This window comes from Pinus tabuliformis, chromosome 5_2 (assembly GCF_031772625.1).
Source record: "Pinus tabuliformis cultivar Carrire ecotype Pingquan chromosome 5_2, CPIR1, whole genome shotgun sequence".
NCBI lineage: Eukaryota > Viridiplantae > Streptophyta > Pinopsida > Pinales > Pinaceae > Pinus > Pinus tabuliformis.
In genome coordinates this window covers 549,791,181-549,935,359 of record NC_142306.1, presented here as the reverse complement: position 1 = coordinate 549,935,359, position 144,179 = coordinate 549,791,181, and the positions used below count along the sequence as shown (strand labels likewise).

Here is a 144,179-nt window from a genome sequence, read left to right as displayed (position 1 = left end):
TAGTCTCTGGTCGTTGGCAGGCAAGCCTGTGAGAGCGACTTTAGGTTGTTGGTCGCTCCCTTGCCCATAGCATGAGATCAACTATAGCCTAAGAGATCCAGAACAACAGTGGGACCCAGGGGCAGGTTGTATAAGTGGTTGACTTGTCTCCTGAGGGTTATGTTGATGATGTTGGATGACTGTGTTTGATGTTCTGTTGATTCCACTTCCTTAAGGTCACATAGGAGGTTGAATCTGATTATAGTAACCTCTCATCTCATGTTTACACATGTTGGCATGGTTACTTTAGTGGATGTGGGAGGAGGGTGTTGCAGAGTGGTATCAGAGCATGGTTCAACTCTTGGACCGGATGGGCGGTGTGTGTTGGTCATGCATGCATGTCAGTTTCATGTGTGTCTCTTACACTTTCATTTCACATGCTTGTTGCATTTTCTTGATGATTGATTATGGTTGTAGTATCATTATCATGGAGAATTTGATATTGATTTTGTGGAATGCATATGTCATGAGTATGTGACTGGTTATATATGGTTACCTATTGCTTACAGGTTGATTTTATGTTGCATACTTTACATCCTTGTATGGTAGACTACACTCTTGTAGGTTTGATTACATGCATCAGTCTTATAGGATGGTTACAAGTATTGATCGCTTATGCTAAACTACTTGTGTTTATGCGTATGTGTAGTTGATTAGGAATTGCTTATGCATGTCAATAGTTGCATGTGGAAATGTGTACAATGGAGTAATGGTTGTTGTCATGCATGAGGTCATGGTTTGTGTAGTCGACATGGTCATGCATTGATGATTGGATTCTAGCTAGAAGGATGTGTATATGGTTTTGTACTCATGTGTTATATGTCTATATACCGTTGTTATGCATGTATGGTCTTGGTTATCGTATGCATGAATAGTATGTCAAACATGCCTTGTGAATTCATGGTTTGCAAGTTAGGTCATCATGGTGCTATTGGTTGTTATGATGCTAATATGTTGGCTGAGATAGAGCAGGAGATGCGGATCATCATAATAAGGTTGCCGCATCGGAATCTGGGGTAAGAGCAGATTGTCATACATGTGTTGTATGTTTTTCATGCATTTAAGTCAAGGTTTTTTATATGCATTTGGTTTATATACATTAGTTTTATGTACATGTCTTTTGATGTTATGGTTACATTCATGGTAGATGTTAGTTGATTAGTATAATTATATACACATGTGTCGGATAGTCAAGAATGATAGTAACCTATAGTTGTGTGCATTGATATTGTTGTTTTATATTAGATAACCTCGTGATTATGTTATATGTTGTTTATGAGTATGCTAGAGGTTAACTTGTTGTTGTTATATGATAGTTAGCTTGAAGAATATTTTATATCTTGTTGATGAGAATGATATATAGTTTATTGTTGTTATATGATATTAGCTTGATGACTAGGGTTATTTCATTGATATCTTGATGTTATATGTATTGTGTTAACATGGCATGACCTATGTAGATGGTTATGGTTGCGACATTCAGGTATGAGCCGACATATTTGTGATATGGTGTTGTACTAATCTATATTGACTTTGCATATGTGTGAATGATAATTGTGTATGAGTTATGATGTAAACATGCTAGCTAGTGACTAATTGGATATCGTTATCTTATTTATGTTTGAGTTAATATCTCGTGAATTTATATCATGCTACATAGATTGATCGTGCATACAACATTGCCTCCCCTAAGATACACTAAGGTATGAGTTTGCTTATGTAGTATACTTGGTGCTTCATTGTTGATTATGATGTCTATTTGTTGTTAAGTACTTGATGTCTATTATGTCATCTAGTTGATTTATTTAACATTGTATGTTTTAAAGTTCGTTGAATGTTTAATGAATTGCATAATATGAGTGTGTGTTCAAATGATCTTGTTTAGATGATTGTACTAATAAGTGTGTGTTGAGACAGTTGATATGCACTTGAATGTAGTTGATAGTTGTAGCATCATGTCTAATGACTATGAGTTGAATATGGATTATGACATGATTGTTTGTAAAGGTTGATTTTAAATTGATATATATGATTCTCTTGATATTTGGAACGTGTGATTGACATGGGTAAATAGTTGCAGGAAACATGCTTGGTATTAGTATGACAAGGTAATAATTGATATGTTTATATAACTAACAGTTGAGTGATGTGACAGTACATAGTAAGCCTCAATTGCAACAAGGTAAAAAAGGGTAAAAGAAAGGAATTGGAAAATAATTCCTTTGGCTATTTTTGGAAACCCTAATTCCAAATGAATGAGTGCCTTTCATATAGGAGGTCTTCTTAACCTTGATTTTGGCTGACATTATGTGGATACATGTTGTATTCGTGAACATGTACTTGATAGATATATTAGTCAGTCTCTAGTTGCAAGAGGGTATGTCAAAGGATTGGAGTCCCTTGAGAGATGGCGTGGATGTGTTCAGTTGCAAGCAACATGCTTGGCATAGAAAGATGAGGTAAACGATGTATTTTTTATGTTTAATTATGCAATGACAATTATGTGTTAATGAAAACATGTGCAGGGAGCTACATGGCAAGAGAGGTTTCCATGAAATCTCGAAGAAGGATCAGGTCGAGCTTTCCTTCGGAACCATGGGGATTGAGTCATGGTGTCTATTGTTAGTCTTATGCTTTTGGTATTTTGTGATTTTTGCACTTGATTTGTGATTTTGATTGTGTTTGGTGCATAGCTATGCCACTTTGTTGTGGTGTCGTATTGTTTTTGGTTTTCATGGTCATGTTGTTGTTGTTTCTGTTATTTCCTTTTATTATTTTGAGTCTTGGGAATTGGTTGGGAAAGACGAAAGTTAATGGAGCTCGGCGAGAGATGTGTGGTATGCAACAGGTAATGTAAGACACGGATGAAGCTCGGTGCATGAGTAAGTGCAATGGAAGGTAAGACTATGACAGTTAGTTGGACTGGTTGGGTCCATTGTGGTAATGGATGATGGCAACATAGACATGTGAAAGGTAACTAGAAAAGGTAAAGTGAATGGATATGAGGTGTTGGATGCCTTGGCTATGTTGGGAAATGTAGTTCTCAATGTTGTGCATGAATAAAGGAAGTTCTCTTAACCTTGACCTTGATATCTAGTAATTATGTTATGATTATGATTATGCTTATGTTTGTGTGTATATATATGTCATTGCCTGACAGGGTTTTCAAGAATCGTTCATGTGGAGGAATGATTGCTTACGCAGGCGAATGACATGAAGAGGTTCCTGGTCTCGCGAGTAATCAAATGGAAGAATAGTCATGAAAAATATATGAGGTTAGTATCATGTGGATATGAATTAATATTGTATACTTCTATTATGCCTATGTTTATGTTATGACAGGTAATGTTGAAGGATACATCAGCAAAGTGAAAGCAGTGTGGTTTACAGCATGCTAGGATAAGCATGGATAAGACACTAGAAGCAAGGTTTCTTGGTAAGGACAAGTGTGGTTTTGGATGTATGGTACTATTGTTGTGCATATGTTGTATATGTTGTACTTGTTACATTTATGATGATTGCGTGCATGCAGTATTGTGCATATGTAGTGTGTTACTACATGTTGGATATGCGGCATTGTGTACATATTGTACTGTGTGCATGATGGATATGCGGTGTTGTGTGCATATGGTGTTGTGCACTTGTAAGATGTGTGGTAATGTGTAGAGATGACATTATGTACATGTTGGATATGTAGTCCTATGTACATGTGGTGTTGCATGCATGTTGTACATGTGGTGCTATGTACATATGGTGTCGTGTGCATGATTTTACAAGTGGTGTTGTGTGCATGTGGTGATGTATACATGTTGTACAAGTGGTGTTGTGTGCAGGTGGTACTGTGTACATGTGGTGTCATGTACATTTCGTGTATGTGGTACTATGTACATGTGGTATTGTGTGCACATTGCACAGGTGGTGAGTTGTACATGTGGAATTGTGTGCACTTTGTGCAGGTCGTGTTGTGTACATGTGATGTTGTGCACACTTTATGCAAGTAGTGCTTTTTATAGGCAGTACTGTGTACATGTTGTACATATAGTACTGGTGTACCTGTGGGATTGAGTGCATGTCATACATGTTGTGTTGTGGGCATGTGGTACTATCTATGTGTGTTATGTAGTTGTGGTGTCGTGACATGCATACTTGTTGTGTTGTACTCTGTGTGTGTACATGTATTGTGTGACGTTGTACGTTGGGTATAGATGTATGAGTTGTGTTGTATATCAGATGTATGTGTATTCATTTTGTGGTGTCGCACGTTGTGTGTGGATGCATGTCTTGGGATGTACATTGTATACGTACACGTGTCATGTTGTGTTGTACATCAGGTGCAAGTGTATGTATTATGTTGTGTTGTACAATGGGTTTATGTGTATGTGTTGTATGTCAGGTGTAGATGCATGTATTTCATGTTGTGGTATGTCATGTGTGGGATGTACACTATGTGTGTGTGCACATAGTTGAGGATAAGGCACTAAGTGTTTTCAGGTGTGGAAATCGATCTAGTGTGTGTACAAAAAGAATAAAGGTTGAAGTAAGGATCGATTAAAACATAAGGATCGGTATATTATTTCAGTTTTACTATGCATGTGGTTTATGATTATGGTATATGATGATTATATGTGATTTATGATTCTGGTCTATGATGATTACATGTGATCTATCATTTTGGTTTATGATGGTTACGCATGATTTCTGATTTTTATGGTTATATTTTGAACTAACCTAATGTGATATTTTTATACATGTTGATTTGGTTAAATATGCTATTTTGACTTGTTATGACAAGAAGCGAACATGATTGCAAATGTACCTTATTGACGAGCCACCAATGAGGTATGATGTGAGTTTATTTCAATTTATTTGAATCTAATGGAAATTTTGTGCTTGGTACAGGAAAGCATGAACATTCCAAGTTGGGTGGTTGAAATCAATTGCAAGAATTGGTAGAAAGAGCAAAAGAAATTGGAACATGCAACAATATGTTGGTAAAGCACTTCAGGAGTAGGGCCATTGTGGGACTCTGGTACCCAATAGTTTCCATTGATTTCCATGAGCAAGCTATGACCGGTATGATGGTTTGAGGTAGGGAAATGCCTTGGTTTTTGTATATTCCGATGTGAGGAAGCCTTGCCAAGGGATGGATTTCCCGGGATGGGGGTGCCAATGGAACTTGGAAGGTGAGTGACTGCACAACAGGGATTGACCAGATTGCTCAAGGGACTGTGTAGCAGAGAAGGGAAGGTCGGGGATGGATTTGTTTTAGTCATTATCATTACAAGATGGAATCAGATGCACAATGGGAGCGCGCAGTGGCACAATGAGCCGGTAATTGTTCACTGAGAGGAAAAGTGGCATAGGATTATAGTGTTGGACATTGGGTGCAACTTTAACTATGGCAGTGGGTTCTGGACTTCCTGGGAAGGAGGTGAATCCTGATATTACTTTGAGTTTGGAGGTGCGAGCCTCTGGATTCCCTTGTTGATTGATATAGACATCATATCCTTTTATTTTCTAACTTAGAAAATGTGCATATGTGTGTATGTGGTTATTGCAAACATCGTAATGAGTTGTGTTATAAAGTTGTAGTATGCGGTACGGTCGTTATTTGGTCATTTTGTCATGATGTTTTTCTTTTGAGTAGGTCATTCATTATAAACACTACAACAAGCTATGTTATAAATCTCCATGGGTAGTATGTTTTATTTTCAACAGTCTTGTTGGTTATAGGTGTCATTGAACACCAAGGACAGTGTCCCCCAAGGGGGAAGGTTATGTAACAACCCTGTTAAAAATTCCATGTAAAAATATATAAGACCATAGTTTATGGGACATGTATTCCAAGCTGAATGGTAGGAAAAACATCCTAGTGGGTGTTCATTTGGTTGTTTATGGCTAAGGAAATTGGCAAAGGCAATGGCTAAGGATTTGGAAAGGCAAAATGGAATTTTTGCACATTTATTTATGAAAATATTGGAAATTTGGAGAAAAGGAAGGTGAAAGGTCATAGGTTGCATGTGAGGAGGAAAATGAGGGAAAATAATGGAAAATGAAGAAAATAGAGGCCTCATGATAAAAATGATTATGAGGATCAGTTTGCAAGCTTGGTCAATGTAACCTTTTTCTAGTTGATTTTTGGAGATCTCTCATTATTCTCTCTCTCTCTCTCTCTCTCTCTCTCTCTCTCTCACTCTTAGACACTTAGAGTTTCTTGGAGAACTTTGGCATTGGAGAAAGAAAGGAAAATAAGGCAAGAGGAAGCAAAGATCAAGCCAGGAAAGGCATGATTAAGTAGCTACAACATGCTTCATTGCAGGTATTGACTTGCATGTGTGTTTTCCTTGCTAGATTTGGCATGCTTTGGATTGCATGTGTTTCTTTTCTACCATGGCATGGGTTTTTATAGGTGTGAAAATATTTTCATCCTAGCCTTGCCAGTTCTTGATAGCTTTGATGAGATGGGTTCTCTCATAAGGTTTAAGTGGGATGGTTGGATTGGATTCAAAACTGAGTGGGGTGGATCTTCGAATAGACAAACATATGGCCTAGTGGTCCTTGAAGCGAACTGAGTATCACATAACCACTGGCCTAGTAACCATTAAACCAGAATGTGGGATGTGGTAAAGCCAGATTGTGTGCCTCGGTGGGCTTAGGAATCCTTGCTAGTGAATGGGGAGATATATGGTAAAGCCAAGAGGTGGATTTTCTCTTCGTTGGGCCTAGTGATCCCGGGATGGGATGCATGGTAAATACTAGAGAGTATGTCTTGATGTAGGGGCTAGTGATCCCTAGATCGGACTGTGGATACACGGTAAAGCCAGAAAGATTAGGAGGCACTCAAATTCCTCACAGTGTAGGCGAAGAAATCCAGTGGCATCCATGTTGGTTGGTGTTTTTGGTGTGTTCTATGAGTCCCATATTCATGCTTGGAATATGGCACGGGGGTTATCGGCTGAAGAGAGACTTGGCTCAACCAATCTATGGTCAGGTGGAACTTGGTAGTCCCATCTTCGGTTGGTTCATTGCATCCATTAATGAGAAATTCATTCCCTTGATTTTCATGTGTAAATGTATTGATGTATATGTGGATTGTGATGGCTGATATGTTTATGGTATTTCCATTCCTACTATGTTGGTTATATATATATTTTAAGACAGCAACTATGTATGGATCTCAACATGTTTTTACTTGTAAATGAATAAATAATGTATTTATGGCCTAATAGATGATAATGAAACAAATGACATGAGGGAACAATGGTTCATAGTTATTCTCAGATAAGTATGAGATCCCTACACTTAATGTTGTTTACACTTGTAGGTTACATGTTTATGATATGTTTGACGAAATGCCTGATATGGCTAGTAGGGGTATAGTTATGGTCTTGTTCAATTTATTGATTTTGCATCATTGTTTCCTTGTATTTTTACTGATTCTAAGTTATCACTCCATTATGGGCAGTGGCCTGCGCACTAGGCCTAAAAAAGTGGCTTAAATCCTAGGGTCGATGGCACAGAACTAGTAATTTTGGTCTCTGATCGCTAGCAGGAAAGCCTGTGAGAGCGACTTTAGGTTGTTGGTTGCTCCCTTTTGTTAAACACACATGGACAGCAAAGAATAGGAAAGATAAATCATGTGAGTTCATTTTTTTATTAACAATAGATATACATTTATAGTACAAATATGTGACTCCTGGGTTTCAGATCCCAAGGTCTCTTGGACTGCTTTTGTCCATTCAACTTCCACACTAACCATTTAGGATTAGGTGTCCAACATTCCCCCCCTTAATCCGAAGGGTTATGTATGAGTCCAAGAAGAGAGCTGTAATACAACATGTGCAAAAAATGCATGGCAGCACTAGGCTGAATGTGCTCTATGAAATGTTGGTATAAAGGGCAGTGGTTTAAGGATGACCACCAACACTGGAACGCTTAGTGCAGTTCCCGGAACTCTTCCAATACTGGCAAGAAATTGAAGTTTTCTGCTAGAGGAAGTGATCCTATTGTTTTAAAGAGGGAAACCTTCAACCATAAAAGAGAGATCTCACCCCGCATAAAAGGTAAAACTTCAACCTGAAAAGGGAAGTCTCAACCTGTGATGGTTTAAGGATAACCAACAACTCTGGAATGCTTAATGCAATTCCTGGAACTCTTCCAAAACTGGCAAGAAGCTGGAGTCTTCTGCTAGAGGAAGTGTTCTTAATCTGTGATGGTTTAAGGATGACCAACAACTCTGTAATTCCTGGAACTCTTCCAAAACTGGCAAGAAGCTGGAGTCTTCTGCTAGAGGAAGTGTCCCAGATTGCCAACTGAAGGCATGTTCAGGCATCTTTGTCTCTGGCTACAACTCTGAAACTGGTGTGGCAGGTTGTGGCTCAGGCTCGCTTGATGTGACTTTGAAGCTTGTAGATGACCATCATTTCCCCCCCTGTCAGGTACAAGGTGAGAAGATGGAGAAAACTCAACTGCAAGACTGTTCAATACTCTAGAACAAGTTCTAACATGCGTTTGGAATATCTTCTTGGCTGTTGATGCCCATTGCCAAGAAGCGATCCATCCAAGATGAATCTTTGTTCTTGCAAGACATTTATTTCTGAAGCATCTGTGTGAAGAATGACTGGTTTTATGACAGTGCTTACATGGATGAAGATCAAAACAGTGATCTTTCAAATGGCCAACTCGATCACAGTGTTGGCATTTCACAATCTGTTGTTGTTGTTGTTGCTGTGGAAGAGGGGCAGAGTCCGGAACAGCTGAAGCTGAACTGTCATAAGGAGCAGGTGAACTGTCATGAATGAATCCAGCACTCTGAAACTGAATGGGCTTGGCATAGTCTGGAATATGAAAGGACAAGTCCTTGTCATATCCAAGACCAGTTTTGTGCTTGTTGTGGACAAGCTGTTCCCAAGGTCTGATGATGGGCTTGGGAAGTGCAGATTGAGTTTCTGCATCTGCATGTACAATTGCTGCTTTATTGGGCACTGGATCTGAATGAACTTCAGCAATATTGTTTTGCTGTTTATGGGAGTCTGTTTCATTGTTCTGAACAGAAACAGGTTCAGAATGATGACTCCACTGCTGTAATTCTTCTTGCTGTAGCTTTTTCTCCAACTGCAAAAACTCAATTTTTTCCTGTGCATTTTGTAGACATGTCTGAATTTCTGAGAGAAAATCCTTACTGATTCTGACTGTCCCATCAACAGTGGAAAAGATTAGACTATTTAGTAACTGTAATGCATCATCAATTTGCTCCATTTAATGACAATGTTGCACAAATATCTCATACAATGCCAAATAACCGCAACTTTAAAGAATATAAATAGCCCCCAATGCTTATGAACTTTGAACTCTGTCGTTCCAATTAATCCTCCAATTGATGAGGATGCCCTTTTAACAGCTCAGACCACATTAATAGAAATGTCTCAGTTCTTTGATGGAATGGATGAGGATGGAAATCTTCGAAATACCAATGGACATGACACAGATGGAGATGCTGGTTATTTTGAAAAATAATGCAAAGTGGCACCTTCTAGTAATGGCAAACAGCAATGCTATAAGGGAAGGTGCAATCAGTGGTAAACAAGGAACCCCAGATTAGATTGTGCATCTTTTGAGCATTATATACGTTATAGAATTCATCGAGCCCTGAGTGGATGTATACGGCACTGATCTCAAAAATCCTGGCACAGTGAAGTCAGGTTATATATATACGCGGTTCTCTCAATGTTTATGGGACTATACTATTTTTGAAGTTCATCAACCATATGACCAATCTCGATCACTGAATTATGCTAACAACCTACTATAGGAACTTTCCATTTGATGCAATTAGAAATGCATATCATGGCAAACTTTTCATATAGAATAGCTGGAAATTAATCAAATAATGCAAGAAATATTCTTGGTGTTGTCCTGTTCGGATTTGTGAGAAGTCCGTGGCATTTTCGGGTAAATATGCAACACACAAGGCTTTCTGCTCAGCTATAAGCTCATCACCCTGAAAATCCCTGCCCATTCATATATCAACCTTCCATCGCAAAATTTGTATGCCTTGTACAGACAGATTTCAGCATTCAAATACTGTTTGGCATAGAGTTATTACTGTCATTTCAGCACTATGCGGCAGTATCCTCTAATCCAGGACTGTTCGATTGATCTTTGGACTCCCTTAATTATGCTACAGATTATTTAAATGCAGCAAATGAACCGCCTGGCAGACTTCTAGTCTGGAATTAGGCAGTAAATAGTTATTTAATTATATAGGCGTACAGTGTGATTTCGTTTCATTTTTTAGAGAACCCTTCCGGTTACCGCTATTAAAGACTGCCATGTTCAGAAAATCTTATTTGATTGAAGAGAAGACAACATTCTCTGCGCTATTTCTTTCTTCTTGTGTGTTGATCATCTGTTGCCCTACTTCTTAGACAAATGCCGTTCATTCTTGTTTGTTCTTCTGTGCAGTGCATTGTGCACATTCCAGAGGTCTTCTATGCAATAATTGTTCACATCAGCACTGTATGGCTCAACAATGGGGACTGTTACTGAGACGCATGCTTAGAGGCGGTATGTATTACAAAACATGCAACACGAGCATAACGAAGGAGGCAGGTTCAAGTTCAGCTCTTCACCCACGTCTCGACGCCTGCTCCAGCGGCCTGTCGATGCTTCTCAAAATGACAAAATGAATATCTTCGTTGCCGATTCGATCCGGAGTCGCGCGCCTTCCATACCTTCTGCAACACCTGAGGTCTGCTTCATTTTGTTGTGGACCCTCGATCGTGATGTCCTCGGAAGAAGAAGGGTTTAGCTGCAAAGAGAGGTTGAGGGGAAAACTGTGTGGAGGTCTTCTTCAACAACAACGCTTTGTCATAGAGGTAAGGAATATGGCAGAGAATGAGAGATAGCAAGGGATGACTACGAAAATTCCCAGCACTGTATCTCATTGGTAGCGAGGACGGACGATCGCTGGTTCACGCAGGTTCGGATGAAGCGTTATGCATACAATGCTCTGTTCTGACAAATGTTCTGGAGCAGCGTTCAAATGAGTAACACATTCAATGTGTATTCCTGCGTGGAGGCACCACACTCATCAGATAAGGCAATATGGACAGCGTATCCGGCAGGTCAGACCAGCGCTTTTATGAAACATTTATGGATTTTATGTCAAGATAGCCAGAGAGCAATCAACTTATTCAGATGAACAACGCAAACATTCCTCTGTCAGGTGAATGTCAGGCGCAAACGTTGAGAATGAGAGCGCAGGTACAGTAGACAGAATGCAGGTTCGCATAAAAGGAATATGGCAGACAGGATTCGAATTTAACTGATGGACATCATTCCGAGAATATGAGACGTTTATGATCAGAGAAGCGCAGGAATCATAGATAGAATATGTCAGGGCAGCGCAGGTGTGGATAATCAATGGAGGCCATCATTATTCAAGGCAGCTTAGTCCAGTTGCTAAACCGTGAGAAAACTACACAGGCCACACATCATGGCTCTGATACCATGTTAAACACACATGGACAGCAAAGAATAGGAAAGATAAATCATGTGAGTTCATTTTTTATTAACAATAGATATACATTTATAGTACAAATATGTGACTCTTGGGTTTCAGATCCCAAGGTCTCTTGGACTGCTTTTGTCCATTCAACTTCCACACTAACCATTTAGGATTAGGTGTCCAACACCTTTCCCATAGCATGAGAGAGACTATGGCCTAAGAGATCTAGAACAACAATGGGACCCAGAGACAAGTTGTCTGAGTGGATGACTTGTCTCCTGAGGATTCTGTTGATGATGTTGGATGACTGTGTATGATGTTTTGTTGATTCCACTTCCTTAAGGTCACATAGAAGGTAAAATCTGATCATAGTAGCCTCATGGATCATGTTTACCCTGGTTGGCATGGTTACTTGGGTGGATGTGGGAGGAGGGTGTTACACACGGCCTCCTAAATAACTTGTTAGGCTCGAGAATGATAGGTTCCCCTATTCCCTCATTGACCCATCCTATTTTCTTTCCTTTGAGAAATAGTGACATGAGTCAAAGTTGAATACATAATACTGGCGAGCATGGATTGATAGGGAGGACATAATTGATGAATGAGAGAAATAAAAATGAAATTCAAACTACCCTTGGAGACTAACAAGCACTCGATCCATATCAATTCATGAGTTGTATTAACCTCATCCCTACTAATGATATCAAGGACCGATACCTAATCATTCATCGACAAAATTAGCCAATCTTCCCACTATGTATGTGGATATAGAGAAACAAATTTGAAAACAATAGTAAATTTTTTTATACAAAAGTCTTGAATGGTGCCTATCATCTTCCATATTTGGTCATTATAGTTACCAAATTAGCACATATCGGGGAAACAAATTCCAAAAATCATCAATTTGATTTGAACAACAAATAGTTTGAATAAATTCAATTTGGTTCGTTTAGAGTTTTGTTCATTTGGGCCCCTCCTCAAAGAAAAAAATGCATTGTAACATAATCATGTTTTCTAAGGAGTTATGAGATGATTCACCATGGTCAGAAGGTAAACCTAATCTTAAAGTGATCGGGTAGGTCATAGTTCTCCCTTGCATGCATACTAAGGTGGCTATGAATCAGTCCTCCACTGGTTTAACAACTACTGGGCCAACTGCCTGCCGCATAACTGAGGGGTGCATGAACCCCGGAGCCTGCCTGATTGGTGCATGAACCATTTGATAGGGCCTTGATGTGACATATAAGTTATTGCAAGAAGAAATATCTTCCCCCTTGAGGGAATAAATACATGGTGAGGGTGCTAGCTTTGGAACACACCTACTATCAGAATTTGACCATCTAGCTGGTTAAGATGCTTAACTTGTCATTGGTTATGTTGTTGGATATGAGTCTAGATCTTGTGTTAGTGGTGCTTGTGGAGGGGGGAGTGTGCCACCTGAGGTAGAAATTGGGCTTGAAGCACTTTCTCTCGCCAACCCAACAAGTTGATTGTTGATGGTTGCTCGCTTCTATTTTTTGGTCGAAGATGAAACTGATAGATATGCTTGGATCAATTTTCTTAGGATTCATGGGCATATAATGCTAAAGTATTATCACATATAAATAACGATGTGTATTTAGAAAAGTTACATAGAAAAGGACAGAAAATAGAAACAATAGTGCTATTGAAAATTTTATATTTTTCAAATTCACTCTTGCTTTGGAGGGTAGGAAAGCCAAGAAAGAAATAAAAATAAAGAATAGGTGAAAGTGGATTATTACTATTTTTTTAAATATATTTCTATTTTGACAAATTCTACATAAAAATTTTAGATTTAAGTTCTCTAGGGAAGAGTAAGTGGTTTTTTTTGGTGAATTGCATCTCTAAGGTTGTTATGTTATCTAGAGTTATTAGAAATTATTCAAAATTTAAAATGAATTAGAAAGAAAATGATTAGAATATCTCATTGTTAGAAAAAAGAAATTATATATATTCAAGTCTTTAAGATGTATACTATCAAATTTTTTCCGAATTGAAAAGTTTTCATTCAAATTTTTATTGTATCGTATCAAAAAATCAAATTCGAATTCAAATTCAAACTTGGTAACTATACTGATTATTGTGACCATTATAACACACGGGTGTTGTATTTAACAAACTCATCTCACCCATGTAGTTAGGATTGTGACATACTGCCATTTGCAATGGCAAATGGAATCACACAAACAAATTGTTCATTTGACGACAATGTTGTGAAACCCTATTTTAGAAATGTACACGTTTGTAGTACTCTACCTAGAAACATTTGACCAAAATCTCAAATAATAATTCATATTATTATAAAAAAAACACTCTATTCAAAATGAAATAAAAATAAAATATTTTCTAGCTAATTCACTATATAACATAACATAGCCTATGGTTAAGAGTTTGAGTGGCCTAATGTTTAAGATCATGTGTTTCCCCCTAAGAGGTTATAGGTTCAAAACTAGAGGGGGTCGAATATGTATGGCTTTGTAGACTTAGCAGTCAAATCGCTGCGCGGAATTGGGTCCCTTGTCTTACAAACAAGAAAGCCTCATACACCAATTTGGTGCCTAACTTGGTCGTGACCTTAAAATTAGATAATAATAATAATATATATTTATATATTACCGATATAACTAAAAAAATTTAAGCATATAGGTATTTGGAATTATCTTTTCGTTGAAATCGTCTTTCACATGCACATGTGATCATTGGTTTTCACATTCCAATGCAATTTGTAAGCATACCAGTGAACTTTATAAAAGAATTTTTGAGATTTGCATACAAGAGAACTTTATAAAATAATTCCTAAGGTTTATCAAAGAATATCACGGAGCTTTTAGATAAAGACATATTTTTTAATTAATCATTTTATTATTATTAAGAAGTTAATTTGTTTTGGGTTTTAATTTTTAAAAAAATACTATTAAATTATTTATATATATTTTTAATAATATTTAATATTATTACATCTCAATATACATTGATACGTTAGATAGATCTTATTTGGATTGGTTTATTTATAACATATTAACTATGATTATTTGGAATGGTTCAATAATAATCTTTTAGGTCAAAATTTTCTATCTAGATTTGAATATATGATTTTTTATTAGAAAACATATAATTTTAAGTAAAGTCTTTCGGTAGAAACCACATAAGAGAAATGTTTGGCCTACGCGTTTCGAACCAATAAGTGTGGTTCATCTACATTTTATTACATATAAATGAAAAAATATTTATTATTAATAATTTTTTATTATAAAAAATTAATGTTAAAAAGGCGATTTGTTTAGAAATAAAATTTTAAATTTAAATTTATAATATTTTTATTTAGATATTAAATGAAAACCATACATTTATTTTTAATAGTTATATATAAAAAATAGAGATTTCTAATTGATATAAAATAAGTTTAATTATTAGTTACTAAAAATTAGAAAAGTAATAAATACAATTATATAAATTTCTTTAAAATTATATAAAAACCAAGATAGAGTTATTTTAACTTAATAAAAAAAATTTAGCGTAAATTTAGAGAGGGATCAAATTTCTCAATATGTAAACCTATTTTTGAGTGCAAAACTTAAAAAAAAAGCTTGTATCTCAAGAGATTTGATTTCTCTTAACTCTTAGTAGATTCAGAGTTAAGATGGTGTTGTAACCGCTACAACCACCCTCCAAAATTTTGGCCTGCACCCAAATTCAGAGCCTCCCTTGAGAGTTTCACTTGACGGTTGCATACACTTGGGTTCACTCTGTGAGCTCGTGTGAGCCTTCACACCCACCTTGCTTGTTCATTCCACCCAAGATTTTGCATGATGATGTCAATGTCTTGCTTGCGACCATGTTCTGGTCATGCTCAAGGTCTTCACTTCGTGTGTACATGTTATGTTCGTTGTGAAAACAATTTTCGCACACACACACAGATTCACATTCACTTTCGCGCAAGTGTTTTCACAGTCGATCAACGATCAATCACAAGTGTCGCGCAAGTGTCTTCACGGTCGATCAACGATCAATCACGAGTGTCACGCTTGTCACTTGCACCGTCGGTTAGTCATGTTGAACATGTGTGTCTGGTTGGTTTGAGTCATCTCGTCGTCAAGTCATGTGGGTGTGTGTTTGTAAGATCATATTTACATCTTTCACTGATTCACACACTTAGTCATTTTATTGAAGTTCTGACGACTGAACTCCCCTCTATAGCTGAACCATCACCCACCATCGACTCGATCGACTATCACCCAGAACAATGCAGAAGCACCGAGAAAGTCATTTCAAGTTGCGCTCCCCGCAAGCAACTCAATCAACCTTCATGCTGGCCACCCGGATAGTTGGACCCGGCAGCCACCCCGGGACTAACTACCCTCAAAAATTTCTCAAAGGCTGCTAAACTTCCCCACTCTGATGACCGAAGAAATTGTGCAGACAGGCCGAACAAACACCTAGTGCTCGTCCCTGTCTCCCTCAGAAAATTGCGTAGTTCTTCCAGCTAGTCCTCCCAACAGTCGATCAGCTCCTCATCTAGAAAATTGTGTAGTTTTCATGAGTAGGCCCTCTGCTGCCTAGCAGTCCGCTCAGCTCAGAAATTGCACAAACATGATCAGCAGGATGACCTCCCAGCATCAGTGCAATTTCTCTGGCCATCAGCTCCCAGCAGCAGACTAATAGTTCGCTCCAGGAATTGTGCAGTTTCTACTACTAAGCTCTTGGCAGCTGACTACCTGTTCCCCTTGGGAATTGCGCAGTTTCTGCTGCCAGTGACCCAACAGCTAGCTGCCAATTCCCTCCAGGAATTGCACATTTTTGGCTGCTAGGCTCCCGACCAGTTCCTCCAAAAAACTGCATAAATCCTGTTTGCCAATCCTCCCTGCAGCCTAGCCTGTTCCTCCAAGAAATTGCGCAAATTTTGTTGTCAAGCCCCCGCTGCCCGCTTGTTCCAGAAAATGTGCAGATTTTGTCTACCTTGCCTTCCCGTAGCTCAGACTGTCCCTCCCAAAATTTGTGCAGTTTTTCCTTCTAGCCGAGCCAAACCTCGCAGACAGTCACCATCGATCTGGATTTCCCATCTTCATCACCCAATGACTCTTGCACAGTTTTCATCAGCAGTGCCCGGGGCCTCCATCCCACCTCGCAACCTTGTTGCCTCTCCCGGTCACTTGCAACTGAAATGCTCATGTGTCATGGTAGACTAGGAAGTTTTTAGATTTGATGTCGTCTCGTCATGAGTGACTGCAGGTATAAGTACACCAACAAACATGATGCGACGATGAATGGGAGGAACAAAAGGAGCACATGCAGAAAGACAGGTTCACCAACGGACGAACGAACGATGCATGCGAAGAGATGTGCTCACAAACGGATGATCATGCAAGGATGTGTTCGCGGATGGATGAAGGAGAAAACATGCAAGATGTGCTCACCAATAGATGAATGAACGAATATGCACCTTTTGTGAACAGACGAACCTGTCAAGCATTCCAACATGTAAGAAAGGAGCAACGTGCCAAAGCAACATCAAGTGAACCAACGACCATCGAAGACTCCACACACCTTGCCATGCGAAACTGAAGCTGTGACACACCATGAAGACATCCACCGCCCAACAAAACTGTAGCTTGACATGCACTCCAGCAGCAGAATGAATGTACCAACACTGTCATGTTGAGTCATGTCATGAGTCATGTCGTCCACATCTCTACTGTGGGCCATGTTTTCAATCAATGTAATGTAACATGGAAGTCCAAGAGACCCACTTGTTGTACAAAGAGTCATGTAAAGTCGAAAATTCATGGAAGTCAAACAATCATGAGGGTAGTCGAACAGCCACAAGGGTTAGTTTCACCCTTGGCTATAAATACCCCCTCATTTGTACATGCAAAAGACTTTTCACCTCATCTCCTCCCACATAGCCAAGAGAGTCTGTAATCTTTTCTTTGAGGAGTAAGTAGTGGCTCCAACGCCCTGCGCACGGGGTTAGTGATGTATGGTGTAACGATGTGTCTTGGAACTTTCACTTAATTCAGAAGCCTACTAACAGGCCAGCACGTTTTCACACATGTATTGTAACTGTTGTAAGACTAATCTTGAACACTTGTAATGCATGTTGCTTTAACATGTGTTGAACACTTGAACTTATTTCACTTGTTGTAATACATAATATGTTAATGAAAATGTGTTTTATATGTTGTTAACACTATCTCACCCGTGGTGGCTACCTCCCCAGACACCAAACAAACCTTTCACATAAAACTTGTTGTAACAACCGTTGCACTTGTGCGGACTCATCCGCTGAGTGTTGTACGTGTTATATTCCCTTGTGTGTTGTGACTGTCGCATCCATGTGGACTACTCCTCTGGAAGTTGTGCACGTCCTGTTATGTTGTGTGTTCCTAGTAGAGTTGGAGCTTCCTCCCAACCGACTTGGGACTCACTTTCACCCTCTCCCTCTACAGTGAAAGAACCATTGACACAAGTAACACTAGCAATCACCAGGCACGTGAACCTCACTTCTCGAAGACAAAGCAGACCACTCTCCTGTGCTGACAAGCAAGAGTTGAGGCAAATCCTTAAGAAAATGGCAACCGAGCCATCATACTGGATGGGAATCCCACACTAAATGGTGTGAGGTCTAGATGGACTTCATACCAGGGTGATCCCCTGAATGTTCGTAGGTCCAGCACCATCAACATTTCTAGCGCTAGGCGGGAAGCCAATTATATATGGCTGAACATCCTCTCACACTCATTCATCAACCATTTGGTCAAGGCAATAACTCACACTCCCTCTCACCTACACGCAACTTTGCAGTTGGTTACTCCTCACCTCTTAGGATTGAACACGATATTTATTATCAACACCTTCGCTTCATCCGTCCCGTCACTCTCCGGTTCGCGAAAGCAGACAGACTAATCCCAGACATACAATGTCTTCCATACACATCAAGAAAGCCAAAGGCCACTCCAACAGGAGTTTTTGTATCATGGGTGGACGAAGAATTCCTTTCCGCACTTGAAGGTCTGGCATAAGCTATTGCAGAAGGAGAGGAACATCCAGTCTTCTAGCAAGGCAAACAAGACACTCTTGTGTGTAGGTTTTAACCCCGTAGAGAAATTACCTGCATACGAATTCTAAAACACATAAAATAAAAAATGCGAGAGCATAACACATAAAACACATATACATAGATATTTTCCCCTGTATCCCAAAACTGGGACTACCAGCTTGATTTTTCATTATATTCCTTTCAATGTTACAATACATATTTATACATGCTGAAGCATCCAATTCCATGGACCGAAAACCATTGTGTCCAAAACCATGGACTCAAAACCATAGGTAGGTTCGCCCAACCTAATATAGGGTCCAAAAAAAATTTCTCGGGGCACTACCCCAGACCCCATAGAGGGGGGCTACCCGCCCCCCTCAAACCCCCCTGTGACCCCCCCGCTGCGCAATCGGCACAATGAAGGGGGGGCTTCGCCCCCCCTCTAACCCCCCGGTTCACTACGTGGGTTAGTCATAGAAATAATATAACAAAAACCAACATTGTGATCTTGGGATCGAACTCCAGTATAAGAGGTGGAGGTGAAAGTAGCAGAGGAGGCAGAGGAGAAGACGAACCAACGGACTCAGAGCTGAAACCATTGGATTCTGAAAGAGAGGAAGAGGACGACGAAGAAGAAGAAATGGCTAACCCAAATCTTGAATGGATGATTCAGGGACCATTAGCTCTCTCAGCTATTCTGCACAAGATGTCGAAGCGAGCGGAGAGAATGAACATCAAGTTCAACCCTGACAGCATGGTGAAGGCAGAAGACCACTTGGACAACTTCTACCTATAGTTGCAGACCCTTGAGGTATGGTATGATGACATAGCATGTATATTGTTCCCATGTACCTTGGATGGTCGCACAGCTGCATGGTATCACAACCTTCCACCAAACTCTATACAGAACTAGGGTGCATTCAAACGCATGTTCCTTGAAAAGTTTGTTGATGACAAGACCCCAACCATGCTACTCAAAGAATTGGGAAGCCTCAAGATGGAGGGAAAAGAGAAAGTGAAAGACTTCAATCAGAGGTTTACACACATATTGAACAAGTTTGCAGCGGACACTAAACCTCATGACTCCATCACGGTTGATTACTACACATCCACACTGCCAACCAGCATTGTGCAGTTCGTCAAGCGAGCTGCAAAACCAACACTCTTAGAAAACTTCAAAGAGGCTATTGTTGTTGAAAAATACCTGTGCGCAATTGGAATCATCAAGGATGACGAATCAACGAAGGACTCTAAGGATGCGAGCAGGAAGTCCCAAGCAATGGCGAGCAAGGATAGAGACAAGTGTTGGGCCGTTAATATGTCATCATTATTATTAGAACACCTATTTCATCCATTTCTACTCTTCTTTATCATGTCATTTATCATGGTTTATCATATAATTCCATCTTATAATTATTTATGCTCTTATGGATAAATATTACTTCTTCTCCTTTATTTTTAATAAATTGATGATTATGCGTGATTTTATCAATGTTGGTTTATTAATAAATTGGTTGTAACATCACTCACCATTTTAGCCTCCAAGATATTTTCCAGATTGAAGATTTGATCTCCAGCTCATCATTAAATGTGCCAACTTAGAAATTCGTTGGAATAAGAAGTGACAGTTTTGCATTGGATGTTTTGGGCAAATGGAGAAGAATCTGGAAAATCCGAGACATGGGTTTTGTCCAAAACGGACCAAATTAGTTTTGCAATGAGCAGTTTTCCCAAATTCAGTCCGTACTAAGAGAAACGGAAGGTTCTTTGAAGATGTTTTTCTCAGATTTGCTGTTGTGGCCGTTTTCCAAATTATCTCAGCTGCAACACCAAATTCGACCTATTCTTGTTGAATGCTGATGGGAAGATATTTCAGATATGATCTTGTTTATTAATTTGTTGAGAACAATCCAATTTTCTAATGGGAATCATATTGTAATCATCACGGTTGTAACTTCTCTTTTCTCTCTATGCATTTAAATCAGAACAGAGATCAGAGGAGGGGAGATTATGGGATAGATTATGAGATATTAAGATAGGGATTATTAGAGATAGGATAGGAAGAAAGGGGGACTGTTGTATTACCATTGTAATTCTCAATTACATACTTTTGTTGTAGAGTGCAAATACGTTGTAATGATTTCACAGTTTGATGATTAATAAATAAAAGAGTTGTTGTTCCTCTCCATTCTCTGAAGTAACTAAGCAGTTTATGCTGGAAGCTAGGGCCCGGCTTTCGGTGGAACTCATTGCTTCATCTGTATTATATGATTTCAATTATCGCAAGTGTGCTAGCATGATGATATTACTGTCTTCTGTTATTTTATCGCTTTGTTGTTCATTGGTTCTTTGCATGATAGAATAACTTTGTTTTATATTTAATTTACAGAATTGTTTCTTGATTAGTTTCCTTTCATTTCAGATTGAGTTTCATTGATACATCTCTTACTCGGTGTAATCAACTGTAATGAGCTATAACTGTTGTTGTTAAGAACTCTCGGATTGATGCCACTGTTATTTTACATTCGAATGAACATGATTTAATTTCTATCAGTTTCTAAGGGAAGAGTTATTATTAATGCACTCTTAACTGATAGCGTTGTTATATAGATTGCATTGCTATTACTCTGTCGAATAAATGATTTAGTTTCAGAGCATTGAGTTTCTTTTAATTGCAATTTGAGTTCACCAGCTGCATCCATTTATTCTTGTATTTAAGAGCACTGTACTGCAATTTAGAAACATTACTCTTGAGTAAATAGCCGCCACAAACTATGTACACTCTTGAAATAGAAAATCTTGCCCAGATTGATAACTAATGTGAAGATAATTAGGAGTTAAAAAGACACCTTTTATCACTCAACATTTTGGCGTCGTTGCCGGGGAGAGTGTAGCCATTTCTAAAGAGTAGTGTGCATTTGATGGGTGCCTGTTAGGAAAGAATTGGGTATTAAAAATGGAAGGTAAGAACCTGTGTACGGAGCATGTAAAAGCCCTGCTCCCCTGCCCGCTTTCCAGCAGAATTGTTAAAGAACTTAGGGTAGAAATAAATGTTTGAATTTCTGTGTGAATGACTAAAAAAAAAAATAGAAATTTTGAAAAACAAATCTCATGATTTCACTCAAGTGGTGATGTAAGCACCACCCATTTCAGTAACCGATTGATAGGAACATTTGAAGAAGAAACCTCGAAGAAACACATAAATAACATCTTCTATTATGGTAAGAAATGGCTCACATTTCTACTTTTGATTTCCCTATCAAAGATCTAGAAGGAGTAACATAAATTCACATAATTCCCCGATCTTCTCTACCAAATTTTCATGGTTTAGCAAATGAAGACCTAGATACATTTTTATTTGAGTTTGAAATACTTTGTAGAAGATATGATTATTATACTAATGATCAAAGGTTGAAAGTGTTTCCTCTTACTCTAAAAGGAGTAGCTCTCTGATGGTTCATGAGCCTAGGTGGGAACTGCATCCAAACATGGGAGGACATGAAGAACATATTCTTGAAGAAGTACCAAGACTACTGCAAATCCAATGAAGATATTTTCGATATGATACAAGGGGAAGATGAAAGCTTGGAGGACTATGTAGAGTGATTTCATTACAACCTTCAAAAATCAAAGCATAAGTATTTGGAAAAAGAGATCTTAAAAACACTCCTTAAAGGAATCAAAGATGAATTTTTAGAACTCTTAAATCTGATAGGAAAAGGTGATGTTTTTCAGTTGTCATATGATGATGTTTGTGAATTGTGCATAAGGTATTCAAGAGGAATCTCCAAGGCTGGTAAGAATTCTAGAGACGTTTGTTCTTTCTTTTCCAAATCTGCTACAAGAACAGGAGACATAAGAGCTGAAATCAATGTTTTATTTGAAAATTTTAAAGTTGATTTTATTAGCTCTTTAAATTCAAAATTGAATGTTTTGCAGGTTCAGAAAAATCAAGAAATTGAAGAAGTGTTTTTCCCTCATTGCCAAAAGGAGCATCTCATAGATACTCACTCTTCCTTATCTAGGATGGAAGTATCATATCAAAGAGATGAGGAAGCTGCAACAAGGTCAAAACCATGGAAATCATGGCCTATAGGTATGGTTCAAAACACTTCCTCTCCATTCTCTTACTTGCATAATCCATTATGGAATACTAATGTGTTAGGGCAGCCATGTCAATCTCAATATAACCACCACCAATCTTGTCTACAAGTTTGGCATGGTTCACCTTATGATTGCATGACTACTCTCCCTCATCTTGTAGCATAAACACATTCTCCATATTTTTCACCAGCTCTTCCACAACATCCTGCTTGCATATCAAAATCATCCACTCAACCCAATCATCTACATCATCAAAATGCTCCATTCCGTACACAATTTCTTGCTCAACTCATTCCACACCCTCACCATAATAAACCAGTACAACATGCTTACAGTGTTGAACTGCAAAATTTACCCACCCTTAACACCCATTCTATCTCACATGCGACATTAGAGAAAACTTAAAATGAGATTCAGAATGTTTCAAATTCAAAAATTGTAGAAGTTATGGAAAAAAATGAGGTTTCTTCTAGTTTGCATCAACAAGCCATTTTAAAAGCTCAAGAACTTCATGACATGATGGCTATGGAAAATCAAGAAAGTAAAAGATATATTGAAGATTGGTTTCACTCCATCACTTTTTTGCAGCATCACTCCATACTTCAACAATTTTTGACACCACCTTTTCAAGGGAAGTTGGCTTCTCATACCCTAATATTCATTAATATGCATTTTTCAAATTTGGGTATGTGCATACATGAAGCCTTATTTCGAAAACGGTTTCATTGGAAATACTCCTATACGTAATCATATTCATTTTTCAACTCAGAATAGGTTAATGTAGAAAATAAAATAAATAAGGGAATAAAATAAACACATTTTTTTAATGTAAAAATAGTTGTTTTTGTTGCAACACGTTGTGGCAATAAACATTGATGATAAATGTTTTAATTCATTTGTGTATGTAGATGAATTATACTAGAAATAATAGTTCTACAAACACTCATATTCATTTTTATCACCAATTTGGAAAAAATACTTGAATATCATATTTTTTGGCTTGTGGGTTTGATGAAATTTCTGAAAACATAGTCGGGACAGTCATGTTTTGAGGGACCAAAAGGGAATATTTTAAAAACATGTTTCTATCCTAAGTAGCCATTGATGTCTACTTTCCAACCCAATTTGAATCACTCAATTTGGATTTGAAACGAAAAAGTTAGAACCAAAACATTGACAAGGTGTCTAGCAGACAGCTCAGGAACAGAGTTGGGACAGTCAGTTTTTGGAGGCCTAAATAACGATATTTTTAAAACCTGTTTCTATCTTAAGTATATCTTGCTATCTAATTTCCAACCCAATTTGAATCACTCAATTTGGATTTGAAATGAAAAAGTTAGAACCAAAATATTGACAAGGTGTCTAGCAGGCAACTAAGGAACAGAGTTGGGACAGTCTGTTTTTGAAGGCCTAAATGACTGAATTTTTAAAACCTGTTTCTACGGTAGATTACCTTATGAATCTAGTTTACAAGGCAATTTTAGTCACTCATTTTCGATATCGTATGAGGAAGTTATGACCAAAATATTGACTGTCTATCGTAAATCAGCACTCTTAAAACTCTATTTTTCCGGTTGTTCCTTAGAGTATTTGACCTATCAATTCTTTTTGTATTCAAAACATGTTTCTATTGGAGATAAATAAATGAATCTAATTTCATTTCCAATTTGAAACATTCGAATCCGACATCAAATGAAAAATCTATGCTTAAAATATCCAGTGTTGTTCTAAGTGGGATAATAAAAAATGACTCTGTTATGCAGGTTGTTCTAAATAAAATTGACATATCATATCATTGAATTTTTAAAACCTATTTCTATTGGAGATATACCTTTGAATTAGCTCTCATCTGGATTTGGAATCACTCAATTTGGACGAAAAACAAAGAAGTTGTGATTAAAACACTGCGGGTTAGTATGGTCGACCACTGCTCTCCCGCAGGTGACAAATAAATTTTACTTTGTTATTTTATCCGTGGATTTGTTATACAGAGTAACTACTTGTTGTTTTTTTCATAATTATTGGATTAGGGGAGCTCAATCACCTCTATTTCTCCATGATTTAATGTTTTATTGCAGGTAGACACTCGTTTTTTGCAGGTCCTAGGAGAATAAAGAAAGTCAATATATGGACGAACGATTCTTGAAAGAAATTTTAATGAAACAAGGGAACTTTCCATTTATAAATTGAGGATCTTGGCTCATATGGGTTAAAAAGCAACCCTGTCGAGGCTATGGACGCCTGCTGGCAGCAGAGGCTCTACTTATGGTATTGAAGTTATATCTTATCGTCAATTATTACTATAATACCCTTTTCTTATTCTCTATTTTTATTGGAGAAGTTATTTCCTTAATTTTTCCTGTTTTGAACCTTTACACATGAGAAATTGTTTTCTGATCAGTCGCATCATTTTTTTGCTAGAATACCGTCAACAAAACATTTTTTGGCATATTGTTGTCATTTTTCTTTTTCGCATAACTTATCATCAATCCAAAGCGTCCTATCTCTTATTCATAACTATCTTTACACACTCTGCTCTCATTATAACCATAACTATCGCTATCCTATCATTGATATGTGTACTCTGCTTCATTCACTGTCGTATTGTTCATTCCCTTGCCTTGTCGTCAGCACAACACCTTTCATATGCTTTATGGTCATGAAATCCCTTTTCCAATTAGAGGGCGGAATGTATGCATTATGGGATAGCATGTGATATAATTACTGAACTCTGGTATAACTTGTTGATTTGACAAAATATTAGTATTGCATGTATACAAAAGTTTTTCTGATTGAAATTTTTGCATGCATCTTATTTGTTGCTATTCAAAACTAACACTGTGGATTCAAGAACATTGTATGCAAAATAGTGATTTGTTTACAGGAGAATAATAAGTATGGGGGGGATACTCTATTCGCAGCATGAACACACCATTGGAACTAACAGAAGAGGCTCAAGCAACTCGCGAACGTGAACAATTGTTCAAACATGATATACTTGCATGGCTTCCACCTTTTGCATCACTTTCCGTATCCGCTCAGCCTACATCAGCTTCAACAAATGCCAGTCCATATATGTCATCCCACATTTTCTTTTTGGAGGTAAAACTTGAGGTAAAATAGCATAATTTTATGATTTATTACGAATTTAGGAGAATTTCATGAAAATCCATTGAGAATTATTTATCATCATTCATTCCACATCTTTACCACTTCCCATTTTTCAGCGACATATCATCTTTCAGTTTGGGGAATGTTGCTTTCATTCATTTCTTTCTTATGACCATGTCTTTATCATCCATTGATCTTCTTATTCCATGTTGTTTTACACCAAGCATAGATTTCAACAGATTGTGACAACCACCTCTATTTGTTTTCTAGCATTGCATGAGGGCATGCTAATTCTCCAGTTTGGGGGAGGAATTGTTACGCATGATGGATGTTTTCTACTTTCTTTTTCATTTAAGACATACAATTTCATTTTTATACAATGCAAAAATTGGTTTGCGTATATCTTTAAAACTACGAACTAAATTCTTGTGATTTCTAGATAACAAAGAGGTATCCCTAAATTTCAAGTTAAATTAGTTTGTCAAATTTTGGAAATCATGCACTTTCACCTACAACCATTTTTCTTATATCTCATGATCTGTGCATCAAAACGATCTAATTTTTGGATCATAGAAGCATTAATATATTATAAATCTACTTGCAAAATTTCAGCAAAATCTAGTTTGTAGTTTTTGAGAAAATGGTTAATGAAGTTTGTTGTTACTTATATCATATTTTGTTGCAACTTCATATACACATAAGTTGAACGTCAATGTAAAAACTGTTACGCCTTCATCAAGATTGCTAAAATTGAATATTCATTATTTGAGAAAAAATTCATTTGTTCCATCCATTTCATGAGTTGGGATGACCAATTTTTTATTGCTTGGTTAACACAGAGTCTTTGGGTTGCATGAGGACATACAATATATTCAGTTTGGGGGTATGTTGGGCCATTAATATGTCATTATTATTGTTACTTTTTAACGCCTATTTCATCCATTTCTACTCTTCTTTATCATGGTTTATCATATAATTCCATCTTATAATTATTTATGCTCTTATGGATAAATATGATTTCTTCTCCTTTATTTTTAATAAATTGATTATTATGCATGATTTTACCAATGATGATTTATTAATAAATTGGTTGTAACATCACTCACCATTTTAGCCTTCTAGATATTTTCCAGATTGAAGATTTGATCTCCAACTCATCATTAAATGTGCTAACTCAGAAATTCGCTGGAATAAGAAGTGACAGTTTTGCGTTGGATGTTTTGGGCAAATGGAGAAGAATCTGGAAAATCTGAGACATGGGTTTTGTCCATAACGGACCAAATTAGTTTTGTAATGAGCATTTTTCCCAAATTCAGTCTATACTAAAAGAAACGAAAGGTTCTCTAAAGATGTTTTTCTCAGTTTCGCCGTTGTGGCCGTTTTCCAAATTATTTCAGCTGCAACACCAAATTCGACCTATTCCTGTTGAATGCTGATGGAAAGATATTTCAGATATGATTTTGTTTACCAATTTGTTGAGAAAAATCCAATTTTGTAATGGGAATCATATTGTAATCATCACAGTTGTAACTTCTCTTTTCTCTCTATGTATTTAAATCAGAACAGAGATCAGAGGTGGGGAGATTATGAGAGATTAAGATAGGGATTATTAGAGATAGGATAGGATAGGATAGGAGGAAAGGGGGACTGTTGTATTACCATTGTAATTCTCAATTACAGACTTTTGTTGTAGAGCACAAATATGTTGTAATGATTTCACAGTTTGATGATTAATAAATAAAAGAGTTGTTGTTCCTCTCCATTCTCTGAAGTAACTAAGCGGTGTACGCTGGCAGCTAGGGCCCAGCTTCCGGTGGAACTCACTGCTTCATCTATATTATATGATTTCAATTATCGCAAGTGTGCTAGTGCGATCATATTACTGCCTTCTGTTTTTTTATCGCTTTGCTGTTCATTGGTTCTTTGCGTGAAAGAATAACTTTGTTTCATATTTAATTTACAAAATTGTTTCTTGATTAGTTTCCTTTCATTTCAGGTTAAGTTTCATTGATACATTTCTTGCTCGGTGTAATCAATTGTAATGAGCTATAACTATTGCTGTTAAGAACTCTTAGATTGATGCCATCATTATTTTACATTCGAATGAACATGATTTAATTTCTATCAGTTTCTAAGGGAAGAGTTATTATTACTGCACTCTTAACTGATAGAGTTATTATATAGATTGCAGTGTTGTTACTTTGTTGAATAAATGACTTAGTTTCAGCACATTGAGTTTCTTTTAATTGCAATTTGAGTTCACCAGCTGCATCCATTTATTCTTGTATTTGAGAGCACTGTACTGCAATTGATAAACATTACTCTTGAGTAAATAGCCGCCACAAACTGTGTACACTCTTGAAATAGAAAATCTTGCCTAGATTGATAACTAATGTGAAGATATTTAGGAGTTAAAAAGACACATTTTATCACTCAACAACAAGGAAGAAACTGATATTGAGACCCTCACTCGCCTTGTCAAGAACTTGACTACAAAAGTGTTCGAGCTCAAACAATGAAAAACAGACATATTTGTAAACAGCCATCCACCCAAATAGAGACAGGAAAGCAACTCATCAAGCAGCAACAGGGTTGCGCCAAAAACTGTTCAGAAACTTGTGTTCTAGGTCGAACAATGTGCAGATCCTAATTTCTATTCTTTCCACGAAGAACATCACCCGAAAACTCTTGTTTAAACTAGAAGCCAGTCGCAAGCTCTTTCTGTAGTCATACACTTGATGCGGAAAGAAATATGCAGGAGTAGCCAGAAGACACCGATGATGATGAAGAGGTTGCACCTGATGAGCCATCAAGCTTTGGGCGTGTAGTGAACGCATATCAGTGCTCACCAACGATGTCAAAGACAAATACCGAGAAGTAGCGCCAAAAGCAAAGTGACCGGTACAATCTTAGGAGTAAAGGGGCTCCCCTCACACTTGGGGAAATGCAAGAGAAGATGATACTGCTGATGAGGAAGGCCGATCCATCGGTCGCCCAAAAGTAGAAAACACAAAACAAGTTTGGGAAGATAGCAGCGGACAAGAGTACATCCATGAGCAGCAAACTGCAAAACACTCCGCCGGACAACACAAACATCTGTTCTACCCCAGACACCTCGATAAGTCTACCACCTCTAGACTACAACATTGTTGATGACATGAAGAAAACTCAAGCGAACATCAGTTTTTTCGAGTTAGCTAAGATCCAGAGTCAGCGAGATATCCTGCTGCATGCATTGGGATAGACAACAACAGACAGCGCAGCCTCTACCAGCAAGGGAGAAAGCACACCTCCCGGATCACTTTCCACTGTGCTCAATACACTCTGGATGGAAGAAGCAAACTCAGGTTTCCCTCCATTCCTGCTATCTTTTGAAATTTTCAATTGCAATGTTCACAACTACTTGGTTGATTCCGACACAGCAGCCAACGTCATGTCGCTCTCCATTGTGAAAAATATCAATGCACAATGTAGTGAGACATTCGTGCGAATCATCCAACTTGATCGAACATTAGTACCATCCATTGGTGAACTACGAGACGTGATCATCCAACTATCTCATGATGGTCGAGTCCACCAATGCATTAACATAGTGGTTGTGGACATACTAGAAGCATACGGTCTACTACTCAGTAGAGGCTGGTCCAGTAAACTAGACGAATATTTTGCTACAAATTGGTCTCACATGTGGCTTTTGTACAAGGGCAAGTGTAACCAAATCCGAGTGTTGCTCGAGAGGTACATGAAGCATAATTTCACTCCCCTTAATGACGAGAATGGACCGTTGGCCTTCGAAGATCTCATGTTTGGCAACTGCCTCCTTGAAATAGCATTGGGGCGTTATCCTGCACGGCCAGCTCCAACCCCACTAGAAACATAGTTGGGACTCCTTCCTTGCCCAACTGATGGTAATGAAACTTGTACAGTACATTGTACCAATAGTAGCAGCAACAGTAGTAATTGCAGTACTAGCACATCAAGCGGTCTATGTACAGACAAGTTGTGGACCATGTACTTTGACGAATCAAAGACATAGGACGACTCAGGAGTCGGGTGTGTCTTGATCGACCCTTACAACAGGAAGCATCTGGTTTCAAGTTTCTTGGAGTTCGAGTGCACGAACAACGTTTTTGAGTATGAAGCACTCATGTTAGGCTTACAAAAAGCCATTAGCCTCAATGCGGTCACACTCAAAGTGGTAGGTGATTCAGAAATAGTGATACGTCAAGTACGTAACACCATTCACTATTTGTCACAGTATCTCAAAAGTTACCAGCAAGAGGTATGGTGACTAATATCAAACTTCCAAGCATTTAACATCATTTTTGTACCACGTACGCGTGATGTAACTACCAATGCTCTGGCAAATGCAACTTCAAGAATGTCACCGATTAGGGATAGATTCTGATTCACTATTGAAATTTTATACAAACCATCTATCCTGGACAAAATAACCAACTTACGCGTGTTTAATGATAATCAACAGATACTGCATTTCATGGCCAACACTGATGTCTTCAAAGATGCGGTGATAGACGATGACAAGCACGAGCGCTCTCTGCAAGCTGAAGATGGTAACAGGAAAGGCCATCTCAAAGGGTGTGGCAACATTGGAAAATATTTATGATTTGCAAGAACATTTTCAGGGGCCAAGTAACAACAAGACCCACAGTTCCACCATGAGGCATGAACTGATTAACCTGGGAATAGAACAAGATCCAAAGTTTGTCAATCTTGGTACATGTTGTACACAGCAAGAGCGGAAGGCCTTTATCCACTTGTTCAAATAGTACCAAGATGTGTTCACGTGGACGTATGATGATCTGAAAACTTATGACACGTGGATCATCCAACACATCATCTCAATCAAAGAAGGGGTCAAGCCATATTAGTAGAAGCTAAGGAAAGTACATACGTCACTTGAAGCCCTCATACAGAAAGAGCTTACTAAGCTGTTGGATGCATGGATCATATACAAAGTTCGTCATTCCATATGGGTTTCAAATCTTATTCCTATATGTAAGAAGTCTGGGGAAATACACTTGTGTGTTGATTTCCGGAACGTAAACCGCGCCTCGAACAAAGACAACTACCCCGTGCCATCTATGGACCACATTTTGCAAACAGTATCTGGGGCACAAATGTTTTCTCTTCTTGACAGTTTCTCAGGATACAATTAGGTTCTGGTAGCAGAACCTGACAGACTCAAAACTACTTTCCGTACCAAGTGGGGTACGTTCGCTTACAGACGAATGTCATTTGGGCTTGTAAACGTAGGTGCAACATTTCAGCATGCCATGGACATCGCTTTTCACAGACTCATCAGACAAAGCGTAGTGGTATACCTCGATGATGTGACTGTGTTCTCAAGAAGACGAGAGGACCACATACGCCATCTGAAGAAAATTTTTGAGCGATGTTGGAGATACGAGATTTCCTTGAATCCCAAAAAGAGCGTATTCACAGTGTCAGAGGGGAACCTCCTCAGACACATTGTTGCCAAAAGCGGGATCAAGGTGGATCCAGACCGGGTCCAGACTATTACACAAATCCCTTACCTAGCCAACAAGAAAGCCATGCAGTCCTTCTTGGGAAAGATAAACTTCCTCCGGAAGTTCATCTCGGATTATGCAAATAGTCAAGCCCATGGAGGACATGATCAAGAAAGACACAGTCTACAACTGGGGCAAGAGGGAAAAATATGAATTCACCTAGATCAAGCAGTCCATTGTAGAAGCATCTACACTTTACAACCTAGACTTCAAGAAATACTTCCTGCTATACACCTTCACCTCTGATAATTCACTAGCTACAGTACTCACTCAGAAGGACAAAATGAATGATGAACGTCCCATCTCCTTCATGAGCGCAAGCATGCAGGGACCAGAGATCAACTACCCCACCATTGACAAGAAAGCGTATGTAGTATACAAGGCAGTGAAACACTTCAGGCCCTACTCGCTGAAGAACCATTGCATAGTCTTCATCCCTCACCTAGCAGTTTGCACATTCCTTGTACAACAAGAACTGGGTGAACGACGTGCGAACTGGGTGACAAGCTTGCAAGAGTATGATCTTGAAATCAAGCCAGTTCACACATTCAAAGGACATGGGCTCTAAAGACTTGTAGCTAAAGCGGTACACGCTTCGGAGAGCAAAGAAGAGCTCGCTGGATGGGACTAGGAAATTGAGATGTGTGATATAAGGTGAGCAACACCCACTAAAGACAGAACCTCTTGGTACGCAGATATGCACTAGTATCTTGAGCACAACACTGTACTCTCTCACTTTTCCATCAGAGAGAAGAGGGAATTGCACCTCAAAGCCTTAACATATCATTCGGTGCATGTACTGTTTTATAGAATGTTGGGTTGTTTTATATTCTTTCCACGACTAGTCCACGTAGTTAACCAGGGGGTTAGAAGGGGGGCAGATCCCCCCCTTCATTGTGTCGATTGCGAGGGGGGGTAAGAAGGGGTTTGAGGGGTGCAGGGAACCCCACTCTATGGGGTCTAGGGCAGTGCCCCAGAAAATTTTGTTTTTGGACCCTATATTAGGTTGGGCGGACCTACCTATGGTTTTGTGAATGATTTTTCGCACATGGTTTTGGACACGATGGTTTTTGGTCCATGGGTTTAGACGCGATGGTTTTCGGTCCATGGTATTGGATGCTTCTGCATGTATAAATATGTATTGTAACATTGAAAGGAATATAATGAAAAATCAAGCTGGTAGTCATGGTTTTGGGATCCAGGGGAAAATCTATGTGTATATGTGTTTTATGTGTTACACTCTCGCATTGTTTATTTTCTGTGTTTTAGAATTCATATGCAGGTAATCTCTGTACAGGGTTAAAACCTACATTTGGTATCAGATTTGTTTTGGCTTCAAGGGGATGCCTTTGTTGATGAGGGGTTTCACTCGGGCCTGTGGTAGACCCTGTTCAGTGGGAGATCTGCGGGATCGATTCTGGTGGTGAAAGAAGATGGTGAGCAGTGGAAAGATAGAGATCGAGAAATTTAATGATCAGAGTTTTAAGTTGTGGAAACTCAATATGGAGGATCTATTGGTGGATAAAGATCAGTGGATCAGGGTAGATCTGGGTACTAAACCAAAGGGAGTGTCCGATGAAGAATGGAAGAAGTTGGATCAAAAGGCAAAGAGCACAATACGATTGTGTGTCTCAGATTTAGTATTGCTTAATGTATCAGGGGAAGCTACAGAGAAGGCTTTGTGGGACAAGTTAGGGACTTTTTACCAATCTAAGTCTCTCGTGAATAAATTGTTCCTACAGAAAAAGTTGTATAACCTGAGGATGAAAGTCGGAGACTCAGTGACAAAGCATCTAAACGCATTTAATAATGTGGTAAGTCAGTGATTATCTGTTTATATTAAAATTTTAGATGAAGATAAGTGCATCAGTTTGTTATGTTCTCTACCAGATTCGTGGGATAGTCTGGTTATTGTAATAGGCGACAATGCAACTGCCTTGCAATTTGATGAAATAGTCTCATCCTTGCTGACGGAGGAGATGAGACGGAAAAATATGGAGAGCCAGAATGGTGATGTATTGTCTATACGAGGACGGTCCCAGAACAGAAACAAAAATAATTCATCGAGTGGGAGATCTAAATCTCTAGGAAAACCTGTAAAGGTGGTGTGCTGGAAATGTGGAAAGGAAGGGCACTACAAAAGGGATTGTAAATCTAAAGCTCCTGAAAAAGGAAAGGGATCTGATGATGCTGCTTCTGCAGAGGCGAAAACCACCTTAGATGAAGGTGGAGATGTGTACTTGGCTTCTTCAAGTACACATGTAGATCATGAGGCATGGTTGATTGACTCTAGTGCCTCCTTTCAATTCACTCCCCATAGAGAGTGGTTCTACGAGTATGAGAAATATGATGGTGGTGTCGTCTTCTTGGAAGATGACAGGAAGGCTCAAATTGTTGGTTGTGGAAAATTAAAGTTGAATTTGTAAGGTGGAAGGGTTAGAAGACTTCCAGGTGTTCTGCATATTCTTGCATTGACCAGAAATCTAATTTTTGTAAGCAAGCTGGATGATGCAGGTGTAAAAACAGTGTTCGAGAAGGATACCTACAAAATGGTTTGGGGAGAACTAGTATTGATGCGGGGAGTTTGGATTGGAACTCTATACAAGCTGCAAGGTAGAACTATTATTGATGGGTGCAACAATTCTGTGGTTCCTGAAAGATGAGCAAAAAATATAGTGGTCTCTAGAGAGAAGACCATGTTGTGGCATCAAAGGCTTGGACATATTGGAGGGAAGCGCCTTCGAATACTTCATGGTAAAGGTATGGTAGAAGGTATGAGTAATAGATCTCTGGATTTTTTATTTATGTGAAAATTGTGTATATGGGAGGCAGAATCGGGTGAGTTTCCCCTCTGGTGGTAAGAGGGCAAAACATATATTAGAACTTGTACACAGTGATGTGTTTGGACCTGTGAAGGTTCCATCACTGGGTAAGTCTGTGCACTATGTATCATTTATAGATGACTTCTCAAGGAATACATGGATATATTTCCTTAAGAAGAAATTTGAAGTCTTTGACAGGTGTAAAGAATTTAAAGCTCTAGTGGAAAACCAGACAGAGAAGAAGATAAAGGTGCTGAGGACAGATAATGGTGGAGAGTTTTGCAGCAAGGAATTGAAGAATTCTATAAGAAGTGTAGTATAGCATGACATAAGACTACTCCATATACACCTTAGTAAAATGGAGTTGTAGAAAGAATGAACAAGACGTCGATGGAAAGGGCAAGAAGCATGCTCAGTGGTGCCGGGTTAGGACAAGAATTCTGGGCAAAGGTGGTGGAGACTGCATGTTACCTGGTCAACAGATCACCTTCATCAACATTGGAGGATAAGACTCCACAAGAGGTATGGACTGGTAAGAAACCCTCTCTTTCACATCTGAGGGTATTTGGATGTGATGCATATGTACATGTTCCAAAGGAGGAAAGAACAAAGTTGGATAGTAAATCTAAAAAGTGCATCTTTATTGGGTATAAGGATGGTTTAAAGGGTTATAAGCTTTGGAACCCAGTAACAAGGAAGTTTGTGTACAACCGAGATGTTGTGTTCAGAGAGGTGAAAGATTTTATTAAACATGAAGTCCAACCAAAGGAACCTGAGAAGATAGAGTTTGAGCTTAAGGAAGAAGATTCAAACTCTACAACAGAGGAGGAATCCGAAGATGAAGAGCCACAAACTCCGAGTGTGAGAAGATCAATTCGAGAAACAAGGCAGCCAGAAAAGTATAGTCTATCTGCTTTCTATTCAAATTTTTCTCTATCTATTACTGATGATGATCCCAGAACTGTGAAGGAAGCAGTAGATTCAGAGGATGGCAAACTCTGGAAAGAGGCCATGGTTGATGAAATGGCATCTTTGCGCAAAAATGAGGCATGGGATCTGGTGGAGTTGTCGGCTGGAAGGAAACCCATTGGCAGCAAATGGGTATTCAAGAAGAAGACAAATGCATAAGGAAAGGTGGAGAAATACAAAGCTCGGTTGGTAGCAAAAGGTTATTCCCAGGTGTCGGGAATTGATTTTGGTGATATTTTCTTCCGTTGCCAAGGTAGCTTCTATTAGATTACTTCTATTTGTTGATGTTGCTTTTGATTTTGAGATAGAAGAAAAGGATGTGAAGACAATATTTCTTCATGGGGATCTGGAAGAGGATATCTACATGAAGCAACCTAAAGGTTTTGCGGTGAAGGGTAAGAAAGAACTGGTATGCAAATTAAAGATGTCTATGTATGTGTTAAAACAGTCACCAAGGATGTGGTATCAGAAATTTGATACATTTATACGGGGACTTGGCTTCACCAAAAGCAAAGCAGATCACTGTGTGTATTTTAAATTAATTGGTGACCGTGTTATTTATATGGTCTTGTATGTGGATGATATGTTGCTAGTTGAAAATGACAAAGAAATTATCCAGGATTTGAAGGCCCAATTTTCCTCCAAATTCGACATGAAAGATCTTGGTGTTGCAAACTATATTTTGGGCATGGAAATTAAAAGATATCAGACAAAGAGGAAGCTCTGGTTAAACTTGAGGAAGTATGTCAAGACGATACTGCAGAGGTTTAATATGCAGGATAGTAAACTAGTGAAGGCTCCTATTCCTATAGGTGTGAAGTTATCTGTTGAACAGTGTCCCAAGACACAAGAGGAGGAAGAGGACATGTCCCATGTTCCATATGCAAGTGCAGTTGGTAGCCTGATGTATGCAATGGTTTGTTCTAGACCAGACATTGCACATGCAGTGGGAGTATTGAGCAGGTTTATGTCAAAACCAGGGAAGAAGCACTAGACAGAAGTGAAGCGAGTTTTCAGGTATTTGCGTGGCACTAGTGATTATGGTTTGTGCTACTAAGGAAGACCAAGATTGGACAGAGTGTTGGATATTCGTGGCTTTGTTGATGCAGACTGGGCTAGAGATCTGGATCAGAGAAGATCTACAAGTGGGTATGTGTTTAACCTATTTGGAGGTGCAGTCAGTCGGATGAGTAAGAAACAATCTGTAGTGGCACTATCAACTACAAAGGCAGAATACATGGCAGCCACTCATGCAAAGCAAGGAAGCAGTTTGGTTGCAGAGATTGTGTTCAAGTATGGGGTTAGTACAAGGAGCTATAAGGATAGACTATGATAGCCAAAGTGCAATTTTGTTGGCAAAGAACCCTGCATATCATTCAAAGACAAAGCACATTGATGTTCAGTATCACTTTGTGAGGGATATGATAGAAAAAAAAGGTGCTGCTAGTAAAGGTGGACACTTTGAATAATACTGCAGATGCATTGACAAAATCTATAAGCCCTAAGAAGTTCTCTTGGTGTAGAGAAACAATGGGCATTACACAACTGGATAAATGGATAAGCTCTCTTGTGGCCCCTTGTGGAAAGAAAACAACAAGTGGGAGAATGTTGGGTTGTTTTATATTCTTTCCATGACTAGCCCACATAGTTAATCGGGGGGTTAGAAGGGGGCAGAGCCCCCCCTTTCTTGTGTCGTTTGCGTAGCAGGGGGTGGTCACAGGAGGTTTGAGGGGTGCAGGTAACCCCACTCTATGGGGTCTGGGGCAGCGCCCCAGAAAATTTTGTTTTTGGACCCTATATTAGGTTGGGTAGACCTACCTATGGTTTTGTGCATTATTTTTTGCACATGGTTTTGGACGCGATGGTTTTCGGTCCATGGTATTGGATGCTTCAGCATGTATAAATATGTATTGTAACATTGAAAGGTATATAATGAAAAATCAAGCTGGTAGTCCCGGTTTCGGGATCCAGGGGAAAATCTCTGTGTATATGTGTTTTATGTGTTATGCCCTCACATTGTTTATTTTCTACGTTTTAGAATTCGTATGCAGGTAATTTCTGTACAGGGTTAAAACCTACAAAAAAACACAGTAACAAAGTTTTTCTCAGGTGCCTGGAGGCACATGAATCAGAGAAGGTACTTCAAGGTCTGCATGACGAACCCACCAGGAGTCACTTTGTCGGAAACACCACTACGCAAAAAGCTATGCGAGCCAGTTTTTACTGGCCCACATTATTCAAGGATGCACATGCTTATGCCCGCAAGTGCCCGGTCTGTCAACGATGTGCCGATAGAACACAAAGATTAGCAGCCCTACTAAACCCTATTGCAGTGATTGAACCATTCCAACAGTGGGGCCTGGACATCATTGGGGAAATCTTCCCACATTCATCAAAGCAACACCACTACATCCTAACAACAACTGACTACTTCATACGGTGGATAGAAGCAGTTCCGCTCAAACAAGTGAACGACTAGGAGGTCATCAACTTCCTCCAGCAAAACATCATCTCACACTTTGGCATTCCGGTATCACTTGTTTTTTATAATGCAACGTACTTCTCGTCTTTGAAACTCTATGATTTTGCATTACATAATGGTATTGTGCTAAAGCATTCATCTAACTATTACCCACAAGGAAACGGTCTCACAGAATCCACAAATAAAAACCTCATTCACATAATCAAGAAGACCATTTTCTCTTAGCAGCGTAACTGGCATACCGCCCTGACAAATGCATTATGGGCTGACTGTGTAACACCCAATCCCTCTCTGAATACCTCACCGTACTTCCTGGTTTATGGTAAAGAAGCCATCCTTCCGCCAAATATCTACTTGCCTGCACCTCAGCTTTCTTAAGAATCCCAAGGAAAGCCTTGCCATCTAGTACAACGTAGGTTGGATTCTCTCCATAAGCTTCAGGAAGAGAGGATGAAAGCAAAAGAAAAGTTCACACTCCACCAAAACCGTATCAAGATATGGTTCGATAAGAAGTCTGCAGGGAAAGCTAACTTCGGTGTTGGTGACTTAGTTCTAAAATGGGATAAGCCCCATGAAGACAAAGGCAAACATATGAAGTTCCAGTCCCTATGGATTGGTCTATACACAGTCCACAAGAAGCTTGGCTCACACACGTATCGTCTGCAATCACTTGACGAGAGGATTGCCAACCTTCCTGTTAATGGCCAAGATCTCAAGCATTACTTTTATTAGGTTGGGTCACGCTCGTGCCATGTACATAGTCTGCTTGCTGCTTGTTGTTTTCGCCTTGTTTGCTTTTCTTATTATCTTCGTTTTCACTTTGTTTGCTCTACTTACTATTTTTGTTTACGTTTGTTTTATTTTCTTAGTATATTACTATTTTTTTCTGGAAATAAGTGCTGCCAACTACTACGTTCTGGCTTTTGAATAAAATATGTGGCTGAAATTTGAAGAGACTTGTGACACTGCAGCACTTGGCCAGTCTCATGTTTGTATTCTATGTGCTTGGTTATAACCTTCGGCTAATGAAGTATTGACAGAAAATACAAATCATCTGCAAGGGAAGTTTTGGTCCAACCATGAACCTGTGTCCACACTGGGAATCCCCATCCCTATACTCAACCTTCTTCTTTGTGTGTTCAAGCTCATCCAACTAGTAGAAACAGAGAAGGAGAAAATCTAAACGAGCAAACCTATGTCAGAGGTCTTACATGCTTCTCTGAAGGAACACCTCTTCTTCTCTTAATAAGTCGGGATCCCTCTTCCACCCCAAAAATAAATAAGTGCCTATGCATAGTCCTCTTGAAAAATACAAAGGCGAAAGAAGAGAAAGGTTTCCTACGTAGAGAGGTTAAGCATGCAAATCTATCGGGGTACTGACCAGGCTCACAGGCAGTGGAGCAACGTGTGTTTTCCTACTTGACTCCATCGGGGTAATTTCCAAGCCTGCTAGCAGCGGAGCAACACCAGAGATGAAAAATTATATTCTGAAAATCTTCAACTTGCGAGCTAAAATACCCTTCCCGAATTCGAAACAATGTGATCAAGGTGAAATTTTGATTGTGCTTGACTCAGTTGGCAAAAGGTGAACCACGTACGTCCATGGGGTAAGTGGCGAAGCCGAAGTAACCCACACAACATTTCAATACTCCCTAAAAGACCAAGGCCCTATGCTATCAATGAACCAAAACAAAGAAGGTGGAGTTCTACCAGCGTGTCACCAAGTGTTGTAGCGACAACAACCACCCTCCAAAATTTTGGCTTGCACCCAAATTCGAAGCCTCCCTTTAGAGTTTCACTTGACGTTTGCATTCACTCCGTGAGCTTGTGTGAGCCTTCGCACGCACCTTGCTTGTTCATTCCGCCCAAGCTTTTGCATGATGATGTTAATGTCTTTTTTGCGACTATGTTCTGGTCATGCTTAAGGTCTTCGCTTCATGTGTACATGTTATGTTCATTATGAAAACATCTGTCGCACTCACACACGGAGTCACATTCACTATCGCGCAAGCGTCGTCACGGTCGATCAATGATCAATCACGAGTGTCGCGCTTGTCGCTTTCACTGTCGGTCAGTCATGTTGAACATGTGTGTCTGGTTGGTTTGAGTCGTCTCGTCGTCAAGTCATGTGGGTGTGTGTTTGTAAGATCACATTTGCATCTTTCACTCATTCACACACTTAGTCATTTTTCTAAAGTTCTGATGACCAGACTCCCCTATACAGTCGCACCATCACCCGCCATCAACTCGATCAACTGTCACCCAGAACAGCGTAGAAGCACCAAGCAAGTCATTTCAAGTTGCGTTGCCCGCAAGCAATTCAATCAACCTTCATGCTAGCCACCCACACAGTTGGACCCGACAAACACCACGGGACTAACTCCCCTCAAAAATTGCGCAGAGGCTGCTGACCTTGCCCGCTCTGCTAACTAAATAAATTTTGGAGATAGGCCGGACAGACATCCAGTGCCCGTCCCTGTCTCCCTCAAAAAATTATGCAGTTTTTCCAGCCAGTCCTCCCGACAATCGACCGACTACTCATCTAGAAAATTGCGCAGTTTTCATGAGAAAGTCCTTTGCTGCCCAGTAGTCCACTCAGCTCAAGAAATTGAGCATAAATGATCAGCAGGTTGGCCTCCCAGCATCAGTGCAATTTCTCTCGCCAACATCTCCCAACAGTAGACTAACAGTTCCCTCCAGGAATTGCGCAATTTCTACTGCCAAGCTCCCGGAAGCTGACTGCCTATTCCCCTTAGGAATTGTGCATTTTCTGTTGCCAGTGACCCTGTAGCCCGCTACCAATTCCCTCTAGGAATTCTAAAGTTTTGGCTGCCATGCTCTTGGCCAGTTCCTCCAAAAAACTGCGCAAATCCTGTCTGCCAATCCTCCCTACAACCCGGCCTATTCCTCCAAGAAATTGCGCAAATTTTGTTGTCAAGCCCCCGCTGCTTGCTCATTCCAAAAAATGCATAGATTTTGTCTGCCTTTCCTTCCCGCAGCCCGAACTGTCCCTCCCAAAATTTGTGCAGTTTTTCCTTCTAGCTGAGCCAGACCTCGCAGACAGTTATTGTCAATCCGGATTTCCCATCTTCATCACCCAGTGACTCTTGCACAGTTTTTATCAGCAGTGCCTGGGGCCTCCATCCTGCCTCGCAACCTTGTTGCCTCTCCCAGACACCTGCATCTGAAATGATCATGTGTCATGGTAGGCTAGGAGATTTTTGGATTTGATGGTGTCTCGTTGTGAGTGACTGCAGATACAGGTACACCAAAAAACATGGCACGACGACGAATGGGATGAACGATGGGAGCACATGCAGAAGGACAGGTTCACCAACAGACAAACGAATGATGCATGTGAAGAGATGTGCTTGCGAAAAAATGATCATGCAAGGATGTGTTCACGGACGGACGGACGATCAAACATGCAAGGTGTGCTTACCAACGGACGAACGAACGAAAATGCACCTTTCACGAATAGACGAACCTGTCAAGCCTTCCAACATGCAAGCAAGGAGAAACGTGCCAAAGAAACATCAAGAAAACCAAAGACCATCGAAGACTTTGCGCACCTTTCCATGCGGAGGTGAAGCTATGACACACCATGAAGACATCTACCACCTAGCAGCACTACAGCTCGACATGCACTCCAGCAATAGCATGAGTGTACCAGCACTGTCATTTCAAGTCATGTCATGAGTCATGTCGTCCACATCTCTACTATGGGCCATGTTTTCAATCAATGTAATGTAACGTGGAAGTTCAAGAGACCCACTTATTGTACAAAGAGTCATGTAAAGTCGAAAAGTCATGGAATTCAAACAATCATGAGGATATTCGAACAACCATAAGGATCAATTTCACCCTTGGCTATAAATACCCCCTCATTTGTACATGCAAAATACGTTTCACGTCAACTCCTCCTACATAGCCAATAGAGTCTATAATCTTTTCTTTGAGGAGTAAGTAGTGGCTCCAACACCCCGCGCACAAGGTTAATGATGTATGGTGTAACGATGTGTCTTGGAACTTTCGCTTAATTCAGAAGCCTGCTAACAGGCCAGCACATTTTCACGCATGTATTGTAATTGTTATAAGACTAATCCTGAATACTTGTAATGCATGTTGCTTTTACCTGTGTTGAACACTTGAATTTATTTCACTTGTTGTAATACATAATTTGTTAATGCAAATGTGTTGTATATGATGTTAACGATGTCTCGCCCATGGTGGCTACCTCCCTGGACACTAGACAAACCTTTCACATAAAACTTGTTGTAACAATCGTTGCACTCATGCGGACTCATTCGCTGAGTGTTGTACATGTTATCTTCCCTTGTGTGTTGTGACTGCCGCATCCGTGTTGACTTCTCCTCCGAAATTTGTGCACGAACTGTTGTGTTGTGTGTTCCTAGCAGAGATGGAGCTTCCTCCCAACCGAATTGGGACTCACTCTCACCCTCTCCTTCTACAGTGAAAGAACCATTGACAAAAGTAACACTAGTAATCACCAGGCATGCGAACCTCACTTCTCAAAGACAAAGCATACTACTCTCATGTGCTGACAAGAAAGAGTTGAGGCAAATCCTTAAGACAATGGTAACCGGGCCATCATACCAGATGTGACTCCCACACCAAACGGTGTGAGGTCTAGTTGGGACTTCATACCAGGGTGATCCCCTGAATGTTGGCGAGTCAAGCACCGTCAACAGATGGATATGTTTATTTTTAGCAACACACTTATAAAATGTTTTAACCATAAGGACTTTTTTATTTTCACTTGTTTTATATTGATTTTGTAATATTTAATTTATGATTCACATTTTCCATATTAAAACCTTATATCCATAGGATATAATCTCCTTCTTATATATATATATATATATATATATATATATATATATATATATATATATATATATATCTATATATATAGATATAGATATAGATATAGATATAGATATATATATATATATATATATATATATATATATATATATAATTTTTAAAATGTTAACTCCTTCTTTCTCTCTATTGTTCAACATGTATATTGAAATATTTGATTTATAATGGTTTATTATTAATATTTTTTAATCTTAATCAAATAAATTACACATATTTATCCCAATGCAAAGTGACTTAAATGACTTTATTTTTCTGTATATAAAATTATGTTATTTTTTTATAGAAGGAATTACACATCCTGTAATACCAATAATTTTATTTTTACATGTCATCTATCAACTCCATATTAGGTAATGAAGAAATTACATATCTCCCTCATACTAAAAAGTAAATTCATTTTTTTTTACTTTCAATTACTTTATCTTGTAAAATTAAGGTGAAAATTGAAGTATTTTATTTATGGACAACATTAATTATTTTGGTTACTATTATTTTTTAATTTTCTTTTTTTTTTTCCCTAAGAAAAGAAAATCATACTTCCATTCATATTAAAAGAAAATATATTTTTGCATATACACACCTATAAGTGTGCATTCACTAGGATCTACCTAGATCCCTGAGTGGAAAAAATAAAATTACATAGCATATGCTTATAAGCATTCAAAATGTTCGGTAACATGACGATGAAGTGGAGAAAAATAGTGAAAAGGAGAAAATAAAACAAATTATACAATACAAGGGGGAAGATCAAGTAATATAGAAATCACTTATCTTCCCCTTCTTCCCTTTCTTTTTCTGGACCTGGTGCCATTCCCCATCTTTTCGGTCCACTGGGACCAAAGCCATATCACTCACAGATGTCTCTGGAGGATGTTATTTTTCTCAAGCAAAGCTTAGTGCCCACCATGCCATCCTCTTTACAAACCATATTTATCTGATGATTTGACTCTTGACGTTTTGATAAAACTATCCCACTCTGAAAGAGAGTATCATTAACATTCTTGTCCTGAGTTCCCCTTCTTCTTTTGTTGGATTCTCCATGATGTCGTCTTCTTCTTATTCCAAGAGACGTGGATTTGAAAATTGCCATCCTTTTGGCTTGTGAGCCTTTTTCTTTTTTGGGAATTTTGTTGCCTATGATCATGCGTTTTGAATATGTATTGTTTGAAAACAAAAAAAGACATTTGAATGTCGTATTCTCATATTTTAAGGCTTATGACCACTAAATTTTTTTATGTTTCAAAATTATATGATCTAGTAAACTGTTGTTGAGGTCAATCTCCATGCATATTCCAAAAAAGGTAAAAATACCTTTGTTTGTTCTTTCCATGTCCCTCTTTTTGAACTTTCTTAAAGTCTTTCTAGTACCCTCAAGAACCTAATGGTTCCAAAAAGGAAGGGGGAGGTTTGGGAGTCTCATTCAAATCAACATTATTGTGATGCCCATATTTGTTGCATTAAAATATGGAAACCCTGGAGTTATAAAGAGCCCTACTCTACCCCAAAACCATGGCCCTTCATTTGGAGTCAAATCCATATCCTTTTTTGTATCCAATTGTACAATGAAAATCCCTTTGGAGCATAGATAAAAATCACAATTGTGTGTCCAGTATGAGAAAATCCACCAGTGTAAGGCTTCTTCTTTGGGCCAGAAGCCATTAAATCTACAGATAAATGCCTTAGTATGGAGTGTCGTGAATAGAGAATTTACCTCTAGAAGGCTTACTTCCATGGAAAGAGGATGTTATGAAACCAACTCACAAAAAGATAGAAAGAGAGATCCACGACTTAGAATTCAGCCTCTTCGAGGGGGCAACCTCCTTTACATTACATAAATGAACAATTCTTGGATGATACAAATGAAAATACCTCCTTTCTATATATAGGAGTCTAAGTGGTCCCAATACAATCAGAGCCTACATAACAATAATATTGTAGGGCACAACAATAACAATAGTGGGCTTCTATGTGGCACAATAGTAACAATATGGGCACTACATGGGTACATCAATATAAATAAGGGGTATAACTACAATAGTAATGGGGTAATCACTAGTATTATAGGGACCCAACATGCCCCTCTCCTTCAAAAAAAGTGTTGTCCTCAACGCTTGAGTAGTTCAGGATACTTCTGCATAAAATTCTCGTCCTCCCATGTGGAATCTTCAGCGGATAAGTTCTTCCACTTGATAAGGTACTCTGAAATTGATCGATTTCGTAGCTGTCGAGTTCTTGTTTCTATAACTGCTTCCGGTTCCAATATAATTTTTCCTTCTTCGTCAAGTTCTGGCAATATTGTTTGAACTGGGAGCTTGTCGCCTATAACCTTCTTTAAGCATGAAACATGGAAAACTGGGTGCAATCGAGAAGCTGCAGGAAGCTCCAATTTGTATGCCATAGTACCAATCTTTTGCAACACCTTGTACGGACCATAATACTTTGGTGATAATTTATTATCCTTCTTAGCTTGCTTGAGGGACATTTGCTTATATGGTTGTAGCCGTAGGAATACCCAATCACCTACATCAAAACTTCTTTCACTGCGATGTTGATCTGCCTGTTGTTTCATTCTATTCTGTGCCAACACAAGGTTATCCTTTAAGAGTTGGAGGACTTGTTGTTGATGTTCGATGTGATGTTCCACTGCCTGAACCTTAGAATTTTCTCTTAAATATGATGTGATGGATGGTGGTTGATACCCATAAAGTGCCATAAATGGGGTCATTTTTGTTGCTGTATGAAAGGAAGTGTTATACCACCATTCAGCCAGAGGCAACCATTTGACCCATTGTGTCTGTTTATCAGATACAAAGCAACGAAGATATCCTTCCAAACATTTGTTTACTATCTCAGTTTGCCCATCAGATTGAGGATGATAAGATGAGCTATGAGCTAACTGAGTACCAGACAAGAAAATAATTCTGTCCAAAAATTTCCAGTGAAAATGGGATCTCTGTCACTTACAATAATCTTTGGGTTTCCATGTAGCTTTTGAACTGTTTCCATAAATGCAGTAGAAACTGTACTGGCTTTAAATGGATGTGATAATGCACAAAAGTGTGCATACTTGGTAAGTCTGTCAACTACCACCATGATGACACTCTTTCCCTCAGACTTGGGTAAACCTGTGATAAAATCCATTGAAACCTCCTCCCAACGTTGGCTTGGAATGGATAAAGGTTGTAATAGACCCGGTGTCTTAATTGTTTCAACTTTATTTTGCTGGCAAACCAAACATTCCGCCACAAACTTTTGAATATCTGATTTAAGGCCATCCCAAAAAAATTCCTTCTTAACCCTGTGGTAAGTTTTTAAAAATCCTGAGTGCCCTCCTAAGGGAGAAGTGTGCAATTCCATAAGAATCTTTTGTTTTAGCTGGGAATTCTTACAGAGGTATAAGCGATCTTTGTACCATAACGAATCATTTTTCCAGCTAAATGTATCAGAAGTACTGGAATCTTGTTGTAGCTTTTGAATAAGTGCCCACACTTCTTCGTCGTTCTTCCATTCCTCCCTTGCTTCGTTTATCCAATCTGGTTGGATAATAGAAATGGCACACAACAATGCTTCCACATCCTCATCCTTTCTTGAGAGTGCATCTGCCACCACATTTTGCTTCCCTTTTTTGTAGATGATTTCAAAGTCATAACCCAACATCTTTGTGACCCACTTTTGTTGCTCTTCAGAGGATAATCTTTGTTCTAAAAAGTATTTAAGGCTATCATGATCTGTTTTTACCTTGAAGTGTCTTCCCATTAGGTAGGGTCGCCATTTCTTAAGTGCATGGAGTATTGCCAACATTTCCTTCTCATAAATAGCTTTTCTTAAAAACTTTCCCTTGATTGGACGACTTTCAAAAGCAATGGGTCTTTCATCTTGCATTAGAACAGCACCAATTCCATTTCCTGAAGCATCACATTCCACAATAAAGGTTTTTGTGAAGTCCGGCGTAGCTAAGACCGGTGCTTGGCACATTGCCTCTTTAAGATGTTCAAAGGCCTTTGTTGCTTCCGAATTCCATGAAAATGAATCTTTCTTCAATAATGTTGTTAGAGGTGCAGCTATTCTCCCATAATTCTTAACAAACTTGCGATAATACCCTGTCAACCCAAGAAATCCTCGCAGATGCTTTATGGATGTGGGGATTTTCCATTCCTTAATGGCTTTAATTTTGCTAGGGTCTACCTTAACTCCTTCATGAGATACAATATGACCCAAATATTCCACCTCCTGGACTCCAAAGAAACATTTGGATCTTTTTGCATATAATTGTTTCTCCTCCAATAGTTGTAACACCCTGTCAACATGTTCAACATGATCCTTCCAAGACTTGCTGTAGATTAGTATATCATCAAAAAATACTAACACAAATTTTCTAAGGAATGGTTTGAAAATTGAATTCATCAACCCTTGAAATGTTGAAGGTGCATTGGTAAGGCCAAAAGGCATGACCAAAAATTCATAATGACCCTCATGAGTTCTAAATGCTGTTTTCGGAATGTCTTCGACCTTCATTCTAATTTGATGATATCCCGAACGAAGATCCAACTTGGTGAAGTAAATTGATCCATGCAATTCATCCATAATTCATCAATAACAGGAATGGGGAACTTATCTTTAATAGTGAGCTTGTTGAGCTCCCTATAATCTGGACACATGCGCCATGATCCATCCTTCTTGTGCACCAATACTACTGGAGCTGAGAAAGAACTTTGACTCGGTTGAATTATACCAGCCTCTAACATTTCTGCAACCATACGTTCAATTTCACTTTTTTGGACATATGGATATCTGTACGGCCTGATGTTTGGAGGAACACTTCCTGGAATCAGATGAATAGCATGATCATGATCACGCATAGGTGGGAGACCTTTGGGAGTATCAAATACCTTGGAATGATTGTCCAGGACTTTTTGGAGATCTGGAGAAATAGATGATTCCAATGTGGAAACATCTAGTGAACATAATTGTGCAATTACACCTCTTTGCTCCTTTTTTAGAAGCTTTGTCATTCCATTAGAGCTGATTATCTTTCCTGGTTTCCCTGCAATACCCCTTAATTCAACTTCCTTTCCTTCCACAGAAAATTTCATGAAAAGTTCTTGAAAATTAAAAGCTATTGTACCCAAGGATTGTAGCCATTGGACTCCTAGTACAACATCAGCACCTCCCATTGGAATGGAAAGCATTGGGCTAGTCAATACATATTCTCCCATGGATAGCTTGATATTATGGCACTTTCCAGAACAATTTATTGTTCCTCCATTTGCAATCATCACTTGACACTCTGGAGCTGGATATAGGAAGCAATTCAATTCTTTTGCTACCCTACAATGAATAAAATTGTGGGTGCTTCCTGAATCAATCAACACTATTACCTTTTTCTTCTTGATTTGTCCTTCTATCTTGATGGTTTGAGGAGTGGTAATTCCCGCCAATGCATTACAAGATATGGTTGGATTTATTTGTTCTTCATCTAAGCTTTGTTCCTGGAATATATCCTCTTCTTTCGACCTTTCTTGCTCCTTTTCTTCTTCCTCTTCACAATCTATGTAGAATAATTTCTTCTCAGCACATTTATGACCTTTTGTGTATTTGCTATCACAATTGTAACAAAGCCCTTTTGATCTTTTTTCTTCCAATTGTTGTGGTGTCAACCTTGTAGGTTGTGGAAGACTATGGGCAACAACACTTCCTTCTTTATAGTTGTGAATGGTATGCTTCCTAGTTGCCATAATTTTGCTTTCCATTTTTCTTGCTAACCTGAATGCCTTCTCTAATGAATCGGGTTCCCAAAGGCGCACATCATGTTGGATATTATCTTTTAAAGACCCTATGAACACATCAATCCTATGCTCCTCTGGAATATCTTTTATCCTTATGTTCAATTTTTGGAACTCCTCAATGTGCTCCATTATTGAACCCTTTTGTTTGAGATTCATCAATTGGCTAAAAAAAGTGTTGCTTTTTGTATCCTCATAATGTGCTATCAATTCTTCCGTAAAAATTGCCCAAGTGATAAATTTTTTACGAGAACAAAGCCATTGATACCATACAAACTGATTTGGTTCCAAATATAAAGTTGCCATACGTACCTTTTGTGTGTTTTGCACATTATTGAGATCGAAGAATTGCTCCATCTGTAATATCCATGTGGCGGGATCCTTGCCATCAAACTTCCTCATATCGATTTTTGGAACATGATGAGTCTTCGATCCAACATTAGCATCTATGGTATCATGATTAACATTTCTTTTGTTCTCATCATGAGTTTCCTTTACTACCTTTTCACCATTAGTGACCCTTTCTTGTAGCAACTTCTTCAATTCATCCATCTTATCATCCATGCCATCAAATTTAGCATCAATCTTAGCTTCCATGCCATCCATCGCTCTGATACCAAATGTTATGAAACCAACTCACAAAAAGATAGAAAGAGAGATCCACGACTTAGAATTCAGCCTCTTCGAGGGGGCAACCTCCTTTACATTACATAAATGAACAATTCTTGGATGATACAAATGAAAATACCTCCTTTCTATATATAGGAGTCTAAGTGGTCCCAATACAATCAGAGCCTACATAACAATAATATTGTAGGGCACAACAATAACAATAGTGGGCTTCTATGTGGCACAATAGTAACAATATGGGCACTACATGGGTACATCAATATAAATAAGGGGTATAACTACAATAGTAATGGGGTAATCACTAGTATTATAGGGACCCAACAGAGGATGATCTATTTGATTGACAATGTAGGGCCCTGGAATGATTTGTATCTGGCCTGCAGAGGCCGAAGACTTCCCTTTCACAACATCTTTGAAAGTGCTATATTTTTCATTTTGATTCCTGTCTTGAAGTACCTAATCCTGAAGCTTCTCCTCTCTTCCTTGAGTTCAATATTAATGTTGAGTTCCTTTTGATTTTATGGTTTTGGATCTTGGAAGAATCATTAAGAACCTTCGCTTCATATTGAAGACTTTGGTACTTAGTAGGAAATCCCTATTTTTTCTCAATGGTATACTTTAAAGGAGAGATAGAGGCAAGGTTTTTTGTCCATATAGAGAAGGAATTCCCACTGAGGCTCTATAAAGATCTAAAATTTTCTAGGTTCCTTTGTAGCCCAGGGTTCAAGTTGTGTATAACTCAAAGGGTGTGTCAGGTCACTCTGTAGGTAAAAAGACCATTTGAGAACAAAACATGGAGCCACTATCGAATCCACCACCTAGGAGACAAAGCATAGTTTATTAAACAAAAAAAGGGGCAAAGAGGGATCAAGAAAATACCTTTGTGAAAGTGCCCATCACACTAATTTCAAGATTAATAGATCCAGACCCAAACATACAATGTATGCATTCTTAGATAAAACTTTGTCCCTATCACAACAATAGACATGCCAAACCTTCTTAGCCTCATCTCCAAGTCCCCCCTGAAACACCATCATGATAGCAAATTTCCAATTCTCCATTGTGCGACCTGTACACAGAAGTATGTATCATCCCCAATCAAGCAGCGACGACCAAGTAGCATAGACAAAATGAAGAACCCCTAGGATCATTCGCACCATCCATAATTTTCAGTGTCTTTTGGGCACCCCGGAAGTGTATTTTTGAAAACTCTATTGCAAAATAAATCAACTATTTTTTAATTTTTTTAATATGTATTATTTTATTATTTTTAAATATAACTTCACGTGACAAGATCTCCCCCATACTGAGTTTTAGGGTGCCTTTCTGCCCAATAATATTAATTTTTTAAATAGTTATATTTTAAAAGAGATATTTTTAAAAATGCAAAGTAAATGTGAATGTTGTGTTACTTAGTTATTCATAAATTTAATATATTTTATTTAAAGAGCATTAAATTAAATAATTAATAATCTAATTCATTTTTGGATTTACTTTTTTTCCAAAAGGAAAAATCGTAATCTTTCATTATGTGGAAAATTACATGTAGTAGATGCCTGAGGCATATGTGTAGCTGTTGGCCGATGGCCATTTCAAAATAATATAAGTAAATAAGTTGGTGAAAGCCATTCACTGTGGGTATTGTTCAAAAAAGATACAAAATTGTACATAAAAACCTCGCAGAGGTATACATTCTGTTGAGCCATATGTGCATAGATATCTTCAAAAAATAGATACACTGTTTTTATGAAATATCCAAAAAAACAATAAATTAGGGCCTTTCCGCCCTGTGATATTCATGATCCATATAGGGGCGGTGATGGTATTGGTACTGTTCAACACCCCTCTATTCCATGATCATCCACAAGCCTCGGGGTAGTAGCGTGGCCTCCTTGGAAAGCTTGTCAACACTTTCATTATATTCCCTATATATATGATGACATGAAATTGAATTAAAAATTGCTTTGAAGATGATGACTTCGTCCAATATATTTCTAAGTGAATGAGCATGACAATGATTTTTATTGTTGAACCAGTTAATTATGATTTTAGAGTCCCCGAAAATCTGTATGGTTGAGCAATCATGTGCTAATGCAAAGTGCAAAAGATGTCTGAGGGTGATTAGCTCGGCAAAATTGTTTGTCCCCTCCCCCAATCCCAATTGAACTTTGAAAGAGTGTTGTTCATAAATATGCAGAATGAAACCCCCACCACAACCATGGGCTTGGGCTGCGCCATCGAAGAAGGACCATGGCCAGGATTTGTCGATCAGTCCAGGGGAGATAGTTTGTCAGTTGTGGGAGCTGTCAACTTCTGGGATGTCATGATAGGCTACCACAGCCTTTGCAATGATGAGTGGCCAGCGTGCAATTGCTTCATTAAAAATGATATGATTCCAGGTGAGCCATATAGTCCAGTAGAGGATGAGGGGTCCATGGTGCGCAGCGAACCATGTGTTCCAGGCTTGTGGGATTGAGGGTCCCTGCCATCTTTCCTGTATGGATAGGAGTTGAGTAATAGATTGCCACAGCTGGACGACAGTGGGACAGAGCAGAAACAAATGCTCATTTGTTTCAGAGTCTCGTTTGCACAAGACACACCAATTCGGGCCATAAATAGATCTGTGAATGAGGGAGTCTCCTGTGGGAGTTTTATTGCTGAGGACACTCCACATGAATAGTCGGGCCCATGGAGGTGTTTTCAGCTTCCATAGCTGGCGTTTTTGGATATATATATATATATATATATATATATATATATATATAAACACACTTTCCTTGATCGGGGTGTTACTGCAATGAAGTGAAGTGATGGCTGGGTGGTGATCATAGGCTATGCACCAAGGTTGTCGCCAACATACCCCTCATGTCACTCATCAAAGGATTGTATTGGAGATCTAACCCACCACCATACATGGCTTATCATATTGAATGTGTTTGTGTAAGAGGTGTTTATAGAATCGTCACTAGGGTTTTCCCAACCAAGCTCTTCGGCAAGCTTGCCATTTCCATTTTGGAAACTGCTCCTTGGTTGTTTCCTTGGACTACCATGGTTTTACCTTGCAAATTTCTAGTGTATAACTTGATGGTGGAGCGTTTTCCCTAGGACTTTATGGGAGAAGCTCTCTGTTTCTTTTTATTTCTTACACAATGCTTCATTGGAAGGTATTCTTAGGCTTCTTGGCTTGCATTTTCTATAGCTTTCAACCTTGGTTTGCTTCTATCCAACTCAAGTGTTTCTCCCTCCTGTTGTAATGACTCACTAGAGAACCCACTATAGGCAAGGTGGAAGAGGAAGAGGGAAATTGGGGGGATCCCAAGCATGTTTTAAAGAAAAGCTTCAACATGAAGTTATCAATCACACAGACAAATAAACGCTCAAGGCGAAATTTGTATAGCAAAAAGAATGTTATGCAAGAGAGGAAAACCAACCCAGACCTAGCAGTAATAGATGATTTGGCTAAGTGGATCCCAAACACGAGCAACACTAGGGGGCACCATAATCATTATCTTTACATGGTTGATTTATACTGGCCCTATACATCTCTTGATGGGAAAAGTCTTGGTGGATAGGCATAAGTCTAGGGACAATGTTATTCAACATTTGGATGAGTTGAAGGAGCTTCTTTTTTATGTCGAAAAAAAGGATGCAACACTTGGAGTTTGACTCACCTCTTGGCTCAATAATGCCTGCATTCAGCACACAAGCCAATCGTCCTATTGATTTGAATACCTCTCTGTCTATCTGACTTTCAAGTTCTCTTATATTGCTTGGTTTTTTCGTTTTCCTAGCATCATATATCTTTGTAGTTTTGGTTAGTTTCCCCTCATTATGGGCTTGCAAGACCTTTTTTATCATATTAATGTTAAACTCAAATCAAGGCTCTACATTCTCAACTAGTTTTCCCACTAAGACAACTCTCATAAGTTTTTCACTTAGACTTTGAAAAATAGTCAATTATTCTATTGTTAGTGTGGTTTTATAAATGGAAAACTAAAAAACAAATCATCTCTTAGCATTTTGTAATTTAACTTAATAATTAAAAAAAAAAAGAATAAGATAAAATAATATCCATACAGTTCTAAATTTTATTAATAGTAGAAATTTTAAATTTATAAAAAACATAAATTTATTTATTATTTTTATTAAAACATATAAAAGAAATAATATAATTGTATGACGAAATAATGAATGTGCCCAATGTATTTAATTAATTGGAGCAATGGTTAATAAAAATATTAAAGTTTTTAAATTTTATTAATTTCCATTATTATTAACAAAATAGTGTTAATAAATTTAAAATAAATATTACTGGATACGAGATAGTAAAAATGTCTATGATACATTTAATAAATCAGAATAATGGTGAATAAAAATATTTGCAGCTTTTCCATATCATTGGCTTCAGTTTAAATTATATTAAAAAGACATATACATATCCATAATTTTCGCAAATAAATATTTCATTATTTTAAATTAAATATTAATACACTGCAAAACTTGATATAATACATTTATGTTTTTAAATTTAAACTTTAATTAAAAATTAAAAATATTAATTCTATTTTATATCATTAATTTTAATGAAACTACATCTTAGAGGATATATATAGAGATGTTACGCATCAAATTATTTATGTTTTCAGGTTTAAAAAATTAAAATACACGAGTTGTAATATATCTTTCATAATACTTATAATTAACATATTACTAAATTAAATATTTTTTAATAATTTAATTATTTTTCTATTATAATATAATTAATATGTTTATTTTACTATAATTAATTAATTTTAAAAACTTTATTCAATGTATTTGATTTTAAAGTTTTATTTTTAATAAAATAATGAAGATTTAAATCAAACTTATTCAATTATAAATTCCCCAAGAAAAATTACAAATAAAAAAATAACGAAGATTTAAAATTTGTTGTCCCCAGGAAAAAAAATTGATGCGAACCAATCTAAGTGATATTTGATGACTATTCTGATTTACAACTTATTTAAGTTTAAATACCCTTAAATCATAATCTAGTCCTCAACCACAAACACATTGCAAACTAAAAATAATATAAAATATTAAACATAAACCAAAGATAATTTTGTAATTTGTAAAATTTAAAAAAAATTGTAGTGAAAAAAAAAACCTCTAAACTTTTAAATGCAGATTTAATATTTAAATAATTGAGAAAATTTTAAAAATTAATTAAAATTTATAAAATTTTAGTTAAATTTACGTATAATAGATTTCGTTAAAAATTAATGAACTATGTTGATTAGTAGGAAAGAAGAAAGAAAAATGAGAGAAAGAAATGATAAATTCTATAATAGTGAATTTAGAGAGATGTGAACATGTATTGAAGAAAAGTGACAATTAATTCTAGTTAATTGACAATACAATCATGTGAATATGTATTGAAGAAAAGTGACATCTAGTCTCAGTTAGCTAGCCATACAATCATTAGTCAAGTATCTTATGCAAGTGGATATCAGTAAAACTCATGAATGCACTTTTGGAGTGCTTTTTTGGTGATAATAATGAGGTTGCCATGCATGATTGCACTTCACTAGGATAATTGAAATAGAACTAAGTATATGTTATCTCTAATACCCCCAAAAGCGCTACTAGAGAAAACACAATGAATGAGTGGACTAACAAGAAGTTAGGTAAGGTACCTATTTTACAATGCATCTAAGTAACATTGAACAACCAGAGCAAGATGAAAGAGAGAAAATCACTTGGGAACAAACCCCACCTTAACGCTATAAAGGAAATACAATTTCTAGGCAATTAGGTCCTTTAGTCCATGCCTTTGGATTGTTGATTGAATTTTGAGTTGGCCTTGCCCCTTTCATGCACAACAAGTGCATGGACTTTGGAACATTTCAATGGGCGCATCTTTATGAGTTTATTCTTCTTATGTATCAGAGACTCAATAAAAGCATCAAGTGTAGACATCACTGTGTGAAAAGTGGAGACATTTACAACATACTCTAGACCCAATTTTGATAATATGGTAAGAATTAATTCAATTTCTTGCTTGGATTTGTCAATTCCACATTTTTCACTTGGAGTAACAAGGTTTTGAACCTTGTGAAGAAATATTGAATGTTTCCAAAATTGTTCGGATCTAATGAGTTGAGTTCATTTTCAAAGATGTAACCCCACATCTCACCCCTCTTCCCAAAGAGAGTCTCCGAAGTGGTCTAAACTTCATTTGGAGTCGTGCATGCTTCAACATGAAACATTTATTCTAGATAAATTGTTAAGCATAGGAGATCAAAGGCCTGGTTGAAATATTTAAAATTTTGAACTATGGAATTTGGTTCAATCTTGATAATTTGAGTTTACTTAGAGTCTTTGCTTCAATTCAAAATAGTTATATGGTGCATTGTTTTAAAAACTGGCACTGGTAACTGGACTAGTCCACCTAATACACTGGGTTTCAAACTGGAACCGATTAGACCGGGACTAGTTAGATCTCAATGAACCAATTTAAAAAAAACACATGAAATAATTATTTTTTAATGAAAAAAAAATATTTTTAAGATTTAAAACCATGATTGCAAACCAATAGACAAAAAAATAGGCAAAGTTTGCTCATATATATACCATGTAAACGTGAATATATCAAAATGGAACCAAGTGCAATACATATCAACAACAAAATATATAATCAATGAGGCTGTAAATGGTCTCTAGAGTCCAAAAACAAAGCCTACAAGTTATGGGGCCACTAGCCTACTATAAGTCTTTGTATATGATATTAGTGATCAACATTATCACTTGAAAGTTGAAACTTCTCATCAAGATCAAACTTTGTTGGTTGAGTCTCAACTCCCAAACTTTGCAATTGCTTAAGTCACAAACTTCTCTGCTAGTTCAGTGACTTGAGTCTCAAACTTTTAAAGGGTTTGCCATAATATGCCCTATTACTTCATTTGGTGCTCCACATGGCTTTACATGGCCTCATATCCCAGCCAAGTGTTGCTTGAACCTATTAATACCCCCTCCTTCGATAGATTTTTGGCAATATCTGCAGATTATTTTGCCATCAATCATATCACAATTGGCCCATGCAGTGTCCTTGGCTTTTAGAGGCATGATGGTTACTAGTTTTCTCAAGCTCTATGTTGTTCCACTACTCCAGCAAAAACTCAACACTCTCCAAGCTCACAATGAAGCTCACAAAAACTCTAAATGAGATGTGTGAGGCAAATGAGAGGGGAGGCCTCTTTTCATTGGCTTGGAGGGGTTGTTTTTGGAGGAAAACAACCCTTATTTTCCCTCCAAACCACCTCACAAGCCTCCAAGAATGCCTCTGGTGGGTCAGCGATTGACCTAGCAATGAACTGACCGGTTTATAGAAAAATCGGTCGGTTTATAGAAAAATCAGTCGAGTCCGTCATAAACTAGTCAGTTTATGCCCAATTTATCTAAAAAAAGGGCGAATGGGGCTATTGACTGGGTTTTTTGACCGGCTCAGTTGGTTTGGCCAATGAGCCGGCCGGTTTGACCAGTGTTCTAGTTTAGACCGGCTGTTTTTAAAACTATGATATGGCGCGGTAATTGCAGAACGTGAAAACTCCATTCTTTCGGATAGCTCAAACCTTTAGTGCATGCAAATAGATTGTTTATTTTGCTTCTTGCTAGCTCTTGTGGGCTCTAATACCATGTGAAATTGTAGCTGAACCTGCACATAATGGATCTAGGTAGAAAACAATGCACGTAGAAGAGAAGAAAGAAAGTTGAGAGAAAGAAATGATGAATTCTATTCACATGCAAAATGAAAGAATACAATTACATATGATACACTTTACATAATTGAACTAATATAGTAGTGAATTTAGAGAAATGTGAACATGTAGTGAAGAAAACTGACAATTAGTCCTAGTTAACTAATCATCCGAGTCATTAATTAACTCTCTCGTACAAATAAAAATTAGTAAAACTCAGATATAGCCTTGTGAAGTGCCTTCTTGGTGATAACAATAAATTTGTCATACATAACTTCACTCCATTAATCTAATTAAAGTATCACTAAATGCATGTTATTTCCAATAAAATCCACAAACATTGGAAAGCATTTTACTTCTTTTCTTCCTATTAATTTTTTTTAAATTGTTTGCGGATCTAAACCGCGTCGGATCCTTCTTGACTCCTGCAGAATTCTTGGCTTTTTTCGAATTCTGTTTTGTCTGCAATTGCAATGCTAGCATCGTTTGGAAAGAGGGCACCCGGCACCAAGGCCTTCGATATGGTAATCAACAAGAGACTAAACACTGTGAAAGAAGATATAATGGACAATGCCACAGCTAGGGATTGTGTAAATGGATGTCTGACTTCATTTGAATATTTGATTGTGGCAACGGCAGCACTGGTCAAAGGAGATGTATAAGCCCACCAAGCAATAGAAAATCTGTAGATAAGAACAAATTAAGTTGTTAAAAACTTGGCAGCATAACAGAAAACATGAAAGGAGATATGACTGTAATGCTAAGTGGTACAATGTCCACACTTTAGACAAAAGAAATTGCTTACAAAATGGAAAATATAATACCTGAAACCACGAAAGAAGTTGAGTCGAACAACCTGATGTTATCAAGAAATAAAATAACATTTAGAAGGCTTTCTTTCTCTAATAAACAACCATCTTGATAGAAACTTAAAACTAAGAAACTGAAATTTTGTAGGTACCAGAGAGATGTACAGAAAGAGAGCAATGAAATAGAAAATTCTTGAAAAATAGTCGAAGTCTCCTCGAATTCTTTCCCAAGCCACAGACGCCACACTGGGAGTGGCTACAAATAAGAAAACAACAGGATGAAGCTCTTTAGGAAGAGTTTCATTTGTGGGTAATCTCTGGTAAAGGGTCACAAAAAGCACTATGTAATGGGCCAACCCCACAGCAAATGTAAAAATAGCTCCCTCCTTCCATCCAGTTGCTGCTCCAAGCAATGCCCCAACAAAGTTTCCAACAATTGCCAAATAGTTTGTAGGGTTAGCTATTTCTGATAATCTTCTACGACCTCCTAGCATCCACTGCCCATAGATCTTCAGTTCCAAACAAAGCACAGGAGAGACAAAAACACACCATATAAAAGGATGTATAGATTTTGCTATCTGTGGGGGTACTCCAAGTGCTAAGAGCATAGAAGCTATCCATGGCGCAAAGAAGAAATTCACTCGAACAGGATTATAGTATTCAATCCGAACTGCTTCAAAGTAAAACATGCACTTCAATGCATATACCACGAAAACTATAGTTAGTGTCACAAGTCCCAGACACCACAATACCATGTTGATAATTTCAGGAACATGTAAAAACTCCATGGATGGTGTTTGCACTAGTATTTTCCAGAGAACAGTTTGACTGCCAACACCAATACAGATACCAAAGCAGGATACTGGAAATCGCAGGAGAAATGGCCATAGATTGTCGGTGGAGATCACCAACTCCTCCGAGTCCTGATCAAAATTAATAAATAATTGGAAAATGAGTCTTTGAGGCACTGTCAATAAGACCTAAAATAAGACCTAATCTTACACACAATATTTTATATGCAAGAAAGCAGCACATATGCCAATCGGACAATTATTCGAGCACAAAAAAGAGGACCACAATCTCGGATAACTTCTCTCAAACTTCAAGACCCTTAAAGCAGTCAGATTTGGAAAAGGCCTTTTCTGATTCAAAGTAGTCCAGGTTGCTGTAACAGAGTATTCAAATAGAAGATAAGCTGATTTGCAATTAAGGTTGAGGTCATCAATGAGTATTTCAGGCATCGGGTAACCTAACTTCCTTAAGTTTGGTATCAATTCTGGCAGAATAACTCCAAACCCTAGAATCGAATAAAAGGGCCTACATTATGCACTGAGTTTGAGAGCTCATTTATGCATGGTATTATCTCTTGTATTCCTTGATGGTATGTTGCAGGTTTTACGAACTGGCTGCCCTTCCCACTTTATCCTCCTTTTTTATTCCACTTTATATTGTATTTTACATTTAGTGAAACATGCGTCAACCTCGAGGGGATTATGCCTGTGTTTCCATTGAAGTTTGAACCAGCCTGCGTGAATGGGCTAGCATACGAAGCTGGCCTTTTTCCGAAATTATAATGGTTATTTGTTTAAAGCTTAAATAGCAGGTTTTATTGGTACTGTGGAGTATGGATCCAATTTCCTGGCTAGTGAAAGAGGTGACTTCACTCTTTTAGCATAAAGTCTACTTGAAGATATATATTTGGTATTGTCCAGAGAGCGGTAAATTTGTTAGGATGGTCAAAATTTGGGAATGTATTTTGATCATTTTATAGTTTTGTTTTTAATTCTTTGTTCTGAAATGGATTATCATATAATTTGTCATTTAGTTTAACAAATTTTGGTTGGAAAAATTGAAGTTAATGGTGGTATATTTTAGGGATAAATTTTATTTTGGTGATTTAGAGTTCTAAATATTTTTGAGTCTATTTAGGCATTAAATGATCATTTTTAGATAAAAGATTCTACATGTCAAGAGCTTTCTAAAACCACAATTATCACCTCAATTGAAGTTTGCATGGGGAAGCTATGCCTTCTACAAGTTCACCTATCCCATTGATGGCCATGAAACCAAGTGGACACATGCTTAAATTATTCACATATATGGGCTAATCACATGGAATTTCAAAAATCTTTTAGATGGTCTATAAACCCAATCCTAATTGAGAGTTCATGCATACAAAAACCCTAAACCTAACCTCAAAGGGATAAGGAGACATGTTAATCATTGGGCCACTATGAAAGGAAGAGCTTCCATTCTTATTGTATGGATTTGATGTTCAATGGTTGAATAGTAAATACAGCAAGGAAGTGGAATAGTTCAGAAAAACAAAGAAAGTAGAATCCCTTGTAGCAACCATATAAGCCACAATGTTCATGGAAACTCCATAATGAGTTCATCTTTCTTTGTATTTGTGTTTCATATTTGAAAACCAAAAAGTAAGCCATAGCCCTCACCCTTTAGTTAAGTTTTGTCATATTGGATTTCCTAGGGTGTATCTCGTGTTCATTGTGTGGATGTTGTGGTATTTGTTTTAGCTCGTTTTAATATTTAGTGTGCTGGGCTAGAAATCTTAATATTGAATCGTAAATAAAACTCCACATTACAAAGAGTATACAAAGCCTTGTAAGATTAGCTATGATGATTGTTCCAGTGGATTATACACAATAGTTTATAGATCATAATGGTATCATAGTAGTTTTCTTTGGTAATTTTGTGGGAAATTGTAGGATTGAAAAATTGGCTTAAGGAAGAAGTACGAAAACCTTGGGCATAGAAGATGAGTACATTAACAATCCAATAGATGGATAGTAGGACAGACTTGCGAATATAGAAGTATAATTTGTTGAAATCTCTTGAAATATGATGATCCTCGTAGCATTGTTAGAGCACAAGTTTGAATCTTTCAAGGAATTTGATAGCTCTAACTCAAATCCCAATTTAGACGGGAAATCTATAGACAAAGACGACCTATAAAAAGATACAAAGAAAGAGAAATGAAGTTGCAAAATTAGTTCTTACCAAATTTCGTGTCTAAAGTAGACATGAAAGTAGGCATCAAACCCTATTAAGGTAACATTGACAATGTTAAGTTCAATCCATGGCTGTAATGTTGGAATTATGATTATACTGAGAGGGGGGGTATGAATTAGTATATATAAAATTTAAACAATTTCACAATACATAATGATTGAAAACATCCCAATACAAAAATAAATCAATCATCACATAAGAACACCAAATGTACATGGAAACCCTTGCAGAAGAAAACCAAAAATATTCTTAGTTTCTTAGTTTGTCCTTCAATCTTTGATTACAATAGTGTACTGGCACTGGCTAGAAGGAGAAATCAATGACATCAATCCCTTGAAATATGCAAGAACCAACTTGCTTTAGGCTACAACCTAATTGAGGCACCAACCTCACAGATATAGAAGCATCATCTTTCTTTAGGCTATAACCTGATTGAGGCACCAAACTCAAAGATATGCAATCACCAACTTGCCTAACTCAAAGATATGCAATCACCAACTTGCCTTAGGCTACAACCTGATTGAGCACCAACCTCAGAGATATGCAAGCAACAACTTTCCTTAGGCTACAACTCGATTGATGCACCAACCTCAACGATGTGTGAGTACCATATTTCTTTACGCTACAACCTAAGAGGCACCAACCTCTAAAATCATAGTGGACCTTCCCTTTTCATAACATTTTCATACTTGGATCCACAAGTCTTCAAATCAAAATTCAAAAGCAAATATTCACCTCTCTAGTTTTATTTTGCAATTCAACATATCTCTGCAATAGCATATATTCTAATTCTGGTCTTCCAATAGCGGCTCAGACTTCTTCTTCATGCTCAACAAAAGTTAAGAATGAATATACCTAAACTAGTAGCAAGCAATATCATATGTGATCAACATAGCCAAACAACTTGGAAAATATAAGGCTCAACTCCTTGGCATACTTAAACTCGGACCCACATAAGTCAAATGCAAACTCAACATTTTTTCCCTCAATTATTTCGTGATTGATCTTATGGAGCAATTACTTGGGTCTAATTGGCTTCACAATGCAATTTCTCACACGAATTGGCACTCGACCTTTTGTACTTGACCTCCTCTAGAGATGGCTTGACCACCCATTGCATTGGCTTAAGATTTCACTGTATCTCAGGCCTCCTACAGAGATAGCTTGACCACTTTTTTTGTTTCCTTGACCTTTCACCACAACTCAAGCTCCTATAGAGATGTATTTTCTACTCGCGCTTCCACAAAAATAGTTCCCATCTTGGGCTTCCACAAAGATAGCTCCCCTTTCAGGCTTACAGAGAAAGATCACCTTTCAAGCTTCCACAGACATAGCTTTCTCTTATGGGCTTCCATAGAGAGAGCTCGCCCTTACGAGCTTTTGCAGACTTCCACAGAAATGGCTCATTCTCTCAATCTTCCATGGGCTTCCATGGAGATGACTCACCTTTTTTGAAGTGATAACTCAATGCTTATCAATGAAACCAAAATTATACCATCTATTCTCAACTTCTCCACACTATAACACTAGCCCTTGATCCTCATCATTTGATCAACCTTGATTTAGATCTCATTATGCTTCTCGACGTAAACAATCAAAATTCATCAAAATGGAGCTCATGTATATATAAAATTTTACGTCATATAATTTGGATCGGGGACGACCCAAAACAATTGGATGATCAATTAAAATAGATCAACATTGTGTTAATGCCAATGTGGATTCCCTTCAAGGGCTATCGTGTTATCCCATAGGACCACCTCCCAAAACCATGTTCTCACTTGGATAGGCCTTTGTTTTCCCAATTCTAACATTGATGATCTCTAGGGCTTATTGTTTTAGCCCATAGGACCACCTTTGAAATTGTATGCTTACCATTGATCGAACTCCAGCCTTTTAGCTCTCGGAAGCTTAATATCTTTTCCATGTGACCTAACTTCATGATCATTCTCTTAACCATTTGGTCGAACTTATGTAGGTGTCAGCATGACGAATTGTAGATGTAATTGTGCCATGCGTCACTGTCTAAGTGGTGCCATGTGTCACTAAAAAATGGCCTAGTCAACCACCCAAAAATGTCAAAGTTCTATGCCACATGTCACCTTTCGTACCTAGCCATGTCATCATAAATGTTCACATCACCATCTAGTTTTCCATGCCACATCATCATCTTTGTGTTTTCATGTCCACGTGTCATCATCTTACTGGCCAAGTTTTCTGCCACATCATCCTCATTGTGTTTTCATTTCCACGTGTCATTATTTTACTAGATAAGGTTTTTTCCATGTCATCCTCATCGTGCTATCATGTCAACATCTCATCGTCTTACTGGCCAAGTTGTACGCCACATCATGCTTGTTGTCGTGTCCACCTAACTTGTTACATGGGTTTGCAATGTCATCCTTATCATCCTATTACTTTTCTACGCCATGTTGCCACATGTTGAGGCAACATGGGTCCATGTCATTCTCTCGTACTGATCATGTCAACAACTCTACATATGCATGTCATGTGTCGAGGCAATATGGGTCCATGTATTAGCCACGTCAGGAGAGTACTGCTAGAATTTGAATTGGATGGAGGGGGTCCACACTAATCATGGTCATTGATCAACCCCATGTCAAAAAAACCACCATGGCATTCAACCTCCCTCGTTTTAAAAATTGATCTTATGGGAGGGCTTCGTACCCACGAGGATCATTGGATTTGAGCCCATCAGGATTAATAGTCAGCAACATGTGCACCATATGTACCATTAAGCTTCATTCAATTTAAAACCACTGCTACTTTGAATCGCACAATCCTTAATACTATCTGTCAGATCCACTGATAAAGTTGCACATTGTTTAACAAATTTGAGGTTTGACCCCTTTTGTACACTGGTGGCCTTTAAATCAAGTTTTCTATTGGTTCCTTGAGAGTTTTTCCAAGTGCCATATACCTTTGGAAAACTCTCACAGAGGGTTATCCAATCAGAACCTATGCATTATTGTTTGATTGTCATAACTTTATCAAATACTCAATAAACATCTTCAGGCCTCCAAACATATTTTTGACACCAATAACATTGATAGTCTATGTGTCACATATTGTTGGAAAGCTCTTGGAGAGGACTATCTAGCCAAAAACTTTGCATGCTTGTTTGATTAACATAACTACAATGAATCCTCAATAAACTAAAAACATCTTTAGGCCCCCAAACATCCTTTGGCATCAATGACATTAGTTTTCATCAATGACAAAACATTGGAAAATGATATCCCCCCTTTGACATTGATGGAAACACCACAAAGCATTGATGGTAATTGATGGAAATGGGTTGAGATCCCCCTATCAAGTTGTCAATCCAAATACTCCTCACTTACTTACGTTGTTGGTTAATGTCTCCTTTCTCTCCCCCTTTGACATCAATGGAAAAGAGGGTTACTAGGAACTGTCCAATTACAAATGGTTTCTTAAACAATAATTTCTCATTGTTGATCCAAAGTTTGCTCCTCCTGTGAATGGGTTCTCGCCATTTAAATGCTTTGTTTTTATGTTTTTTACAACCATACTTCCCCTATGAATCGTTTATGGTATGCATTGCTCCTCATTTTCCAATTCTCCTTTCTTTCCATCTACCTAATCAAATTCATCTCCCCCTATCAATAGTATATATTTTAACTGAGATTAGTGAGGCATTCCTTCCTATGAGGAAGAATTTTTTTTTCATTCAACATTTTTCAATTGCAATTCCATCAGTGATATATACATTACTTGAAGTTTTGTTAGCCTTGGAGACCAATTTTTTTGTATCAGCATTTATGATTTCACATCTCTTGGAATTGAATGGGAGATCACACATTAGAATGACACTCAATAAATTGTGTTTCATTCCTTCCACATATAACACATTCTGAGCCTTAGTTCTTCCATTATCAGTGTTTATCAACCCTTTTCTGACAATTCTTGTTGATGTGTTGCTACAAAAAATTACCTTGCCTACATCGTCTTCCTTGAGTTTGATGAACTTACTCTGATCGCCTGTCATATGTCTTAAGCAATCAATGTCAATATTAACAATAATTTTTTTGTTTTTGCACATACAACATGAGGCCACACTCTTTTTACTTTTCTTGAATTTCTAGGAGGATATTCTTCCTTCCTTGGGTTTTGATACCTATTTTGACTGCTACTACAGTATCATGATTTGTACCCATAATTGTTGCATTTGTAACATTCAACATGCTTCTGCAAGAGAACAAAGGGATTACCTCTTCTATTTTCATAGTTGTTCTTTGGATATTATTTTCTTTCAAGATTTCTTCTTGCATAGGCTTTACAGTCAACTACTATATCACCAAAATTATTGCATGAGTAATAATATCCATAAAAGAAAGGTTAGTACCTAAATGAATATGGCCTACTGAAAGGAATGGTCATGTTGATTCTATTTTTCCTGTCTTTTTGAAATAATGTTTTTGATTCATATCTACATTTGTGCCTTTTGAAGTGCTTGCATGGCTACCATTTTCTCCTTTTGTTGATTTCTTTTCATCTCCCTTAGCCTTTTTTTGGATGATTCAGCTTTGTTTTGACAGATCCATGGTTGCACGTTTTCTGCTTTCCTTCTCTATTGTTGATGAGCTTGACTCTCCCTTGTTGTTCTTTGGGATATATTCATACCCAAGACCTGCCTTTAATAATTAAGATCTCTGAAGTCTAAGGATGTGATATAATGACTCAAATCCTTTTATAAGTTCAAGTTTTGATTGAGCTGGTTTAAAACCTTATCTAATTCTTTTCTCAAAAGAACCATTTCTTCTTCCAACCTTTCACAATGTTCTTCCTATTCTTTTAACTTCTTTGATAGAATTTCCTTTACCCATTTGGTTTCTGCTAGTTCAGTTTTTAGAAGAATGGCATAATCTACATCATAGTCTTTATCCTTATATTCTTGAAGTCGATGTTCTAGTTGATCTATCTTTTTCCTTAAAGGTCTTAGATCTTCCAAGGCACTTACAAGTTCTCCTTCAAGGTCTACTTTGATTCAATCTCCTCTTCAACATTTTAATCGCTCATGACTATGAACAATATCTCTCCTTTTTCATTATCCAACATGCTTTCATTTCTTTCACAATCACTATCTTCTTTGGAGTACAAGCTTCTATTTTTGAAACTTTGTCTTCTTTTATAATCATTAGATTTGAATTTTACTTCATTGTCACTATCATTTGCTTTCACATAAGGACATTTAGATGCATAGTTTCATATTCTACCACATTCAAAACATTTAAATGGAAGCCTACATTTGAACTTTTCAGTTCCCTTTTTCAACTTTCTCACAAATTTGGCTTCTTCTTCATTTGATTCATGACTAGAGTATTCCTAAACCTCATGTTTGCTTCTTTCCTTGGTTTCTTTGAGTGTGGTTTCTCTAGGTCTCGTCTTCTCCTTTTTTATCCTTAATTCATATGCCGTAAGAGTTTCATGAAGAGAATACATGTTCAAATTTTGAATGTCAAATAGTTCCTCAATGACTAAAACTTTAAGATTAAATATTGAGGGAAGGGATCTTAATATTTTATGAACAACATCAAATTCCTTGATTGTCTTGTCGAGACCTTTGATTTGACTATTTTGTCTACTTGAAGAAAGTATGAGGAAATACTTTCATCTTCCATTTTCAAATTTTCAAACTAACCTCTATAAGTTTGCAGCTTAGCTTCCATTATTTTTTCATCCCTTTCATAACAACTTAAGCTTCTCCAAAATATCCTTGGGTGACTTGAAATGCATCACTTCACAAATTTAATATCTGATAAAAAAATTAAAATGGCATTCTTTTCCATGGAACTAAATGTATAGAGATCTTTACCAACTGAATCGGTAGGAGGAGTTGCAGGTACTTGATAACCATTTTCAATAGTCATCCATACATCAGTACCCCAAGACATAATGTAGGTGTTCATTCTTATTTTCCAAAAGGCATAGTTTGTTCCATCAAATTGGGGAGGCTTGCTTGAAGATCCCATGATATTGTCCATGTTCCCTGTGATCAACCTTCCAGTGATTAAATGTTCCTAAAGGAACCTACATTGATTCCAATTGTTTAAATTATGATTATACAGAGAAGGGGGTTGAATCAATATAATGGCCAATTTAAATAATTTCAAAATACATCATAACTGAAAACATACCAATATATAAATAAATCAATCATGACATAAGAACACCATATGTATGTGGAAACCCTTGAGGGAGGAAACCACAAATATTCTAAGTTTCTTCTTCAATATTTCATTATAATGGTTTACTCGCACTAGCTAGAAGAAGGCACCAATCCCTTGAAATATGAAAGAACCAACTTGCTTTAGGCTACAACCTGATTGAGGAACCAACCTCAGAGATATATAAGCACCGACTTGCTTTAGGCTACAACCTAATTGTGGTACCAACCTCAAAGATATGTAAGAACCAAATTTCCTTAGGCTACAACCTTATTGAGGCACCAACCTTAGAGATATGCAAGCACCAACTTTCCTTAGGCTACAACCTGATTGAGGCATCAACCTTAGTTATGTGAAAGTACCATCTTGATTTAGGCTACAACCTAAAAGTCACCAACCTCTGAAAGCATAGTGGAACTTCCCTTTTCATAACATTTTCACACTTGGATCCACAAGTATTCAAATCAAAATTCAAAAGAAAATATTCACCTCCTTGATTTTATCTTGTAATTTAACATATATTTGCAACAACATATATTCTAATTCTAGTTTTCCAATAGTGGCTATGACTTCTTCTTCATATTCAACACAAGTCAATCATGAATATACCCAGACTAGTCGAAGGTGATCTCATATATGATCAACACATTTAAAGAATTTAACAAGTATAAGGCTTGGCTCCTTGGCTTACTTAAACTCGGTCCCATGTAATTCAAATGGAAACTCAATAATTTTTCCATCAATCTTTTCCTACTCAATCTTATGCAGTGATTACTTGGGTCTTTTTGGATTCATGATGCAAGTTCTCCCATTAATTGAGATAAATAAATAATATGTTAATGCTCGTGTGATGCCCTTTGAGAGCTATCATGTTGGCACAAAGGATCACCTCCAAAAATCATGTGTTCATTGAGATAAACATTTTTTTTCCTAAGGCCTACGACAATGCCCTTTAGGGCTTTTTGTTTTAGCCTATAGGACTACCTTCAAAACAATGTGCTTACCATTAGTCCAACTCTATGCCTTTAGCCCTCAAAGGCTTAATATATTTTCCATGTGGCCATTCTCTTAACCATTTGGTAAAACTTATGATGATGTTAGCATGATGAGTTACTGACGTCATTATGCCACGCATCACCCTCGGAGTTGTGCCACATGTCACTCAAAAATGACATAGTCAAGCACCCAAAAGTGTTGGTTTTCTATGCCATGTGTCACTTGTCGTACTCTGCTACATCATCATAAATGTTGATTTCACTATCCTACTATCCATTCCATGTCATCCTCATCGTGATTTCATGTCCATGTGTCATCGTCTTATTTGCCAAGTTGTTTTTCATGTCATCCTTGTAATGTTTTCATGTCCCTGTGTCATTGTCTTACTAGCCAATCTATCTACCACATCATCCTCATCTTGTTTTCATGTCCATGTGTCATCAATTGGCCAGTTTCTGCCATGTCATCTTCATTGTCCTGTCCACATGATTTGCTACGTGAACTTTCCATGTCATCCTCATCTTCTTGTCACTTGTCTACCTTATGCTACCACCTGTCGAGGCGAAATAGGTCCACATCTTTCTCTATGTATTGGCCATGTCATGAGCAGTTCTATATATGCCTACCACGTGTTGAGACGATACAAGTCCATGTATTAGCCACGTCAAGAGACTATTGCTAACATTGGAATTAGGTGGATGGGGTCTAGACCAATCCTGGTTTTCTATCAACCCCATGTCAAACCACCATGGTATTCATCTTACCTTTGAATTAACATTTGATCTTAAGGGAGGGAATTGCTATTCATGAGGATTATTGGATCTGGGCATTTCCGGATCAATTGTCGATAACATGTGCACCATATGTATCATTAAAATTTATGCAAGTTCAAACCTCCATTGTCATCAATCGCACAAGCCTCAATATTATCTTCCAGATCCACCGAAAATGTTGCATATTATTTAACAAATTTGAGGTTTGACCCCTTTTGTACACCAGTATAATTTAAATCAAGTTTTCTCCTAATTCCATGAGAGTTTGGCCAAGTGCCATATACCATTGGAAAGATCTCGTAGAGGGATATCCAACCAGAACATGTGCATGCTTATTTGATTTTCACAACTTCAACAAATATTAAATGAATATCATCGTTCCTCCAAACAACTTTTTGATATCAATTGCATCGATGGGATAATTGCCATATATCGTTGGAAACCTCTTGGAGAAGGTTATCCAACCAAAACCTTTGCATTCTTGTTTAATTAACATAACTATAGAAAATCATCAATAAACTCAAAACATTTTTAGGCCTTCGAACATCCTTCAACATCAATGACATTGTCATCAATGACAAAACAATGGTCAACATGTAATAATTAGAAGTCTATTTCAACATTCATAACATAGGGGAAGTAAAAAAAGATATCATTTACATGACTAAAATTAGAAGGACATGCCCAAACTTATGGAAAATTCACATTGTGATCAGGGACAATTTTAGGGGCTAAGTTTTGTTGATGGGTTAATTTCCATGTTTTTTCCAAACAAAAAGATTCACCAATTTCCATTTTTATAAAAAACATTTGCCCAAATTTTATAATATAAAATTATTCTACTTTAAAAATTACTAAAAAAATTATAGTGACTATATAAAAAATATATAGAAATTTGAATATTTTTATAAATGTATCAACAAACATTTTGCAATTTGCATATTACAAACTAGTAAGATTCCCAAAGATTTTTATAGTTTAGAATAAATTTCCATCTCTAAAATTTTCCCTAACAATGATGATTAGGCTAGAGATTAATCCCCTAATAACTAAGGAGGAGGTGCTTAGATGATCCAAACTTATACAGGAACACGATAGTATACATATACAAACATAAACACATAGGTGGAACATATATATAAAACTTCATTTCATTAATATCAAAGAACTGAAATATGCTTACATACAAAATGGAAACAAACTAGCTCGGGCGATGGTAGTTTATCTCTGAGAAGAGATGTGGTGTCTACATGCCTTTGAGTTGTGTTTTTTCCCCAAGGAAAAATCACAATTTTATTCATAATGAACAAAATTACATATTGTAGATGCTAGAAAGAATATGTGTAAAACAACAAATCCTGGTATCCGAGATCAATAACAAATAATCAAAGATTTAATACAAATCTACTCTCTTCTACCTCTCTTTTTTTCCACTTTCCTCCAACCATTAGAGCTGGGAGTGGAATATACAATAGTCATTTCAGTCTCTTTTACATTTATAAGAATTTCTTTATTAGAATCTGAACTTTCTGATGCATGGATTCTTTTGGTACCAGTGACTTCATTTTCATATGGGATTTTCTCTATCTGCTACTACTAAACGGAAGGCATTGGAACTATTGAAGAATTATGTTCAACATCGTTCTTTTGCATGGGTTCCTGGAATTTCCGGACATTGTTGTTTGAGTTTTTTCTGGGATTTTTGCATCCTCTGCTTCGAATTCATGGGATTCTGAAAATTGCCAACCTTTTGGCTTTGGAGCTTGTCTCTTTTTCCTTTTTGGGTCTTTTTTTGCTTGTGGACACACATTTTGAAGGTGACCAATTAGTAAACATATACGGCAACGAAATGTCATATTCTCGTAATCAAGAGGCTGGGACCACTACAAATTGTTGTGTAACAAAATAATTCTATCAGGTAAACCTTTACTGAGGTCTACCTTTACGCAAATTCTGGCAAAAGTGAAAATGCCTTTTGAGACTCTATCTACATCCACTTTTAGGAACTTCCCCAAGGAATTCCCTATTCCTTCTAATACTAAGTGATGCCAAAAATGCAGGGGAATGTTATGTAACTGAACCCATACTGGAATTTTGGAGACCACCATGGTATTTGCATCAAATCTCAGGAACCAAGGTATCAAGAAGAGACTTGCATTGCCCCAGAACCATGGTCCCTCATTTAACACATATTCCAGATTTGTTGTTGTGTCAAACTTTACAATAAAAAACCTTTAGAACATAGGTGAATTTCACAGTTTTCTGTCCAGGTAGAGAAAATCCATTGATGTAAGCTCTCTGATTTGGGCCAGAATCCATTGAATCTGCAGATAATTTCTCTTGCATGGAAATCAAAGTATAGTTCATTTACCTCTGGCAAGTTGATTGTCAATGCCGACACCTGGTTCATCTGCTCCACAATATAGGGACCAGGAAGATTGGGACATTGTTCTGCATTTTTTTCTTGATTTGTCTTCCCTTTAACTACATCCTTGAAGGAAGTTGGGCCTTTGGAACTAGATCTAGGACAACCTCCAAGAAGTCACATGTTCAGGATGATGGTTGAATCAGATACAATGCCATAGTCCTGCAACTTGAATCCCTCTTGCAGCATTTTCACCACATAAATCAAATTTTGGAGTCTTACTAGAATACCCAACAGTTCTTGAATCTTTTGCTTCAAATCTTGTACCTGATCCCAGATCCAAACCCTCATACACATTGATTTCCCACTCAATGTTTTAATAAAAATTTGGATTAGAGCCCCTTCAATCAGATCTGGGGGTTGGAAACCCAGATCCGTCCTCATATTGGTCTCATCTAGTAAATTTGAGGGTAAATTTGTTGCATCGAGCAACTTGGCGAGGCAAGAATCCACTGCTACTTCCCCGTAGATCATATATTTGTTTGTTGTAGAGCTCAATTTTGTCTCGGGCCTGAGTCGTCACTTGAATGCATGCACGGAGGCCATGGTCAATCTGTAGCATGACAGATCCGCAGCAAACCCACAAACCTCATCTATGTCCTCAAACTTCATGCATTAAATCAGGCCTCCTTCAAACGGATTTGAGGATTGATCGTCAAAATTCGTCTGTTTATTTGTCTCAACCGGTTTGCTCTTTTCACTTGCATGCAATTCATGCTAGAGATCGAAGGAAGCATCATACCCATCTCCCACCTCCTACGGACATAAAAATACAACATCCCTAGAACAACAATAAAAAAACCTTCAAAAAGAAGCTCGACATCATTAAGAAACAAGATATCATGAAAATGGAACGAAACTTGGAAGCAAAATTGATGTTTTACAAATCCAAAGCCCAGATCTGGTAGTGAAGACAATGAGTATAACCCATATGAGAGATTAGATCCTGCATTTAGATTAGGGAAGCGATATCTGGAAATAAAATCATCACCGGAGGTCCCTCTCTCCAAATTCATTGCTTGATGGATACCAACCACCATCACATGTTTGGGCCTAATCTCGATAGAATGATAAATGTTGTGTGAGGTGAAAACAATTTGGATTCCTATGGAAGCGTATCCCACAACGTGGAATACCCTAATACATCTCTTCAAATCCATCACAAACTCTTTTTTGTTTCATGATGGCACTACTGCTCCGCGAACCAACACTAAACTCACCAAGACATAAGTCATCAGAGCAGCCTTGGTTGAATGACACCATGTTCAAGTAGATGTTGCAATTGTTTCTTCACCTCACGTGATTCTATAACATAATGCTTCAGATCCCTCTGAATTGTGTTACAATTAGGCTCAAGGGATTTCATTATTATTATTTAACAACAAGGGAAAACCCTAACACCAGGAGACGGAACACCAAGAGTTTGTGGGCCCCGTTAGGGTTAACTGGGCAGCCAAGTTCCCGAGGTTGTAACTTGGTCATATGATCTTTGTTTGGCGTGTATGATACCTTGTTGGAAATATCTCTCCGATTACTACAGGATTTGCAGCAATCCCCTCCTTATGACTTTGAGCCTGCTACGGACCTCAAAACAATGCCGTTTAGGGGGGTCAAAAGAGCTCCAGAAGTTTAGGACCCGAAAAACTACTAAAAATAATAAATGTTGCTATAATTAAGGAAATAGATGAAACCAATGGGAGGTCTAGGTGGAATAGGTAGGTGGACACAAATATCCACCTGGATCAGTCCTCCGCCCTTAGGAAGCAATGGTCCCCATTTCTTGCAGAGCCTCCATGAGGTGAGGAAATTTTTGTTGAACCTGGTCCCTGGTGAACCACTTTCCCTGGTGAAGGAATTGGCCTACTTTGATAACTCGATATAGATGGATCTTCTATTAGCGAGTGTTCTAGATCTATGTGTCCATGATCCCACCAGTTGTGGCCTATTCGATTCAGCTTGGGTTGAGCTCTGTTGGTGCCAACTACTTAGCAACGTCGAATGTGTCCAACAATGGGGCAAAGTATGGCCGCAACTAGTCCACATTGAATATTTGGTGCAGTCCAAGGAACAGTGGAATGTTGAACTCGAAGGCATTGTCCTCTATAGCCTTGGTGATGATGTACGACCCATAACGGAGCGGGCGAAGTTTGCAGTGGGGCCCAGCGAGGCACTCCTTATATAAATGTAACCAAACGTTATCGTCCGCCTGGAACCTGTGTGACACCCGATGTTGATCATGACACTGCTTGTACTTAGCATTGGCTCAGTCCAATATATCATGGACCTTTTGGTGGATGTGTTGAATGCACTTAATGAAGTTCTTAGCCCTATCAACTTTGACCTAGACATGAGATGAATTTTCCTGAGTAGCTGCAAATGGTATGGCCACATCAATGGGACATAGTGGTTGGAATCCCAACCCCACCTGAAAGGCACCGTGTCCAGTTGATCTATGGAGAGCTCCGTTGTAACTGTTCTACAAATATGGTAGGCTTTCATCCCATGTGTGTGGATGCTTCGAGTTTTACATACACAGATTGTGCAAGATCATCTTGTTTCCGACCTGTTTTTGGCCATCAGTTTGGGGGTGGAAGGTTGTGGACTTAGTGAGCTTGGTATCCAGCATTGATTAGAGGCTTGACCAAAATGTACTCAGGGACCTGTTGTCTCGATATGAGATAATCGACTGTGGGATCCCAAAGTGTACCCACACTCATTCAAGGAAGATCTTAGCAGTGGCTTTTATTGTGATACTCTTCTTACAAGCTGCCAGAATGGACATCTTAGAGAATATGTCGATGACCATGAAAACGCAGTTGTTACCATGCTTAGTAGAAGGAAGGTTTGACATGTAATCCATGGAGATGGATTCGCACAGCCAAATAGGAGTAGGAAGAGGAGTATATAGGCCTTGCTTCTTAATGGTCAGTTTAGTAATCACGCAGGTAGTGTAGGATATGATGTACTTCCCAACATCCCATTGAAGGTTCAGCCAATAAAAATACTTTTGTAGCAGTGCCAGTATTTTATTTACTCCGAAATGTCCAGTGACTCAAATATAGTGTTCCTCCCAAATCATCTTGTCATGCTCACTTTAAGGAACACAAAGGTGTCTTAGGTGGCATAAAAGTGCACCCTGGAGGTGAAAATCAGGAACTTGCTTTCCTTCCAAGAGCATCTGGTATGTGTTGTCGAATTTTGGATCGCTTTTATAAAGATGTGACCACCCTGAAGTCTCATGTCCACAAGAGTCGAGCACAGTGGTAAACGCCATGACTGACGGTTAGTTGAGGTAGTTTGAAACATTATTAGTGTTGCCCTTATTGTACTTAATATTCAAATGGAATCGTTGCATTTATGTGAACCATTTTGATGGCGATCGTTCTGCAACTTTCCTTGTGTCTATATGATGTAGGGGTCAGTGTTCTATGTGGATGACCATTTCCTTCCCCATAATGTAATGCTTCCATTTTCGTTAGGCCTATATAATGGAATACATCTCTTTGTCATAGGTGGGATACTTTCAGACTGTGTCTGAAAGTGTCTTACTATGATATGCCATTGGATGCCCTTGCTGAGTAATAACTACACCAATAGCATAGTCAGAGGCATTTGTCTCAATCACAAATAGTTGTTGCACATCTGGTAATGTGAGCATTGGTGCAGAGCATAGGCGATTCTTCAACTCGGAAAATAACTTTTTTTTTAGATTTAGACCAAAAAAAAATATATTTCACTCCACCCTTGGTGACTTTACTCAAAGGCCAAGTGATATGAGAAAACCCCAACATGAACCTACAGTAGAAATTGGCAAGACCCAAAAAGTTATGGAGCTTTGTTAGAGTGGTTGGGGCTAACCAATCTCAAATAACTTGTATCTTGGTTGGGTCTGCATGCACACCCTGCTCATTAATAATGTACCTCAAATATTGAAACTGGGTCATACCAAAAGTGCATTTCTCTAAATTGGCACATAATTTGTGTTGTCGCGAGGTTTGGAGGACTTGTCAAATATGGTGGAGGTGCTCTTCCCAACTCTAGCTGAAGATCAAGATGTCATCCAAATACACTACCACAAATGAGTTGGTGAAGGGTCGCAAGATGTCGTCCATCAATCTCATGAAGGTTGTAGAGGAATTTTCCAACCCGAAAGGCATGACCAGCCATTCAAAATAGCCCTCCTTGGATTTGAAGGTGGTCTTCCACACATCAGAGGGTTCGATTGGTACCTGGTGATAACCAGAATTCAATTCAGTCTTGCTAAAATATTTGGCCCCCTTAGGTTGATCCAAAAGTTCATCAATCTGTGGGGTTGGATACCTATTCCAAACAATGATCTTATTCAACGCCCGATAGTCAATACAAAGTCTCTAAGTCCCATCTTTCTTCTATACCAACAAGATCGGGCTCCCACAAGGTGATGAACTTGGCCTGATGTGTTGTTTCTACAACAACTCCTGGATATGCCTCTTGATTTAATCATTCTCTAGAACAGAGCATCGATAGATCGACCCGTTGGATAGCGGAACGTCCAGGGTTAGATCAATGGAGTGCTTGACCTGATAGTGTAGGGGTACCCCTTTGGGTGATGTGAATATGTCCATGTACTCCTCAACGACCTTGTCCATCTGTTGCTTCCGTGTGGAGGATCCCTATCTTGAGGCCGTGGATGTGGCCACAATATTCTTCTTTCCCCAAGGGCGAATCATAAGGAAGACAAATTTTCCAATATGGGAAATGATCTTATTGCATTGCTTCACAGAGATCAAAGAGATAGCAGTAGGTGGTGCTACCTCCAGTATCATGAATAACTTATTTCCCAAAGAAATAATAACGGTGCAAGGTCTAGACTCATACATAGAATTGTGCTTCCACAAGTATGGTTGGCCTAATAATACATCACAAAATTCAAGAGGAGAAACATCACACAATACCTCATCTCTGAAGGGCTTGATGTTGTAGGGAAGGAAGCACTACTAGATGACGCAGAGATGTCTTCCTTGGTGAAGCCACACAATGGTTTACAACTACGAGTATGGTTTGGTCTTGGTCCCTTCCCTGCCGCAGCGTGGTTCACTTTATGTATTTATCTTCATAGCTCCCGACAAGTTAATATTGTTCCTTGATGGCGTCTCAGAAAGAATTCTAAGTGGGTGTGGCTAAAAACAGTGAGGATTACTTCGCATCCTTATGTTCACAGTTGGTTTCCCACAATTCCTTGACATGGGGCGGCTTTGAGAAGTGCAAAAGTAATCTTTTCCAACTTGGAAAAGTCATGAATCGAAAAATATCCTTCCAACAGATTTAACCATCTATCTACGACATATGCCATTAGGGGAATTTTGAGGTCTAAAATGGGCATCCTAAGGAAATTATAAAACAATAGTGGAAATAATAAAATAAGATTAGATTAGATCATCAAATTTTAGAGGGAAAAAATAAAAAACTACTTTTCAACTTGTATTTTCAACTTATCTCCCTAAGGTTTTACTCAAATTTCGAGCGGGAGTACTCTTTGGATGCAAAATATAATTCCTCATCCAAGGAGTACCCATGTTTCATACTTTTGATGGACCCATTTACACGAAAAATGAGAAATACATGAAAAATGTGATTGCAATCACATTTTTTCAGGTATTTCTCATTTTTCTTGTAGTAGGGTCCATCGAAAGTATGCAACATGGGTAATCCTTGTATGAAGAATTAAATTTTGCATCCAATGAGTACTCCCACTCGAAATTTGAGTAAAACCTTAGGGAGATAAGTTGAAAAATTAGTTTCATTATTTTATTATTTTTTAATCTTTTTATTTTTTTACCTCAAAAATGGTGAATCATCCCTCATGATTGACATCATCATCTTGAATCCTATTGGTTCTTATAAAGTTTATTTCTGGTTGTACATTTTTCTTAGGAGGCCCATTTCAGACCTCAAAATTTCTCTAATAATCTATCTAGCCTTCAAATATGGGAATGTCAAAGTTGACTTGTACCTTAAAGGGAGTGGCACCTCTAGAGTGGCTATTGAATGAAGATGTGTCACCTATGGGTAGCTGCCGAATTATCTAGGAAAACTTATCCATCATCGCTTACCTATGTGCTTCTTCGAGTAACATTTTGAAAGGATCTCCTGCTCCCTCATCTTTATTTTCTTCCACCATGGGAGGCTATTGGGTTTTGCGGGGATGGTCTTACAAAGGTTCAACTAGTTTGAGCCCTAACTCCTTATACCCTGACCTCGTTAGGGACATGCAAAGAAAAACAAAGAAAGGGTAGACCACTCTAATACCATTGATCTAGACTTATACAAGAACACAACATAATACATATACAAACATAAACACATAGATGCAAAAAAAATAAAACTTCATTTAATTAATATCAAAGAACCGAAATATGCTTACATACAAGATGGAAATAAACTAGCTCGGGTGATGGTAGCTTATCTTTGAGAAGAGATGTGTCAGATACATGCCTCTGAACTATGTTATAATGAGGTTCAAGGGCCTTTTTATTATTGAACAACAAGGGAAAATCCTAAAAAACCAAAACCCTAACCCTAGGAGATGGAATGAAAAGAGTTTGTGGGCCCCGTTCGGAAGCCAACTTCCCCGGGTCGTAACTTGGTCATATGATATTCATTTGGCACGTACGGTACCTCATTGGAAAAATATCTCTGGGTACTACAGGATTTTTGGCTAGGCATGGGCCTGTCGCAAACCTCAAAAAAATACCATTTAGGGGGTCAAAATAAATCTAGAAGTTCAGGACCCGAAAATTTGCTAAAAATAGTAAATTCTACTATAATCGAGGAAATGGGTGAAACTAATTGGAGGTATAGGTGGAATAGGTGGGTGGGCACCAATATCCACTTGGATCATCAGAATCCTCAATAAGTCCTAATTTTACCATATTTGGCACAAATACGAACAATGAATCTAGTGGCATTACTTCTAGTAGAAGCAAGGGAAAAGATTGTATAGGAGTATGCCACTAAGTTCTAAAAACAACACATTATGTTGGAAATATCTTCCAAGAACTTGGACATACTCCTCAATCATATGTGTGATATCCATAGTCATTTAATGAGGATATTCATGGTCTTTAAATATTAGGACTATTGATAAGGCCTCATTGGAAAAATATCTCTGGGTACTACAGGATTTTTGGCTAGGCATGGGCCTGTCGCAAACCTCAAAAAAATACCATTTAGGGGGTCAAAATAAATCTAGAAGTTCAGGACCCGAAAATTTGCTAAAAATAGTAAATTCTACTATAATCGAGGAAATGGGTGAAACTAATTGGAGGTATAGGTGGAATAGGTGGGTGGGCACCAATATCCACTTGGATCATCAGAATCCTCAATAAGTCCTAATTTTACCATATTTGGCACAAATACGAACAATGAATCTAGTGGCATTACTTCTAGTAGAAGCAAGGGAAAAGATTGTATAGGAGTATGCCACTAAGTTCTAAAAACAACACATTATGTTGGAAATATCTTCCAAGAACTTGGACATACTCCTCAATCATATGTGTGATATCCATAGTCATTTAATGAGGATATTCATGGTCTTTAAATATTAGGACTATTGATAAGGCCTATGTGTAAGCGCAACATCTAGAGAATACAAACAAGAAGAAAGGTAATAAAATGGATCCAAAGAAAAATATGTGACCAAAAAATTTCCAAGGGGAGTGAAAAAGAAAAGATAATAAAATAATGACAACTACGCAACAGTGCAAGGATCAAAGAAACCACTATAAGCATTGTAATATCAATGAGCATAATTAAGATAAGTGTTGAAAGCTACATTCAACACTATATCCAAATAATTACAAGGTTGTGCCTTCAAGGAAAAACATGTTGGTAATGGATTCGAGGAACCAAGTTGAGATCAATTCTTTCATAGATGAAAATATTGTCTACACTACCACATAGAAGGAGGTGAACCTGAGTAGCCTCCATCCTAAGGGAGTGAAGGATATGAATATGCTTTTCCATAACAAGATCAAAGGTGGATTCTTTATTTAATTCATTTCACAGGTTGGCCTCATAATAGAGGATTTGGTGAGTAAGATCGAACTTGAAGTTCGTTACCATCGTCACTCACACCCATTTGGATGGGTAAAATAAGGATGTAGGACTTAGGGTCACTAACCAATATAAGATAAAATTTGTTGTAAGTGAAAATTATATCGATGAAATGGAGATATACATGTTACCACTTGATGTGTGTAGTGTAGTGTTTGGAATCCCCTACATCTACACGAGGGATACAATATTCATGAGAAGAGAAAACCAATGCCACACAATTAAAGATGGGAAGTATTTCATTAACAAAATCCACAAAGGTCAATTGAATATATCCTTGTAAGTGCTAAGTTGATAACCAAGCCAAGAAACTAATCAATTCAAGTGGGAAGTTTGTATCTCTCTTCTAAAGGAAAAATCAATAATAAGACGAATCAGTAAAGGTAAATGCATCTTTCGAGGGATGTTATAAAGAGAAGAAATGTTAGTTGGAGTACCTCTTGCAAGTGTGTAGAGAATAATTCCAAGAGCCTAAAAGGTTACCAGATAAGAGGAAAGTGGAGCACGACATACAATTATTTCTTAACTCTTCATTTACAAACATAAGATTATATAGATTATCCATCTTAAAAAATCAATGAAGTAAAGTTACTGATACAAATTGGATCACTATATAATTTTTCATCCATCTCTATGATTTAAAAATGGAAAAAATGAAGGAATAAGCTTAGATTAGCAATTTTATCATTAGGAATCAGTTTGGAGAATTGGGATCTAAAACCTTCTAGGGAAATTTTGAGGCCTTGAATGAATTTTTTTTGCAGGTAAGAATTCACCACTTAAATTCCAAACCCCGTCATGTTATTCTACACTCAAATAATTTTCCAATGGTGCAAGAAATACATTAATCAGAGTTTGGCTACAAAAAAAATCCTCTCAAAATTTGACCTATCATGACTATCCAATGTAATTTGAGATAATTCCATACTACCTCCATTATTCATGGAAAATGGGTTAACCACATGAATACTATGAATAAGACTCTAGAAGGATCAAAGTTGTAACTCTAATTAAAAGTTTAGTTGGCTATCAAGATGTGTTTTAACTGAGTCTCTAAGAGGAAAAGGGATTCCATTCATTTTCTATTGTATCTTGTTCCCTAGTAGAGAAAAACAACTTTGGAGTAGAAATGAGATAACATAACAAAGGGGGTTTTGTTTTGTATCATCCCACGAGCCACAGGTCTCAAGTAACTCCATAGATAGTTCCCTCTCATTTGTACTTGTATTATATTCATTATAGAAAAAATAAGAGTAAAGGATCCTCACCTTCGAGTTGGATTTTCTTCCTAGAGGGTTTCCCAACGCATATATCAAGTTTTATTGTGAATGGTGTATGATTGTATTTCATTATTCTCTATTTTTTTCATTTTATCTAATGTGTTAGCATAAACAACAAAATCAGTAATAACAAATATAGAATCTAAAGGAATTAACCCTTCATGGTATATATTTCAGTTTACTTCTATTGATATGTTGTCATAAGCTATCCACTAGAATATCCATGATAGTTTATAGATTATATTGGTATGAAAGAAAGTTTCATGGGGTATTTGTGAGAAGTTGTAGGGGATCCAAGAAATTATTTGAGTAGGAAGTTGTAAAATACTAGTCGTATCTAATGAATATGTTTATAATAACACTAAATATTCAATAGAGGAGATATTTTTAAGTCTAAAAGTGCAAGTAACAGATATCAGTTGCAGTATAAACCTCCTTATGGTGGCTATAGTGAACAAGTTTGGAATCAGAGAAGGTGGAGGCTCCAACTCAAAGATTAGATCATAAGGGAAATTGGGGGATCATGAAGAACCAAAGAAGGAGTCCAAGAAAGAACCTAAAAAAGAGAAATTGAGTTTAAGAAAAGTGAACCATTCATAGTCCCTCTTCAAGATGGAAAAAAGGTGGACATCAAGTTGTATCAAGGAGAAATCAATGCTTTAAAATTAAAGCATTAGTTGTAGTATTTAGATGTTTACTTTAGTGTTCACCACATAGATGAGGAACAAAAACACTCATTTGAACGTTTGAAATGAGAGAGCCATGCTATAACCTAGTGGGAAATTCATATGGAAACCCTTAGGCTAGAGGGAGATCACTTAGTAACTAGGTGGGATCATTTTAAAACTCTCATAGAGTCTCAATTTACCCTAATGAGTATGTAAAAGATTAATGGATCTAGTGGAATTACTTCAAGAGAAGATAGGGGAAGAGTGTATAACATTACAACACAAAATTTAGGAATATGGAAATAATGTTGGGCATCTCTCCCAAGAACCCAACTATACTCCTCAATTATCTGGGGGGTTTACATGATGATCAATGAAATAAAGTGATGTTTTCCAAACCTAGAATGATGGATGAGGCTTGTGTTCAAGAATAGTACCTAGAAAACATATGCCAAAATAAAGGGAAGTTAATTGGTTTAAAGTAGAAGGAACATTGGGAAGCTTCCAAGGAAGGGAAAAATAAGTGGGAAGGTCAACAAGGCAAGAAGATAATAGATACAATACACTAGTACAAAGATCCTAGAAACCACTACAAAATTGATGGTCACACAAAGTACAAGTGCTAGAAATTGCATCCAGAGCTCAACCCAAAGAACCATATGAAGGATATAAAGAAGAAAAATAACATCGCCATAGATTCAATCAATCAAGTTGGAAGTAACTCTGACATGGTCAAGAAGATTGTATGCACCTTAATGTAGAAGGATTTGAATCTAAGTAACATTCATCATCATGAAGATAAGGAGATGACCAAGCTCTTCCATATTAAGATATAGGTCAAGAGGACTGAGATTGATTCTCTATTCGAATTAGGTTCACAAGAAAATATCATTGTAGTAGATTTGGTCAACAAAATTGGATTTATGGTTCAAGGTAATTGTAGCCCATATCCATTGGGATAGGTAAATAAGGATGAAAAATTCAAGGTAACAAAACAATGTAGAATAAAATTTTCTGCCAATGCTAATTCTATTGATAAAGTAGAACTAGATGTAGTTCCACTTGATGATGTGGTGTTGCATTTGGTATCCCCTATATGTTTTGTGCAATATTAATGCGGAAATCCAATTAGTACTACCTAAGCAAGGATGGGAAATAATTCATCATCAACATGTACAAAGGAAAGTCTAAAATTTCAAGCAAAGAAATCGATTAGTTCTAGAAAGAAGTATGTTTTACTATTTTTAAAAGAAAACTAGTCTAGTAAAGATTCAATAAGGGTAGAGGCATCCATGAAGGGTTGTAATAAGGAACATAAACAACAATTTGAAGAGTTTCTACAAGCATATAAGGGAGTATTCCATGATCCTAAATGTATATCACCCAAGTGGGAAGTAAAGCATGAAATCCAATTGTTTCTATGCTTTCCATTGCCAAAAATTGGGTTGTACAAATAGTCCATTCTAGAAGCAAGTGAAGTGACGATGTAGTTGTAATATCTACTATAGAAGGACGTGATTCAACAAACTAAGCCGCGTTGTGGTTCACTCATCATAATTGTGGAAAATAAGGATGGAACTTCGTCAATATGCACTGATTATAGGATGTTAAACAAAATTGTGCTCACGAATAGGTACCCCCTACCTAGGATAGATAATCTACTAGATCAGTTGCATCAAGTGAAATAATTTACCAAGAATGAATTAAAGTCACGTTATCACCAGGCATGAGTAAAATAAGAAGATACCTAGAAGACCTCCTTCAAAATAAGATAAGGTTTGTATGATTGGCTAGTCATGTCATTCGGTCTATGTGATGCGCTAGCTACATTCATGACATCAACAAATGAAGTATTGTCCCCTCATCTTGATTCACTTATTATTGTTTATTTGGATGATACATATGTTTATAGTGCTACCTAGGACAAACACATCTCACACTTGATGCAAGTTATAGACAATTTGAAGAAGCACCAACTAATGGAAAATCTCAAGAAATATGAGTTTGCACAATAGTATTTGATGTACTTAGGCTATTTGATTGGTGGAGGGGAGCTTAAGATTGATCTCATCAATATGAATTCCATCATGAAGTGGTTATTGTCTGAAAATGTTTCCATGGTCAGGAGTTTCGTTGGGTCAACATAATACCTAAGGAAATTCATCTCTTATTTTTCAATGGTAGTTGCACCACTCCATGCAATAACAATGAGTGGCAAGAGTTTCCAGTTATGCAAGGGTCAACATAATGCCTTTGAAGAGTTGAAGAAGAAAATAAATTGAGCATTGATTCTTTCATTATCAAACATGTAGAAACCCATTGCAGTGGAGACAAATGTGAGTGGGTATGCTATGGTAGCAGCCTTGATGTAGGGAGTAAGGCCTATATGCTACCATTCAGAAGTGTTTCATAGGGTGGTTCTCAACTACCATACCTATCACATGGAGCTCTATGCCTTGGTACACACTATCAAAAAACAGAAACATTATCTAATGGAAAAGGAGATATCCATCCACATATATCACTAGTTGTTACAGTACCAACATAGCCAGAGTAAGTTACATCAAACCATACACTAGAAGTTGATGGGGGTTTTTGCAATAGTTTCATTTAGTAATCAAGTACAATAAGAATTTCAACACAAATAAGCTAGTAATCATGCTTTCAAGGCCACCCACATAAAAAATCATAGCTTTGGTAACTTTAATGCACATGGAGAATTTTACCCATGATGCATACAAAGAAGAATATATAGAGGATGAGAACTTCATGGAGGTGTATAAATAACTACAAGGCCAAATTCATGTGGATGATGATGACATCATAGTTGACTGTCATCTTTAAAATGGGTTACTATACAATCTAGACAAGCTATGTGTTTCTAAGGGTGAGCAATTGTAGTTTATTAGAGAGGTTCACACCTCCAAGATTGTAGAGCATTTTGGTGTTGGGAATATGGTTTCTCATTTGCAAAGTTATTTGTATTGGCTCATGATACAAGAAGATTTAGCTAGTTCCATTAGAGGATGCATACATTGTTCTATTAGAGAGCCCAATAATAGGAAATAGGTTCTATACCATCACTTACCTATGCCCACTCATTCAGGGGAAAGAATTTCCATGGTATTTGTGAGAGGTTTACCAATAAACATAAATGAACATGACTACTTGTTCGCGGTAGTTGATAGGTTCATTAAGATGTGCATTTGCATGCCCTATAAAAGGACTATCATAGGGAAATAAGTAGAAATTTTTTTCTTTCAATACATCTATGTGCACTTTGGGATACCAAGGAGCATCATTTCAAAAAGGGACACTAGATTTCTTAGTGTACTTTGGACTACATTGTAGGAAAATATGGACATGATATTGAAGAGCTATACAACATTCCATCCATAGGTAGATGAAAAAGTAGAAGTACTCAATAGGAATTTGGTATAGATTTTGAGGGGTTATAATCAAAAGCATTCGAAGGTCTGCTATGAAACTTTGGCCTATATACAACACTCCTATGACAAAGTAGTTCACACTTAAAATAGTAAGTCAACATTTAATACTTATTTTGGGTATTTTCCAACTTCACCTTTGGATTTAATATATCTAAAGTAAGGATGAGTGAGGAATGATCTCATTGGGGTTGATTTAAGAGAGAAAAAAATGGTTGAGAAGATCATGTAGATATATTTACAAGTATAGGAGGTGCTAAATAAGTCATGGGAAAAATATAAGGCATGAATGATAAACATAGTACATAGACTTCATTTAGAGTGGGAGATAAAGTATAGTTACAATTGAACAAGGAGAGGCTATAGGGTCTCAGTAAGAGAATCAAGACTCTAAAATATGGTCCTTTCAAGATCCTAAAAAAGGTGGGAGATCATTCTTAAATACATAGTCTAACCCCATACATGCTCATTTACTTAGTGGTGAATGTGGAAAATAAAAAACTCTATGAGCCTTGTATGCTATATCAAAAGGAGGATAAGGTCCTACCTTCCATACAAGACTATGCTCAAGAAAAGTTGATAGAGAATACATTTTTATAGAAGAGGTCTAGACCCACAATATAGGGGCAGCATGACCTTCAGAATATTAGGTTGAAAGGAAAACTTCCAAGCAAGGTTAAGTGGAACTCTAGGGAGAAGGTAGAGGAAAAGTTTCCTTATATTTCAGGGACCAAAAGCCTCTAAAAATGGGAAGGTATGATCCATATTAGATCACTATACAACTTTTCATCCATCCTGATGCTTTCAAAGTGGAAAAATTGAAGGAATCCACTAACAGGAGCAGTTTTATCGGCGGGACCCATTTTGGAGAATTGGGTTTAAAACCTTGCAAGGCCATTTTGAGGCCTTAAATAATGCTTTTTGGGGGCTAGAATTGTCTTGCTTAAATATGGAACCTCGTCATGTTATTCTACATTCAGATACCTTTCCAATGGTGCAAAAAAGATGTCAATCAGAGTCCAAATGCAAAATTTATGCCTCCTGAAAATTGACCTATCATGATTTACCACCATAATTCAATAGGATTCCTCATCATCCCCTATTATTCATAGAAAACAAGTTAGCCATGTGAAGACTGTGAACAAGGCTCTAAAAGGGTCAAAGTTGTAACTCTAACTGTTGAAGGAGTAAAAATTAACACCTAGCTAGATATCAAGTTGTGTTATAACTAGGTCAATAGGAGGATTAGGGGTTCTTTTCATTTTTTATTGTATATTATTCTATAGTAGAGCAAAACAACTTGGGATGGGAGTGAGAGAGAATGACATAGGGGATTTACTTTGTGTATCATTTGACAGGCCATGGGTATCAAGAAACTCCATAGAGAGTGCCTTCTCCTTTGTAATTGCATTACTTCCATTCTAGACAAAAGAGAGTAGAGAAACATCACCTTATAATATGATTTTCTCCTAAAAGGGTTTCCCATAGCATATATTTTATGATTGGTGTGTATTTCTATTTCACTATTATTTATTTTCCATATTTTATCTATTGCATGCATAAACAATAAATTCAATAATAACAAATCTAGAATCTAAAGGAATTAACCCTTCATAGTATAGATTTTGGTTTAATTTAATAGATTTGTTATGATGAACTATAAGGTGGAATATCCATGGTAGTGCATAAATCAGTAATAGTTGCAAGCATTGTTAGAGAAAGTGGTAGTTCGACTCGGTACCTCACCTTGTTGGTTGGATAGGACTTGGATAATGTGTATTCGATATGGACCTTTGAATAATATAATCACCTTCTAGAATTGATACCCTCTTCTCATGATCACTGACTTTCTAAATATAAGATTCCAAGTACCTCACCAACTTGGATCTAAAATCAAGATACTGTTAGATGCAAGTAAAAGAAAAAAACAGTTATAAGACTACCTTCTATAAAAGGCAAAGTCTATATCAACAGTTGGTAATACCTTTTGGTTTATGTAGTGCACTAGCTACAACTATGTGTTTAATGAATGATGTATTGTATCTCTTTCTAGATTCATTTGTAATGGTGTACCTATATGATATATTGATTTATAGCTATAGGTGTTAGAGACCCTAAAGGAGCATCAATTGTTGGCAAATCATAGGAAATTTGAAATTTCCAAACAATACTTGATGTATTTTTGGTATATGATTGGTCAAGGGGAACTTGAGATTGGTCTTATAGAAATGGATAACATCATCATGTCGTCAATTTCTACTAATTCACTAAATTTTGGAAATTTGTTGGAGTAGCACTTTTCCTTCAAATATTGATAGCATATCTATTGGTGCACCTTTCTATTCCATAACAACCAACAATAAGATTTTCTAGTGGGGAAATAATTAGTAGAAGGATTTTGATAAGATAAAATAAAATATTAGTTAAGCATTAATTCTTACATTGTCCAATTTTTAGTATCCCTTAAAAGTAGAAATGGATGAAAGTAAATATTTTATGGGATAAGTCTTCATGTAATGCAATAATCCAATATGATAACATTCTAAAATGTTCCATGGTGGAGTACTAAACTACCCTATATATGACAAGGAACTCTATGACTAGATTCAATATGCTAGGAAATGAAAGCACTATTTAATTGGCAAGGAAATATTCATCCACACCAACCACCAACCATGCAATATTTGCAGGCCTAGAGTAAGATTTAACAAAAAAGACATTACAAGTGGATGTGTTTTTTACAACAATTTCATCATATCATCAAATACAATCACGGTACTAATAAGTTGGTAGATGTGCTTTCAAGGCCACCCACACCCAAAATCACATTGTTGGGTTCTCTAATGCACATGGAACCTTTCACCAATGATGCATACAAAGAGGAATGCATAAGAAATTATGACTTCAAGGAGGTACTTCATCATCTACAAGGCCAACTTCACATGAATGAAGGTGATAACAAGGATGACTACCATCTCTAATATGCATTTCTCTATAATTTGGATAAATTTTTTGTTCTTAAAGGACAAAGATTAAAAGGCACTAGAGAGGATTATGCCTTTTAAGTATTAGAACATTTTGATGTTGGGTAAACAATGGCTAACTTATCAATATATGTATATATATTGGACCAAATTAATGAAGATTTATCTTAGTTTCTTAGAGGATGCATAATTTACCATACCAATAAACCCATTAATGGAAAGTAAGATCTACACCATCCCCATGGGAGATCATCTCAGTGGATTTAGGTGGTTTTGCAAGAACAAAAATAAGATATGACTATCTAATTGCGGTAGTGATAGGTTTAGTAGATGTACATTCTCGTGCCTTCTAAAAAGACTAGCATAGGACAAGATGCAATGAGCATGTTCTTTGAAAAGGTATGGGTGCATTTTAGGATACCAAGGAAAATTATCTTTGATAGAGATACTAGATTACTTAGTGCTTTTTGAACTACATTTTGGGAGATTAGGGACTCCAAGTTTATAGATTTGTAGATTTACATCCACAGATAAATAGACAAAGTTATTGAGTAAGACATTGGCTCAAATTTTGAGGAGTTACAATATCAAGCATCTAAGGACATCAAACAAAAAGTTGATTTATATTCAACACTCTTATAATAGAATAGTTTACACTTCCACCAATAATACCACTTTTTAAACTTGCTTTGGATATTTTCCACCTTCTCCCTTAGATGTTGTACAAAGAAAATAAAGAGGAGTGAGGAAAGACACTATAAGGGAAGCATTGAATGATGGAAAATTCATTGATGAGAGCTAGTAGATCTATTTTCAAGTACAAGAGAGACTCAAGAAGTCATAGGGAAAGTAAAAGGCCTATCATGACAAAACACAAAATTAAGAAGACATTTAAGGTGAGAGATATAAATTGGTTGCATTTGAATAAAGAAAGATTGTAATATAATGGAGAGAAGATAGAGGCTTTGTAGCATGGTCCTTTTGAAGTGTTGGAGAAGATAGGTGATATTAATGCCTACAAACTCAATTTACCTCCATATAAGTATATTGTATCAATAATGAATGTGGAAAATCTAAAATTCTATGAGTATTTCACGTTAGATTAAGAAACCAATATATAATTCATACTTGCCATAGAGGACTTAGAGTTGGAAGCTTAGACATAGTTAGTAGAGAATATATTTATTCAAAATAAGTCTAAAACCATTATATGAGGACAACACGAACTCTAGTGACTGGAATAAAAGGAAAACTTCTAGGCAGATTCAATGGTACTTAAGGGCGATATTAGAGAAAAAAATCATCACCTCTTTTAGTAAGATCTTTTGGGGATCCTAATCCTCCCAAACTGAGGAGACATGCTCCTAAATAAATCAGTATACAAATTTTCATTTATTTTGGTACTTTCTAGGTTGAAAATTGGAGCCAATAGCTTGTAGGGCTCATTTTAGGATCAGGGCTCATTCAGGTGATTTGGGGCTCATCTTAGAGGTAGGTCTCATTTGGGTGATTTGGAGTTTTAAAATTTTTGAAGCCCATTTGGGGCATTAAAAGACTATTTTGTGGTTTAAACATTGTTAACAACTGTTGTAGCCCCTTGACACTATATATATGTTGAGAGATTTTCAATGACATAAATATCACCTCAAGGAATTTTGTATACAAACTTATAACTTCTTCTATTTGACATATACTATTGATCACCATGATATCAAGTGAATGCCAAGCCAACTTCTAGCACTCACATGTGTGGAGCTATCCTTGTGTAGAATTTCAAGAAGATTATAGAGGATCCAAAAATATAACCTAATTAGGATTTGAAGTATGAAAAAGCCTAATTGTAACCCTAGACTACTATAAGGATATGTATACTATAAGGACCTGTTAAATATTGAGCGACCAGGAAAAGAAAGGCTTCATTTTTGTTGTATGGATTACTAGTCCATAGTTTAGTAGATCAAAGGAGTGGGATATGGGAATAGAACAAAGGAAATAGAAGACCACATAACATCCATATAGGTCATACTGTCCATAATAACTCCACAATGAGTTCACTTTTCTTTATATTTTCATTTCTTATCTAAAAAAAACAAAGTGTACAATCCTCACTTTATTCTATATGAAATTTCCCAAAATACATCTTATATTCATTAAGTAAATAATATAATTAATTTTAATTTCTTTAATTTCAATCTCAACTTATATAAAATTTTGTAATCAATAATAACACTAAATCCAAATTTTAAATAAAATAATATATAACAAAATATATAAATTTATATAAATTTATTATACATGATAATCTATAATTTTCCTTCATAAAATGAAAATATTTTTATACCCAGTAAACCTATATTAATCGCCATAACTCACTCCTAAAAAATGAATTACACTAAAGTAATTTTTCTCCCACCACCACACTCAGAAGTGAGTTCATGTTATTAATTACATTAACCTAAATTTTTCCAACTTTTTCTCTTAATTAATTGTTCATAATAATACTCATTAAATATATTAATTTTCTATAAATAATTAAATAAATTATATTTTCATAAACTAAATTTTATTACAGTAACAAAGATTTACCACTTACAAGAATCTTTCTATTGATTTTCAGATGGGTACATACCCTTAGGCATCTTCCAAGGCCAATATTCTTCATTAAATATCTTATTAACAACTATTTTTCCTAGAATTGAGAGATTGATCCAAATATCACAAGCTCATTTTCAAGAAAACTAAAAGAGTATGTTTTGATGCTTAGCTTACCCGAACAATCTCCAACTCGGGACCCTGCAGAGCATCAAAGAAGCGTCTAGCAGACAAAGATTCAACCTCAGGCTCATCTGGCTGCACGACTTCATTATCTCTTGCTTGTGGGGTGCTAAGAAGGCGAGAAAGCTGACGTTCAACCTTTCCAGATCTTGTCTTAAAATATGCATAGTTGCTATCCTTTGTTCTGTTGCCACGATCACGTCTATTACTAGGAGCATGAGGAACTCCTCCATTGGGCTTTGCTTTAACATGTGAGTTTCCTGCAGGTTGGAGTTGTGAATAATACTCTTTGTTTCGGTGAAGTTTCTCAAGTTAAAAAGTATATGTTGCAAGAATCTATGCTCAGCTACTGTATCTTCACCAACTTCATTAGAAAACAGACTTTCTATGCTTTGATCATCAGAGGCAGAGATAAATATACAACACAATATGGAATCATGTACTTACACTTTTTCAGCTAACTACTTCATGCAAACTCATACTCCACTTGACTTCTAATTAGATTTGACTGGTTTTTTTTACCTTAACTCAACGGTTTATGCATTGCATACATATGGTAATAATAGGCCATTTTTATCTAGATTGCTGTTTCACCAAATATTAGGCAATCTGGGCAATTATCTGACAGCACCCATGTTTGTCTAATTGCTTAATATTTGGCGAATCAACCATTGATATAAGCTCAGGGGTGAAATTACTATTTATAATATATTTTTCCTTTATTGAAATGGAGCAGTAGGCTGATTGAAATTACATGAGGTTTGAGAGGTTACCTGATACGGGAGATGATCTTAGTTGACAGGAAGGATGCTCAGATTTAAGCGTGCTTTGGATTGATGCTGCTTCATCAGAAATATTTCTCTGTAAATCAAGCATAACATTAATAATGCCCAATGAATAAATGTATGTGAAGAAACTGTAACCTTAACGAGAGTTAATTTGCAATATTCTCTTACAACTGGAGAACTTAGTTCCAAAAGATATCCTGATGTTTCCTTGGGGAATGCTTGAGAAGTATTCTCAATATCACTATCTCGTTTCTCAAATATATGACTTGTTTCGCATGATATAAGCTGCAGTGATCGTGACACATTTTCAGGTGGTGCTCTTCTAAGTGAACTAACAACTTGAATGGACTCCATATTGATGCATGCTTCAGAATCTGTAAAATCCATCTTGTGTGTCATCTTGATGTATTACCTGATAATACAACAAAACTTTTAGCGACAATCGTAACCAAAAGTTACACTATATCTACCACAATAAAGCAAGGATTGCTAGAAGATCACTACTAGAAACACTTGCCCCTAAAAGAATTCGGGGAACAGAGAGACTATCCTCAGTAATAAAACAGTGACTGTCTAAACTATAAGATACAGTAATATCGTTGTTTTGACAAAATTTAGAGCATTTTATCCATTTCACTTGAGGGTGATTGAATTGCAAGTTATAGAATATGCTGAAAAATTGATTCACATAAGAAAAGTTAGACAATTGAACTAATGATCATTCAGGTTTATCAGATTTTTGAAATATTCCAAAATAAATGACCATTTATTTTTCTTTTAAATGTTCATTGCTAGTATTATCTCGGGTAGTGGACATAGTGGCTGCTCCTATCTAGTTACCGACCATTTCAGTAAGCCTCTCATCATGTTATGGTAGCCCTACCGTAATCTCATTCCTATTTGCACATTGTAAGTGAAGTCAGAGAATCTCATATGCTGTCGTGGAAAAGTTACTCCCAAGCTCTTTCACAAAGTAAACTCTAAGAAAGGACGGGCTTAATGGGATTACAGAATGGAGTGACAAGCTGTGGACAAAACAAGCCTCTGTATCTAAGTAGCTATCGCTATAAAAGTTGGTGCAAGAGAAAGGTCACTCAAACTAATTGTTATCAATGAATTCGCAGCTTTTATTCCCCTTCAGACTAAATTTTCTCCGATGATAGTATCTCGGATAGAGGCAAGCATACATTTCTGTTTTCCAATGGCAAGCCATTCATATGGAGATTGTAAAAGATGTACACAGTTTTCTCATAAAATATACTGGAGATTTACATCGTTACATCCACGATGAGTTAATTCTACTACATTCGTATTTGATGTGGACTCCTTTTTGATGAATTAATCATGTTTAGATGGGTTTCATTTGTTGGAGCCTTCTTTGTTTTTTAATGGCAATTCTTTGATTGATTTAGATATTTTTTGGTTTAATTCCATTTAGCTTGCAGCATGCCTTGAGTCTTGCATAATAGCATCCTTTTTCCTGATGTGCATTTGATTGATTTTGGTTTATGGTTCAATATGATATAATTTCCTTGTTTTGTTTAGGCTTTTAGGTCTTATTTTCATGGATTGATAATAAAAGATAAAGTAGAATCATACATGTTTAACAAATGATATCAAGAGTATTAGATTGACAAGTGAAGAGTAAGCCACACATCCACGTGCAAATGGAATGATGTTATAATGCGAAAGGAAGAGATAAGAATAATATTTCATTGACAAGTAAAGAGTAAGCCACATATGTACATCTAAGTCACATGACACGAGGATACGAGACACGGAGGACACGTAAATACGAGTATTCAATACGAAACGCAGCGACCTGGAAACACGACACACGACACGAGGGACATGTTTTATATATATTTAATAAATAAGATATATATATATATATATATATATATATATATATATATATATATATATATATCGAAATATAGTTTTTTATCCATATTAAATTGCGGGTTGCAACTTATCTAATCAAATTAAAATATAATTACTTCTCAAAGTTCATAGTTCACTTTAAAAAAAACAAATAGAATCAAAATTTACTATTTAGAAATTAGAATGTGATATGCTTGGTCTTGATTCTTGAATATTCAATGTTCATTGTTCATGTACAACTTACAAGCACATAATAAAATAACTAAAGTCTAATCCTATTGATTTCCTCTGCCCCTCTTGCAAGAAAATGCCACAGCTTTCCCTTTCCCTCTAGATGTAGATGCTGGTGCTGGTGGAGTCGGCAGTGGAATTTGAAATGCTCTAGAAGCTGAAGAACTAGAAGTAGGAGCTATAGGAGGTAGACCACGTCCTCTACTAGTGGCAGGGGTAGCCCGGGCAGGTGGTGTCACCTGGAAACATTACAATCTCCCAATCCTGAAATCCTGAAAAACTGACAAGTCTGCTGCATTTTGAATGAAATCTAAAATTCTACTTTCTCCATATGAAATCCAATGAGGTCGGAACCACTCTCAAACATCCTGAGTCATTTCATGGTAATGTTAAAAATTTAAGTAAAAGGGTGAAAATGAAGATTCTCCTTAATCTTCATTTTCATCCTTTTACTTTAAGAATTTAACATTACCATGAATAGCATATCAATACTAGGGCCTAGACTTGATCATTAAGCTGCCCCATTCAAAAATTATTTGTTTCTTTCAAAAAAATTGCAGCTTATGCAGGCAACATTTTCTATCAACGGGATACGTGTTTTCCAAATGCAGGACACGACGAAAACCGGCGAATACGTTTTACATTTTACAGGACACGATCAAAAACGTTTTCGACATGTTTTAGGGTCATTTTCGTGTCCGACACGTAAAATACGGGACACTGGACCTTGGAGGACGTGTCCTGTGACTTAGATGTACATGCAAATGGAATGATATTATAACTTGAAACAAAGAGATAAGAATTGTACTGAAACATATGGTAGTGATTTCAAATGGTGTCTCATAAAGAAACATCATCACTAGAACATCATAACTAGAAAAAACACACAAATTTGAGTCACCAAATTCATGGTATTGGCACGAGAAACACAATGACCAGCATCAGGCATATGATTATAATTTTTATCCTTGTATATAATTATATCATATTTATTTTGTTCTACAATAGATTGTTCACCCATCCAAAGTCATGAGAGTGAGTGAGAGGTTTACAAAACCAAAAAACAATGGGTTCCAATCGTGTACGTTTTAAGAAGTAGCATTTCATCATGTTCTTGATACTCTATACAAGATGAAAATGCGATGGATATTGAGTGTCAACCGTAACAATTTATCCTTAGTAACAATTTATCCTTAATTGGGTGTGAAATGAGAAGTGAAAATCCTGGAGCCTTGATGACATGGCATAATTGCGAGTGGGATGATGAAGACTTGTAACAGCCCAACTATTTTCCATGAAGGCCATTTAGTGTATAGAAGATTGGATCCTCAAAGAACAACAAAGATTTTCCTAATCAAAGACCCAGTAAGGTTTTTATTGAGTTTTTTCTTCACATGAGGAGCCAAGATTCCAAAATCACTGAGTTCGGAAGCCTAACAAATCTCCGAACTGAATGACTGGCTTGCTTGACTAAAATCACCAAGTTCAAAGGTTTGTTTGCCTCTTAAACCCAACAATTCATCTCTAGAGTTTGAGCTAGGTGAATTTCACTAAAATTTGCTGAAGGAAATCATTGAAAAAGTTTATTTTTAGCCACATTCACTCTCTGAAAAGAAAAATTAGTAGGTTGAGAAGTTTGTTTGCATTCCAGAACCAATGATTGAGCAAACATGGCATTGAATTGAGAAATTTCACCTCTAAGGGAAAAAAAATGTTCACATCATGTTCTTGATTGCTCTTTGAAGCTAAAGATGAGGGAAGCAAATACTTGGAATGGTTGATAGCAATTTCCTTTTTTTTTCTTTATTTTTTCCATAAGCATCAACTGATATTCGCTTACTCGAACAGTGTGGATCTATTTGCCTCGGTTCATACATCCTGCCACAACACAAGTTCGGCGACCCATATCCCATCTCCTCCCGAGGATGCTTGAAGTTTGCACATCTGGGGCTAAATCAATTATTATCATCTTCGTCGTGCACATGTAATCGATGAGCGAGGTAGCCCGTTTTCTCAGTTAGTGTTTGACCCCCTCCCCGGTTTTCTCAGTTATGTACTGTACTTGCCCGACATTTAGTGATGGGTCATATATTTTATATCCTTGGCCATCAGGCTGGGTGAATGTAGCACCTATTATGTAATATGTAATGGGCCTCTAATCAACCTTCTTACTTGCCAAACTTATTTCCTTGGCAACTACTTCGTTGGCCTTGGCCTTCTATTCTCTTCAAATAGCTATACCTAACTTTCTCTTTCCTTAGCATAGTTAATTGTACTGCAGGAATATTTTCTGCAAATAAGAAGAATAGATAGCTAGAATCTTTCATTACTCGTCCTAGTTCACTGAACATCTTTGCCCTTCGGGTTTAGGCCCTAATTGAGCCGCGATTCGAGGCTAGAGGGACCGAGAACCTTAGTCTCTCATGATCGTGGTTAAGTAGGGTTCATCCCAAGCACAATATATATGTCCAACGACCTTCCCTCCGGCTTGAAGCTTATCTTAAAGCTTTTTATCTCGGAATTTGCAACATAAATTCAAAATTCTGGCATTTTTATGTTAATTGTAGATTCTGAAAATATTCAGAAAATGTCTAAAATCCAAAACAGAGGTCAAACGATTAACCTCTTTTCTGACTATAGGATTCCCAGATATTCCCAAAATTATCAACCTAAATTCAATTTCATCATCAAAGACATAGTAATATACCCACCCACCCTTTTGGCCTTAGCCTTATCGATTCTTGAGACATAGTAATATACCCACCCACCCTTTTGGCCTTAGCCTTATCGATTCTTGAGTGTATTTATCGCGTACCACACGTCGTTCGGCTTAATGATATATTCATCCAGCATGTGAAGGAGGGTATAAGACCTTGGGAAATTCCAAAAGTCCCGTTGGCTTTGTTCACCATTGAAGAAAGCACTATACTATCCGTTGGGTTTGAGCCAACCACCCAAACAAACAAAGGGACCTTTCTCTAGTTTAGTTTGGGAACCATTGGAGAAGCCTGCATTACGACATTTTAATCAAATTATCATTGCCTTCCATCCTCCTCGCCCTCCACCTGTCACGCGAGTAGGCCCTCCCCGATCCCATTAGTTTGCTTAGATTCGACTTGGTTGCTTTCTTCATGAGGTCCAAATTCCACTCCCTTGAACAGATCTCAGTAATGTCTGGTCCTTGATCCTTTTTACCTAAACACAGAGCAATTCTTGGAATCCTCGGGCCCCAGAGATTGCAAGGGGTGGTGAAACCACCTTTCATTTCCTGTGCAAATTCATCTCCATTTCGGGTGAAAGAAAGACCTTGGGTGGTTTTAATTTTGATGTTTGGTTATAGCTTTTATGTTTTGAGTTCTGAACAGAAACCCTGGGTCTCCTTACCTTCCAGCAAACCCGCGACCCAATTATAAATAGATAGTATGTGTAGTTAGTACAAACAAGAATAGATAGTATATATAGTTAGTACAAACCAGCATTCGATGTTAATATCTTGCCCAATGCGGAAAAGTGGCTTCACTCCTTTCCCGTATGGGCTTTGCATTCGAATATTCGGCGTCCTTATCCAAAAAAAATTAAGTGTTCGTTCTTACGTTCCTTATCCTTTATTTTATAGTTTTGCACTTAATACGCGGGGTTGCTAGCCAAAAATCGAGTGTTCATCTCTACGTTCCTCGTCCTTTAAAGGTTTAAAGCTCACTACCTCGACTTCCTTGCAAACATGAAAGCATAGCAAGTAAGCAATCAAGCAACTTGGTCTTCCCCTTGCATAGTCGTTTTGAAGAGGTTTTTGTAAGAGTGGAAAGGGATTTACTCACCTAAACATGCCCATCACATCGTTGGTTGACTTTGAGTTCCAGTCAGATTTGGTTGGGGTTTATTCATCATTTTCAAGGTTGAGGATTTGCTATGGGTTGTTTTTCTTAGAGTTAGTTTAGCAAAAACTTATGGTAATTATGGGTAATAAATCCAAGTTTATACAAGTGAAGCTACTTTGGGACTTAGGACACAAAGAGGTGGGCCCTTTGTAACACTACCTTATGATATGGCTCAAAATTGTTAGGATCATAAAACACCAACAAAAAGGGTGGTGTCTAAAGACACTATTGTCGGGATCGCTCTCGTCACTAGGACTAAATTAACATGGAGTCTTTACACCTTTAAAAAGGCTAGATTAGAGATGAACACCATAGGAAAAACCATGGGTTGTTATTAACCTAAAGCCCAAAAACCGTTGGTAAGTCTTTACACCTTTAAAAAGGCTAGATTATAGATGAACACCATAGGAAAAACCATGGGTTGTCATTAACCTAAAGCCCAAAAACCGTTGGTAACTTGATCGAGTCAAGTTTACCAAAACCACCCTCCCCCCCTCAAGGTAGGATACCAGTACACCTTCCCCTCTAATACAAATCCAAGTTGTCCATTCCACAACTTGATGATTCCATCCACCAGTACACTATATGTAATGTCTGATCAAGTCTTAAGGCCTTACAATAATCTATGCTCTTGCACAACATGTATGCCTGAACAGTAGGTCTTACAAATTCCTGAAGAAATACACGTGCCTTGGACCAAAAACCCTTAAGGTATTTATTCATCACATGTTGGCTCCTTCACTATCCTCAAATGATTTACTCCATATCTACATTCTCATCCATACAACCACTCTCTTGCTACATCTCTAGCTTCGTTGATCCATTCCTTGACTTAGCCTTTCAACATCATTTGCATTCACAAGTCCGTGCAACCTCACTCCTTTATCATGTGCCTTCCAACATGCTCAAGATCCTTCTTTGGCTCATGTTTCTCATACAATGCATAAGCTTCAACAATCATGGCTTCAGGTCCCTGAGGTGCTCCTTACACTTGTCACTTTTGACCTTCAATTCAGTAAATAAATAAAAAATATATCAAATAGGATTAGAAATCAACATCTAATTATATAGCAAGCCTATGGGCCAAATACCATGGTAAATAAAAGAGATATGATAATTAAATAAAAATATAAATAAACGAGAGGTATGGTAAATAAATAAAACCTCTTTTTATATTTACTCCATAGACTGCTTTATACTTACTAACACTAAAAAAAATGTTATATTTAGGTCAAGTCTATGTGTCAAATACCATGGGCCAAATTATTATTAATATCATGCAAAAAAAAACATTATTAACCCTAATATCAATATTAAACGATTATTATTATTATTATTATATTAAATTTAATATTCATATTAATATATTATAATATTAATATTATTAAATTTAATAACTTTGGATTAATACAATATTAAATTTGTTATATTATAATATATCATGATATATGTTAACTCTAGATATATATGGGAGGGAAGAAAAAATACATAAAGTGATAGAGGTGGAGAGATAGGGGGAGTGACAAGGGAGAAATGGAGATAAACTTAAAGATAGGGGAGAGGAGGAATGAAGAGAGAGAGAGGGAGATGAGTGTGAGAGGTAGAGAAGGGTAAGAGAGGGAGAGGGAGACACAAATATGGAGGGGGGAGAGAGAGAAAGAGAGAGGGAGGGAGATAGTGAGAGGATTGGAGGGCAGAGAGAAAGAGAGATGGGGGAAGAGAGAGGAAGGTAGGAGAGAAAGGAAGAGAGAGGACTTGCAAGAGAGGAGGAGAGAGGGAAGGAAGAAGAAAGACATAGAGAGTGAGAAGTGGAGAGAGAGGGAGTTGCAAGGGAGAGATGGAGAGAGAGTGTGTATGTTTAGGGGTGAGATAAAGAGACAAAGAAAGAGAGATAGAGAGAAGGGGGGGGGGGGGGGGGGGGAGAAGGGATATAGTAACATAGTTTGAGAGAGAAAGAGAGAGGGAAAGAGGGAGCGAAGAAGAAATACAAAGAGAGTGAGAAGTGGAGAGAGAGAGGGAGTGACAAGGGTGAGATGGAGAGAGAGAATGTATGTTTGGGGTGAGATAAAGAGACAAAGAAGGAGAGATGGAGAGAATGGGGGAGAGAAGGAGAGAGGAGAGAGGGAAGGATATAGTAATAGAGTTGGAGGGTGAAGAGAGAGAGAGGGAGAGAGAGAGAGAGAATGTGAGAGAGTGGAGAGAGGGAGGTAAAGAGAGATAGAGTTGGAGGGGGAGAGAGGGAGGTAAGAAGAAAGAATGTGAGAGAGAAATGTGGAGAGAGAGAGAGGGAGTGATAAGGAAGATGGAGAGAGAGGCAGAGAGGACAATAATAGGGAAGAGAGATAGAAGAAGGGGAGAGGGAGAGAAGGATTTCTAAATGTAGATGTTGATTTCTAATAATATTTGATTGCTTGCACTAGATGCATTGATTTCAATGTAGATGATTTCTAATCCTATTTGATTGCTTGCACTAGATGCATTGATTTTAGTGTAGATGTTGGTTTATAATCCTATTTGCTTACTTGCACTATATGCATTGATTTCAGTGTAGATGTTGGTTTATATACCTATTTTCTTACTTGCACTAGATGCATTTATTTGAGTGTAAATGTTGATTTCTAATCATATTTGATTGCTTGCATTAGATGCATTGATTTCAGTGTAAATGTTGTTTTCTAATCTTATTTGATTTCTTGCATTAGATGCATTGATTTCAGTGTAGACGCTGATTTCTTATTTGATCTAATTAGATGTATGATGGTGCATTAATTTTAAAGTGATTGGATTGATATTGTGCATTGATTTCAGTGTAAGCATAAAAAATTATTGACAATATACATTGATTTTTGTGTTATAGTAATTCAACCTATTAATATTGGAGAGAAAGAGAGACAAGGTATGATGTTTACTACAATATCTCGAGCTAAAGATTTAAATGGTTTACGGTTTAATCGGTCCTTTCATATAATCGATATGAAAAGACAACAAAAGTAACAAGGGTGACAATAAGAATAGTAGAAGAAAATAGTTTGAGATTAATCACAATGAATACTATTTGTAATTTACGATATTCTTATTATTCACATTTTCTATCATTCAACACTATTACATTGTCACTTTACATTCAAAAATTTTATTTTATCATTTTTCATAATTAAAGTTATTCACAATATTTATCACTCAACAAACTAAGGTAACTAAGAAAATTTAAAATTAAAATGACCAGATTAATCTGAGACATATTTAAAATGATTATATTAATATCAGATGATTTTACGTATTGTTGATAAAATTAATCATATTTTCTTTGGCCACTCACAATTGAAACCAGCCTAGATCCATCTTAACTCCAGATATATCAAGCGCCAAGAGGGGTCAAATCTCTCGAGGTGCAAACCTTTCCTCAAGTTTTGCACTCAAAAAAGAGATTTGCACCTCGAGAGATTTGATCCCTCTCGTCGCTTGATAAATCTGGAGTTACACTGGATCTAGGCTAGTTCTCTCTCACAACCATGGCTCTACATCTATATTTGCGAACGAATCTCAGTGTGGATCTCTCCATCCACCTTTAGCTCTAGTAAACACACAATAAGTCTGACTACAACTCTAATACTAATTGCTAGGACCACGAAAAACCAAGAGATGTAGTGGTGTCTAAATACACAGATATCACTGGTCACTAGGACCAAATTAACATGGAGCCTTTCTAGCTTTAAATAGACCACATTAGAAATGAATACGAAGCAAAAAACCATGGATTGTCATAAACCTGGAGCCCAAAAACCACTAGTAACCTGAACCACCCTGGAAAAAATCTCTCCATAAAAACCACACTTGGATATCTATATTATGAATATTCATTGCTAAAATAAGAACAACTTCTCATGTGCTTCATAGTAAAACTAGACTTTGGCCAATTTCCAAAACATCATGCAATGAAAGCATTAGCCACCTTTGTGACACTAAGAGGGTTGAAGATGAAAATCATCTCTTAGATTGTCCATCTTATACTCAAATTCCATCTAATTTTCAAGATATTTGTCGCACTACCAATCTTCTTGACCTATTAAGATAACAAAACTATGATGGAACATAAAAATAAAATGCTAAAAAACTTCCAATAAATTCTTACTTTCTTAATATTAAATAAATCATATTAATTTTAATAAACTTAATCATCATCATTATCAATAATATAAAAAATAAAAAACCAATTTCATTTATTAATATCATCTAAATATATATTATATTTGATTTTAATTTTAAAAGATCACTATGATTAAATTTCAATTGCATTTTTTTAAATTAAATTTTATTTACTCGGAAAAAAGCGAATGGTATCACACCTTTCCCCTCTTTATATATAATTATAATTGTTATATATATATATAGGAAAACGAGATTTTTGTTGTACAAAATATGACCGATAATCTTAAAAAGAAAAAAAACATTTTTGCTCCGCAAAATATGACCAAGAATCTTAGAGGCAAAAAAGAACCAGTTTTACTATCAAAATATGACCAAAACTCTTGAGCTTGTACGGATCTTGAGTTTGTAAAGTTGCTGGGTACAGTTCAACGTAATCATGAACAGTGTAAAGTGAAAAACAATTATAATTAAAAGATATTCCACATATATATATATATATATATAATAGTTTTAGGAACGGTGATATGTAATATTACTTTTCTAAATATTTGAATTGATTTTCTAATTCAAAACACTTAAAAACATTTATAACTAATTAAGAATTTATTTTTCCCAAATGTAAAAAGATATTTTAATAATTTAAAATTTATATTTAAAAAAAAATAATTTATATTTAATAATATAAAAACATTTATAACTAATTAAGAATTTATTTTTCCCAAATGTAAAAAGATATTTTAATAATTTAAAATTTATATTTTAAAAAAAAATAATTTATATTTAATAATATTATTTTTATTATTGTTTTAAGAGGTATTTTCTAATTTCATATAATAGAGATGTTGTAAAGTATTGTTTAACATTTTCACCAAGTCAAATTATATAGAAATAAAATAAAAATATTAATGTAATGTAAACATTTTAACTTGATTAAAAAAATAGCAAAATAAAAATAAAAATGGCCCATGATATTTATGTGGAATATAACATATTTAAAGGGCGAAATTAAACTAGCCTAAATCCATTTTAACTTAGGATCTACTAAGCCAAGAGAGAGATCAAATTTGTTGATATGCAAACGTTTTTTAGAGTGAAAAAAGATTTGATCCCTCTACGCCCTGGACACATCTTGGAGTGAAGATGGATATAGGTTGGTAGTGTGTGTGTGTCTATATATATATATATATATATATATATATATATATATATATATATATTATTTACTAGTTTACATTCATTTTAATTTCCGATTTACAAAACTTCTAGAGGGATCAAATCTCTTTTCATTTACACCTTCAAAAATTTGATCCCTCTCAAGGTTTGGTAGATCCATAATTAAGATGGAACTACCATGGTTGTGTGTGTCTCTATATATATATGCTATTGGAAAACCCATGTGTTGTCAAAACATGGAGCCTAAATTTACTATTTTACTTCAATTTTTTTTTATTTTTTATTTTAAGTAATTTGACTTGGTCAAAATATTTACATAATAGGACATTACATTTCTTCCATGCTAGAGAGTTCCTCTTGGCGCAATTAAAAACTACCATAGATCCATCTTAACTCCAGGTCTACTCTTCCATGCTAGAGAGTTCCTGTTGGGACAATTAAAAACTAGCATAGATCCATCTTAAGTATACCAAGGGCTGAGAGGGATCAAATATTTTGAGGTGCAAACCTCTTTTAAAAGTGTAAAGTGAAAAGAGTTTTCATCCCTCTACACTCTTGCTAGATTTGGAGTTAAGATATATATATATATATATATATATATATATATATATATATATATCATTGACAAAGCTATGGGTAATTAAAACCTCAAGCCCAAAAACTACCAATAATAAATTGACTATTTTACCTCAATTTATTTCAATTATTCTTATTTTTTGTTTGTTAAGTTTTGAATCTGATATGTCTACACACTTAAATTTTGGCTTGATAAATCGCTACACAAGAGCATCTAATCTATCAAAATTGTTGAAAATGTAGCAAGAAATTCTTAATTTAATTTTCCCTTGATTAAATTAGGAGAAATTTCAATTTCAATTTCAACAGAATACTTGGAGGTAGCTAACTGAGGTGACATGACTCTTGTTACTCAGTTAACTCAGTAAATTCGAAATGGAGACACTTGAGTTCAGTTCTACATGATTGATTGTTAATTTGTAGCAATCTATTTCAGTTAATTTGAGTTATTTTCAGTGTAACTAGTTCTCACTATTAGTAGAAATAGTGTAGGTTCACTCAAGAGTGTGTAACTTTTTTTGACACTGGGTGATCATCCGTTTAACCGATCAATCAACCCAAAATAATTGATGTATGCAGAGAATTCGAGTTACCTAGTTGAGATTAGAGTTCAAGGGAACTGAACTATCAGTTGTAAACCATTTCAAATTGTACAGGTCATGCATGCAGTGAGAGAAGTACCTATAGGAATTGTGTGTTCGCATTATGACACAGATTTGGCACTATGACACAGGTGTTGTCCTTGATGGCAACTCACTCAGATGACAGTTCACAGTTCAGACTCACAGAATGAAGAAAAGAGAGGTATACACAGGTTCCCCACTGACCAAGTCGCATGTACACGCGAGTTAGCAAACCAAAAGAAGCTAATAACATACACATGCACTTTCACAGAAGGAAAGGCATGTACATGTTGGAAAACTAAGTTTTGGTCCGTGGTATTTGGTCCATGGTATTTTGATCCATGGTATTGGTCCAAGGTATCTGGTCCGAAGTGTTGACCCTAGGTATTTGGTCCAAGGTATTGGTCCTAAGTGGTTTTTGGTCCATGGTATTGAGTAAGGCCTAAGACTATAAAAGGAGGAGAAGATCATTAGGCAAAGGTACTCAAGAATTGAATATCTGATGAAGAGCAAGATCTAGTATACAGGTTATTGGGTTATGGTGCATAGCTGGATCTGAACCAAGGATGAACCTTAGCACTTGATAAAGGATAATATCTAATGATGGGTCAAGATATTAAGGCTTGAAGTGAAGTATCTTTATGTGATTTGATCATTTATTTGAATAACTAGCACATGTTGTAGTCTATAAATATGATGATCTGGGTATAACTGAAGTCTGAAATTGTTGTAAAGTTTAAATCATCATTTACAGATCTGTACGTAGGTTCACTTTAGAAAAGGCGCGTATACACGCTGGTTCTGCATATCAAAACAATGTATACATCTTAAATTTGATTTGCAGATCTGTACGCAGGTTTGTCTTGAGAAAAGTGCGTATGCATGCAGGTTCGACACATTGAAGTAGTGTATACCTCATAAAATATGTTTTAGCTGCTTCTGTTTGCTGTTGCAGTGTTCTGGGTTCTGGTTACTGTATTCTGGTTACTATATTCTGGTTACAGCATTCTGAAAGATCAGATTGAAGGGTTGTCAAAGTGATTGGTTGATTCAGTTGTGGTTGGTGCAAAGGAGATTGGTTGATTTGATGATTGAATGATGCTATTGATGGATCCAGTCTAAAAATTTATGAAACGTGGTCCCTGGAAGAAAAGAGAAGGTTGTAGCCTTCTGTAGGCCGGCACCTACGTACTAGTAAACATATCAGTTAATACAAGAGCTAAGGGGTTGTATCTCCCTTCCAAAAGAAGTTGGAGAACGAGAGAAAGTTGTAGCCTTCTGCAGGTAGAAGCATGTGTACTGGTATAAGACTGCACCAGTACAAAAATTGTAAAAAGAAGTTTCTAATTTAAAAAGAAGATAGAGACGATTGCACCAGGTGTTTTTCACCCACATTGGGTTTCCACCTTATATCTTGTGTTCATGTGTGTGACTGTCTATTCTATTTTCATTGCACCTAGTTACTGTTTATATGGTTCTGATGCATTAATTAAAGATCAACATATGATGAATTAACTGAATCATAAGTTTGCAGGATATACGCTAGTTGCCTTAAACACAGTTGCGTATACACATGAGTTCCATTAACTGAAGTAGCGTATATGAATCTGATTATGGAAATGAAAAATTATTGACTTCATAATACTGATTCACCCCCCCTCTCAGTATTATTTCCAACAATTGGTATCAGAGCAGGTCCTTCAGAAGAAGCTTGATTGCTTGAAGGAAGATCCATCATTATGAATAACTACGAAAGAGAGGGATCCATCAGACCACCAATCTTTGATGGGAACAACTTCGTTTATTGGAAGGTAAGAACCACAGCCTATCTTCAATCTCTTGAACATATGTCTAGGAAATCGTAGAAGGAGGATACACATTTCCATCAGCAATTCCTACAGATGCAGCAGGTAAAAAGCAATATGAAACCAATGCCAAGGCTATCAATACTTTATTAGGGAGTCTGTCACAATCATAATTTGTCAAAGTTATGCAACTCAAATCCACCAAAGAAATATGGGACAAGATCATTCTAAGCTATGAAGGAGACACTCAGGTAAAACGTGCAAAACTGCAAACTCTCAGAATTCAATATAAAACTCTCAAAATGCACAATGATGAAAGTATAACTAGTTACTTCTTACGTATAGATGAAATTGTTAATTGCATGAATAATTTGGGTGAAGAGATAAAATAAGTTACTTTAGTTGAAAAGGTTTTAAGATCCTTGTCTACTAAGTTTGAATCAAAAGTATCTACCATAGAAGAAAAGCAGGATCTTCATACTATTACTATGACACAGCTGCATGAAATCTTAGCTGCTTTCGAAATGAGAAAAGGAGGTCCATCAGATATGAGAGAAGCCACATTTAATGCTTTAGGAAGAGAAGAACTCAATGAATCAGGACATATTTCAGAAGGAGAGGAAGAATCAAACTTTGTCTAGAACCTTCAACGAGGTTCCGGAAGATTCAAAGGTAAACTACCTTTCAAATGTTTTGCTTGTGGAAGAGTCGGTCATTATGCTACCAAATGTCCTCCTAAAGATAAGCTTGATAAAGGTAAGGAATCAACTAAATGGAATAGAAAACAAAGTGTAAGTAAGAAGAGCTATTATACGCATGAAGATAGCGATGGTTTATCAATTAGTGGTGAAGATGAAAATAGTAATGACTATAGACTTCTGATGGCTTTTGAAGATGATGATTTCTTGGATGATTTAGATGAAGATGACCTTTATGAAGAAATCTCTAAACTCAAAATCTATTTAGAAGAAAAGAATATGATTATAGATACTTTGACATTCCAACTTGCTGAAAGAGAAAAACACAATGAAAAACTAGAATGTGAAATTGTGGGTCTAAGAAAGGATATTGAGAAAACAAAAGCTCTCAATCTTAGATTTGCTAAAGGATCAGAAACATTAAATGAAATTATCAAAGTGCAGCGTTCTCCTCTGATAAAGACAGGTCTTGGATATACTGAAGAAGCATCTCAAGCACAGAAGCCATCAACCTCCACTAAAAGCTATCTTGATGCAGCAAAGAGCAGTGAACAGTTTGACAATCATCAGCAAAGGCATAAAGCAGATCACCAGGTAAATCAGGCTCAATTTACTTCAAGGATGAACAAAAGCTACAACCAACCTCAGGTAAATCATACTCAATCTGCTTCAAGAATGAATATCAATAGAAACTACAATCACCAGGTCAATAGATTCGATAATCGCAGGAACTTCTTTAATGGCCAATGTTTTTCATGTCATAAATTTGGACACAAAGTTGCTCAATGTGTTGCTTACAAGACCATCATGACTAGAGAAACACAAAATCAAAGGAATGTGACAGGGATCATGAAACGGACCTACAATAACTTTTCTCTTCTTGAAAAAGAAATAGAATGCTCTATCTGCAACAACTTCGGTCATGAAGAATCTGAATGCAGGAGTAAATTTCGGCAAACATCTCAAAAGGAGCAAACTTCACTAAGTCCCAAAATATGGAGAAAGAAAGAACCGCAAACAGAAAGATGTGGTATAGCCTTGTATGCAGAAGGACAAGAAAATCAGTGGTACATCGACAGTGGATGCTCAAAACACATGATAGGTGACAAAGAAAAACTTCAGCCATATAATGCCTTAGAAAAGGAAAAGAAGGTCTCATTTGGAAATGACACTCCTGCTGTCATAAAAGGTAAAGGTTCTGTTCTCTTAAAGGAAAAAGTTAACATTGGGAATGTTATGTATGTTGATGGTCTAAAGCATAACCTGTTGAGTGTCAGTCAAATGTGTGATCAAGGAAATGAAGTAGTATTTCGATCAAATGGATGTGTTGTTCGTGAGCTTGATACAGGAGAAACTGTGATCAAAGGTATAAGAACTCCAAACAACTTATACATACTCAAGGGAGGACAACAACAGTGCTATCTAAGCAAAAATGATGAACACTGGCTATGGCACAGAAGATTGGGGCATCTAAGCTTCTCTCAAATAAGAAAAGCATGCAGATTCCAGGTTGTTCGTGATCTTCCTGATATTAGCATCCCAGAAAATACAATATGCAAATCATGTCAATTTGGTAAGAAAACCAGAGCACATTTCCCTGAAAAGGAAGGATCAACTAGTAAGCCTCTTGAACTTGTTCATACTGATTTATGTGGACCATTAAGGAAAAAGTCACCTCGTGGAGAAGAATACTTTATATTGTTCATTAATGATTTTTCCAGAATGTGTTGGATAGGACTTCTAAAGCATAAATATGAAGCATTTGAAAAATTCAAAGCCTTCAAAGCCTTGGTTGAAAATGAATCAGATCGCAAAATCAAATGCCTCAGATCTGATCGAGGAGGGGAATTTACCTCGGATGAATTCTTTGACTTTTGTGAAGAACATGGAATAAAAAGGCAATTCTCCACTGCAAGGACTCCTCAGCAAAATGGAGTGGTAGAAAGGATGAACAGAACTATTCAACAAATGGCTCATGCTATGCTAGATGAGTCTGGAACTCCTGCAACCTTCTAGGGTGAAGTTGCATTCACTGTCGTCACTATTCTCAACCAAGCAAATGTTCGGGTAAACAACACTCAAACTCCACATGAACTTTGGTATGGTAAGACTCCTACTGTAAAATACTTCAAAGTTTTTGGAAGAAAATGTTACATCAAAAGGACTGATGAAAAACTTGGTAAGTTTGAACCCAGAGCAGATGAAGGCATTCTCCTTGGTTACTCTTCCCGAAGTAAAGGATATAAATGTTATAATAAAAGACTTGGGAAAATTATTGAAATTATTGATGTTGTGGTTGATGAAGCATGCAAAAATCCAAAGCAAGTAAAAACCGAAGATTGTGAAGAAGATGAGGATTATCCTCCGACATCAAATCAGACTAATTCTTAAGAAGAAACCAATGAAGCACCAAAAGAACAGATAACAGTAGAAGAAAAGACTCCATCTAGGTATGTTCATAAAAATCATCTAGAGACTCAAATTTGGGAGAAAAAGAGGCAGGTGTGCAGACAAGAACTATTACAGAAGCTTCAAGCTATCTAGCATTGCTTTCCTCCACCAAACCTCAAAATGTAAATGAAGCATGCAAAGATGAATGTTGGGTCAAGGTCATGAATGAAGAACTTGAGAAAATTGAAACGAATAATACTTGGGAATTAGTTCCTAGACCTCATGATAAGAATATCATAGGAACTAAATGGATATTCAAAAACAAGCTTAATGAAAATGGAGAAGTTATTAGAAACAAGGCTAGACTTGTTTGTAAAGGATATGCTCAATAAGAAAGTATAGATTTTGAAGAAACTTTTGCACCTGTTGCTAGACTTGAAGCCATAAGAATGTTCCTTGCTCTTTATAGTTTTCAGAAATTCAAAGTACACCAAATGGATGTAAAATCTGCCTTTCTTAATGGAGACTTAGAAAAAGAAGTCTATATTGAGCAACCAGACGGATTCATTCTTGGAAATGATGAAAAACTTGTATGCAGACTCAGAAAATCTCTCTATGGTCTAAAACAAGCTCCAAGGGCCTGGTATTACCATCTTGACAAATATCTCCATCAACAAGGTTTTTCAAAAGGATCAGCTGATAGTAATCTATATACAAAGATTGACAATAATAAATTGCTAATACTCGGTGTGTATGTTGATGATATCATTTTTGGTAGCAATGAAGAAACCATGAGTCAGAATTTTGCTTCAATAATGCAGCAGGAATTTGAAATGTCCCTGCTTGGTGAGCTTACATATTTTCTTGGTCTACAAGTTCAACAAAATAAAGATGGTATTTTTCTGTCACAAACCAAATATCTCAAACAGATCTTAAAAAAATACGGCATGGAAGATTCTAAACTAGTTTGTACCCCAATGGTAACAGGATGCAGTCTCAGTTCAAATGATGAATCAGCAGCAGTACATCAACCAACCTACAGATCCATGATTGGCAGTCTGCTTTATCTAACAGGTACCCGACCAGACATCATGCATGCAGTAGGAATAGTTGGAAGATTCCAAGCAAATCCAAAGGAATCACACCTTTAGGCAGTCAAAAGGATTTTCAAATATCTTCAAGGGACACAGAATTTTGGTTTATGGTATCCTAGAGATACAGATCTTACACTTCATGCATATACAGATGCAGATTGGGCAGGAAGCGTTGATGACAGAAAAAGCACTAGTGGTGGTGCATTCTATATGGGTTCCAGATTAGTGTCTTGGTTCAACGAGAAACAAATTTCAATTGCATTATATATAGTTGAAGCAAAATATGTGGCTGCTGCATCTTGCTGCACACAACTCCTTTGGATGATGCAAACATTGCAAGACATTCAGATCACATGTACTCCACCCATCTCCATTCTATGTGATAATACAAGTGCCATCAGTATTTCAAAGAATCCAGTCATGCATTCCAAGACCAAGCACATACCCATCAAATATCATTTTCTACGTGAACAAGTGCTTGAAAAAAAGGTCAAATTGGAGTATGTTCCCTCCAAAGAACAGGTTGTTGATATATTCACCAAACCACTGCCCAGAGAGACATTTGAATATCTCAGACAGAAGCTGGGAGTAGTTGATGCATCATCCTGCTGTTAAAACTTATCTGTTTCAGAGAAAGGTGGTTATACGTGAGTTTCATGAAGCATAGTCGCGTACATACGCTGGTTTCTGTGGATACAGTCACGTATATGTTGGTTTGAGGAAAAGCAATGGGCCAGACTCAGGATGAAAGGGGTCTGATATGGTTAAGTGAATTATCTGCTCTACTTGATGATGGTTACAGTCTGTGGATGACATGTGGAAATATGTTGGCTCTCATAAGTTGTTGATAACTTGATGTATATTTGATTGATGATAATGCCTTGATAACTCTTCTACTATATGAAATTATCAGATCTGACAGTGATCATCTGGCACAGGTTCAGGGGGAGCATATACTTCTAATAATGCATTGTTGGCATTATCTTAGAAGATCTTGGTACAAATTCACACAGTTGTTTTTGAGTCAGGTGGAATAGGTTCAGGGGGAGATCATGGTTGCTGATCTGGATGTTGATTGACAGATGGTGTTGATGATAGTTGTTGATGACTATCATGGTCTTGTCTCAGATATTTGGTCTTTGTTATATATGTCATGTATATCTTTTAATGTAAAGGTCATGAAATGACCTATTTTGTTACCCCACTATGCATGGGATGGATGATGTAATGTTCTTGTTTTGACATGTATAAACAATTGGTATATCCCCACTTGGTTGGGAGATGGATGTATGTATGAGTCATTGGTGATAGGAAGGTCATTTATGATGTATGTATAGAGTCATGTTCTTCTTTTAGAACATCTTTTTGCAGACCTTGCTTATATTCAGGGGGAGCATGGACTCGATCATGGAGCTCAATCAGCACACTTCAGCATATCAGAGAATTCAGCATGTACTCAAGGGGAGCATAACCCTTTGCCCTTGATGAGAAAGGGGGAGAGTGACTTGGGGTTGCCATCAAGTCCAAAGGGGGAGATTGTTGGCATTATGACACAGATTTGGCACTATGACATAGGTGTTGTCCTTGATGGCAACTCACTCAAATGACAGATCACAGTTCAGACTCACAGAATGAAGAAAAGAGAGGTATACGCAGGTTCCCCACTGACCAAGCCACATGTACACACGGGTTAGCAAACCAAAAGAAGCGTATAACGTACACACGCACTTTCACAGAAGGAAAGGCGCGTACATGTTGGAAAACTAAGTTTTGGTCCGTGGTATTTGGTCCATGGTATTTTGATCCATGGTATTGGTCCAAGGTATCTGGTCCAAAGTGTTGACCCCAGGTATTTGGTCCAAGGTATTGGTCCTAAGTGGTTTTTGGTCCATGGTATTGAGTAAGGCCTAAGACTATAAAAGGAGGAGAAGATCATTAGGCAAAGGTACTCAAGAATTGAATATCTGATGAAGAGCAAGATCTAGTATACAGGTTATTGGGTTATGGTGCATAGCTGGATCTGAACCAAGGATGAACCTTAGCACTTGATAAAGGATAAGATCTAATGATGGGTCAAGATCTTAAGGCTTGAAGTGAAGTATCTTTATGTGATTTGATCATTTATCTGAATAACTAGCGCATGTTGTAGTCTGTAAATATGATGATCTGGGTATAACTGAAGTCTAGAATTGTTGTAAAGTTTAAATCATCATTTACATATATGTACGTAGGTTCACTTTAGAAAAGGCGCGTATACATGCTGGTTCTACATATCAAAACAGTGTATACATCTTAAATTTGATTTGCAAATCTATACGCAGGTTCGTCTTGAGAAAAGTGTGTATGCACACAGGTTCGACACATTGAAGTAGTGTATACCTCATAAAATATGTTTTAGTTGCTTCTATTTGTTGTTGCAGTGTTCTGGGTTCTGGTTACTATATTCTGGTTACAACATTCTGAAAGATCAGATTGAAGGGTTGTCAAAGTGATTGGTTGATTCAGTTGTGGTTGGTGCAAAGGAGATTGGTTGATTTGATGATTGAATGATGCTATTGATGGATCCAGTCTGAAAATTTATGAAACATGGTCCCTGGAAGAAAAGAGAAGGTTGTAGCCTTCTGTAGGCCGGCACCTACGTACTAGTAAACATATCAGCTAGTACAAGAGCTAGGGGGTTGTATCTCCCTTCCAGAAGAAGCTGGAGAACGAGAGAAGGTTGTAGCCTTCTGTAGGTAGAAGCATGCGTACTAGTATAAGACTACACCAGTACAAAAATTGTAAAAAGAAGTTTCTAATTTAAAAAGAAGATAGAGACGATTGCAACAGGTGGTTTTCACCCACATTGGGTTTCCACCTTATATCTTGTGTTCATGTGTGTGGCTGTCTGTTCTGTTTTCACTGCACCTGGTTACTGTTTATATGGTTCTCATGCATTGATTAAAGATCAACATATGATGAATTAATTGAATCATAAGTTTGCAGGATATACACTAGTTGCCTTAAACACAGTTGTGTATACACGTGAGTTCCATTAACTGAAGTAGCGTATATGAATCTGATTATGGAAATGAAAAATTATTGACTTGCTAATGCTGATTCACCCCCCTCTCAGTATTTATTTCCAACATTGTGTAATCCAAATTGAGGAATTTCCTAAATAATAGGGGGCTAATTCTTTGAGGAACAACACAAGGAAAAAGGAGCTTGGAGGCTTGAAACATTGGCTAAGTATTGGCCAAGGCCAGTCAGTCAAGCAAAGGATAAAAGGTACAAGGCAGGTTGTCAAGCTTGACCAAAGCATATCGTATTCATCTAGATTCTTTGATTAATGCAATACAGATAGTAAGGGGTTTTGAGAAGTTGATTTCCCCTAGATAAATATTTGTGTATGTGTGTTGAATCTTGATGCATGTTAATGATTTGTGTTCTCGATCGTGAATTTACTTTCACAGATCAATAGAGTAGCTTCTAGTCTTGTGATTTAGAAAATTTCATGAGCAGTTTAGAATCTACACATTAATTTCTACATGGTATCAAAGCTAGATTCATAGTAGAGAAGATATTTCGAAGTTGTCATTGCAGGAGGTTCGAATTTGAAGATCAGTGTTACAGGTTTTCTCCAAGACTGAGAAGATGGCTTTCAATGGACTCAGGCTCGAGTATGATTTGGAAGGAACCACAAATTTTTTGGCATGGAAGATCTGCATGGAGGCAGTATTGGATGATAATGGGTTGCTAGAATACATCAAGACAAATGTAGCAAAACCCCCAGCATATGATGCCCAGGATCTTGCTCAGTGGAAGAAGGATGTGGCTAAAGCGAGGAGGATCATATTGGAGGGAGTTCGAGATCATATTGTCTCGAATCTCCACGAGAAAGAGACTTTGTTCACGATGTGGAAAACATTGACAGAGTTGTTTGAGAACAATAGTGATCATAGGAAGTTGGCACTCAAGGACAAGCTTCGAAGTATTAAGATGCAAAAGAATGAAATAATTTCGTAGTACCTGAGCAGGTTTACACAGTGTCGTGATGAACTTGGCGGGGTCGGTATTACTGTCCCTGAAGAAGATTTGGTAGCTCTAGCCCTCTTGGGCCTTCCCAAGAGTTGGCATAGTTATCAAGATTCAGTAAATGGTAGAGAGAAACTACCAAGCTGGGAGCAGTTATGGTCTGATCTAGTGCAGGAAGAAATAAGGCAGAGCAACAGAGATGAGACTTCATCCAAGGGCGAGGATGAAGAGAATTGTGCCTTGGATGGAAAGGCAAAGAAAGGGAAAGGGAATAAATCCCAATCCAAAGCAGAATCTAGTCAAGGGGGCAAGAAGAAAGACTTGTCCAAAATCAAGTGCTTTCACTGTCATGAACTGGGACACTATGCCATGAAATTTCCACACAAGAAGGCAAGCAAGAAGACTGTAGGAGGAGCAGTGGGTGAAGCCTTGGCTTCACAGTTCGAACTTGATTTTACCCTCATTTCATGCATGGCAAGCACAGTGATGGGTAGTATTTGGTATATTGACAACGATGCCTCATTCCACATCGCAGGCAACAAAGAAATTTTCAGTAACTTGGAGCCGAAGGATCTCTAGATTCACATCAAAATGGGAGATGATGGAAGGTATATCGTGATAAACATTGGTACATAGGAAGCCAGACTCCCCTCTCAGGCTCAAGGATGTGATGTATGTACTGGGTTTGAAGAAGAATCTAGTTTCCATCACGGTGTTGGAAGACCATGGCTATGATGTGATATTCAGAAAAAGAAAGGATTTCTTGAGACACATTGCCATGGGACAAGTGAAGCATATCGGGGTTCGAGTGAAGAACCTCTACAAATTAGATGTGGAATATTGTGCAACATTGAGCACAAAAGTAGAGAAGGTGTAGAGTCGAGATGTCGGTGAATTATGGCATAGAAGACTTGGCCATTTGCATCATGGTACTTTGAAGATCATGCAGCAGATTTCTACAGGCCTCCCCAATGGAGCACTAGAGTAGCGGGATACATGCAAAGGGTGTACATTGGGGAAATACACAAATTCCACCTTTAATGATTGGGATAACAAGGCGCATGCAATCTTTGAAAGGATCCACTCTGATGTATGTGGACCTTTCTTGACATCCTCCACTGCCAAACACAGGTATTATGTTATATTTGTAGATGATTTCTCACGAAAGCACTAGATCTACTTCATTTAGAAGAAAGGCCATACATTCTCCAATTTTTTTGAGTTAAATAACTTGTTGAGAAAGAGACTGGCATAAAAGTGAAGTCTCTCCGGAGCAATAACAGTGGTGAGTACGTGTCGAATGAGTTTAAAAATTTATGTGCAAAGGAAGGAATTCGATAGGAGTTGGCAGCACTTCATAACCCACAACAAAATGGGGTGGCTGAGAGTAAGACCATAAGTATTGTGGGAGTAGTACGAGCGATGTTGCATGACCAAAGCCTACCTATACACTTGTGGGCTAAAGCATGAAACACAACGATCTATTTGAAGAACAAGAGTCCCCACAGGATTTTTGGCATGAGCACACCAGAGGAAGCTTTTTCAGGGATGAAACCAAATGTATCACACTTCAAGATCTTTGGATCATCAGTTTATTGTCATGTTTCCAAGGAAGTGAGGAAAAATCTAGAGTTGACAATAGAGTTGGGGATCTTTGTGGGGTACACTAATACACCTCACAGCTATTATGTGTTTGAATAGGATAAGGCAATGAGGTGTTCTCTTGAGAGGGAGCTTCAGTTGCAGCATGATCAGGAGCTTTTGGCTCCAACAGAAGAACCTTAAGAAGTTGTGGAGAAACCACAAGAAGAGGAGCAGACGGAGTGAAGTTGCAAGGCTTCACAGATGCAGATTGGGCGAGGAGTCCATCAGACATGAAGAGCACTTCAGGAGGAATTTCCAGTGTTGGGTCAGCAACAATTTATTGGTACACCAATAAGAAGAGATATGTGGCACTCAGATCAATAGAACTAGAGTACATGGCGGAAATTCAAGCAGCATGTGAGGCTATTTGGATAAAAAAGATTCTTGTTGGGTTATTTGGTCAAAAGATGTATCCTACAGTGACTTACTGTGACAATCAAAGTTGTATCAAACTCTTTGAGAATCTAGTATTTCATTATCGATCCAAGCATATCGAAATTTGTTATCACCATCTACGAGATTGTGTGCAGAGGCATATTATGTTGTTGCAGTACATTCTGATAGAGGAACAAGATGCAGATATTTTGACAAAAGCCTTATCAAGAGTCAAATTCGAGTGCCATAGAAACAAAATTGGGGTATCTGATAATCCCTTTCTCACTGAGAGGGAGTGTTGAAAATGCAGCAAGAAATTCCTATTTTAATTTTCTCTTGATTAAAATTAGGATAAATTTCAGTTTCAATTTCAACAGAATACTTGGAGGTAGTTAACTGAGGCGATACGGCTCTTGTCACTCAATTAACTTAGTAAATTCGAGTTGGAGACACTTGAGTTTAGTTCTACATGATTGATTGCTAGTTTGCAGCAATCTATTTCAGTTAATTTGAGTTATTGTCAGTATAACTAGTTCTCATAATTAGTAGAATTGATTCACACTAAGTAATCATCTAGTTAACTGATCAATCGGCCCAAAATAATTGATGCATGCACAAAATTTGAGTTACCTATTTGAAATTGCAGTTCAAGAGTAGTGTACTATCAGTTGTAAACTATTTCAAGTCGTACAGGTCATGCATGCAGTTAGAGAATGGCCTATAGGAATTGTGCAATCCAGATTGAGGAATTTCCTACATAATAGGGGGTTAATTCCTTGAGGAACAACACAAGGAAATAGGAGCTTGGAGGCTTGAAAAATTGGCTAAGTATTGGCCAAGGTCAATCAATAAGATAGAGGATAAAAGATATCGGTGCAGGTTGAGCTCAAGCTTGAGCAGAGCATATTGTATTCATCCAAATTATTTGATTAATGCAATACAAATAGTAAGGGGTTTTGAGCAGTTGCTTTCCCCTAGATAAATCTATGTGTATGTGTTGAATCTTGATGCATGTTAATGATTTTTGTTCTCGATCATGAATTTACTTCTGCGGATCAATAGAGTAGTTTTTGACCTTGTAATTTAGAAAATTTCATGAACAATTTAGAATCTACACATTAATTTCTACAAAAATCACCCAGGATCACACTTAGCGTGGGCCACACTAGCCCTTAAAATGGTTGGACTTTTTCCCACAGAGTTTCTAATCAGTGACCTTCACATCACGGAGTGCCTTAATAGTACACCCGTCACCATCTATTCTACCCACCATGGGAATTTTGATTATTATTTTTATTAATTTATTTTATTTTATTTATTTTTATTTTTAAATAATTTGATCAATCAAAATGTTTATATAACATAACATGATAGTACATTACAAAATCTCTTCTATACTGAATTGGAAAACGCCTCTCAACAAAATGCTAAATTTTATTACTTTTAAAAACAATAAACAATAAAAATATTATATATTATAAATTTTAAAAATATAATTAATTTTTAATTAATTTAAAAATTCCAAATTTAAAATGTGAATCTCATATATATATATATAATTTTGAAATAGGAAAAAAAGAGAGCATGAAATTAATATAATTTTAAAATAAAAAATTTAAGTGGTTGTGTTGTAATTTTAATTAAATTTAAAATTCACTCAAAAATAAATAAAATTAATATAACTTTTTTAAACTGTGTGTTTCATTTAAAATATGAAATTATAGATAAGATAGTATTTTTTGACTAATCAATTGTTAGAAAAATTAGCTAGACTATATCCAAAAATATAATTTTTTGAAAAAAAATAAAAAGTCAAAATAAGACATAGATACACTATTATTTGACCCACCATCTCACACACATAATACCCTATCTAATATAAAATACAAAACTTTTTTATTAAATAAAATATATTTTTTAACTAACTTTCATTACATTTCATTATTAATAGGCAAGATTTTTAATAACAAAGAGATTATAATAATAAAGAGGTGTAACTATTCACTATCTTAAAATATAAGATTTAATAAAAATATTAAAATAATAAAAAATTGTAAACTGAATATTTGCTTTGGTAAATAATAAGTTTTTTAAAAATAAAAGTTTTAAAAGTTGTAATGTGTATAATTTTAGAAAATAAAGATTATATATATATATATATAGAAATTTCCAGAATAGTACTGTGTATAATATATATATATATATGTGTGTGTGTGTTTGTTTTGTCTAAATTTTTTGGATGAAATCTCCATCCATCATCAAAGACTATAATGGAAATCCCATCCAAAACGTTACACAATTGATATACATTATTCTAACAATATAAAAAACTATAAAAATCTCCAATTACTTATATATAAATCATATTTTAAAAATAATTAGCATATAAAATTTCAATATTTTACAATAACAGAAAAAATTAAAATTTAAAATTTCATAAAATTTATAAATATCCACAGATTTAAAATAAAATATGTTTTCATAAAATGTTGATTATAGTAAAAAATAATTTCAAAACATAAATACACTTCAATAAAACCATATTTATGCCTATTAAGTGGCAGTTTAATCCTGAAGTCCAAATTGGACATTGATGATCTGAGATTGTGAATTTTTTTGAAAAAAATAATATTTCAAACAACATTTGAGGCACTCGAATCATATAGATTATAAAACTTTGGAAATCAATAATTAAATTACGCTTAAAATTAATTTCAAATCATAAACACTATTTTGTAAAAAAGTGTTGATTTTGTTTCGTTGTTTTATGCCAGAAATTTTCTTGCTATAAATTGCTCGTCTTTTAAAAATTTGATCGCACTGTGCAATACGAATAAACTTTTAAACCATAAATTGATAACGAACATCATGGTTATTAAAAAATGTTTGGTAATAAATTGACGCTCTGTTTTTAAGAAAACTCTAATTTTGCTTGGCCAAGCGTTGGGTGTTAAGGGGGTTAGGTTGATCCCTTTGTACCTACAGGTGGTATTGAAGCATACTTTCAGGCTTATAAATCTCCAAAAAGAACTAACTCCCTTTACAGCTTCTCCTCTACCGGCTGGTCTCGAGCCTCTAAATTATGCCTATTAATGCTTATCAGCTTTGATGTTTGGGAGGCTACATATCCCCAGGTTACCTTATACTTCAAATCATCCCGTTCAAACAATTGTTGGAAAGACTCTGGGGGAGGAAAACATAAAATTTGACACTTTTAAATTTAATGAGGTTTTTAAATTTAATGAGGTTTTGTATGGTTATTTAATTTTTTTATTTTTAAATTTTTTAAATTTTTTTATTTTGATCAAATTTGAGTAAAATTTCAGCTTTCAGTGACTGACAAAGAGTATTGCACATTATATCATTAAAATGAGCCTCTACACTTAACAAAAATCTCTAAATTTAACTAAATATAAAAATAACACCAATTTATATAATTTTAGATTTGAATATGAAAATGGAGCCTCACTTTACTTAGAAGGCAACGCTAATGTACGGTGGAAAGATGCCAGACTCGCTTTAAAAAGCCAATAACATGAATTAGGGTCCCAGAAATCCTGAATAACTTCACTATTTGCAGGTTTTGACACATTGGTTAAAATAAATTCCTTGGCATTAAGGTTAAATATACAGATTCCGATCCCAAACTTACTTTATACGAAAGGTTTGCCTAAAATATTACAGCGACAGCTGTAAGTTTTAACCCCCTTATAACCAAAATCTTACAGACCAAACATAGAAAACCTGTACTATTCGAAATTTTGAGGTTAATGTATATGTTTAAATACCTGTAATAAGCAAGAATTCGTCCGTGAAAGCGTAGAAGTATGGGTGAATCAAATTTATAGCTGAATTTCACAAAATTGCCGGACCGTAGTCAAACCCTGGCAGCACAAAGTTTGAAATTCTTAGCTGCCTCGCCGGAATCCTCGACCTCACTCTTCGTCCAAGTCCTGAACGAGATCCACGACGCAGATAGCTGCGCAACTCTGACATATTCTAACCAAATTTAAACAAAATAACTTCAAATTTAGTGAAAACTCGGAAAATTTTAAAGTTAATGGCTTCCCCATCATCAGTTTTGCTTTTCAAATATTCGTATGAAGGTTCGTTCGAGATCTCAATGACAAATCATTTTCAGGCACATCTTGGTTGGAGATTCTCACGCCTCGGTGTTCACACCCAGAACCGAATTTTCTAATTTTCATGACAAATTAATAGCCACCATAAGCACGTGAGAGGCTTATGTCTGAGGATTTTTGGAAATCGATTTTATTAGTGTCCGTGAGGAATTTGAAGAAAAGTTGGAAGTGAAAATGTGTTCATCGTTTTGGTTCAGTACACTGAGATTTGACAACGACTTGGTACTCAATTTATATTCGTAAATTTCGTAACCAAATTAATTCTTATTGATCAGTTATTATAAATCTTCCCAATTCCTTCTAACAACGTGGAAATTAGGTTTAAAAAAAACAATCTAATCATTATAATACTAGTAATAGATTTTTAAATATTTAATAATTTGATTTATTTTTCCTATACCAAAAAAGTTTATATATATATGAAAATCAAAATATATAAAAATCATATAACTCAAAAAGAGCATTGGCTAAAAACTAATTATGACTTGCTAATTATTTAAAATTAAATAATTTAGTTAATAATTTTTCTTAATAATTTTTCGATAAAGACTAATTGTGATGGGCTAATTATTTAAAATTAAACAATATAATTAATATTTTTTGATTTAAATTATAAGGTGTAGATTAGTTTATTTGAGTAGAGTTTATTTTTCATTAAATTTTAGGTTCAAATTTTATAACAAGAAATTGAATATGGAAACTATTTTGGAGGAATTAAATCATCACTAAGTGTCTAAGTTTAATGAAGCGAATGTTTAACCTTAGCATAATCATAATAACAACATCCCACTATAAATAAATAATTTTTTCATCCAATAGAACAAGTAACTCAAGTTAAATTCAACCTAATTAAAAAAAAAATAAAAAAGCATAATCCTAAGAACAACATCCCATTATAAATAAATAATTTTTTCATCCAATAGAACAATTAACTCAACTTAAATTCAACCTAATTAAAAGAAATAAAAATAAAAATAAAATCTTTAAATCCAAAATCTAACTTAAATTCAACCTAATTAAAAGAAATAAAAATAAAAATAAAATCTTTAAATCCAAAATCTTCTTATCTGTAACAAATTCAAAGAGAACCCACATAAGAAATAAACACAATCTACTCCACATCCCTATTAGTCAATTAAAAAACACACTCATTTGTAGTAGCTTATTAACAATTGTCATTAGAGAATTTTTGAGCTCTAAAATGAGCCTAGTAAGGAATATTATAAAATAATAATGGAAATAATAAAATAAGATTAAATTACATCATCAAATTTTAGAGGAAAATATATATATATATATATATATATATATATATATATATATATATTTCAACTCGTATTTTCAATTTATATCCGTACAATTTTACTCAAATTTCGAGTGGAAGCACTCAATGGATGTAGAATTTGATTCCTTATCCAAGGAGTACCCATGTTGCACACTTTTGATGGAACTTGGTACACGAAAAATGAGAAATATATGAAAATATTATTGCAATCAGGTTTTTCCTGTATTTCTCATTTTTCGTGTAACAGGGTTCATCGACAATATGCAACATGGTTACTCCTTGGATGAAGAATTAAATTATGCATATAACAAGTGTTCCCACTCAAAATTTGAGTAAATAAGAAAATAAGATACACATTGTTTTTTTTTTTCTTTCAAAAAAACTGAATCATCCACAATTAATTTTGGCTATATATTACTGAATCATCCACAATTAATTTTGGCTATATATTTTTGTTTTGAAATTTATTTTAAATCTCAAAATTTGTTAATAACCATGAATACGGAAAAACCACTTTAAAATTTTCTTAATAACCTTGCATAGAAAAAAACCACTTTAAAAAAATCTAAACAAAACAATCTAATATTATAAAAAACAACTCAATCCAAATTTATTACCTTCAAATAAAATATGTTATTAAATAACTAAATACCGTATAAAATAATTAACCAAAAGCTCAATTAAGTGAAGTAAATTGTGATCTCCAACCGATTCATTCCAAATAATGTGTTCGAAAGTATAATCTACCCAATTTTCAAACTCACATAGTATAGAATGATTTATACTCTGCTATGTTCGACAATGAAGATCGCCCAATTCAAAAATCTAATCACAATAATTTAATAATTCCTTATAATATTTTTAATAAAAATTGAATTATAATGAGTTGTATAAATTTCTTCAAAAAGATATTATGGTAAAGAAAGTGTTAGAATATGACAATTACTCTTAGTCATTTTCATTTTTAGCATAGTGTAAATTTAAGAATGATTACTTTTTAAAGATCATCGAAAAAAAATATAATCTTTCTAAACAATTCTCCCTAAAAAATGGATTTATTTAACTCTAATATATGATATTTTGTGATTTATTATGTGGTATACTTTTAAAGTATTATGGGTTCGCAAAGCTACCACCGTGCGAAGAAGAAACCATAGTGTTAAGGGTATGTCGTTTCCTTTTTCATTCAAACCAGAACGGTTTGAAGGTTTTTCTGAACTCCAAGACCACAAACAACAATGTTAATAAATACTAAACTCAAAACAATTCCAGAAGCCTACACTTTTAAAGATTGGATTAATTTGCTTTACGACATAATATTTCTTAGTTATTTAAGTTACTAAAGTCAAAACATTTCCATAAGTCTACACTTTTAAAGATTGGAATAATTTGCTTTACGGCATATATATATATATATATATATAAAAGGTAGTGTGGCAAGCCATTTTTAATTGTGGCATTAAAATAAAGGATTGAAAAAAAGTCAAAAGAGAATAGACAAAAAGAAAATGTTTTTGTTTATTTCTATTTTAATGAGGAAAAAGGTTATTGTGATGTGGAATAACAGATTCACACCTTTGTAGTGGATGTGGATTTTTTTTTTTTTTTTAATGAATTTTTATTTATTTATTTATTTTTACTTTTGAAAATAAAAATTTCAAGTTTGTGGTTATTAAAATAAGAATAGGTAAAAATTATAATTTTTTGGATATTAAAATAGTGAATAAGAGGAATGAGTAATGTAACAATATTATCTCTTAGGTTTTGATGATAACATTATTCTTAAGATTGCAGTGGTAATTAGGTCTAAATAAATTTCGGGAGATGACATATAGTGAAAGAGAACAACATTAATCAACAAAGTGTTGCAATTGAAGATGACAGACAGTAAAGTGTATTGGAGATGACATATAGTAAAGTGTTTCAATTGCTAGGGTAGTAGGAGAAGTTGAATATTTTGATATGGCAGAAATAAATGTAGACATTGTGGAAGAGCCTACCTAAGTAGAAGAATTGTCCTCATCGTACCAGAACCGAGCTCACTGCAAGTGTTCAGGTAGCCTCTACAATCAGAGAGGTGGCCAAAAACATCCCAAGAATTAATGTTGCCCTAGAAAATTATCAGGCGGAATATCAACCTGTTATGGTGGAGTTTGAAGGTAAGATAGCTAACCAATCTGTGTCTATATTAATTGACCTAGAGCAAGTCTTAGTTATGTTAGTCTTAAAACAATTGAATTGTGTCATATGTCAAGTACTAAATTTAAAAGTCCATGGCTAGTTCAACTAGCCACGGGGGCAAAACGTAAGGTAACAACCAAAGTAGAAGGTTTCCCTGTTGAGATTGGGGGGCAATAGATTAAGGTAGATTTGAATATATTACCTATGGACATATGACGTACTGATTGGAATGAATTGGTTGGAGGGACATTGATCCCTAGTCAACTATAAGGACAAAACCATTAGTTTCCTTACAAATGAAGGCGAGAGACAAGAAATTCAAGGTATTAAAAGAGCCTACCTAAGTAGAAGAATTGTCCTCATCGTACCAGAACCGAGCTCACTGCAAGTGTTCAGGTAGCCTCTACAATCAGAGAGGTGGCCAAAAACATCCCAAGAATCAATGTTGCCCTAGAAAATTATCAGGCGGAATATCAACCTGTTATGGTGGAGTTTGAAGGTAAGATAGCTAACCAATCTGTGTCTATTTTAATTGACCTAGAGCAAGTCTTAGTTATGTTAGTCTTAAAACAATTGAATTGTGTCATATGTCAAGTACTAAATTTAAAAATCCATGGCTAGTGCAACTAGCCACTGGGGCAAAACGTAAGGTAACAACCAAAGTAGAAGGTTTCCCTGTTGAGATTGGGGGGCAATAGATTAAGGTAGATTTGAATATATTACCTATGGACATATGACGTACTGATTGGAATGAATTGGTTGGAGGGACATTGATCCCTAGTCAACTATAAGGACAAAACCATTAGTTTCCTTACAAATGAAGGCGAGAGACAAGAAATTCAAGGTATTAAAACGAATGTTAAGTTGCAATCCATTACTACTAATCAGCTAAAGAAATGTGTTTGAAAAGGGTGTCAAATTTTTGCGGTACAGGTGGGATACACTAACACCAAGGATAAGTTGCCTGTTTTAGAAACTATACCCATCATTCATGAATTTACTGATGTGTTTCCTGAGGAAATACCGAGGTTACCCCCAAAAGGAGTATTGACTTTACCATAGAACTTATTCTTGGACCTTCACCAGTGTCCAAAGCACCATATCATATGAGTATACTTGAGTTAACTGAACTCAAGATTCAACTGCAAGAATTACTAGATAAATGGTACATTAGACCAAGTGTGTCACCTTCGGGGCACTAGTGTTGTTTGTAAAAAAGAAATATGAGACCATGCGATTGTGTATTGACTATAGGCAGTTGAATAAATTGACTATCCAAAATAAATACCCCTTGCCAAGGATCGACTACCTGTTTGACCAAGTTAAAGGTGCTTCAATATTTTCTAAGATCGATCTGTGATCAAGGTATCATCAAATTAGAATTAAGGATGAGGATGTTTGTAAAATTGCATTCAGAACACACTATGGCCACTACAAATTCATTATGTTATCCTTTGGACTTACAAACGCTCCTGCAACCTTCATGAGTTTAATGAATGGGATTTTCCACCCCTATTTAGACAAGTTTGTTCTGATTTTTATTGATGATATTTTGATCTATTCAAAGAATGTAGAGGAGCATAAGGAACATCTACGAATAGTTCTTCAAACCTTAAGAGAAAACAAACTCTATGCAAAGTTCAGTAAATGTAACTTCTTTAAGGAACATATTCAGTATTTAGGACACGTAATATCCTTAAAGGGTATCATTGTAGATCCAGAAAAGATAAGAACCATCCTAGATTGGCATGTTCCTAAAAATGTTGTGGATATTCAGTCTTTTATGGGATTAGATGGTTATTACCATCACTTTATTAAAGGGCTCTCTCGAAGCACTTATCCCATAACATCTCTAAAAAAGAAAGTGAGAGTTTTTAAGTGGACAACACAATGTCAACACAGTTTCGAGCAACTGAAACACTTATTGACATCATCTCCAGTGTTAAAAGTTGCTAATCCAGAAAAGGAATTTATTGTATGCACTTACGCTTGTCAAGGAGTGGGAGGTGTCTTGATGCAGGAGGGCAAAGTAATAGCCTACGAATCACGGAAGCTAAAGGAACATGAGCAAAAGTACTTAGCATATGATTTAGAACTTATTGTGGTGGTACATGCTTTAAAAGTATGGCACCATTACCTACTAAGGAAGAAATTAAAATTAGTGACGAACCATAGTAGTTTAACAAGTTTCTTCAAACAACCTAATTTGAATGCACGACAGGCCAGGTGGACTGCATTCCTGAGTGAATTTGATTTTGATATAAGGCACCTAAAAGGGAAAGAAAACAGTGCTGCTGACGCTCTAAGTAGGAAGGTGCAATGTATTTATGAAATTTGGTACCATCGCATCGAATTTGATTTGTCATAACAACTTAAAGAAGTTTCTCTTAAAGATAGACTACAATTGGCTTAAACACTACAGGGAAATTTGTTGAAAAAAAAGTGAATATGTAGGAGATCAAGAGCATGAACATAGTGAAAAAATGAAAATAAGCATGCTTATGATGAAACTGAAACCAAATTTCTAACAACAACAAGAAGTAAGAAGAACCTAGTAGTGAAAGTTGAATTTGAATATGAGGCTAAATTAGGTTTTCTTAAAAAGCCTAACTGTGATGAGGAGGAAAGTGATATAGAAAATCCTTCATAAATGCATCAAAAAAATGAATAGAAAATATAAAAGCAACCATCAAAGTTGTTGAATCTATTGATATAATAGGAAAGGAGATGAAAAGAAGCAAATATATTATTTTCTTTCTTACAAAAATTCCTAAAAAAGTTCAATCAACAATAGTTGAAGTATGAGTAGATGTAATATAGTTGAAATACAAATAGATGCAATAGAAGAACCAAATGATGATAATAACACTAAAAAATATTGAAGAAAAATATACTAAATTTGAAGAACAGGAAAATATACAAAATTTGGAAGAAAAAAACCTTATACTACATAGAATTAAAAAAAACTTATACTACATGGAATTGAGAATAACCGACACCAATACCTAAAAGTAAAAACGAAAAAGTTTAAATGATTTAAGTGTTGTAATAACTTGAACCAATATGCAACATGCAGCAATAAAACAATTTTTTAAATAAATTTAAGTGTTATAAGAGGAGAGAATAACCTACACCAACATGTAAAAGTAAAAAAAATAAATGATTTAAGTGTTGTAATAACTTACAATGATAGACACGACCGCACAGGGAAGGAATAATTAGGAGCCTCCGGATTATAGCGAGGAGGGGGAAGGACAGAGTATTCAATGCGCGATCACAGCGTTTGCAGGTTCAAGATTATGGAATTAAAGTCATGAAGGTTGGCAGCAATCAACCCATGGGAAGTTCGACCATCCCAAGACGGAAATTGGGCAAGGTACCGAGGAGAAGCGGTGGTTACGTCAGCGAGTTGGTACTAGTTTCCTATCATGGAAGAGTATATGGAATGAGCATTTATGATAATGACAGGCTGCAGCGCAGTTTCAAGACGGCAAGGTGGCAGCATAACGATAATTCAAGGCTTGCATGTAATCGACCAAAACCAAAGACGAATCTAGAAACGCAGCAACGCAGAGCGAGGAAGTGTAGAGAGGAATTGCAGCAGCAGAAGGACGGTAAGATGGCGGAACACCAGGACAGGGGAGCAGGAAGGTGGACGAGGAGTAAGACACCAACTCCAGCGGAAAAAGGCAAGAGCATGGTTGAGGAAGCTATGCAGAGGGTCTATTTTACTATACAGGATGACTCGGACGAAGAGTTCGACATTTGTAATTACTTTGCAGACGAGGAGCCTCAACGAGGCGTTAAAGGAAAAGTGGGTATGGGGAAGGCCCACGAGATGGAATCGGGGGACCAAGTGGAGGAGAGTGAGGATCAGGAACAAGACGAGGAAGTGGAGGTGGAGAGACGCGGCTGGGGTAGGGGAGCGCGAGGAAGAGCGAATCAAAGAGGGAGAGGAAGACATGTAGAACGAGGCAGCCGTGGGAATCGAAATGTGCGCTCGGAAGTGGAGGAGGGAGCAGCTACTGAGATAAGAGGAAGAAAGAGAGGGAAGAAAGACATGCGGAGGAGATTGCAGGAAGCAGAGGCAGCATATGTTCTTGATACAAATCCCAATATCAGAAGGATTATAGAGCATTTGGAGGAAGAAGCTATGCAGCAGAATTCAGATCCTGAGATGGAGGATTGGGAGCAATTTCTCCCTGATCCCGGACATACGAGAAGACAAATGTCCTTATATAAACAATTTTTACATGTTTATTGGGGCATGAAGCGTTTATTGGCTAAAGCTATGGAACAGGTGGCTCTAGAAATGGTTGAACTGATTCAAGGCATTCCAACCATGAAAAGGGAATTGAAAAATATTCAAGTGACTCTATTGATGCAAGACAGAAAGATGGATGATATCATGCAGATGCTTCAAGCGGGCGGCTTGGGGGTCAAGGTCGAGAAAGAACCAAAGAGAGATGCACCGAATCAGTAGAAGATGCAGCTGCAGATTGGAGGTTTTTATATATACTACTGTTTTGTTGTTTTGGAAATATAGATGTTAATGTTTCAAAAGGAAAACACTTTACCTTCAGTACGGATAGATGTATATTTAGCGTGGATAGATAGGTTGGTGATATACTTTTTTTGGATGGCTTTGAAAAACTTTAGATGGTTACGAAGCCCGGTTTCCCTTAAGGGCGGGCGGAGACATGTCCAACTTTGTAATATCTTTTGATTGCAGTAATGGAAAGTAGAGTATCGTCTTAGCTTACAAAAAAAACCTTACAATGATAGACAGAAGTAAAACAACTTTTTAGTAGAGAAGTAAAACAATTTTTTAATAAATTTAAGTGTGGTAAGTGTAGCTAAAGCTTCTTGTGGGAGAGCATAGTTGTCAGAATTAAAGGGAGTGTTAGAATGTATTAATCACTACCAGTTTTTTTCTCAGACCGAAAAAAGCTTGATAGCTACCATGCTAGTAGTTTGTAATAGGCTAAATTTAAGGACATATAATCATAGATACTAAAATTAACATAGTTATAATTGTAGTTTTGAAAATCTTTCGAGAATTCTCCATGACTAGAGGCAGGGGCAGAGATCAAAGCCCGTACAGCTTTTCAAAATTCAGAGCAAAGAACGTTGAAAACCTTTACTGCCTGAAATCTCAAGCTTAATATAAGTGAAAATACCTGCAATAAGCAAGAATCCGTGCATGGTACCGTGGAAATACGAATTTCGCAAATCAAACTTATGGCCGGGAATCTCACAAAATTGCAGACGGAAGTCAAACCCTTGCAGCGCAAATCTTGAAATCTTTATCTGCTTCGTTGGAGTCTTCAACCGCATTCCTCATCGAGTCCAGAACGAGATCCGGCCCATCAACGGCTGCTCGACTCTGAGATATTCCAATCAAATTTAAACGAAATGCGTCCAAATTTGCTCAAATTTCGGCCAAATTCATACGAAAAACCTTCAGATTTTCCGTAATTGGCAGGGATTAATAATTACACAGAACTCGCAACCTCAATCGTCCTTGCCGACATATTGTGACTATGATGTCTGCTCGGAGAAATTTCTGTCATCCATTTTTTCTTTTTTGAGTCGTATCAAGTTTCGTTCGAAAGCTGAACGACAAACTTTTTCTGGCACATCTTGGTTGGAGATTCTCGCGTCTTAATCTGCCGTCACACCAAGAACCGACATGCTGAATTTTAACGAGAAACGAGAATGGACGTCCCTCTCACGGAGTAAGCCAGTTCTGTTGATCATGCTGTGCCAGAAAAGTATTCCTGGTGTTCAAGCAAGTGCTGTTGATATTATGGCGCTAGAAAAATTCACTGAATGTGCCGTATCCTGCCAGGGCCTAAAGGATTCATCTCCAAGATTCCACGTCAGGATCAAAGCACTGTTAATTTAATAGATGATTCCACGTCATGATTAAAGGACTGTTAATTTAAATGATTCCTCTCCAAGATTCAACGACATGATTAAAGAACCGTTAATTTCGTGGTCAAGTTTCATTTTCATGAACAAAATTTAATTATCTTTAACATTATTTTACATTTTTGGAACTAATTTCAATCAGAATTGGCAAAAAGAATTTAAATTACAAGTTCCAGTTGTCTAATTTATACGGTCCAATTGTCCAATAGCTTTTTCACATTTTTCAGGGTACTGAATACATAAATGCAGGTGCTAAATCATTTAAGTAGCGAAAAACACATTTTATTTCACCCTGAATTGTATCGCAGAATTCAGACAAAAAAACACAACTCAAAACTAGGAACGCCTTTTCTAATTTTGTGATAAAAAGCATGTCATTTCACCATTTGAGATAAGATAAGATTCATGAACAAGAACTTGTCATTGCAGTTAAAAATCAAATAATTTGTTGCCGAGCAAATGATACATGTCAAAGTTAATGCACCTGCTTTGCTTAACAGTTAATATCTTTACATACCAAAAAATATGCAATTCATTTACACAAAAATTCAAACTGCTGTGTTCTTCAAACTTCCTTACTATAGTACCAGGGTTAAATACACAAATTTCAGACGAAAACAGTTTAATCAAAATTTTACAGTTCGGATGAAAGAACATAGAAATCATTTAGTTTACACAAATTTCAGACGAAAACAGTTTAATCAAAATTTTACAGTTCGGATGAAAGAACATAGAAATCATTTAGTTCCGAGAATTCAATATTAATGTGAGTGAAAGTACCTGCAAGAATCAAGAATCCGTCCAGGCGTCCGAGGAGAAACGCTCAAATTTATCTGATCGAAAAAACGATCACACAAAAGTTGCATAATGCACAGAATTTAGAGATATTATGGAGCCTAAAAAGTTTATTTTGAGGTACAAGAGATCGCACAAGCACCATCGATGGACGGCTGGTCTCGTCGAAAACTTCGCTGCGAAAAGGCACATTTATTAATATGGTTCATATAGACAGAACCACATTAATAAATAGCAGTTCCACCTAAAAATTTAAGTTCCAATTTTAAATATAATTATTAGCATTCATGACGGCTGGTCTCGTCGAAAACTTCGCTGCGAAAAGGCACATTTATTAATATGGTTCATATGGGCAGAACCACATTAATAAATAGCAGTTCCACCTAAAAATTTAGGTTCCAATTTTAAATATAATTATTAGCATTCATGACCATGACCAGATTATTTAAAAATCATTTATTATTTATGCAGGGTACATTTAAACTAAAATATAAAAATAAATTATTATTTATGCACGGTACATTTTTTTTTTACGTACACAAACTCAACAACAATATAATATATTTAATGATATTCATTATTAAAAAAGGAGTAGTCTACTTAGGCTGTAGAATGGCCCGTTTTCCGGCCGGTGCTGGAAAATCGTCCGGCTCCAGCTACCCGTAATCTCTCCATCCTCCGCCACCATCTCCTAGCTCCGCCACCCTCTTTCTCCGCCACCCTCCCCTGACAGTCCTGACATTCCCTGCCATTCCCTGACAAAAAAATCTGAATGCAGTTAGAGCGCCTGACATCCCCTAACCGATCGGGGACGAGCTGGAATTCATGCGAGGGAGTATTATGGCCGGTTCGAAATGGTCACCTGCGCGCGATTCCGCTCTGCAGCTCACTTCCCGCTCTGCTTTGCCATTCCGCTGTGCTGGCTTACCGCTCTGCAGCTCGGAGGCCAGGTACTCTTCAGCTCGCAGGTACCCTTTGCTATTGGACTACCTAGTCTATCTATGTATCACATTTGCTCCCATTGCATTGCCTTGTTTTTTCGTATGTCGTATTTTATAGCTACTCCACATTGACTCTCGAAAAGCCATTGTTTCTTTGGCAAACCGCTTGAAGGCCCTGCTGAAAAGCCTAGGACATCCCGGCCTGGTTGCGTTCCTGAATCAACTTCTATTTTTCCCTTGTCGATTTCCTTGTTGTCCGGTCGTTTCATTACCTGAGTGAATTTCTATCATCACCTGGGTTGGGTCAAGGGAAATATGTGCGCTAATGGTTCACATTTGGGAGGATTTATTCTTGTGTGGAATTTCATGACTCTGTTCTTCTAGCAAGCATTTTCAAAAAACATTGAAGCTCGATAGCTATATTTCAAAGGATGGTGCTATCTGCGATGTTGAACCTATCTGATGAATTTGTTTCACATGTTCATTGTTTGTTGAACATCGTCAGTTAATGAACACGAGTCATATTGATTCTAGAAGATTGCTTCTAAGTTTTATACATTTGGGTTGTACACCTATCAGTTTGACAAGTAGCCTTTTGTGAATAAACTAGAGGATCTTATACAAGAAGCATTGAATGTTTTCTTGAATGTTGGGAATCATACTATGCTGATTCATTTAATATTGTTGGGTGACAGAGAATTGGCTTTAAAGTGTCTTTCCAGCCAAGATAGTAAGATGCATGCTGGGCTGTTGTGGGAGAGGTTTAAGATTTGGGAGGTAACCGACTTTGAATATTGATGATCATTGGGTCTGTCAATTCAGAATGTGAACATTCTCACCTTCATGCCTTGTTTCCCAACTCGGAAATTGTTTAAACTGATGCATTGTTCCCATTGGGCTTGAACACATGCAAGGAATCCAGGGGCATTGACTAGGTTGTAGATTTGTTGCTAGTGGACATCACCTACAGAGGCTGGTAGTAGCCATTCATGTACAGAGCATTGTCTTGGCATCTCAAAGCCAACAAATTGAACCACTAGAAACAGAACTGGATATGCTTAGAACTGTTTTGATGAGTGGGGTGCTCCGTTGTCGAGAACTGGCCTTGGTTTTCATAGCACTCAAATAAGTGAAGTCTTGAAACTAGACCTGAACATAGAAAAGAGTTGTTGGCCGCCATAAGCAAGTAACCAGAAGGGTAATGCATCACACAAGCACAACCAACCTCATATGCCTTCAGAAAAATAGTGAGCAGAGGTTACATCCTGTCCATACTCTATAACCTTCAATGCTTACATAAATACAAGTTTGTAGTTTTATAAAGTACACAAATAAAAAATATGTCCATACCAACTAACACATTTGTCTCCTTTACATAAGAAATCATGGTGTTGTCCATGGTTTCAGACTCAGCTTTCATCTTCAGTTTTACTCAGAGTGTGTCTATTATGGCCATTGACAGTGTACTATGCCCATGTTAATGCAGGGAAGCATTTCCAATTTTCCCCTACCAGGAAAAAATAGAAGATAGAAGGAAATATAAAGTGAAATAAAGTGGAGATCAACTATAACAGCTCAAAGTCAATAGTATGTTGGGCATTTAACTTTGTTAACAATGCAGGATTTTCAGTTTGTTAAAGTAAAAAAATTAGAAGCATTATGAGCCGTGACATAATAACAAGAGCACAACATGATGTGTGTGTTCAAGTGTGTGCACCTAGACTTGTGCATTTCATTCATTGAAATGCAAAAGAACCTAACAAAAGCTTTGATCACCTAAAAGTAAAAAGTAATTTTCAAAATAGATCCTCCAACTTATATCCCTGAGTTTTGTCAAATATCAGTTGTCGATTATCTATTTCCCATTACTATTAGTCATGATTCATGGCACAATCAATTACATTGATTCCATCAACACAAGGGTTTTGTCATAGACATCTACTTTTAATTAAAAGTAAATTAACGTACGACCTGATTATTCAAAGAGGGTAAAAATTCTGGATTATTCGAAGAAGGTTATAGATTCTGCAATTTGGAATATACCTCAAGCATACAAGGTCTGATTTAGAGGCCAAAAAAGGATACCTTGGTATAATGACACCATGTATGAAAACCTAGAAATTCAATCAGTTCTGTTTCAAGGAAAAATGAAAATACACATAAGCATGTGTATGGCAGCACTCAACATCTGCACTATGTCTAAGTCTAACGTCAAACCAACTATGGATCTCCAATGTATCCACCCTAAAAAATAACTGTTCATCGATTTAAGCCCTACATATACATATTCAAGATAAATTACAATAAAAGTCCTACTACATTTCTTCTACACACTGACATGAGCTTAGTTTCTTAACAATAAAACCATATTGGCTGACAAAAATTCCCTAAGAAAAAATAACCATTCTATAATCCTCATGAAAGTCTTCCATCACTTTGTCATATAACAATGACTTATCATCCATTGTAAGCACTGAACAAAGACAAACTGCAGCAAGTAGATGTAACAGTAAAGCGTACCTACAGGTATGATATCCCAAGCTTGTTTTGAGAACTCATCAGACTGGGTATTTAGTTCTATGTATACATGAGTGAAAGAGATATAGTTGAAGATTCTTTTCATTCTTTTGTTTTTGCATATACAGTTAGAAGCAGCAAACTTGTGAAGTTCATTATCACCTTGTAATCAATCAACAATAATAAGTTTGGAATCGCCATAAATCTGCAATTGTGTTACCCCTCTTTCAATAGCAACCCTTAACAAGAACCATAGACAGTTCATCTCTCCACAGTTAATGGTACCTTCACCTAGTGCAGTCTTCAAATCAATCTATATGGTTTTCTTGAATAAATAGTATGCCTCCTGCCCCCACATACTCCAAGTTTTCCTTGACAGGCCCCACGAAAACCACCCATTTTTGAATTTGTTAATGTTTACTTCTGCCATTATTCTAGGTTTTTTTTTTGGTGTTTGTTTTTCTTTTCTTTTCTGACCAGCTGATCACAACCCTCCATATCAATTTGGTGACAGTTTAGGTTGTGACTTTAAAAATAGATTATTATTATTATGTGTACCTGATTTAGTGGGTTACCTAAAAAGTTGGGACTCCTTTGTTTTGCAATAGCATAGCATTCCTAACTAGCCATTTGGCCCAAGAGACCACACAAGGTGGTGCCCTAACAGACTTGTCTTCCATCCAATGTTTCAAGCAATCCTCAACATTATTTCCTTGCCAGTGACCTAGACCTTTGTTCAGAGTCAAAGAATCGGCCTGTACTTCTCTTGAGAAGGGAGAGTGAATAAGCAAATGGATGATGGTTTCAGACTCAACTTTCATCTTCAGTTTTACTCAGAGTGCGTCTATTAGGGCCATGCCAAGTTCGTTTTTTCAAGACCCCCCAAGTCAGGTTCTTATTCACAAGGGCTAGTCACATGAAAAGATGATTCTTCCATGGAAATTTAATAGATTTCCACCATCATAAATACCCACCTAGACCTCCCATAGGAAACATAGATTTCTGTCCCAAGTGTTCCAACATCCGTGTATCACCCTGAACACTGTTTTGGACCAGATTAACGTATCCTCTTTATCTCTTAACCTGATGGAACTCTGTTGTAGTCTCTAAATATAGGAATTCCACCTTAGAGCCCTTATCCCCTTGCAGACTTGGACTGTCAGCCTTTTTCTATCCCTGATGCCATAGAGAGGATGAGGTAGCATCAGCGAAATAGTAATTCCTTCCAAATCTTTTGAAACTTGCAGGCATGTTAGTGCACTTTCAATCGTCAAGTGAAAATATGATCTCTGTCTTCAGTGTAGCTTGCACAACATTTAGTGGGCAATGGAATAACAAGATGTACCTTTGTTGTTCAGTATGCCAATCAGGGCTTTGAGTTTTAGTTTTTGTGTTCAATGCAATTCTGAGTGCAACTTCTCTACGATCACCTCTATACAGGCCACTCAACCTAACTAATCTGGTCTAACAATCCTTCTCCATGAAATTCATAGAAACACATAGAAATTGAAACTCTCTGCTATCAAATACTGGGAACAAAGAAACTGAATCAGTAAAGCTTCCAACCATTGAAACAGGGTAATGGGCAAAACAATTTTATAAGAAGCCTCAAGGGTTCAAAAATAAGAATGTTGGGAAATGATGATGCTGTACAGGATGGTATTTATGACACACCATAATACACTATAATTCTCCAACCTTAGTGTAATGGTACCTTTGTGAGGGGACTAATATACAGAAATGTTTGAGAATAATGAAGCAATATGTTCACTGTGATCTGAATTAATCTATTCACACATCCCAAAATAAGGGAATCTGTACTTACTATCAACAGACACACCAAAGAATGATGTGAATTAGTCTATGATCAGAACTATTCCTATTCACACATCCAAAAATAAGGGAACTGCATACAATATTCACTTCCTTGAGTATCATTTATTTTAAAACTCATAGATGTATTTGGGTCCTATAATGAGCATTTCATCTATATAAAGTGGTGATTGCTAAATATGTTTTTTGCAGAATAGTTGCCAGTATTAAAAGTGTTGCAGTGTAAATGAACACAAATTATCTGCTTTTTTTAGTTATATATGATTGAAAAACATGTTGAGTATTAGGAAATAGATAATTGTCTACTTGTTTAACATGAATTTATTGTTATTTGTTTTTCAGGTTTTTGAAGTGTAAAAAATGGTGCAAAAGTGGCATTTATGCATTGAAGTGTCTTGCTTTCCAAATCCAGGTCGAGCAGTTATTAAATTCGTCCTTTACAATATGGCAACAAATCATTTATTTCATGGAAAGAGAGAAGTGCATGGAATGACGACAAACAATGAGGCATATTACATTGCCCTTGTTGAAGGGTTAAAAGAGGCAAAACAACATGGTGTCAATGATATTGAAGTCTTCACCAACTCGGAGTTGATATGTAATCAGATGAAAGGCATCTATCGGGTTCGGAAGGACAATTTAAAACCTCTTCATAAGGAAGCAATAAATTGGAGTTGTCAATTTCAACATTTTACCATCAATCACTCTGCAGATATTGAAAAGATGTCCACTGATATAATGTCCAGAGCATTTTTAAGCACATATGTAGATGCCAAATATGACATAGGATCACCATCCACTGCAACAGAAATCATTGATCACCATCAATATAAATCCCCATTGTGTGAATGGGTTGTTGTTATCATTTTTCTGGGGTCTATCATAGCATGGTTCTTTCACTAAAGAAGAACCTATTAATGTTTTATTTTTCCCCAACATGCAATGATTATAGTTTTTTGTATGGGAGACAAATTTATGGACAAATGTAATATATTCCATGTACATGGACAAATGTATTTTGAGAAAAGTAACTGGTTCATGATTTTGTGATTATCATCAATACATTATGATGTTGTCTGATCCTTCCAAACACCTTCTCAGATCTTTGTTTCTGGAGAGATATTGATATGCTATGTGATTTGTTGGTTGTTGATCAGTGATGAAAGGTTTCTTTACCTATGTGTCCTCCTCATCCAATAGATAATAGATAGTTGTCTACTTGGGGTGGGAAATCTAGAATGGTATGTCAATGAGGTTTATGCATGCTCCCTCTTCAATTTGTCTCATCTCTTATAGTGAAAATATAGACATCCTTGTTTTAGGCATTGTTTCTATCCTTTAATTGTTGTTATCAATTTATAGGAAAAGTGCATGGTAGATGAGGTTTCCAGTTTTAGACTAGTGTGCATTAGTCTAGGAGTGAGGCTCTCTATTCTAGGAAACTTCTGAAAGCACCTTGGGCACACTTTTCTAGAAGTGAATTAGGGTTGAATTAAGTTAATTAGGATGGTGCAATAGTAGTAGTGTCCCTCTACTTTTGTTATTCATTCAGTTTACGAAAGAGCGGATCCACTTTGTTTGGTTTTATTTCCGGAGTTAATAAATAAAACAAAGATGTTTTTCTAAGTTCTGTTGTTTTCTTTTGTTGTTCAATACTTTTAGGTTAGCTTAAATGTCAAGCAGCCCAGAAAATCTATCTTTATACTTGGACTGTGGCAAACTGCAACATTCCATTCTTGAAGTTTGAAAGTCCTCCGTGGGGTAAACCATATTTTCCTTGGCAATCATCATCCAGGAGAGCCAATAGAGCTTCCAGAGCTTATAGACTAGATATGCTTTTGCTTTTGTCTTTTTCTTTTCTAGGAGTGACCTTGGCACTTCCACTTTGTATCAAAACATTTATGCTGAAAAGTCGCATTGACTTACTTTTGGTTATTTGTTAGACATTAAAAAACTTATCTAATCTTATAAAAAACCTATTTTTTATTATTGAGCCAAGAGGCTCATTCTACAGCCCAGTGTGAAGGCGATGTGTAAGTGCGTGCGTGCTCAGGTTGGAGTTGACACATGTCACTATTAAAATAAAATAAAAATATTCTCTAAATAGAAAATATATGTCGGCTATAATAAAAAAGAAAAAAGAATATGTTATGCATGTTTAATTAGTCATCTCAAAAATACAATTTAAACAATGAAAAATTACACATTTTTTTTGCACTTTAAAATAAGTTTGTACTTGAGGAAATTTGATCCATCTCGGCTCATGTTAAATCTGTGCTTAATATGGATCAATGCTGGTTATTTTACTGTAGCCTATAGTCCTGGAACCTACAGATTTGAATCAGAGATATTCTATGCAATCTATGAAAGTTGTAAGTTGTTTTAGATGGCATGAGTATATTGACTACCATACAACTACATTTGAATGTGATTGCACCCAATCACCGATGCTCAGAAGCTTTTTCACTGTTGGTACATAGCTCTTTCAGAAACTAGAACTTGTTACGTTTTCATCAATTTCATTCTTAACTTCTTTGTAATTCATCTATGGGGCTGTGTTTTTCTCAGTATGCTAAACGGTATATTTATGAATAATGTTGTTTCAGTATAGTAGAATTTTTTATTTTGGGAGATTTCAATTTTCATCTTTCGTTCTGAATTATCCCCCCTGTCTCAACGTCATCAAGGCCTTCCTCAAGGACAATCACACTGTTCCATAAAAACAACCAAATGCCATAAACTTATAATAAATCTCTGGGGTTATAGAACGCCTGACAGATGGACTAATACCTATTTCTAGTTTGTGGAGAATTCCCCATTTCCAATCTAGGAGGTGTTGTATTTTGATTACTAAAAAATTGCCATGAGGAAAAATCTAAATCAAGTGAATGTTGGCCTATGTTGCATGAGTTTCTAGAACACATAGGGGTGCGGGTGTTAGGAAGAGATAAAAACTTTCCCAAATTTCAAATTAACACGGCTTGGGAGTGACAAGATATATATTAAAAAATAAAAACAAAAAATTTAAATCCAAAAAATAGGGGAATAAGGGAAATTTTCAAAAATACATAAGAAATTATTAATTAACTCCATGGTAACATACATACTGCTATCATTCGTGATATCTATAATATTACTGAAACAGGCCCATTATTATTGACCAATTTTAACCAGCAGTGGCCATTAGTAAAATCTATCTAAATCCATATTTAAAATCTATCAAACTTTGTAGCATGGAAGCCTTCAATTGGTTCTGTTCTTCCTAAGATTTGATCAACATTTCATTATCTGCTTTGCATCTTTGAAGTTCTACTGTCAAGCTCCTCATAGTTTCTGCAATATTGGGAGAGGCATTTTTATTTGTTTGTCCATTGGACTTAGTTTCTGAATTTATCCCATTCAGGTCCTCATCTGTGATGTCTACTTCATGCTCACAAATATTACACCTGGCTCAGCCCAACAAGACTAAGCCTTTTCCACCTTGACTAAACAGTAGGCACTGTGCACAACAACAACCCGCTAGCTTAAATGACAACAAAACATCATTCTAACATTTGATTTGATTAACATAGGTAGCATGAGCCAAGTGAGTTTCCATAACATAGGTAGGATCATTTCTTTTCTTGTATGCATAGAGTAGTTAGATAACTACTAAATGTATGTAAGTGTAATGTAGATAGCCTGAAAGCATTACGATTCTTCTAGGAGACCTTTTCCAATCACGGTGTCCAGAAGAGAAGCTTGGCAGGACAAAGCGTGTGGTTAGGCAAATGCTCCTTTGGGATTTTCTTAACTTGGATTTACCACTTGAATAGATCATCAAACATTTATATGGTTTTGTTCCTAAGCCAATTGCATAAAAGGGATTTACTTCCAATTTGCTTGAATGAGGGGGGAAGATCAGTTTTTTTCACTGGAAAGATTAGAGTGAAGTTGCGGGATCAAGTTATGTCATAAATATATTTATTTTAGAGTTTAGAAAGCTAGAAGCTAATACAAGAATATTTAGCAAGATATTATAGTTCATTATGATGTCACTAGCTCAGATTTGAACTTGGGTAGGGAAAATAAATCCTGAGTTAGAAAGACAGTGGTCATTCCATCCAACAGCTAGAGATACCCCAATTAACATCTCCACAAATAAATAATTTACATACTTAAGGCTCTACTTCTTTTCATAAGATTTGAATCAATAACTTAATGAAACTAAACCTTACATCAACATACTGATTTATTTTTCACTGTAATGAGTATCTAGTTGATTGCTTAGAGTTGGCAACTTGGCATTACCTTGCATTGCAGATATGATATAGAAAATAGAAGAGAAACTATTTGCTTTTGATTATTAGAACTTACAGCCAAATTTTTCTTCCCTAAAATTGTTTTTTGTCATTTGTTTGTAGCATAAGTTATAAAGCCACTAATGCCCTAAACTCTGCATATACAGTGCTTGTATCCTGCAAGTCTACACCCGGAAATTGGTAATTAAGTGTGTAGGATTTAAACCAATAAATTAACCAACATTTGTGTTCCTTGTTGTTTAACTTGGTTAATTCATGTCTTACAATATTACCAATTTTGTGATATCTCTACAAGAAAGTAAAGCAGCAAGTCAATTTAATCAATGTCAATTCATTGCTCACTAAGGGAATGTTTTTTTCACGTCAAATGCCTACCTATGGAAAGAAAATTGCCCATGAGTAGCACTTCGGAATGTTCAACATTCATGCAAAAGATGAGTGTTATCTTCCATTTAAGGTCTGGACTTAATGCAATCCCTAAATAATCATGATTATAAAGCTTTTCTGATATAAATCTACATAGATGTGGGTCAAAATATTAGACACATTGATAATTAATAACATGGAATGCTATCATCAATTTCAATGCTGAACAGGGGTTTGTCGAATCTTATAAGTTTTTGCATTAAGATGAATCACATCAGTTCCTCATTTTCCGAAGAAGTTAGATAAAAATGTCATAGTGCACAATGAAGCAGTGTCAAGTTAGTGGTTCAGGTAATTAGTTGACAAGATGAGGGATCATCTACAGCACAAATGACATGAGGAAGGCATCAAAAGCATGGACAACACCATGATTTCTTATGTAAAGGGGACAAATGTGTTGGTTGGTATGGACATATTTTTTATTTGTGTACTTTATAAAACTACAAACTTGTATTTATGTAAGCATTGAAGGTTATAGAGTATGGACAGGATGTAACCTCTGCGCACTATTTTTCTGAAGGCATATGAGGTTGGTTGTGCTTGTGTGATGCATTACCGTTCTGGTTACTTGCTTATGGTGGCCAACAACTCTTTTCTATGTTCAGGTCTAGTTTCAAGACTTCACTGGTTTGAGTTCTATGAAAACCAAGGCCAGTTCTCGACAATGGAGCACCCCACTCATCAAAACAGTTCTAAGCATATCCAATTCTGTTTCTAGTGGTTCAATTTGTTGGCTTTGAGATGCCAAGACAATGCTTTGTACATGAATGGCTACAACCAGCCTCTGTAGGTGATGTCCACTAGCAACAAATCTACAACCTAGTCAATGCCCCTGGATTCCTTGCATGTGTTCAAGCCCAGTGGGAACAATGCACCAGTTTAAACAATTTCCGAGTTGGGAAACAAGGCATGAAGGTGAGAATGTTCACATTCTGAATTGAGGGACCCAATGATCATCAATATTCAAAGTTGGTTACCTCCCAAATCTTAAACCTCTCCCACAACAGCCCAGCATGCATCTTACTATCTTGGCTGGAAAGACACTTTAAAGCCAATTCTCTGTCACCCAACAATATTAAATGAATCAGCACAGGATGATTCCCAACATTCAAGAAAACATTCAATGCTTCTTGTATAAGATCCTCTAGTTTATTCACAAAAGGCTACTTGTCAAACTGATAGGTGTACAATCCAAATGTATAAAACTTAGAAGCAGTCTTCTAGAATCAATATGACTCGTGTTCATTAACTGACGATGTTCAACAAACAATGAACATGTGAAACAAATTCATCAGATAGGTTCAACATCGTAGATAGAACCATCCTTTGAAATATAGCTGTCGAGCTTCAATGTTTTTTGAAAATGCTTGCTAGAAGAACAGAGTCCTGAAATTCAACACAAGAATAAATCCTCCCAAATGTGAACCATTAGCGCACATATTTCCCTTGACCCAGCCCAGGTGATGATAGAAATTCACTCAGGCAATGAAACGACCGGACAGCAAGGAAATCGACAAGGGAAAAATAGAAGTTGATTCAGGAACGCAACCAGGCCGGGATGTCCTGGGCTTTTTAGCAGGTCCTTCAAGCGGTTTGCCAAAGAAATAATGGCTTTTTGAGAGTCAATGCGGAGTAGCTATAAAATACGACATACGAAAAAACAAGGCAATGTAATGGGAGCAAATGTAATACATAGGTAGTCTGATAGCGAAGGGTACCTGCCAGCTGAAGAGTATCTGGCCTCCGAGGTGCAGAGCGGAATCGCAGAGTGGTAAGCCAGCACAGCGGAATCACAGAGCAGAGCGGGAAGTGAGCTGCAGAGCGGAATCGCGCGCGGGTGACCATTTCGAACCGGCCATAATACTCCCCTGCATGAATTCCAGCTCGTCCCCGATCGGTCAGGGGATGTCAGGCGCTCTAACTGCATTCGGATTTTTTTGTCAGGGAATGGCAGGGAATGGCGGAGGATGGAGAGATTACCGGTAGTCAGAGCCGGACGATTTTCCGGCTGGTGCCGGAAAACGGGCCATTCTACAGCCTAGGTAGACTACTCCATTAAAAAATATATATATTAATTATTAAAAAATAAAATATAAAAATAATTTATTATTTATGCACGGTACATTTCTTTTACCTAGACAAACTTAGCAACAATAGAATATATTTAATAATGTTCATTATAAAAAAAATAATTAATTATTTAAAAATAAAATACATTTAATTAAACTAGTTTATTGTTTTATTTCGGTGATAATAATTTGGTGTTTAATCAATTAATTTAGTACCACTTTATTGTTTCCTATATAGATATTGGAAGTTGTTGATTTGGGGAAGCATCGAATGTGCTCTAGTCACAAAAATTGGTGGAGAGGCTAAAGAACATAAGATCTCCAATACCCAGAAATGGTTTGGGCAGAATCTAATCAGTTTAGAAGATATTAAAATAATTAATATTTTTAATGGAGTCCCTAAGTCTAAACTTAGTGAAAATAAAACATTAATGTGAATTAATATAAAATTGAGTTAGAATGGTCCAAAAGTCATGGTTCAAACCAGATCTAATCTTAGTCGTTGATTAGGGACTTAATCTCGGTCGTTGAATTATCAACGAGAAAAGTAAGAGGAGGCTTGGGGGTCACTTGGAGAACACACCGAATTGATCAAGAATTCGATTTTCTGGGGCAAGGCTTGCTGAGGAAATTGAAGGAGTATTCAGAGTTGCATTTGAGGGGCAATGAATGCAGAGCAGAGAGGCAGATATAGTAGCAGGAGCATCAATGCAGTAGCTAGGAGAGGGTTGACGCATACCCAGCTAGAGGCCACGCAGAAGCAGCTAGAGGCCATGCAGAGGCAGCCAAGAGCTGCGCACAGCCTGAGGAGGGCCAGCGTGGGAGACGCAGAGGCGCCAGAGGCTGACATAAAGCCTAGAGAGGTTGATGCTGGACAAACGCTGGGCCAGAGAGGCTGACGCAGACCCTAGAGGTTGACGCTGAAAGATTTCGATGGGTTGATTGGGGTTGATATCTGTCTCTGGCTGAGAGGTACTACTGCCGAGGCATTCTCTATGGGGTGAGCCATTTTTGGTACCCAGATTGTATTTTGAAATTGCTTAATAATAAAACCCTCAGATAATTGCACTGGTTTTCCCGCATTGGGTTTTTCTGGGGACATTAGTCCAAAAATAACGGTGTCACTTGTGTGTTTGTTTTTCCTTCAGTTGAGGATATGTATGTGTTGAGACTGTACCTGTATTTATTTTCAGTATTTACATGGTAAATAACTTGTTAATTAATAGAACAAGTAGGAAGAAATAAATTAGAAGGTACAGGAAGGATTTCTAACATTTAAACTTAGAAATTCCAACAAACGTAATGCTTCCATATGTTGTTGTGAGTTGTTATTGTGAGTTCTCAAACGTTAATCTAGAAGTTGTTGTTGTAGTTTGTCATTTCCGAGTCATAGGTCCACTTTCTCAAGATCTAGATTCGTTGTGATCTATGTCTTATATCTTTGTAATTGTTGTGATAAATAAATATATCAAGTGATTCGTGTGTGTCATAATGTGTTCTCTCTATTTTTTCTAACATGGTATTAAAGTTGGTACTGGCTTTATTCCCTCAAGGGGGGCTAGGAATATGTGAGAGATTATGAGTGTTATAGTTTCTGTATATATTAGTAACCTACAAAGGAGTTAAATTCATGCATGGGTGGTTTTGTCAAAATCGTGTGCATTGTCATATTATAAATTTGCAAAATTGTGCCCCTGAACTGTACATAATGTTGCATAGATTTGGATATGAGATGTGGATCTGAAATCTGGTGTGGAGGAGTTTCAAGTGGCCAATGATATATGTCAAAATGTTTAAAATTGGAGGCAGATCTCAATTTTTCGATTCTGCAAGGAAGAGATCTTTGCGTTAGATATTTCTGTTGTAATCTTGTTTTGATCTAAAATTTTGGAGTTTGCATTTTAAACATATTGAGTCTGGTCAACTCAATATGTGAGTGTAATTTTGTTGGAATTAACCATTATAACAAATGCTTTGTGAAGACGAGAAAACTCCAAGATAAAGATTGAACGAGATGAACAACTTTTGACATGTGCTAAGGAGGGACATGGTGACTTCTCTATGCCTGGACGACAATTGATAGTTTAATGAGATGTCTTTGTCAAGTAGTTTCCTCTTTCTTTCAATTATGGTTATAAAAAGGGTTGGTGGTTCTTAAACTGAAAGCCTTGGTGTCTGAAACATCAATTCTTGTGTGTTAGTAAGGTCAAGTTTTTTGATCAACTTTTGAACACATTC

At 36.5% G+C, this 144,179-nt stretch overlaps 1 protein-coding gene across 1 annotated transcript; it reads right to left on the bottom strand.

Moving 5' to 3' along the window:
• Positions 1-56,927: 56,927 nt before the first annotated feature.
• Positions 56,928-128,726, bottom strand: LOC149160118 (S-type anion channel SLAH2-like). Its single transcript, XM_089433646.1, has 7 exons — positions 128,306-128,726; positions 91,148-91,391; positions 90,965-91,052; positions 90,186-90,451; positions 57,664-58,434; positions 57,527-57,558; positions 56,928-57,385 (listed from the first exon to the last, which is right to left on the bottom strand). The coding sequence occupies exons 2-7, from the start codon at positions 91,376-91,378 to the stop codon at positions 57,100-57,102; spliced, it is 1,674 nt and encodes a 557-aa protein (XP_089289772.1). The 5' UTR covers positions 91,379-91,391; positions 128,306-128,726; the 3' UTR covers positions 56,928-57,099.
• Positions 128,727-144,179: the final 15,453 nt, after the last annotated feature.

Excerpts from the sequence above, each read along its gene's own strand:
- LOC149160118 (XM_089433646.1), bottom strand. The coding sequence starts at position 91,378 with ATGACACACAAGATGGATTTTACAGATTCTGAAGCATGCATCAATATG. Across the intron at positions 91,053-91,147 it reads TGGAACTAAGTTCTCCAGTT|AGAAATATTTCTGATGAAGC; the intron begins GTAAGAGAATAT and ends CTTGATTTACAG. Across the intron at positions 58,435-90,185 it reads CCGAGTTGGAGATTGTTCGG|GACTCGGAGGAGTTGGTGAT; the intron begins GTAAGCTAAGCA and ends AATTTTGATCAG.